This window comes from Argopecten irradians, chromosome 8, assembly GCF_041381155.1.
Source record: "Argopecten irradians isolate NY chromosome 8, Ai_NY, whole genome shotgun sequence".
Lineage (NCBI taxonomy): Eukaryota > Metazoa > Mollusca > Bivalvia > Pectinida > Pectinidae > Argopecten > Argopecten irradians.
In genome coordinates this window covers 43411296-43530591 of record NC_091141.1, presented here as the reverse complement: position 1 = coordinate 43530591, position 119296 = coordinate 43411296, and the positions used below count along the sequence as shown (strand labels likewise).

Here is a 119296-nt window from a genome sequence, read left to right as displayed (position 1 = left end):
TTTCATAAATCTGCCGTAGAACAGCATTTCAAAATATATATAAAGGTTTTCTTGTTATAAATTTGCAACTACCATCGGCAATTTTGACATCTCTCTTGTTCACATCGTTTTTACGACATGGAACTAGTCTATATATACCAAATAAAGAGATAGTCAGTAGACACAAGAACTCTTTTAATTCGAACACTCGGATAACTCGAAGTTTTATCTCGGTCCCTTCGAGTTCGTATTAACCGATTTCCACTGTATATGACGTAGAGACATTGATTAACTGTATAACTGTATTCAATTGGCATGGTAAACAAAACACGTTAGTACACAGCAGTCATCTTGGCAGGTAACCCCGAAGTGAGGCTCCGCTATAGTGTGTATAAATAAAGTGCTTATGTAGTATAACTACATGTATACTCTGTTTCATATAATGTAGCTCTAGTACATATACCTATGTATAACACTACAGAAATATGTAAACCTTTTTGATACAGACATCAGTATATATTACGTATAACTCTACAGAAATATGTAAACCTTTTTGATACAGACATCAGTATATATTATGTATAACTCTACAGAAATATGTAAACCTTTTTGATACAGACATCAGTATATATTATGAACTCTACAGAAATATGTAAACCTTTTTGATACAGACATCAGTATATATTATGAACTCTACAGAAATATGTAAACCTTTTTGATACAGACATCAGTATATATTATGAACTCTACAGAAATATGTAAACCTTTTTGATACAGACATCAGTATATATTATGTATCAACTAATTCATCTTCTCTAATTCATTAATTGTTTTTTCGAGAGTTTTCTATGAGAGAAATTGCCAGCAAATTTTAACATGTGTAAGAGAACTTTTGGAGGGCAGTGTATATAAATATATTTTTCAAAATCCCTTGAAATAATTTGATTGAGCTAGAGCTATGTTAATTATGACCAAAGAATACTCCATAAACAACTCATTTATTACAATTGTTCAGCCATTAAAAACCGACAATGTTTCATCAAGATAATGAACAAAAATAAGAATGAAGAACTTTGTCATCATTTCTTAGTTGAGTGTTTCTCTGAGTAAGTCAATGTTTGGTGGCTGCTCGTAACTTTGCAGACCTGGCCCGTGGATTACGTTCACATTCCGATGATGAAGGAATGATTACCTTTTTACTCATTGGGTCCCATCGTTTGTTTAGAATCTCTTCGAGTTCAGCTGAGGAAACGCGTTGTTTGAATCTCATTTCATGGAGACTCAGGTTTGGTTTCGTGTCCAGATCAATGTCATGAAAGTGTCGTTTTACGATACGATCCTCAAGGGAATGAAAGGTCAAGGTCACACATCTTCCTCGAGCACGAAGATAATAATTTGCCACTTCTAGTCCATTGTTTAACTCATTTAGCTCATTATTGACAAAAATTCGGAGTGCCATGAAAGTTTGTGTAGCAACATGTGATGAGCGGTTTAATTTGTCTCTCCGGCCGTAGTGTAAAATACTGTAACAGAAACAGTGGATATCTTAATTTAGTCTTTCTTATCCTCCATAGGAAACATACCAAGACTTGTATTTTTGATTCTTGGTAAAAGCATAATGAAAACTACAAACTTTTCAGACATAAATGAAACAGCTGTATAGAATAGATTATAAAACAGTTTACAGAAACATAACCTTGATCTTCTATTTGGACTTCTTCTTTATCAACCAAAAGATCGGTGTATATTGATTCATATTACAGTGCAACTTGTCAAAACTGGTCCTTGTCTAATCTGGAGCCCTGTGTATTACGGCATAATTATATGGTATTTTTTCCAACTTAATTTATAGAACAGTTAAAATCTGTATAATATGGACATAGAACAGTTAAATCCTGTATAATATGGACATAGAACAGTTAAATCCTGTATAATATAGACATAGAACAGTTAAATCCTGTATAATATGGACATAGAACAGTTAAATCCTGTATAATATAGACAGTTAAATCCTGTATAATATGGACCGTTAAATCCTGTATAATATGGACAGTTAAATCCTGTATAATATGGACATAGAACAGTTAAATCCTGTATAATATGGACATAGAACAGTTAAATCCTGTATAATATGGACATAGAACAGTTAAATCCTGTATAATATAGACAGTTAAATCCTGTATAATATGGACAGTTAAATCCTGTATAATATGGAAAGTTAAATCCTGTATAATATGGACATAGAATAGCTAAATCCTGTATAATATGAACAATTAATTCTGTATAATATGGACCTAGAATAGTTAAATCCTGTATAATATGGAATCCTGGCTATACCGATCTCGGTGACATCCAGTTTAGACAGGTTACACTGTGTTTGATACAGAGAAACACTAGAGGTTCACATATTACTTGTTAGTGATCCTGTTCTTACTTTTATAGCCTTGATATAGAATACTTACTCAGGGAAGGCGCTGGCTATTATGTCAGCAAGTTGTTGTGTGCGAGAGATTCTTCCAAATGCAGACCTTGCCTCTACAATAGCATGGGCTATCCTCATGGCACTTTTCTCGCCACTGTATTTTTTGATGATGAAGGCAAGCTCCTCCTGGTCAAAACTGTTGACTACATCAGCTGCGGTGGGCTCCTTGTTGTCACTGTAATCAAGTTGGTCTGAGATTATGTAAGAAGAATGAATGTTAAAAAGAAGCTTTAACTTCCCCCTTTCACAAAATCTAATACTTTTGTTTTGTATAGATCTTATGGATGTTACAAGATTAGTAAATCAGTAAGGGAGATAATTTAGGTTGGATGTATAAAAAGTTATTTCCCCTTGATTGTAACTCTCTTGTAACATGATCAAGGAGGTGATAAAAAGACGGGGAACTAAACGAAAGTGTTACATCAATAATTATAAATTGGTAACTTTTGTTAGAATGGAACTCTGTAAGACATTGCTAACCTTTGTTAGAATGGAACTCTGTAAGACATTGCTAACCTTTGTTAGAATGGAACTCTGTAAGACATTGCTAACCTTTGTTAGAATGGAACTCTGTATGACATTGCTAACCTCTGTTAGAATGGAACTCTGTAAGACATTGCTAACCTTTGTTAGAATGGAACTCTGTAAGACATTGCTAACCTCTGTTAGAATGGAACTCTGTAAGACATTGCTAACCTCTGTTAGAATGGAACTCTGTAAGACATTGCTAACCTCTGTTAGAATGGAACTCTGTAAGACATTGCTAACCTATTGACTTATCAATTGGAAGAGGTTTAACCTTAAAGTATAGAGTTATCTCCCCTCTCACTGTTAGCAGTGTTGGTATGGTGGCAATGTATAGTAGATTTGAAAAATTCAGCAAAATAAAGTGCAGGCTTTAATTATGTACACACAGCTTTTTAACCTTAAATAGCATCTATATAAAAGTATATATATTTTCAATCTACATAACATTTGCAATAGTGATGCAGAGTTCATTTTTTGACAGGTCCGCTTATTGTGGTTTTGTGAGCCTGTAAAAACCATTGTAACCAAATTTGTTTTTTTGAAAAAATGCAAAAAATTGGGATTTTCAACCCAAAATTACACCCCCTCTAGGAGAATTTTTTTTCTTGAACACAGTTTAAAACCAAGCATCACTGCCGTGATAGCGGAACTGAGCCTATTTCGACATAGGTATATCATTAAACTTTTGAGCAATCTTACCTCGTACCCCAGCTATCAATTTCTGCTGCTACAGTATTGAGTTTTTCCATCTTAGACGCACATTCGGATACCCTCTAAACCATTAATCTCGAACCCATTTTGGGGAATTTCTTTATGCAAATGTGAAGCCTGCATATAATTCTCTAGATTGAATTCACCAATTTTAGGACATATACATTTTTTAATTTTTTATGCATATAATAAAACAGGGGCTTTCTGCTTAATAAAAATCTCACCCATGGCCATTCGGTCTTACTGTACACTGCTACCTTATACAGCATGTTTTGTATTTTTAAGTTTTCCGAAAACCCAAATAATGTCTAAACAAAGTTGTAACGAACAAAATGACCTATCCGGATACTGTGTATCTCTAATAGTCACCGAGTAATGCCAATTTCCCTACAAGGTATCTTTTCGCCAATATTCCTCCAATACAAGTAACAAGGGGAGGTAATTTGAAAAAATGAAAGTTAAATAACTATGCTGTTTTCTGAAATAAAATTATTCTGAAAATTTGATATGGTATTTGGAGTTTCTCTCTATGCAGAAAAGTGAAAGATACTGGGTTGCTATGAAATCTGACCCTGTTCTGTGACGTCATAGTTACCATGACGTCATAATAATGGTGACGTCATCATTATATGTGCAAATGACGTCATAAATACTTAGTGTTATTATTTCTGACAATACAAATCCTATTCTACTTTACCTTAGCACTAAATACACTTATTCTGATAGATAAATCTTAACATGACATTCAAAATGTCATAATTTCCTGCATATTACATCAAAATATTGTGATCCCACCCTTGAAATACAGAATATTACATGTAATCATATAAAACTGTACGTTATTCCCATTTTATAGAAAAAAAGCTCCTTTTCCCTCTTATCTTAAGATAATGGCAATAATTGACAATACCGGCTTAGCCGAACACTCATTCTATTACAAAAAATACATATTATAGCCTTAATTATATGAAAACTGAGAAATCAATGAAAAAAATCCCAAAATTAGCACTTTTGCTGTAAATTTCCATGGATACCGGGTAATTAGCAGAGCAAAATTAATTAGAATTCATATTAAATGGACCGAGAGACACCCAGTTAGCTGTTTTCAGCTTGCTGTTCAAGTGTAAAATGATTAATCAATTAACAGTCAAGCATATCATACCATACCTAGGTAGCAAATTACAGAATGGCAAAATGAGCCAATTACCTCCCTTTAGTTGTACCAAATGAAAAATATATGTATTTACACAGTTTCAAACTGTTTGATTGTGATTTCTAGGATAAATGAATGAAAATTTAGTAAAATCAATTATAATCAAGGTCATTTTCCAAAAAATGAGAAGTTCAGTCACTTATAAGGTGGCAGTGTAGAGTAGATTTGAAAAATTCAGCAAAATAAAGTGCAGGCTTTAATTATGTACACACAGCTTTTTAACCTTAAATAGCATCTATATAAAAGTATATATATTTTCAATCTACATAACATTTGCAATAGTTATGCAGAGTTCAATTTTTGACAGGTCCGCTTATTGTGGTTTTGTGAGCCTGTAAAAACCATGGTAACCAAATTTGTTTTTTTGAAACAAGAGGCCCAGAGGGCCTGTATCGCTCACCTGGTTTTTTGTTAGTAATTATCACAAGACTCTGACAATTAGAAAAATAAGCAAAATTGACTCCCAAAGTTTAATTTTTGAATCACAACCATACAATGATGCTATTGATACCATACAAATATGCTATCCAATTCATAGGTTGAGAGACAAAGTAATATATATATGAAAATAAGAGCCTAATTGACCTTTTGACCTCGCATCTATTGCCGTCTAAGGCCCCGGGGGTCAGCCCTATCATTTGTACAATTTCAAATCCCAACCCTATAAGGATGCTACCATTGCATTATAAGTGCTCTTCCATTCTTAGTTGCAGAGAAGAAGTTGTTTATATGGAAATAGCTAAATTCACCACTTTTGACCCCGCCCCTCAGGCCCCCGGGGGGTCAGTCCTATCATTTGCACAATTTTGAATCCCCACACTATAAGGATACTACCATTGTATTATGGGTGCTATACCGTGCTTAGTTTCAGAGAAGAAGTCGTTTATATGGAAATAGCCAAATTGGCCACTTTTGACCCCGCCCCTCAAGCCCCCTGGGGGTCAGCCCCATCATTTGCACAATTTTGAATCCCAACCCTATAAGGATTCTACCATTGCATTATGGGTGCTATCCCATGCTTGGTTTCAGAGTAGAAGTCGTTTATATGGAAATAGCCAAATTGACCCCATTTGACCCCGCCCCTCAGGCCACTGGGGGGTCAGCCCCATCATTTGCACAATTTTGAATCCCTAACCTATAAGGATGCTACCATTGCATTATGGGTGCTATCCCATGCTTGGTTTCAGAGAAGAAGTCGTTTATATGGAAATAACCAAATTGAACCTTTTTGACCCCGCCCCTCAGGCCCTCCGGGGGTCAGCCCCATCATTTGTACAATTTTGAATCCCCAACCTATAAAGATACTACCATTGCATTATGAGTGCTATCTCATGCTTGGTTTCAGAGAAGAAGTCGTTTATATGGAAATGCCAAATTGACCCCATCTGACCCCCCCCCCCCCCCCCCCTCAGGCCCCCGGGGGGTCAGCCCCATCATTTGTACAATTTTGAATCCCCACCCTATAAGGATGCTACCATTGCATTATGGGTGCTATCCCATGCTTGGTTTCAGAGAAGAAGTCGTTTATATGGAAATAGCCAAATTGACCCCTTTTGACCCCGCCCCTCAGGCCCCCGGGGGGTCAGCCACATCATTTGCACAATTTTGAATCCCCACCCTATAAGGATTCTACCATTGCATTATGGGTGCTATCCCATGCTTGGTTTCAGAGAAGAAGTCGTTTATATGGAAATAGCCAAATTGACCCCATTTGACCCCGCCCCTCAGGCCCCCGGGGGTCAGCCCCATCATTTGTACAATTTTGAATCCCCACCCTATAAGGATGCTACCATTGCATTATGGGTGCTATCCCATGCTTGGTTTCAGAGAAGAAGTCGTTTATATGGAAATAGCCAAATTGACCCCTTTTGACCCCGCCCCTCAGGCCCCAGGGGGGTCAGCCCCATCATTTGTACAATTTTGAATCCCCACCCTATAAGGATGCTACCATTGCATTATGGGTGCTATCCCATGCTTGGTTTCAGAGAAGAAGTCGTTTATATGGAAATAGCCAAATTGACCCCTTTTGGCCCCGCCCCTCAGGCCCCTGGGGGGTCAGCCCCATCATTTGTACAATTTTCAGTTAGTAGCCCATAAGGATGCTACCAGTCAAATTTTGTTGAAATCCGACCAGCGGTTATGGAGAAGAAGTCGATTGTTGACGGACGGACGGACGGACGGACGGACGACGGACGACGGACGACGGACGACGGACGACGGACGCCGGACGCCACGGTATGGCATAAGCTCACCTTGGTCCTTCGGACCAGGTGAGCTAAAAATGCAAAAAATTGGGATTTTCAACCCAAAATTACACCCCCTCTAGGAGAATTTTTTTTCTTGAACACAGTTTAAAACCAAGCATCACTGCCGTGATAGCGGAACTGAGCCTATTTCGACATAGGTATATCATTAAACTTTTGAGCAATCTTACCTCGTACCCCAGCTATCAATTTCTGCTGCTACAGTATTGAGTTTTTCCATCTTAGACGCACATTCGGATACCCTCTATACCATTAATCTCGAACCCATTTTGGGGAATTTCTTAATGCAAATGTGAAGCCTGCATATAATTCTCTAGATTGAATTCACCAATTTTAGGACATATACATTTTAAAATTTTTTATGCATATAATAAAACAGGGGCTTTCTGCTTAATAAAAATCTCACCCATGGCCATTCGGTCTTACTGTACACTGCTACCTATAGAGTTATCTCCATTCACAGTTACCAGTGTCAGTATAGAGTTATCTCCCCTCTCACTGTTACTGTTATCAGTGTAGAGTTATCTCCCCTCTCACTGTTACCGGTACGGGTATAGAGTTATCTCCCCTCTCACTGTTACCGGAGTCGGTATAGAGTTATCTCCCCCCTCACTGTTACCTTTGTCAGTATAGAGTTATCTCCCCTCTCACTGTTACCATTGGTAGCAGAAAACAGTAGATTTTGACAATCTGTGAAATTAAGGCGCATGCTTTAGAAATATAGATATAGTCATTTAACTGTAAAAAATACCTGTACAAAAGTATATATATAATTAATCAGCACAACTTTTGCAATTACAATTTGATATTTTGACACAGATTTGGCCATATTCTGTGCTTATTCATGCATGTGAATACCATGGTAACAACAAAAAAATACCTGAAAAATTGCAAAATATCATGATTTTTAGCCCAAAATTGCAGAAAATTGTACTCAATTTTTTTCTTAAGACCTACCTTAAATTGAGCACTTCTATCACAATGGCAAAATAAGCCAATTTATTTCATAGGTCGATTAGGTGGATTTTTCAATATTTTTGCCTAAACCCGCGCCATGGATTTTCCTTCAAGTAAAGCTAGCATTTCCGGTTAAGACGCACTTCCGGAGGAGACCAGAATTGTAATCTCTAACCCATTTTTTTTATGTTTATTTTTGAAAAAAATGAAACTTATATCAAACCCTCCATATTGGATGTACCAATTTCAGAATATATTTGATTTTTAATTGTTTATGCATGGCTCAAAACAGGGGCTCCCCACTTAATAAAAATATAGACCGTGGCCAGGCTGTTCTTCTCTGGTTTGCTACCATTGTCAGTATAGAGTTATCTCCCCTTTCACTGCTACCAGTGTCAGATTAAAGTAATATTTCTTCTTATTGTAACTGGTGTTGGTATAGAGTTATCTCCCTTCTCACTGTTATCGGTGTCAGTATAATGTTATCTCCTCCTCACTGTTACCAGTGTTGGAATAGAGTTACCTTTCCTCTTACCGTTACCGGTGTCGGTAAAGAGTTATCTCCCCTCTCACTGTAACCAGTGTCAGTATAAATTTATCTCCCCTCTCATTGTTACCTGTGATGATATAGAGTTATCTCTCCTCTCACCTGTGTTGGTATAGAGTAATCTCCCCGCTCACTGTTACCAGTGTCAGCATAGGGTTTTTCTTTCCTCTCACTGTTACCATTATCAATGTAGTTATCTCCCCTTTCACTGTTACCGTTATCAATGTAGAGTTATCTCCCCTCTCACTGTTACCTTTTATCAATGTAGAGTTATCTCCCCTCTCATTGTCACCAGTATCGGTATAGATTTATCTCCCTTCTGACTGTTACCGGTGTCAGTATAGAGTTACCTCCCCTATCACTGTTACCATTATGAATGTAGAGTTATCTCCCCTCTCACTGTTTCCGGTGTTAGTATAGAGTTATCTTTCCTCTCATTGTTACTGGAGTCAGTATAGAGTTATTTCCCCTCTCACTGTTACTGGTGTTGGTATAGAGTTATCTCCCCTCTCACTGTTTCCGGTGTTGGTATAGAGTTATCTTTCCTCTCATTGTTACCGGTGTCAGTATAGAGTTATTTCCCCTCTCACTGTTACTGGTGTCGGTATAGAGTTATCTCCCCTCTCACTGTTTCCAGTGTTGGTATAGAGTTATCTCCCCTCTCACTGTTTCCGGTGTTGGTATAGAGTTATCTTTCCTCTCACTGTTACCCGTGTCAGTATAGAGTTATCTCCCCTCTCACTGTTACTGGTGTTGGTATAGAGTTATCTCCCCTCTCACTGTTTCCAGTGTTGGTATAGAGTTATCTCCCCTTTCACTTTTAAAGGGATCGGAATAGAGTTATCTTTCTTCTCATTGTTACTGTTGTTGGTATAGAGTTATTTCCCATCTCATTGTTACTGGTGTCAGAATAGAGTTATCTTTCCTCTCACTGTAATCGGTGTTAATTTTCCTCTCACTGTAATCGGTGTTGATATAGAGTTATCTCCCCTTTCACTTTTAACGGGATCGGAATAGAGTTATCTCCAGTATCAATACAGATTTATCTCCCCTCTCACTGTTACCGGTATAAAGTTATCTCCTCTTTCACTGTGACTGGTATCTATGCTGTTATCAAACACAGTGTAGATATGAAGATGTTATAATGGGACTATTTCACATACCATGTGATACTCGGTAACATTTCTGTTGGACTAGTATCTACAGTGGTGATGGAACGTAACTATTTGTAATCTTCCTGCAGAAATGGCGTTAGCGTGGGATATCATCTTTTGACATCACTACATCACCAATAGAAAAAATAGTCCCACAAAAACGTTATCGAGTATCATCGGGAATTATTCCCATTAGACCTAGTTATCACTAACATAAGTTTTTACAGATGTTAGGAAAGACAGAAAGAGATTTTACAACAAAAAAATTATCTACCCTCGCTAATTCATGACATAAAAAAGAAAAAAAATGTTCCAAAAAGATTGCAAGAGGATTTTGAATAGGAGACTTTATTACTAAAATCCTTTGATAAAATATATATAACTTAATTTATTTTATATCGATTGAGAAACAAGTTATATATACAACTTATTAATACGTTAATCACTCTCAATGGCCCGGATGGAAGTGTGCGAGGGCAAACCCACATGATCGGGCAGGTGACTCCTAACCTTTTCACGTCCGTGTCGGGGATCAAACCCCAGCCGGTTAGGTGAAAGGCAAGCGGCTTAACCACTACACCAGCCGACAACCTTATATTTTGTATCAAGGTGATTTTGAATTAAAGAATGCTATAAACTGACCTGCTTTGGTCCATTCTCATGTCCAAAGGTCCATCTACACTGAGGGCAAATCCTCGCTGTCCCTCATCAAACTGCATGGACGACGCCCCTACATCAAACAACACACCATCTACAGTACCAGGCAACACACCCAACGTGGGCAGTAGAGAATGGATCTGTGAGAACTTGGAGTGGCACGGCTGGATCTGACCAGGGCTACAAACAATACCAGTACTATGTAGGCAACAACATTATCAATGGTATATTATTACTTTTTCTTTGTTTTCATACTTAATCCAACTTTAATTGGCCAATACTTTTTTGCATACCACTATGAAAAAAAAATCTGACAGTGGGTTAGGTGTTTTAGTTTCTATATCAGATTCACCGTAGTAAGTACCCAGCGCTGATTAATGGACGAAAAATGTCAGCCATATCCTCAATCTTTCTGTACTCTGACACATGAACCTGTCACCATGCCTAGATACCTTTTATCATTTGAGACACATTATAATGATGTGATTCACATGTAAAAGACTTGTATAACATCATTAAAGCCATGCGATGGGGGCGTTTATACAACTTCAATTCCTCCAGGTAAGGGGAGGGACATGTAAAGGGGGAGGGACATGTAAAGGGGGAGGGACGCTAATAACGGAGAATACCGGGAGCTAAAATAGATCTTACATCATCCTTAACTATACATTATTATTGGCTCAGATATGACCTCTGTCAATGTAACTGGTCAATGTGACACTTTAAGTTTGACTTGACCTTTGTAATACGGACTGTATAGCTTGACCTTTGTAATATGGACCATATAACTTGACCTTTGTAATATGGACTGTATAATTTGACCTTTGTAATATGGACTGTATAATTTGACCTTTGAAATATAGACTGTATAATTTGACCTTTGTAATATGAGCCAAAGAAACATTTATTGGACAACCCTAGGAATTGAGACCCTATGACCAGCAATTCGACTCTATATCTTGACAACCCTAGGAATTGAGACCCTATGACCAGCAATTCGACTCTATATCTTGACAACCCTAGGAATTGAGACCCTATGACCAGCAATTCGACTCTATATCTTGACAACCCTAGGAATTGAGACCCTATGACCAGCAATTCGACTCTATATCTTGACAACCCTAGGAATTGAGACCCTATGACCAGCAATTAGACTCTATATCTTGACAACCCTAGGAATTGAGACCCTATGACCAGCAATATGACTCTATATCTTGACAACCCTAGGAATTGAGACCCTATGACCAGCAATTCGACTCTATATCTTGACAACCCTAGGAATTGAGACCCTATGACCAGCAATTCGACTCTATATCTTGACAACCCTAGGAATTGAGACCCTATGACCAGCAATTCGACTATATCTTGACAACCCTAGGAATTGAGACCCTATGACCAGCAATTCGACTCTATATCTTGACAACCCTAGGAATTGAGACCCTATGACCAGCAATTCGACTCTATATCTTGACAACCCTAGGAATTGAGACCCTATGACCAGCAATTCGACTCTATATCTTGACAACCCTAGGAATTGAGACCCTATGACCAGCAATTCGACTCTATATCTTGACCTTTGCAATATTACTCATTATCATACCTCAAGTAAGAATCCTGCATTCTGATTGGTCGAGTGACATATTTGGCATTTCACACTGTCACACGGCAGTTAGCATTAGAACAATAGACACGTTCGAAGCACCCCCCTAGTGATAGTGTATTTTTAACAGTGCAAAATATTAACCACCCAAGAAAGATGCGCACTCATTTCTTTTTTTGACGACATCTTTGTTTTTTGAAGCATTGCTTCAAAATCTTGTTTGAAGCTTTTAGTAGCTATTTATTAATAGTTTTGCCAAATTAATCAGTTTATCATTTCAGTCAAGACTGTCTGAGCGACCCGCTGTATGTAGCGACTCCCTGTCTTATGTGACCTTACTTGAGACCCCCCAACGTATTTTGCTTTATAATGAGTCTGTTTTCAGCGACTCCCTGTCTTACGTGACAAGCGTAACGTGACAAGTGTTTTTACAACCCACATATCATAAAAAGTCTGTTTTGAGCGACTTTTCACTCGCCTTAGGCCATAATTATGATAGATAAAGAGGTGTGAACATTGAATTAAACATCGACTGTTGACTACGATAAGAGTACATTACTGTGTAACCAGTTTTGACGGATCATGAGAGATCTTTTTTTTCCACAAAATTTGACCTTAAACTATTAAAGAGGCTAGATATCATTCAGATATTTCTCAATACTAAACAACGGTAAACATTGACAATTAATAACGGAACACGTTAAAGCAATGTTTTATTTTGCCTACCGTGTCATCCTATGGCTTGGCGTGGGTGACTCTCTTCTTGTTTTGTACATGGTATTTACGACCAAACATACTTTTGTTCTTTGATATGAGTAAATAGTCATTATAACTGCCATCCCAAAGTCAGAAACCCTTTATTTTCTTCAAACGTTTCTCATAACACCAAAAAGTCTTACAAAAACAAATACACACGACTTGGGCTTCTTTAATGGCGCCATTTGGTAGCAGTGTACAGTAGATTTGTAATATTCAGCAAAATAAAGCCCAGGTTTTAAAATGTTACCTCTACTGTACAGTAGTAATGTTTTTAATTTACACAACATCTGCATTTATTTTGAAATGGTTGCTTTCAGACAAGTGTAATTTTTGTATTTTTTTTTTCAAGCCTGAAAAACCATGACACACAAATATTTTTTTTAATTGCAAAAAAATGAGATTTTTAACCCAAAATTACACCCCCTCCAGATAGAATTTGTTTCTTGAACAAAGTTTAAAACCAAACATCAATGTATGTCTACTTGTAATTTATAACTAGATCTAAATGATTTTTAGTTAAAATAAAAATAAAATTATTTTTCAATTTTGTTTTATTTTTGTGTGACTATTTTTGATTTATTTTTTTCAAAAAATCAGGTAATTGATATATTTATAATGAAGACTAAATCTACAGACAATTAAAGACAGATTTTTGTACAGTGATGTTGCAGATGAACTTGGACTGCCTTAAGTGACTCCCTGTCTGATGTGACTTTGTTGTGACGGTCCCTTGGAAAGTCACATAAGACAGTCTCGACTGTATATTTTTCAAATTAAATCTGGAGCATATCGTTTATCTCCTTTTGCTCACTGTCCAAACGCTATATGTTAGTTTTTATCATCCCATCGGTAATTAGGTGAACAGATGACATTCGATTACAAGCATCTTCGTGATTGTTGTAAACAGATGACAGGTCGAAGCCACAATTCATTGATATTTACAAAAACAGTAAGATTTTAACAAGTGCATGAGAAAGGACCACAAGAATATTTAAATGAATGTTCATTGTGAGTTTTGCTTTTTTACATTGCACCAGTTTTAAGTGTTATGGAAGCCGCTGATGAGTTTTCGACTTTTGCTAAAATTAGTAAAATGTTTCAATAGAATGCAAATCCTTGAAAAATAGTTTTGTTTCTAGACTTTTGGTATAATAAAGAAATAATACCTGCATTAGAGGGTGACAATGCCTAGTGTCACCCCTCGGAATATACATTAAGCACTTTCACCCTCTAATGCAGGTAGTATTTATATATCATAACCCTAATTTGACCTCCATAACCAGTGTCACTGTGACCTTAATTTGGTCTCTGTATCAACAGCTATTGTGACCTTGACATGATTACCTGAATGTCTTGGCCAGATCCTGGGCAGTAGAGATCGCTGTTGGATCCCGATCTACACAAATCATTCTGGCCCTGGGTGCCTTCGCAAGTATATCTAGGGTGTGACCTCCGCCTCCAAAGGTCATGTCAATATAAAGCTGTAAACAAATATTGAGTGTTGATAATGTCCACAAGGAACAGATCTGTATCGGTCATTTCAAACCTTTAATATAAAATACAAATCAAAGTCAAATGATCTCATTATACTCTGAAATCAACGTGATTTTACAAACTTCGCATTGTTTTTCTTATTTGTAAAATAAAATGTATAACAATCTGAAATTGATCAATGTCATAAGAAAATATATGCTTATAAATTTTTACCTTTTACAGCAAAATTAACAGAAGAACATAACATAAAAATATTCTGTATCTGGATTATATCAAAATGTTCATTTTTCAATAGTCTTCAAATCACTTAATTGGTTATATTAATTGACACCAAATACACATCTTTATTACACACTGTGGTATATTATACTGGTGGAGATCTGGACAGTGGACAAAATTAAAATTTTACTAACTTGAATGATCAGGCCTACCATAGGATGTGATTTTGTTAAGCCATGCAGAAACTGTCTCTTACACACTCATCAACCTGTGACTGAGTATTTCCCGACTTGTGATTTTTAAAGGAGTTTACTGAGAGAGTTACCTGATCATTTTTCGGTTGGAGATGTTGAATGACCTGCTCTGACATTACTGGCACATGTCGCTGCTTATTTCTGTGAATATCAACAGAACCTGATGGAGATTCTACATGTAAACTCTTCTGTGGATGCTCCATCCTCATCCCACTACTTCTTGCTAACTGCTGAAATAGTCTTTTCCGGCAGTAGGATCCAAATCCCATCGTCCCCATCCGAAGGAAAGCTGTTTTAGTAGACGACATCAGGTTGTCCACTCACCTAAAACATCATGTAGTATGAAGGAAAGCTGTTTTAGTAGACGACATCAGGTTGTCCACTCACCTAAAACATCATGTAGTATGAAGGAAAGCTGTTTTACCAGAGGTCCCACAGCAGACACCTATAAACCGGAGGTCCTGCAGCAGACACCTATAAACCGGAGGTCCCGCAGCAGACACCTATAAACCGGAGGTCCTGCAGCAGACACCTATAAACCGGAGGTCCCACAGCAGACACCTATAAACTGGAGGTCCCCCATAGTACAGCAGACACCTATAAACCGGAGGTCCTGCAGCAGACACCTATAAACTGGAGGTCCCACAGCAGACACCTATAAACCGGAGGTCCCTCAGCAGACACCTATAAACTGGAGGTCCCGCAGCAGACACCTATAAACCGGAGGTCCTGCAGCAGACACCTATAAACTGGAGGTCCCACAGCAGACACCTATAAACCGGAGGTCCCGCAGCAGACACCTATAAACCGGAGGTCCCACAGCAGACACCTATAAACCGGAGGTCCCACAGCAGACACCTATAAACCGGAGGTCCCGCAGCAGACACCTATAAACTGGAGGTCCCACAGAAGACACCTATAAACCGGAGGTCCCGCAGCAGACACCTATAAACTGGAGGTCCCACATAGTACAGCAGACACCTATAAACCGGAGGTCCCACAGCAGACACCTTTAACTGGAGGTCCCTCAGCAGACACCTATAAACCGGAGGTCCCACAGCAGACACCTATAAACCGGAGGTCCCACAGCAGACACCTATAAACTGGAGGTCCTGCAGCAGACACCTATAAACTGGAGGTCCTGCAGCAGACACCTATAAACCGGAGGTCCTGCAGCAGACACCTATAAACCGGAGGTCCTGCAGCAGACACCTATAAACCAGAGGTCCTGCAGCAGACACCTATAAACCGGAGATCCCGCAGCAGACACCTATAAACTGGAGGTCCCACAGCAGACACCTTTAACTAGAGGTCCCTCAGCAGAAACCTATAAACCGGAGGTCCCACAGCAGACACCTATAAACCGGAGGTCCCGCAGCAGACACCTATAAACTTGAGGTCCTGCAGCAGACACCTATAAACCAGAGGTCCCACAGCAGACACCTATAAACTGGAGGTCCCGCAGCAGACACCTATAAACCAGAGGTCCCGCAGCAGACACCTATAAACCGGAGGTCCCACAGCAGACACCTATAAACTGGAGGTCCCGCAGCAGACACCTATAAACCGGAGGTCCTGCAGCAGACACCTATAAACCGGAGGTCCCCTAGCAGACACCTATAAACCAGAGGTCCTGCAGCAGACACCTATAAACTGGAGGTCCCCTAGCAGACACCTATAAACCGGAGGTCCTGCAGCAGACACCTATAAACTGGAGGTCCCCTAGCAGTAGTGCTAGAACGGGTATCCGGATAACCGGTTCACGGTTCTGTTCCAGCTTGTATCCGGTTAGCATTTAAGCTATCCGATAACCGCCATATATATTTCGTACGGCAAAAATACCCCCCAAAGTAATGAAATTCCTGTACTAACAATTGTCTTCATCAATAATATAAAGTATATATGTTTACAGAAGCGCAATTTTGTAATGAAATTAAAAGTGTTACGACAACAGTGTTGTTCTCGGAAACTGGGTCGTCACTAAAACGCTTATAGGTGTCACTTGGCTTCTATGCAAACATTGTAGTGAGTGTGATGTGCGCAGGGCCGTGTGCAAAAGAAACCATGTGCAGGAAGTAGGCCTGCTTTGACATTGTAAGTGTTTACACCGATTACCATTCACCGTTATGGTTTTATCAAAACAAACAAAATAAATCTAATTCAAAGTAATAATTCTTTGTGTTAAATTAGTGTTTCCTGAAAGATATGAACGATTGTTGTGGAGTCCAGACGAAGTATGACAAATTCATGGCATCGATGTACGATTGTAATGTTACTTAAACAGCTACAAAATTGTACGGTTATCCGGTTACAGTTCGGTTAATCCGATCCGGTTAACCGGTTGGCATTTTTACTAACCGTTCCAGCACTACCTAGCAGACACCTATAAACTGGAGGTCCTGCAGCAGACACCTATAAACCGGAGGTCCTGCAGCAGACACCTATAAACCGGAGGTCCCACAGCAGACACCTATAAACTGGAGGTCCCACAGCAGACACCTATAAACTGGAGGTCCCCTAGCAGACACCTATAAACAGGAGGTCCTGCAGCAGACACCTATAAACTGGAGGTCCCCTAGCAGACACCTATAAACTGGAGGTCCCGCAGCAGACACCTATAAACCGGAGGTCCTGCAGCAGACACCTATAAACCGGAGGTCCTTTAGCAGACACCTATAAACTGAAGGTCCTTTAGCAGACACCTATAAACCAGAGGTCCCCTAGCAGACACCTATAAACCGGAGGTCCCGCAGCAGACACCTATAAACTGGAGGTCCCACAGCAGACACCTATAAACCGGAGGTCCCGCAGCAGACACCTGTAAACCGGAGGTCCCGCAGCAGACACCTATAAACCGGAGGTCCCACAGCAGACACCTATAAACCGGAGGTCCCGCAGCAGACACCTATAAACCGGAGGTCCCACAGCAGACACCTATAAACTGGAGGTCCCACAGCAGACACCTTTAAACTGGAAGTCCCACAGCAGGCACCTAAAAACCGGAGGTCCCGCAGCAGACACCTGTAAACCGGAGGTCCCGCAGCAGACACCTATAAACCGGAGGTCCCACAGCAGACACCTATAAACCGGAGGTCCCGCAGCAGACACCTATAAACCGGAGGTCCTGCAGCAGACACCTATAAACTGGAGGTCCCGCAGCAGACACCTATAAACCGGAGGTCCCGCAGCAGACACCTGTAAACCGGAGGTCCCGCAGCAGACACCTATAAACCGGAGGTCCCGCAGCAGACACTTATAAACCGGAGGTCCCGCAGCAGACACCTATAAACTGGAGGTCCCATAGCAGACACCTAAAAACCGGAGGTCCCGCAGCAGACACCTATAAACCAGAGGTCCCACAGCAGACACCTATAAAACCGGAGGTCCCGCAGCAGACACCTATAAACCGGAGGTCCTGCAGCAGACACTTATAAACTGGAGGTCCCGCAGCAGACACCTATAAACCGGAGGTCCCGCAGCAGACACCTGTAAACCGTAGGTCCCACAGCAGACACCTATAAACTGGAGGTCCCACAGCAGACACCTATAAACCGGAGGTCCCCTAGCAGACACCTATAAACCGGAGGTCCCACAGCAGACACCTATAAACCGGAGGTCCCACAGCAGACACCTATAAACTGAAGGTCCCACAGCAGACACCTATAAACCGGAGGTCCCACAGCAGACACCTATAAACCAGAGGTCCCACAGCAGACACCTATAAACCGGAGGTCCTGCAGGAGACACCTATAAACTGGAGGTCCCCTAGCAGACACCTATAAACCGGAGGTCCTGCAGCAGACACCTATAAACCGGAGGTCCTGCAGCAGACACCTGTAAACTGGAGGTCCCACAGCAGACACCTGTAAACCGGAGGTCCCACAGCAGACACCTATAAACCGGAGGTCCCACAGCAGACACCTATAAACCGGAGGTCCCACAGCAGACACCTATAAACCGGAGGTCCTGCAGCAGACACCTATAAACCGGAGGTCCTGCAGCAGACACCTATAAACCGGAGGTCCCACAGCAGACACCTATAAACCGGAGGTCCCACAGCAGACACCTATAAACCGGAGGTCCCACAGCAGACACCTATAAACCGGAGGTCCCACAGCAGACACCTATAAACCGGAGGTCCCGCAGCAGACACTTTGCAGGAGCGGTGGACTCTGGTTACCAAAATTGACAAAACATAACACTTAGAAAAACGATTAGCCAAAAGTAAATGTTGACCGTGTGTAATATAGATGTGGACACTGGCAGATTTTCCAGACCCATGTAGCCATTTGTTATAGATAATGGGGAAGGGAGGCGATTAATACCTCTCAAATAGGGGGGCAATAAAATTGAGGGAGCCCCGCAGACGATTAGTGCCACGGCCGTAGATAATTCATTACTTCACGGTTAAAGGCCCAGCGTATCCCCCATCTAATTACCTGCTGTCAACAGACAGATGTGCTATAGAAAAACACTAAATAATGATGTATAGACAAGTACTACAGAATATAGAAAAATAGTACAGATTATTATTACCGTCCGGAACTTGAAGAATTAAATGTGATGGGTCAGAGAAGCCCCCCCGGCCTATAATATGAAGACCTCTAGGACAGGTAACAGGTAATTATTTATTATTGACAGAACGTCAAACTCCTGTGGCTTAGGCCTAAGCCTTATTTCTTAATCATCGACAGATTAGCAGGTCCCTGTGCTCTATTTACATTTGAACAATTTGCGCTTTAGATTTCTGCACTGTTCCTAGATCTTTTCTCTTCTGCTTTTTAAACTATTAGATATATACCTACATGTATATCATGGTACTGGATTCATCCAGTCATAAATAAGAAATATCGTCTTCACGTGTGTGGTTTTGTTTTAACAATGTAAGAGTCCGAGGTGTTCCGAGACAGCGACGGTGTTGACCTCTGCTGTCACAAAGGAAAACTAAAGCGGAAGTAACACAGTGTTGGATTCTTACGTGAAATGTAGCAGAAATATAACGTTCAAAATGAGGTTGGAATCCAAGGTTCTGTGTTTGCGGGTTTTGTCTGCTGTTTGTATATCTCTGATTTGGGTAAGTATTTATTTACGTTTATTATCCCCCACAAGCGGCTGTTTTTACCAGATAGCAGAAAGCAATTATCCTACGTTTTCTGGTAGCAGAATCGGCTCGTCAAGGCTTTCAAGTCTCATGCCTCTGGAGTGTTTATCACTGGGAAATCAATGAGAATAAATTAGCTTGCGCTCTTTCCTTTATGATAATTATTTTCTTGAATATATAATGTCTTCCTTGCCAAAATGATTCCAACAAAATCGTTTTTCGTTTGAAACACTCCTGTTTGTCAATAAAAAAATATTGTCAACAAAGGTTATTGAGTGGGGTGACTCAGTAGGGACACATATGTCGTGTTTTGAAAAGGAAGAGGCTTGAAAATCATCTTTATTATCTTTTCTATTCTGAGATTTATTGGAGAATGATCACGAAAGAGAAATGTTTGATAATTTTCATTGTTAGAACTACATTTTAATTTTTTTTGTATATTATGGTAAATATTTTGCCATGATCATACATTGTGATGTCATATTACCATACACAAGGATTGTACCCAGTAATACAGGATAACAGTTATGTGTCAGTGGTGACAGGTACGTAAAACCATTCACAAGTCATGCATACACAGACCACCTGTAAGACCTGACCTATCCACCCACATACAGTGGGCAATAACATACGTATACACTTATACATTACCAGACCTGTGAACTATTTCAACATAATAATAATAATAATATGTAAAAAATTGTAGATTCTTGAACTTGGCAATCATCCAGAAATATTTGTTGTTGCTTCGTAATAAACATTAAACAAGTAATTAAATTCAGTTAAATAATTAACTGAAGTGTGGTATAATGTTTCCTGAAACTGGAAATGATGGTGAAATATTACATAAAATATCGCACCAATGTAATCATAATCAATATAAAGTATAAGTTATATTTTCTATTGATATCATTTAAGAATTATGACAATATATTATTGAAAAGAAATGGGTTCAAGGCTTTAAGTATACAGAAAAGTAGTTCCTTAATCTTAATAAAACATATATAAACCTGAAAACCAAAACTATAACCCTAGAACCCTATCACAAAACTAACCCTAGAACCCTATCACTAAACTAACTCTAGAACCCTATCACTAATTAAAAAATATAAACTAACCCTAGAACCCTATCACTAAACTAACCCTAGAACCCTATCACTAAACTAACCCTAGAACCCTATCACTAAACTAACCCTATAGCTAGAACCCTGTCACTAAACTAACCCTAGAACCCTATCACTAAACTAACCCTAGAACCCTGTCACTAAACTAACCATAGAATCCTGTCACTAAACTAACCCTATAGCTAGAACCCTGTCACTAAACTAACCCTAGAACCCCATCACTAAACTAACCCTAGAACCCTATCACTAAACTAACCCTAGACCCTCTTGGCCCAATAAATGAACTGTACGTAGAAATCTTTGATTGTCATCACAATAACCATGCTTGGTAATTATAATTATAGACTTAATTATTTAATTAGCTTCAAATTCTTTACAATATATTTTCAGTTTGCTTTTTTTTCATAGCTATATTTTTTAGATTACAATAATAAAACATGTTTATAAGTTAACAAACACACTTACAACAAATTCATAGTTATAACACATTGAATTTTTACATTGCCGATCAAGATTCCTGTAAGATATCTGTAATAAATAAATAATGAACTAGGCTTATAATGAAGGGGAATTTCATCGGTCCCCAGATCTTCTACAGATTCCTTATAACCATATTTTACCATACAAGGAATAGGATATTTGCTGATTCAAGATGTTTTCCCAAAGATATAAACGACTAAAGTAAAGAAGCAATCTTATAAGTCTTCTTAATGTTAGAAATAACTATCATATTCTACATGGTGTGTCTATACATTTTCACATGATTTTTCGCAGCATGTAATTTCATGTGACTGAAATTGTACAAATTGAAAAACAGCAAAAAACAGCATTTCTTTTTGTATTTATGGGAAAAGCTGGATTGTAATTCGCAGATGGATTTAATTTTCCTTGATGTCCATGCTAGTATTTGGTGTGTGTACAAACCCTAGCAGACTGTTGTGACTTTATATATGTTTAGGTAATTGCCACAGTTTTATTGGACGCCTGGGAAACACTGTAGGACCACAGCCATATGTTGCCAATATAATTTTGTCTTTATCACATCACATACAAATCATACTAGCTGTGATTTCTCTGCTTCTTGTATCAAAATGAATGGCTTAGATTTATTGGGTCCGTGTAGTAGGGGTTGTGGGAATGCACTGTTGACACTCTAAAGATGAGAGATCTATATAAAACAGCCTATAAATCAATAGCCGATATTTGCTATGGAATTAGTGACAGTAAATAAATAGCTGCTGGACTTGACAGTGGTTCTCACTGATGACACCTGGTAATATATGGATACTCTAGCTCTATACTGGTAATATATATATACTCTCTAATACTGGTAATATATGGATACTCTGTATATTGGTAATATATGGATACTCTGTATATTGGTAATATATGGATACTCTGTATATTGGTAATATATGGATACTCTCTATATTGGTAATATATGGATACTCTGTATATTGGTAATATATGGATACTCTGTATATTGGTAATATATGGATACTCTGTATTTATATTGGTAATATATGGATACTCTGTATATTGGTAATATATGGATACTCTGTATATTGGTAATATATGAATACTCTGTATATTGGTAATATATGAATACTCTGTATATTGGTAATATATGAATACTCTGTATATTGGTAATATATGGATACTCTGTATTTTGGTAATATATGAATACTCTCTGTATATTTTGGTAATATATGGATATTCTCTATATTGGTAATATATGGATACTCTGTATACTGGTAATATATGGATACTCTGTATATTGGTAATATATGGATACTCTCTATATTGGTAATATATGGATACTCTGTATATTGGTAATATATGGATACTCTCTATATTGGTAATATATGGATATGGGTATATATGGATACTCTGTATATTGGTAATATATGGATACTCTTTATATTGGATACTCTGTATATTGGTAATATATGGATACTCTGTATATTGGTAATATATGGATACTCTGTATATTGGTAATATATGGATACTCTGTATATTGGTAATATATGGATACTCTGTATATTGGTAATATATGGATACTCTGTATATTGGTAATATATGGATACTCTGTATATTGGTAATATATGAATACTCTGTATATTGGTAATATATGGATACTCTGTATATTGGTAATATATGGATACTCTGTATATTGGTAATATATGAATACTCTCTATATTGGTAATATAAAGATACTCTCTATATTGGTAATATATGGATACTCTGTATATTGGTAATATATGGATACTCTGTATATTGGTAATATATGGATACTCTCTATATTGGTAATATATATGGATACTCTGTATATTGGTAATATATGAATACTCTGTATATTGGTAATATATGGATACTCTGTATATTGGTAATATATGGATACTCTGTATATTGATAATATATATATACTCTGTATATTGGTAATATATGGATACTCTGTATATTGGTAAGATATGGAATACTCTGTATATTGGTAATATATGAATACTCTGTATATTGGTAATATATGGATACTCTGTATATTGGTAATATATTAATACTTAGTACGATATATCTACTGTGTGCGATAGATATAATGATTAGTCGGATACTGTGATATTGGTAATATATGGGAGTATTAGCTCATCTATATTGTTAATCGGTAGTAATATGCATGGATTGTAAGCTGGACTACTCTGAGTCTACGAGCTGGAGTATGTATGGTAAACAATATTACTTGTTTATAATTACTCGTCTCTGATTATAATGAAAAAAGTGGATGTCTGAGAAAGCTTTATACTGGTAACGCTCGGGAGCGAAAGGAAAGCATATGGCATACTGTCATATTTCTTATTAATATAAGACAGGTAATTTATATTTTTTTTGATCACGGAACATATTGATAAAGCTGTCTGTGTCTTTACTGGTACGTAATATTTACGCTAGGCTCACGCATACTCTCTATATTGGTAATAATATGGATACTCTCTAATATAATGGTAATATATGGATACTGTCTATACTGGTAATATATAGATACTCTCTAATACTGGTAATATATGGATACTCTCTAATACTGGTAATATATAGATACTCTCTATATTGGTAATATATGGATACTCTCTAATACTGGTAATATATGGATACTCTTTATATTGGTAATATATGGATACTCTTTATATTGGTAATATATGGATACTCTCTATATTTGTAATATATGGATACTCTCTAATACTGGTAATATATGGATACTCTGTATATTGGTAATATATGGATACTCTCTATATTGGTAATATATGGATACTCTCTAATACTGGTAATATATGGATACTCTCTAATACTGGTAATATATGGATACTCTGTATATTGGTAATATATGGATACTCTCTATATTGGTAATATATGGATACTCTCTATATTGGTAATATATGGATACTGTTTATACTGGTAATATATGGATACTGTCTATACTGGTAATATATGGATACTGTCTATACTGGTAATATATAGATATTCTCTAATACTGGTAATATATAGATACTCTCTAATACTGGTAATATATATATACTCTCTAATACTGGTAATATATATATACTCTCTAATACTGGTAATATATGGATACTCTCTAATACTGGTAATATATGGATACTCTCTAATACTGGTAATATATGGATACTCTGTATATTGGTAATATATTGTTACTCTCTAATACAGGTAATATTTGTGTTTTTCGATATCCAGGATATAGATTTGATAAATCCGACATGCCATCAGATGTCTGATCTAGAATTGCAAATGATTAAGAATTTGGAGTTCTATTTATAAGCAACAGCTGCAATTACATTAATGGACTGATCGTAGTTGTATTGGGTCCCAATTGCGTTTAAATTTATACTCTTGATTTTCAACCGAAGTATTAGCATTACTTTCTATACAGCATTAGCTGGGTCATTCTTCAAACAACTCAGTTCCAGTAATGGTCAGAGTGTAATGAGCTCTGATTTCTGTAGATTATCAAGCTTACTTGTGAGTACCTCAAATTGCCATTCTATGTAAGGTGATAAGCTGCGATGGCCTGGATGTGCTCACCCAGGGCTGGTTAAAATGCTCGTATGACAGTGATCTGGCAGATAGAGTGTAGATTATCTCTGATAGATCCTTAAATCTTATCATCCTCCCCACTGGGGCTGATAAAGATTTCCCTTCCCTTTCAGAGCTCTGAGACTACTGTCATTCATCATATATAAAGTGGCATTGAATATTGCACCAGCTTTTATCAATGTAGATGGCTTATAATAAGTTTCATCAACAATATAAAATAATAATTTGTGATAATTACACGACAAATATTCAAATCCTATAGAACATGGCATTGTGGTAAAGTAACATTACCAGCTTGGACTAAACACAGGAACTGGCGCAGTAGCTAGGATAATGATCATGATACCAGCTTGGACTAAACACAGGAACTGGCGCAGTAGCTAGGATAATGTTACAAGCTTGGACTAAACACAGGAACTTGCAGTAGCTAGGAGAATGTTACAAGCTTGGACTAAACACAGGAACTTGCAGTAGCTAGGATAATGTTACCTGCTTGGACTACAGACAGACACTGGCAGTAGCTAGGATAATGTTACCAGCTTGGACTAAACACAGGAACTGGCAGTAGCTAGGATAATGTTACCAGCTTGGACTAAACACAGGAACTGGCAGTAGCTAGGATAATGTTACCAGCTTGGACTAAACACAGACACTGGCAGTAGCTAGGATAATGTTACCAGCTTGGACTAAACACAGACACTGGCAGTAGCTAGGATAATGTTACCAGCTTGGACTAAAGACAGACACTGGCAGTAGCTAGGATAATGTTACCTGCTTGGACTAAACACAGACACTGGCAGTAGCTAGGATAATGTTACCAGCTTGGACTAAAGACAGGAACTTGCAGTAGCTAGGATAATGTTACCTGCTTGGACTAAACACAGACACTGGCAGTAGCTAGGATAATGTTACCAGCTTGGACTAAACACAGGAACTGGCAGTAGCTAGGATAATGTTACCAGCTTGGACTAAACACAGACACTGGCAGTAGCTAGGATAATGTTACCAGCTTGGACTAAACACAGGAACTGGCAGTAGCTAGGATAATGTTACCAGCTTGGACTAAACACAGGACACTGGCAGTAGCTAGGATAATGTTACCAGCTTGGACTAAACACAGACACTGGCAGTAGCTAGGATAATGTTACCAGCTTGGACTAAACACAGACACTGGCAGTAGCTAGGATAATGTTACCAGCTTGGACTAAACACAGGAACTGGCAGTAGCTAGGATAATGTTACCAGCTTGGACTAAACACAGACACTGGCAGTAGCTAGGATAATGTTACCAGCTTGGACTAAACACAGACACTGGCAGTAGCTAGGATAATGTTACCAGCTTGGACTAAACACAGACCCTGGCAGTAGCTAGGATAATGTTACCAGCTTGGACTAAACACAGACACTGGCAGTAGCTAGGATAATGTTACCAGCTTGGACTAAAGACAGACACTGGCAGTAGCTAGGATAATGTTACCAGCTTGGACTAAACACAGACACTAGCAGTAGCTAGGATAATGTTACCAGCTTGGACTAAACACAGACACTGGCAGTAGCTAGGATAATGTTACCTGCTTGGACTAAACACAGGAACTTGCAGTAGCTAGGATAATGTTACCTGCTTGGACTAAGACAGACACTGGCAGTAGCTAGGATAATGTTACCAGCTTGGACTAAACACAGGAACTTGCAGTAGCTAGGATAATGTTACCTGCTTGGACTAAAGACAGACACTGGCAGTAGCTAGGATAATGTTACCAGCTTGGACTAAACACAGACACTGGCAGTAGCTAGGATAATGTTACCAGCTTGGACTAAACACAGACACTGGCAGTAGCTAGGATAATGTTACCAGCTTGGACTAAACACAGGAACTGGCAGTAGCTAGGATAATGTTACCAGCTTGGACTAAACACAGACAACTGGCAGTAGCTAGGATAATGTTACCAGCTTGGACTAAACACAGACACTAGCAGTAGCTAGGATAATGTTACCAGCTTGGACTAAACACAGACCCTGGCAGTAGCTAGGATAATGTTACCAGCTTGGACTAAACACAGACACTGGCAGTAGCTAGGATAATGTTACCAGCTTGGACTAAACACAGACACTGGCAGTAGCTAGGATAATGTTACCAGCTTGGACTAAACACAGACACTGGCAGTAGCTAGGATAATGTTACCAGCTTGGACTAAACACAGGAACTGGCAGTAGCTAGGATAATGTTACCTGCTTGGACTACAGACAGACACTGGCAGTAGCTAGGATAATGTTACCAGCTTGGACTACAGACAGACACTGGCAGTAGCTAGGATAATGTTACCAGCTTGGACTAAACACAGACACTGGCAGTAGCTAGGATAATGTTACCTGCTTGGACTAAACACAGACACTGGCAGTAGCTAGGATAATGTTACCTTGGACTAAACACAGACACTGGCAGTAGCTAGGATAATGTACTAGGGACTAAACACAGACACTGGCAGTAGCTAGGATAATGTTACCAGCTTGGACTAAACACAGGAACTTGCAGTAGCTAGGATAATGTTACCTGCTTGGACTAAACAGACAGACACTGGCAGTAGCTAGGATAATGTTACCAGCTTGGACTACAGACAGACACTGGCAGTAGCTAGGATAATGTTACCAGCTTGGACTAAACACAGACACTGGCAGTAGCTAGGATAATGTTACCTGCTTGGACTAAACACAGACACTGGCAGTATATGCTACCAACTAGGACTAAACACAGGAACTGGCAGTAGCTAGGATAATGTTACCAGCTTGGACTAAACACAGGAACTTGCAGTAGCTAGGATAATGTTACCTGCTTGGACTAAACACAGACAATGGCAGTAGCTAGGATAATGTTACCAGCTTGGACTAAAGACTGCAGGAACTGGCAGTAGCTAGGATAATGTTACCAGCTTGGACTAAACACGGGAACTGGCAGTAGCTAGCTAGGATTATGTTACCAGCTTGGACTAAACACAGACACTGGCAGTAGCTAGGATAATGTTACCAGCTTGGACTAAACACAGACACTGGCAGTAGCTAGGATAATGTTACCAGCTTGGACTAAACACAGACACTGGCAGTAGCTAGGATAATGTTACCAGCTTGGACTAAACACAGGATCTGGCAGTAGCTAGGATAATGTTACCAGCTTGGACTAAACACAGACTTCGTGATGTCGTTACATCAATGTTGTCTGTATATATATACTAACTGTACTTATATCTCGCTGTACAGAATGTGGTATCGTTACATCAATGTTGCTGATGGTTTAGTCTAAGCTGAAGATGGTTCAGTAAATACATAGTTAAGCTTCAAAATATACAAAAATTTAGTTTAGTTTTCTTTAAAGATGCTCCACCGCTGACAAATGGTATTTTTTCACTATAAAAAACAGAAGCAGACGATTTAGTATTTTTCTTCAGTTACAAAAGTTACTTACTTTACACCATTGAAAAGTTTGAGCTTCTAATTTTACTTCAAGTTAAAAATATGAAAAATAATTAATTGCATCCCGAAAAAATTCCGTGACTCTAGATCCTATATGGAATGAAGTATTGATTGCGCATACACCAAAGGCGAAATAAATTATTTTATATTATTTTTTGTGTTAATTAGCTAGGCATATATATATACGATTAAACACCAATCATTTATGCTCTGTCGGCGGTGGAGCATCTTTAATGAATTTTGTTGAGAAAGTAAAATTATAAATGGTTTACTTGCAGATAATTAGAGGAAATGCATTACCATTAGACTCTATTGTCTAGTGTTAGAGCACTGTTGTAAGTTCCAGAACTAGGCTATGAGAGAGTTCAGACAAAATTGCTGAATTTATAAGAACTTTTTACTGTAGTGTTCTGTAGGGTTCAGGCATTTTTTACTTCATGACAATAAAATCTGAATTTATAAACATTTTCACCAAACAGGCTTTAACTGGCTTAACGCCAGATGGCTATCGCAGCCTTATTCTCCATTTTATCTGCTGTTTGAAGCCATTAGACAAATAGTATACATGTTCTTACTTTAGAAGATCTCTAAAATGGATTCAACCATATGTCTGTTTTAAATATAGAAATTTGTTTTATTAATACTTGACCTAAAACCATTTCACGCCAGTTTTCCATAATTACATTATTTTTCTCTGAGTCTAGATTGAAATATGATTTTAACTGGAATGTTAAGAAAAATTCCAAAGACTCCAGGGGTTTGTGCGCCAGAAATTACTAACACTATTTAGATCGAGTACGTTAGACACATTCTAGATCTGTACTATAGTGCACATTGTTTGTTTTATTTGTTCAGTTTACTCCCGAGAACAGATCAAATTGTGGTGTTATTATAGAGAAAAGCCTGAAGTTGTGGAGAAAAACCATCATCCATCACTAATTACCAACTACATAATATATACATGTGTACAGTTTACATATCTATTAAATTCTAAATAGATTAATATACATGTATATATATATTAATCTATTTAGAATTTAATAGAAAACATGTAACCTTTATGCTATATTGAAGAGAAATCTGAATACTTGTAATAATTGATAAATGACTCTTTAGGAGTTTGTTTACATGCATGGTTTTGATTGTATAGATAAACATCCTGTCATCCTATAAACAGCTAGCCAGGGTTATTTAAGGATGTGCCAGGTTTGTTGGTGAACAGAGGCCAGAGTACCCAGAGAAAAACCACTGACCAGCAGTCAGTACCTGGCAACTGCCCCACTTGGGATTCAAACTCGCGACCCAGAGGTGGATATGGCTTGTGGTAATGTGTCAAGACACTTGGCCTCTTCAGCCTAGAGGTGGAAGCTAGTTAAGGCTTGTAATGTGTCGAGACACTTGCCCCCCCCTTTTTTTTGTTTTTGTTTATACTTACACTATATAAACCATTATCATCCTTGTACATCATATGTTTTGACTTTTCCATTCAACAAAGTAAGATGTTATGTTCCATTTTCAATCTTTTTAAAAGTAAAGTTGAATAAAGATACTCACACATTGTGTATTTAATATAAGAAATGCAGCTGCAAATCATTTTGACCTTACTAGAACAACTTGGTGATCCTGACCACAATAATTCACACTTCTAATTTTGTTCTATAAGTGTACATATGTATTTTCTGTTTGGATTGGTAAACTCAATAAAAAGGTCCAAACTTTTAAAAATTCACTGAAGTAGGCTATTTCTGTGTGCTACACGCACTACATATATATGTATCATGCTATCTGGTTTTCTGCATGCACAGCAGTTGTTGACAGAATGTTCGACAAGAAAAACAATCAGTACAGCAAAAACCCAGATGTGTCTACATTTCAGGGCCTACAGGGCTATAGGCCATGGAATTGATTTCATATGACTGCAATAGCTATCTCTGTGACATTGAAAATTCAAGGATCAATTTTCCAAACAGCCATTACATACAGATCTAGAGTTGATCACATTTCAAAAAAGATATGAAAGCCAAATTCTCTTTGTATTGTCTTTTCTGATTCACTTATGGTTAATTATAAGTGATTATGAAAAAAAATCATTTACGGTATTCAACCCAATAGGAGCCTAGGGTATTCAGGAAAAAAAGAGAAAACTGTTTTGTACAGTGATAACATGAAAGAAACAGGTAGGTATGGGTGTGCTCGCTGACGCGATGATACAGGCTTCTTGCTTGATGACACAGGCTCTGGAGTCCCTGCTCTATGACACAAGACTCCCTGCTCTATGATACAGGCTCTGGAATCCCTGCTCGATGACACAAGACTCCCTGCTCTATCATACAGGCTCTGAGATCCCTATTCGATGACACAAGACTCCCTGCTCTATGATACAGGCTCCGGGATCCCTATTCGATGACACAAGACTCCCTGCTAGATGACATAGGCTCCGAGATCCCTATTCGATGACACAAGACTCCCTGCTAGATGACATAGGCTCCGAGATCCCTATTCGATGACACAAGACTCCCTGTTCAATGACACAGGCTCCGGGATCCCTATTTGATGACACAAGACTCCCTGCTCTATGATACAGGCTCCGAGATCCCTATTCGATGACACAAGACTCCCTGCTCTGTGACACAGGCTCCGGGATCCCTATTCGATGACACAAGACTCCCTGCTCTATGATACAGGCTCCGAGATCCCTATTCGATGACACAAGACTCCCTGCTCTGTGACACAGGCTCCAGGATCCCTATTCGATGACACAAGACTCCCTGCTCTATGATACAGGCTCCGAGATCCCTATTCGATGACACAAGACTCCCTGCTCTGTGACACAGGCTCCGAGATCCCTATTGATGACACACGACTCCCTGCTCTATGATAGATACAGACTCTGAGATCCCTATTCGATGACACAAGACTCCCTGCTCTATGATACAGGCTCCGGGATCCCTATTCGATGACACAAGACTCCCTGCTCGATGACACAGGCTTCGAGATCCCTATTCGATGACACAAGACTCCCTGCTAGATGACATAGGCTCCGAGATCCCTATTCGATGACACAAGACTCCCTGTTCAATGACACAGGCTCCGGGATCCCTATTTGATGACACAAGACTCCCTGCTCTATGATACAGGCTCCGAGATCCCTATTCGATGACACAAGACTCCCTGCTCTGTGACACAGGCTCCGGGATCCCTATTCGATGACACAAGACTCCCTGCTCTATGATACAGGCTCCGAGATCCCTATTCGATGACACAAGACTCCCTGCTCTGTGACACAGGCTCCGGGATCCCTATTCGATGACACAAGACTCCCTGCTCTATGATACAGGCTCCGAGATCCCTATTCGATGACACACGACTCCCTGCTCTATGATAGATACAGACTCTGAGATCCCTATTCGATGACACAAGACTCCCTGCTCTATGATACAGGCTCCGGGATCCCTATTCGATGACAGAAGACTCCCTGCTCGATGACACAGGCTTCGAGATCCCTATTCGATGGCACAAGACTCCCTGCTTTATGATACAGGCTTTGAGATCCCTATTCGATGACACAAGACTCCCTGCTCGATGATTCAGGCTCTGAGATCCCTATTCGATGATACAAGACTCCTTGATCGATGATACAGGCTCTGAGATCCCTATTCGATGACACAAGACTCCCTGCTCGTTGACACAGGGTCTGGGATCCCTATTCGATGACACAAGACTCCCTGCTCGATGACACAGGCTTCGAGATCCCTATTCGATGGCACAAGACTCCCTGCTTTATGATACAGGCTTTGAGATCCCTATTCGATGACACAAGACTCCCTGCTCGATGACACAGGCTCTGAGATCCCTATTCGGTGACACAAGACTCCCTGCTCGTTGACACAGGCTCCGAGATCCCTATTCGATGACACAAGACTCCCTGCTCATTGACACAGGGTCTGGGATCCCTATTCGATGACACAAGACTCCCTGCTCGTTGACACAGGCTTCGAGATCCCTATTCGATGGCACAAGACTCCCTGCTTGTTGACACAGGCTCTGAGATCCCTGCTTGATGAATCAGGCTCTAGCTCCCTGCTTGTTGGCACAGGCTCCTTGCTTTCCTCTTCCACTGAAATCTCATGAGTGCTTCAAATTCCATCCAGACAACTAAAATATTAAAATTAAAATAAATTCTAAATAATATCTATATATATTTGTTTAAAAAAAAAGAATTGATCCTGTTTGTTTGAATGCATGTGTTGACCGCCATTCTAGTTAACTCATCAACAGGGTTATTTCAATGGTCTTGATATACATCCAACCACTTAATAATGCTTGGATAAAAGTTTGTTTGAATGAATGATCTTGAATAAACTTATATCCATATTTGAGCCAATAAGCGCCCCAATCACTATAAGCGTCCCTCCCCTTTTTCCGACTTCAATTTCACTTACTTTTAATTACGTGCAGACTGAAAATATGAAAAGTGTGTTGGTTTTCTTACTGATTTCTTTTGCAAATTGATTTATGAATAATTTTATAAAAGGCAAGTCCAAAGTTACTATTAAGTGCCCCCTGATTTGCTTCAATGTTTTAAGTCTTTTTTCATTCTAAAACTTACTCTTCCTTTCCCCTGACATTGATCACTACCAAATTTAGTATTCTTGTGAGAGCTAACCTCCATTTCTATATAAATGAGCACGGTTCAACCCCAAGGGGCAGCACAAGGCCCAAAATAAGAAACGTCGCCAGGAACAGGAACATTGCCAAGAACATATGAAAAGAAAGAGGAAGCATACTTGTTAGAAGGAATACGGTAGTGTAGCTAGGATAAGCTAAATTGATCATGAGCAATATGAAATAAATGTTGGATGCTATCAAAGAAAATGGTGTATTTGTAGTATACATGTAGTGCCTGTTACACAATGGGTACAGAGATTATAGAACAAGTAATGGTACAGGAAATAGACACTTGTCTCCAAAGTAGTTCTAATGTCAGTCACATACAGCCTATAACACATGCACTTTACATACAAGTCATTCACAGGGATCTGAAATATTTACATGGGAAAATTTCTAAAGAATGAAAAGAGCATGCATCATTTAAATGTCAGCAATATAAATTAAATCTTAAGCAACAGACATTGACTTCTAATTTTCAATTGCCTTTTATGGGCCTTTGTTGAGGTTAATGTGACATTATACTAACCTCTACATCCAAATAATTAATTTTACTCTGTTTTCATACCAAATCTGGCTTTCTGCTTAGCCAATACTTTTTTACATACCACTATGAACAAATTCTGAGAAGTTATCGTGATGTCAAAATAGAGACATTGATGTTGCGTATTGATTTGAAAAAAAAATCCATTGAAAAATCACAGGAAAGGTACATTTAAACATACTTTGATTTATCAAATAGATTATAAAATTAATTATAAGCATTGATGTCAATATTTTCAAATTTTATCAGGTTATGAACAAATTTGTTTGCAAACTGAGAATCAGCATGCTTAAACATTAAGGAGGATAAAGTTAATCAATCCTACCAAGAGAGCACCATCATCATAATAAAAGGACAAGTTTAGATTTGTGTATAAAATAAGACCATCGTCTCTCTGTATATATATTTATACAGACCAACCTTAATGGGCTGAGATACACACAATAGACATAGAGACTTAAGACTTTATTTAATACGCTAATGTCCACTCTAAATTAGCCGTCTGAATGCAGAGGTTTTTTTTCCGGAAAGTCTTTGCAGAATAATTTCTTGTAAATTGATATACTTTCCAGATGGTTTTACTAACACGTCAGCACTGTAGCAGTTATATTCTCGTAAAACATATCTACGCTCCAGTGCCAACTCCAGGAGCTTTGGGGAGGCCTTCTGTTACAACATCTACCACAACAAATACAGTACAAATATGAGAGTGTCCTGATATACAATTGATGATCAAACACAAGTTATCATCAGAAATGACAACAAAAAGATTTTATAACGTTTGTCATCAAAAACATCATATTGTTACTTAACGACAGAGTTCAGACTACCATAGCTGTTTCTCTTTGGTGGTGGAAAGTGGTAGAAAACGGTGGCAGAAAATGTTGCTGTTCAAAATGTAAAATCATAAGACTTTCATGATAAAGACTTACATCTGATTGTGATTTTACAGTTTATAATTAGTTGATGTAATATGTCTACATCTGATTGTGATTTTACAGTTTATAATTAGTTGATGTAAGATGTCTACATCTGATTGTGATTTTACAGTTTATCATTAGTTGATGTAATATGTCTACATCTGATTGTGATTTTACAGTTTATCCTAAAATTAACCAACCAGACAAAAACACCATGGTAACTTTGTAATGTGTCGTAAAGTTAACCAACCAGACAAAAACACCATGGTTACTTTGTAATGTGTCCTTAAGTTTACCGACCAGACAAAAACACTATGGTTACTTTGTAATGTGTCGTAAAGTTAACCAACCAGACAAAAACACCATGGTTACTTTGTAATGTATCCTAAAGTTTACCGACCAGACAAAAACACCATGGTTACTTTGTAATGTGTCCTTAAGTTTACCGACCAGACAAAAAACACCATGGTAACTTTGTAATGTGTCCTAAAGTTTACCAACCAGACAAAAACACCATGGTCACTTTGTAATGTATCCTAAAGTTTACCGACCAGACAAAAACACCATGGTAACTTTATAATGTGTCCTAAAGTTTACCGAGCAGACAAAAACACTGTGGTAACTTTGTAATGTGTCCTAAAGTTTACCGACCAGACAAAAACACTGTGGTAACTTTGTAATGTGTCCTAAAGTTTACCGACCAGACAAAAACACCATGGTAATTTTGTAATGTGTCCTAAAATTTACCAACCAGACAAAAACACCATGGTAACTTTGTAATGTGTCCTAAAGTTTACCGACCAGACAAAAACACCATGGTAACTTTGTAATGTATCCTAAAGTTTACCAACCAGACAAAAACACTGTGGTAACTTTGTAATGTATCCTAAAGTTTACCAACCAGACAAAAACACCATGGTAACTTTGTAATGTGTCCTAAAGTTTACCGACCAGACAAAAACACCATGGTAACTTTGTAATGTGTCCTAAAGTTTACCGACCAGACAAAAACACCATGGTAACTTTGTAATTGTGTCCTAAAGTTTACCGACCAGACAAAAACACCATGGTTACTTTGTAATGTGTCCTTAAGTTTACCGACCAGACAAAAACACCATGGTAACTTTGTAATGTGTCCTAAAGTTTACCAACCAGACAAAAACACCATGGTCACTTTGTAATGTGTCCTAAAGTTTACCAACCAGACAAAAACACCATGGTAACTTTGTAATGTATCCTAAAGTTTACCGACCAGACAAAAACACCATGGTAACTTTATAATGTGTCCTAAAGTTTACCGAGCAGACAAAAACACTGTGGTAACTTTGTAATGTGTCCTAAAGTTTACCGACCAGACAAAAACACTGTGGTAACTTTGTAATGTGTCCTAAAGTTTACCGACCAGACAAAAACACCATGGTAATTTTGTAATGTGTCCTAAAATTTACCAACCAGACAAAAACACCATGGTAACTTTGTAATGTGTCCTAAAGTTTACCGACCAGACAAAAACACCATGGTAACTTTGTAATGTATCCTAAAGTTTACCAACCAGACAAAAACACTGTGGTAACTTTGTAATGTATCCTAAAGTTTACCAACCAGACAAAAACACCATGGTAACTTTGTAATGTGTCCTAAAGTTTACCGACCAGACAAAAACACCATGGTAACTTTGTAATGTGTCCTAAAGTTTACCGACCAGACAAAAACACTGTGGTAACTTTGTAATGTGTCCTAAAGTTTACCGACCAGACAAAAACACCATGGTAACTTTGTAATGTGTCCTAAAGTTTACCAACCAGACAAAAACACCATGGTTACTTTGTAATGTGTCCTAAAGTTTACCGACCAGACAAAAACACCATGGTAACTTTGTAATGTATCCTAAAGTTTACCGACCAGACAAAAACACCATGGTAACTTTGTATTGTGTCCTAAAGTTTACCGACCAGACAAAAACACCATGGTAACTTTGTAATGTGTCCTAAAGTTTACCGACCAGACAAAAACACCATGGTAACTTTGTAATGTGTCCTAAAGTTTACCGACCAGACAAAAACACCATGGTAACTTTGTAATGTGTCCTAAAGTTTACCGACCAGACAAAAACACTGTGGTAACTTTGTAATGTGTCCTAAAGTTTACCAACCAGACAAAAACACCATGGTAACTTTGTAATGTATCCTAAAGTTTACCGACCAGACAAAAACACTGTGGTAACTTTGTAATGTGTCCTAAAGTTAACCAACCAGACAAAAACACCATGGTAAATTTGTAATGTATCCTAAAGTTTACCGACCAGACAAAAACACTGTGGTAACTTTGTAATGTGTCCTAAAGTTAACCAACCAGACAAAAACACCATGGTAACTTTGTATTGTGTCCTAAAGTTTACCGACCAGACAAAAACACCATGGTAACTTTGTATTGTGTCCTAAAGTTTACCAACCAGACAAAAACACCATGGTCACTTTGTATTGTGTCCTAAAAATTACTGACCAGACAAAAACACCATGGTAACTTTGTAATGTGTCCTAAAGTTTACCAACCAGACAAAAACACCATGGTCACTTTGTAATGTGTCCTGAAGTTTACCGACCAGACAAAAACACCATGGTAACTTTGTAATGTGTCCTAAAGTTTACCGACCAGACAAAAACACCATGGTAACTTTGTAATGTATCCTAAAGTTTACCGACCAGACAAAAACACCATGGTAACTTTGTAATGTGTCCTAAAGTTTACCGACCAGACAAAAACACCATGGTAACTTTGTAATGTGTCCTAAAGTTTACCGACCAGACAAAAACACTGTGGTAACTTTGTAATGTGTCCTAAAGTTTACTGACCAGACAAAAACACCATGGTCACTTTGTAATGTGTCCTAAAGTTTACCAACCAGACAAAAACACCATGGTTACTTTGTAATGTGTCCTAAAGTTTACCGACCAGACAAAAACACCATGGTAACTTTGTAATGTATCCTAAAGTTTACCAACCAGACAAAAACACCATGGTAACTTTGTATTGTGTCCTAAAGTTTACCAACCAGACAAAAACACCATGGTTACTTTGTAATGTGTCCTAAAGTTTACCGACCAGACAAAAACACCATGGTAACTTTGTAATGTATCCTAAAGTTTACCGACCAGACAAAAACACCATGGTAACTTTGTAATGTATCCTAAAGTTTACCAACCAGTCAAAAACACCATGGTAACTTTGTAATGTGTCCTAAAGTTTACCAACCAGACAAAAACACTGTGGTAACTTTGTAATGTGTCCTAAAGTTAACCAACCAGACAAAAACACCATGGTAACTTTGTAATGTATCCTAAAGTTTACCGACCAGACAAAAACACTGTGGTAACTTTGTAATGTGTCCTAAAGTTAACCAACCAGACAAAAACACCATGGTAAATTTGTAATGTATCCTAAAGTTTACCGACCAGACAAAAACACTGTGGTAACTTTGTAATGTGTCCTAAAGTTAACCAACCAGACAAAAACACCATGGTAAATTTGTATTGTGTCCTAAAGTTTACCGACCAGACAAAAACACCATGGTAACTTTGTATTGTGTCCTAAAGTTTACCAACCAGACAAAAACACCATGGTCACTTTGTATTGTGTCCTAAAAATTACTGACCAGACAAAAACACCATGGTAACTTTGTAATGTGTCCTAAAGTTTACCAACCAGACAAAAACACCATGGTCACTTTGTAATGTGTCCTGAAGTTTACCGACCAGACAAAAACACCATGGTAACTTTGTAATGTGTCCTGAAGTTTACCGACCAGACAAAAACACCATGGCAACTTTGTAATGTATCCTAAAGTTTACCGACCAGACAAAAACACTGTGGTAACTATGTATTGTGTCCTAAAGTTTACCGACCAGACAAAAACACCATGGTAACTTTGTAATGTGTCCTAAAGTTTACCAACCAGACAAAAACACCATGGTAACTTTGTAATGTGTCCTAAAGTTTACCGACCAGACAAAAACACCATGGTTACTTTGTAATGTGTCCTAAAGTTTACCAACCAGACAAAAACACCATGGTAACTTTGTATTGTGTCCTAAAGTTTACCAACCAGACAAAAACACCATGGTAACTTTGTAATGTGTCCTAAAGTTTACCGACCAGACAAAAACACCATGGTAACTTTGTAATGTGTCCTAAAGTTTACCGACCAGACAAAAACACCATGGTAACTTTGTAATGTATCCTAAAGTTTACCGACCAGACAAAAACACCATGGTAACTTTGTAATGTGTCCTAAAGTTTACCAACCAGACAAAAACACCATGGTAACTTTGTAATGTGTCCTAAAGTTTACCGACCAGACAAAAACACTGTGGTAACTTTGTAATGTATCCTAAAGTTTACCGACCAGACAAAAACACCATGGTAACTTTGTAATGTGTCCTAAAGTTTACGAACCAGACAAAAACACCATGGTCACTTTGTAATGTATCCTAAAGTTTACCGACCAGACAAAAACACTGTGGTAACTTTGTATTGTGTCCTAAAGTTTACCGACCAGACAAAAACACTGTGGTAACTTTGTATTGTGTCCTAAAGTTTACTGACCAGACAAAAACACCATGGTAACTTTGTAATGTATCCTAAAGTTTACCGACCAGACAAAAACACTGTGGTAACTTTGTAATGTGTCCTAAAGTTTACCGACCAGACAAAAACACTGTGGTAACTTTGTAATGTGTCCTAAAGTTTACTGACCAGACAAAAACACCATGGTAACTTTGTAATGTATCCTAAAGTTTACCAACCAGACAAAAACACCATGGTAACTTTGTAATGTGTCCTAAAGTTTACCAACCAGACAAAAACACCATGGTAACTTTGTATTGTGTCCTACAGTCTTAACAGGTTTACTTGTACTTATATAAGATATGTTACTTCACTGTCTGCCAATTGTTATACATGTTTGTATGTAAAGTTTTAATGTGAGAAACTTCCTGTGGGGGACCTTGAAGTTTTTATACAGCATTCAAATAAATTACTGCAGATTTAATATATAATTGTGATATTCGCTGTGTGGGAGTGCTGCTGCCGTTAGAGAAGAACTTGGTGGTCCACTTAGGGACATAAGGACGATGGGGTCTCGACAATTAATTACATCCGCTTTGTCGGCACTCATTTGAGAAATGAATGTATAAAAAGAAACTAAAAATCAGAAAAAAGATTTCATTTTGACTTAAGATGCATTTATTGTTGCAAGGAAATTATCCACAGTTTTAGGAGGACGTGTAATATACCATTATTTGAAGTTAGTTAACAAAGATTATTATAAAATTGAACAAAGTGTGTTGTATTATATAACAACAATATGAAAACAACAAAAATTTCTACTTGAAAATTGCATCAGTAAATATAAGTACTTATATATTATATGTGTTAGATAATGGAAGGGTTGTTTATTAGGGCAAGTGTTAGATAATGGAAGGGTTGTTTATTAGGGCAAGTTAAGTGTGTGTAACATTTACCGTAATTGTCTCTCCTTCCCTTACAATTTTAGGTGTGTATTATTACATTTACCATATATAAGTATCTCCCTTTCCCTTACAACTTTAGGTGTGTATGACATTTACTGTAATTAATTATCTCCCCTTCCCTTACAACTTTAGGAGTGTATTACATTCACCATAATAATCTCCCCTTTCCCTTATAATTTTAGGTGTGTATTACATTTACCATAATTATCTCCCCTTCCCTTACAATTTTAGTTGTGTATTACATTTACCATAATTATCTCCCCTTCCCTTACAAATTTAGGTGTGTATGACATTTACTGTTATTAATTATCTTCCCTTCCCTTATAATTTTAGGTGTGTATTACATTTACCATAATTATCTCCCCTTCCCTTACAATTTTAGTTGTGTATTACATTTACCATAATTATCTCCCCTTCCCTTATAACTTTAGGTGTGTATTACATTTACCATAATTATCTCCCCTTCCCTTATAACTTTAGGTGTGTATTACAGGGTAGACTGTTGTCACATTACTTCATACACTTAAAAGTTTTATGTAGATGGTTCCCTCTGTAGACAACAGTATAGTCCAAGTTTCCTTTGACCCTTTACCCTGATGCTGCAGACTCTGATTTGATGTAGTTTGAGGATGGCTTACATCTGAAGTGCCTTATCTATTTAAGTAGAAGCCATATAAGTGTAAAGATTGTTTTGGAATGAAAGTAAAAATCTGTATTACCTGTAAGAAATTACAAACTTAATGGTGTGTTGTATCGGTACATACGGAGGTAGATCCTTAATGGTGTGTTGTGTCGGTACATACGGAGGTAGATCGTTAATGGTGTTTTGTGTCGGTACATAAGGAGGTACATTTAGATCGTTAATGGTGTGTTGTGTCGATACATACGAAGGGAGATCCTTAATGGTGTGTTGTATCGGTACATACGGAGGTAGATCCTTAATGGTGTGTTGTGTCGGTACATACGGAGGTAGATCGTTAATGGTGTGTTGTGTCGGTACATACAGAGGTAGATCGTTAAAGGTGTGTTGTATCGGTACATACGGAGGTAGATCCTTAATGGTGTGTTGTGTCGGTACATACGGAGGTAGATCGTTAATGGTGTGTTGTGTCGGTACATAAGGAGGTACATTTAGATCGTTAATGGTGTGTTGTGTCGATACATACGAAGGGAGATCCTTAATGGTGTGTTGTATCGGTACATACGGAGGTAGATCCTTAATGGTGTGTTGTGTCGGTACATACGGTGGTAGATCCTTAATGGTGTGTTGTGTCGGTACATACGGAGGTAGATCCTTAATGGTGTGTTGTGTCGGTACATACGGAGGTAGATCCTTAATGGTGTGTTGTGTCGGTACATACGGTGGTAGATCCTTAATGGTGTGTTGTGTCGGTACATACGGAGGTAGATCCTTAATGGTGTGTTGTGTCGGTACATACAGAGGTAGATCCTTAATGGTGTGTTGTGTCGGTACATACAGAGGTAGATCCTTAATGGTGTGTTGTGTCGGTACATACAGAGGTAGATCCTTAATGGTGTGTTGTGTCGGTACATACGGTGGTAGATCCTTAATGGTGTGTTGTGTCGGTACATACGGTGGTAGATCTCCGACTAGGGTTGACCTTTGTTTGGTTGTGTTACTGAAGTGAAGTATTGATTTGGAGCTCGAGACTACAATATGACCTAACCATATTAAGAGTAGTACATGTTCTAAATATGGCGAGGTTGGTACCTGTCCCTTGCTGTGAAATGAGAGACATAGTTTTAAGCATATCCATCCTATTACACCACATCCTTTATATTTTTTAACCTACCATCATCAGATGGTGAGCTTTAGTCAAATCTCCATTCGTCCATGGTCCATCGTCCGCCCATCCTTCCGTCCCTCAGTTAACAATTCTTGTTATAAACGCTATTTCTCAAAAAGTGCTGAAGGGATATTTCTCATAGTTGTGCAAATTGCGTTTTGGGATTAATCTGTCACCAAGATGACCGCCAGGTAGCCAACTTGGATTTTATTTGTGAAAGTTTGTTACAGCTCTTTCTCAGAGAGTACTGAAGGGACCTGTCTCCAAATTTATATGTAGGTTCCTCTAGGGCCCAAGTTTACGTTGTGCATCTTGCATTTTGGGACTGTTTGGTTAACAAGATGGCCGACTGGCAGTCATTTTTGATTTTGATAATTGAAGTTTGTTACTGCTATTTCTCAGAAAGTGCTGAAATGATCTGTCTCAAATTTTATATGTTGGATGTAAAGTTTGAAGTTTGAAAAGCAGAGAAAAGATACGTCTTTTCCATTGTTAGACATAGATCATTCTTTGGTGGACACCAAGATCCCTCTGGTTTGGTGTGTTTTTATGTTTGATCCGATGGTTCCATTAATGTAATGGTACACATTTAGCTAGGTTATACAGAAGCTGTAATCGGTCACAGCACATTAATTTCTCATTTGTTCTGCCACACTGAATGAAATTGTCTGTGACATGTTTCTGTCCTGAATTATGTATTAGAACAACATCAATTTATGTTACTTTCAAATTCAATACCTGTAGCAAAATCCATTATGAAGAGATTTTTTCGTGATAAACGGTTTGATGATGGCTTTTTTGTTTATGATAGATTTTCAATTTCTGTTTGAGTTTATGTTCATGTGCCTATGTATATCGAATAGAAACTGCAAAGAAACTCAAATTAATCTTGCAATGCTAGCTTATATAGAGAAGAAACCAGAAATTGATGAGAGGAGTTATAATGTGCATGGAAAACCAATGCAGTTGGAAAAATGACCTTATATGACATTTTCCTTATTCTTCCTCTAGATCTTCTCCCTTTCCTTCTTTTCAGTCCCCTTTCTCTTCTTCCACCTTTCCTTATTTTTCCACCTGTTCCTCATTCCTTTTCCTTCCCCTCCACCCAATCATATGTCCTTTTCCCACCCCCTTCCCCTCCACCCAATCATATGTCCTATTTCCCACCCCCTTCCCCTCCTTTTCCCAACCCCTTCCCCTCCACCCAATCATATGTCCTATTCCCACCCCCTTCCCCTCCACCCAATCATATGTCCTTTTCCCACCCCCTTCCCCTCCACCCAATCATATGTCCTATTCCCACCCCCTTCCCCTCCACCCAATCATATGTCCTATTCCCACCCCCCTTCCCTTCTCCACCCAATCATATGTCCTATTCCCACCCCCTTCCCCTCCACCCAATCATATGTCCTATTCCCACCCCCTTCCCCTCCACCCAATCATATGTCCTATTCCCACCCCCTTCCCCTCCACCCAATCATATGTCCTATTCCCACCCCCTTCCCCTCCACCCAATCATATGTCCTATTCCCACCCCCTTCCCCTCCACCCAATCATATGTCCTATTCCCACCCCCTTCCCCTCCACCCAATCATATGTCCTATTCCCACCCCCTTCCCCTCCACCCAATCATATGTCCTATTCCCACCCCCTTCCCCTCCACCCAATCATATGTCCTATTCCCACCCCTTCCCCTCCACCCAATCATATGTCCTATTCCCACCCCCTTCCCCTCCACCCAATCATATGTCCTATTCCCACCCCCTTCCCCTCCACCCAATCATATGTCCTATTCCCACCCCCTTCCCCTCCACCCAATCATATGTCCTATTCCCACCCCCTTCCCCTCCACCCAATCATATGTCCTATTCCCACCCCCTTCCCCTCCACCCAATCATATGTCCTATTCCCACCCCCCTTCCCCTCCACCCAATCATATGTCCTATTCCCACCCCCTTCCCCTCCACCCAATCATATGTCCTATTCCCACCCCCTTCCCCCTCCCCAAATCATATGTCCTATTCCCACCCCCTTCCCCTCCACCCAATCATATGTCCTATTCCCACCCCCTTCCCCTCCACCCAATCATATGTCCTATTCCCACCCCCTTCCCCCCTCCACCCAATCATATGTCCTATTCCCACCCCCTTCCCCTCCACCCAATCATATGTCCTATTCCCACCCCCTTCCCCTCCACCCAATCATATGTCCTATTCCCACCCCCTTCCCCTCCACCCAATCATATGTCCTATTCCCACCCCCTTCCCCTCCACCCAATCATATGTCCTATTCCCACCCCCTTCCCCTCCACCCAATCATATGTCCTATTCCCACCCCCTTCCCCTCCACCCAATCATATGTCCTATTCCCACCCCCTTCCCCTCCACCCAATCATATGTCCTATTCCCACCCCCTTCCCCTCCACCCAATCATATGTCCTATTCCCACCCCCTTCCCCTCCACCCAATCATATGTCCTATTCCCACCCCCTTCCCCTCCACCCAATCATATGTCCTATTCCCACCCCCTTCCCCTCCACCCAATCATATGTCCTATTCCCACCCCCTTCCCCTCCACCCAATCATATGTCCTATTCCCACCCCCTTCCCCTCCACCCAATCATATGTCCTATTCCCACCCCCTTCCCCTCCCCCAATCATATGTCCTATTCCCACCCCCTTCCCTCCACCCAATCATATGTCCTATTCCCACCCCCCTTCCCCTCCACCCAATCATATGTCCTATTCCCACCCCCTTCCCCTCCACCCAATCATATGTCCTATTCCCACCCCCTTCCCCTCCACCCAATCATATGTCCTATTCCCACCCCCTTCCCCTCCACCCAATCATATGTCCTATTCCCACCCCCTTCCCCTCCACCCAATCATATGTCCTATTCCCACCCCCTTCCCCTCCCCCAATCATATGTCCTATTCCCACCCCCTTCCCCTCCACCCAATCATATGTCCTATTCCCACCCCCTTCCCCTCCACCCAATCATATGTCCTATTCCCACCCCCTTCCCCTCCACCCAATCATATGTCCTATTCCCACCCCCTTCCCCTCCACCCAATCATATGTCCTATTCCCACCCCCTTCCCCTCCACCCAATCATATGTCCTATTCCCACCCCCTTCCCCTCCACCCAATCATATGTCCTATTCCCACCCCCTTCCCCTCCCCCAATCATATGTCCTATTCCCACCCCCTTCCCTCCACCCAATCATATGTCCTATTCCCCCCCTTCCCACCCAATCATGTCCTTTCCCACCTTCCCCTCCACCCAATCATATGTCCTATTCCCACCCCCTTCCCCTCCACCCAATCATATGTCCTATTCCCCCCCCTTCCCCTCCACCCAATCATATGTCCTATTCCCACCCCCTTCCCCTCCACCCAATCATATGTCCTATTCCCACCCCCTTCCCCTCCACCCAATCATATGTCCTATTCCCACCCCCTTCCCCTCCACCCCAATCATATGTCCTATTCCCACCCCCTTCCCCTCCACCCAATCATATGTCCTATTCCCACCCCCTTCCCCTCCACCCAATCATATGTCCTATTCCCACCCCCTTCCCCTCCACCCAATCATATGTCCTATTCCCACCCCCTTCCCCTCCACCCAATCATATGTCCTATTCCCACCCCCTTCCCCTCCACCCAATCATATGTCCTATTCCCACCCCCTTCCCCTCCACCCAATCATATGTCCTATTCCCACCCCCTTCCCCTCCGCCCAATCATATGTCCTATTCCCACCCCCTTCCCCTCCACCCAATCATATGTCCTATTCCCACCCCCTTCCCCTCCACCCAATCATATGTCCTATTCCCACCCCCTTCCCCTCCACCCAATCATATGTCCTATTCCCACCCCCTTCCCCTCCACCCAATCATATGTCCTATTCCCACCCCCTTCCCCTCCACCCAATCATATGTCCTATTCCCATTCCCACCCCCAATTCCCCACCCTTCCCCTCCGCCCAATCATATGTCCTATTCCCACCCCCTTCCCCTCCACCCAATCATATGTCCTATTCCCACCCCCCTTCCCCTCCACCCAATCATATGTCCTATTCCCACCCCCTTCCCCTCCACCCAATCATATGTCCTATTCCCACCCCCTTCCCCTCCACCCAATCATATGTCCTATTCCCACCCCCCTTCCCCCACCCAATCATATGTCCTATTCCCACCCCCTTCCCCTCCACCCCAATCATATGTCCTATTCCCACCCCCTTCCCCCTCCACCCAATCATATGTCCTATTCCCACCCCCTTCCCCTCCACCCAATCATATGTCCTATTCCCACCCCCTTCCCCTCCACCCAATCATATGTCCTATTCCCACCCCCTTCCCCTCCACCCAATCATATGTCCTATTCCCACCCCCTTCCCCTCCACCCAATCATATGTCCTATTCCCACCCCCTTCCCCTCCACCCAATCATATGTCCTATTCCCACCCCCTTCCCCTCCACCCAATCATATGTCCTATTCCCACCCCCTTCCCCTCCGCCCAATCATATGTCCTATTCCCACCCCCTTCCCCTCCACCCAATCATATGTCCTATTCCCACCCCCTTCCCCTCCACCCAATCATATGTCCTATTCCCACCCCCTTCCCCTCCACCCAATCATATGTCCTATTCCCACCCCCTTCCCCTCCACCCAATCATATGTCCTATTCCCACCCCCTTCCCCTCCACCCAATCATATGTCCTATTCCCACCCCCTTCCCCTCCACCCAATCATATGTCCTATTCCCACCCCCTTCCCCTCCACCCAATCATATGTCCTATTCCCACCCCCTTCCCCTCCCCCCCATCATTGTCCTATTCCCACCCCCTTCCCCTCCGCCCAATCATATGTCCTATTCCCACCCCCTTCCCTCCACCCAATCATATGTCCTATTCCCACCCCCTTCCCTCCCCCATTCCCCCTCCCCCCAAATCATATGTCCTATTCCCACCCCCTTCCCCTCCACCCAATCATATGTCCTATTCCCACCCCCTTCCCCTCCACCCAATCATATGTCCTTTCCCACCCCCTTCCCCTCCACCCAATCATATGTCCTTTTCCCACCCCCTTCCCCTCCCCCAATCATATGTCCTTTTCCCACCCCCTTCCCCTCCACCCAATCACATGTCCTATTCCCACCCCCTTCCCCTCCACCCAATCATATGTCCTTTTCCCACCCCCCTTCCCCTCCACCCAATCACATGTCCTATTCCCACCCCCTTCCCCTCCGCCCAATCACATGTCCTATTCCCACCCCCTTTCCCTTTGCCCCACCACCTCTTCTTACCCCTGTCCCCTGTCACTTCGCCCATCACCTCCTCTTTCCCCTGGCCTGCCCCCTTTTCCCTTCCCCCCATCCCCTTCCCTTTCCCCTGCCCCCTGTCTCTTGGCCCCACCACCTCCTCTGTCACCTGCCCCCTGTCCCTCCCCCCCACCACCTCCTCTTCCCCTTGCCCTCTGTCCCTCCCCCCCACCACCTCCTCTTCCCCCTGCCCCCTGTCACCTGCCCCCTGTCCCTCCCCCACCACCACCTCCTCTTCCCCCTGCCCCCTGTCCCTCCCCCCACCACCTTCTCTTCCCCCTGCCCCCTGCCCCCCTGTCTCTCCCCCCACCACCTCCTCTTCCCCCTGCCCCCTGTCACTTCGCCCCACCACCTCCTCTTCCCCCTGCCCCCTGTCCCTCCCCCCACCACCTCCTCTTCCCCCTGCCCCCTGTCCCTCCCCCCACCACCTCCTCTGTCGCCTGCCCTCTGTCCCTTTGCCCCACCACCTCCTCTTCCCCCTGCCCCCTGTCCCTCCCCCAGCCACCTCCTCTGTCGCCTGCCCTCTGTCCCTTTGCCCCACCACCTCCTCTTCCCCCTGCCCCCTGTCCCTCCCCCCACCACCTCCTCTTCCCCCTGCCCTCTGTCCCTTTGCCCCACCACCTCCTCTTCCCCCTGCCCCCTGTCCCTCCCCCCCACCACCTCCTCTTCCCTCTGCCCCCTGTCCCTCCCCCCACACACCTCCTCTGTCGCCTGCCCTCTGCCATCCGCCCCTTCCCCTCCTGCTTCCCTCTCCCTCTATGAGCCTTTGCTAATATCCTTAGGAAACTGGAGCAGCTGGTTAAGAAGCAGAAGTGACACCTCATAGTGGTGAGGGGAGGTGAAATATTGATTTCCTGCAAGTCCACTACTGATGAAAAAATGATGATGCCTTACTGTACCTGTGTGTGTCATCTTTTGTGATGGCTTACAGCTGGGTATAACTTACTGCTGGCCATTTTACCTTCATAACCCTACAATCATGGCCATTTTACCTTCATTGCCCTACAATCATGGCCATTTTACCTTCATAACCCTACAATCATGGCCATTTTACCTTCATAGCCCTACAATCATGGCCATTTTACCTTCATAACCCTACAATCATGGCCATTTTACCTTCATAGCCCTACAATCATGGCCATTTTACCTTCATAGCCCTACAATCATGGCCATTTTACCTTCATTGCCCTACAATCATGGCCATTTTACCTTCATAACCCTACAATCATGGCCATTTTACCTTCATAGCCCTACAATCCTGGCCATTTTACCTTCATAGCCCTACAATCATGGCCATTTTACCTTCATAGCCCTACAATCATGGCCATTTTACCTTCATAGCCCTACAATCATGGCCATTTTACCTTCATAGCCCTACAATCATGGCCATTTTACCTTCATAGCCCTACAATCATGGCCATTTTACCTTCATAGCCCTACAATCATGGCCATTTTACCTTCATAGCCCTACAATCATGGCCATTTTACCTTCATAGCCCTACAATCATGGCCATTTTACCTTCATAGCCCTACAATCATGGCCATTTTACCTTCATAGCCCTACAATCATGGCCATTTTTAGATGTTCAACAAGCTCTCTACCAGTAAAAACATTTAGCTAATGAAATAAAGCAGAACTTCACTGTTGGCATAACATATTTACAGAACCATTTTAATGTTGCTTTTGTCTTTAGATGTAATCTAAAAAAACAAACCCACAAGGCTCACAATATTGTACAGTTCGGAGACTGAAAATTGATCACGGTGGTTCTGTTACAACATTTGTTGGGTGAACAGCACATTTTATTGTCTACTGAATTAAATCGGCAGGAAAAACGGAAAATGTTTACACTTCCATGGCAAAACATCTATGTTTCAATCAGTTTCACTCAAATTGAATTCTAGGCAATCTAGGAGTAATTGAACCCTGATCCCCAGAGAGCGCCATGGCCCAATAGTTGCTTATTGTCTGTACTCCATCGTAATTTTAGGCTTTGCTGATTTTCTGGTGTCTATATGGCTATTGGTATAGAGGAGCATGATAAACGATGGCGACAGAAATGACCGTCTTTGTCCTACACACCACCGTATTGATCTGCCAGATTAAAGGCCTTTTTTCCTGTGTCGATTGTAATTTGCTTTTCCTCTAGCTTGAGACGTTGTATAGCATTATTAACCACATCCACTGCTGTACCCTCAGCATTACCATGTATGAATAAGATGATTTGGTTGATTATATGTGCTTTCAGACATGGACTTATTGTTTTAATATTACCCATGCTGGCATCGGACAGACTGCCTACTTAGCATAGTATAAGTCTATTCCTCCATGCCACTGTCACCTGCCCTTTAAATTTCCATCAATACCTGTATCCTCCTTCCTTCTTTGATATATCACAACCTGATCTTCTACTGTTAAATGAGTTATTTTGAATTGCCTTAATTGTTTTCCACTGCTATATTCTTTGGGGTGTTGTATTGTGCCAATAGTCAGATGACCGTTAAGTGCCATTGGCCTCTTGTTTTTTACTTGTTACATGTTTTCCAAATTCAGGAAAAAAATTATGTGGTATCATTTTTTCTTTAGGTTATAATTATCACAGCTCCTGCCATTATTGAGCCCAGATATACTAATTTAAATAAGATCTGGGGTTAAGTGAGACTTTAACAAGAAATATCCATTAAGCAATCAATACAGATTAACAAGCAGGATGTGTACAGGCATCATTGTGTGAAAGGCTCCATGTTACAGGCATTGATGATAGCTGTATACTTTGGTGTCAGTATGACACTTGATCGGTGTTACAGGGATTGATGATAGCTGTATACATTGGTGTTAGTATGACACTTGATCGGTGTTACAGGGATTGATGATAGCTGTATATATTGGTGTTAGTATGACAATTGATCAGTGTTACAGGGATTGATGATAGCTGTATACATTGGTGTCAGTATGACACTTGATCGGTGTTACAGGGATTGATGATAGCTGTATACATTGGTGTCAGTATGACACTTGATCGGTGTTACAGGGATTGATGATAGCTGTATACATTGGTGTTAGTATGACACTTGATCGGTGTTACAGGGATTGATGATAGCTGTATACATTGGTGTTAGTATGACAATTGATCAGTGTTACAGGGATTGATGATAGCTGTATACATTGGTGTCAGTATGACACTTGATCGGTGTTACAGGGATTGATGATAGCTGTATACATTGGTGTCAGTATGACACTTGATCGGTGTTACAGGGATTGATGATAGCTGTATACATTGGTGTTAGTATGACACTTGATCGGTGTTACAGGGATTGATGATAGCTGTATACATTGGTGTTAGTATGACACTTGATCGGTGTTACAGGGATTGATGATAGCTGTATACATTGGTGTTAGTATGACACTTGATCGGTGTTACAGGGATTGATGATAGCTGTATACATTGGTGTTAGTATGACACTTGATCGGTGTTACAGGGATTGATGATAGCTGTATACATTGGTGTCAGTATGACACTTGATCATGTTACAGGGATTGATGATAGCTGTATACATTGGTGTCAGTATGACACTTGATCATGTTACAGGGATTGATGATAGCTGTATACATTGGTGTTAGTATGACACTTGATCGGTGTTACAGGGATTGATGATAGCTGTATACATTGGTGTTAGTATGACAATTGATCGGTGTTACAGGGATTGATGATAGCTGTATACATTGGTGTCAGTATGACACTTGATCGAATTTACAGGGATTGATGATAGCTGTATACATTGGTGTCAGTATGACACTTGATCGGTGTTACAGGAATTGATGATAGCTGTATACATTGGTGTCAGTATGACACTTGATCGGTGTTACAGGAATTGATGATAGCTGTATACATTGGTGTCAGTATGACACTTGATCATGTTACAGGGATTGATGATAGCTGTATACATTGGTGTTAGTATGACACTTGATCAGTGTTTACAGGGATTGATGATAGCTGTATACATTGGTGTTAGTATGACACTTGATCGGTGTTACAGGGATTGATGATAGCTGTATACATTGGTGTCAGTATGACACTTGATCGGTGTTACAGGGATTGATGATAGCTGTATACATTGGTGTTAGTATGACACTTGATCGGTGTTACAGGGATTGATGATAGCTGTATACATTGGTGTCAGTATGACACTTGATCGGTGTTACAGGGATTGATGATAGCTGTATACATTGGTGTTAGTATGACACTTGATCGTGTTACAGGGATTGATGATAGCTGTATACATTGGTGTTAGTATGACACTTGATCGTGTTACAGGGATTGATGATAGCTGTATACATTGGTGTTAGTATGACACTTGATCGTGTTACAGGGATTGATGATAGCTGTATACATTGGTGTTAGTATGACAATTGATCGGTGTTACAGGGATTGATGATAGCTGTATACATTGGTGTTAGTATGACACTTGATCGGTGTTACAGGGATTGATGATAGCTGTATACATTGGTGTTAGTATGACACTTGATCGGTGTTACAGGGATTGATGATAGCTGTATACATTGGTGTTAGTATGACAATTGATCGGTGTTACAGGGATTGATGATAGCTGTATACATTGGTGTTAGTATGACACTTGATTGTGTTACAGGGATTGATGATAGCTGTATACATTGGTGTTAGTATGACAATTGATCGGTATAGCTACTCTTCTGATCTGGTAAGAAACAGGAAAATTATACTGACCTAGTAGCTAGTTGTTCAAAAGATGCTTTCCAATAGCTCAGCCATAACAGTAATATCTAGTTCATCATGTGTTAATTGGTGACAATGTTCTCTAAATTCAAATGCAGATTCTAAGTCAATTTTTACACTACATGCTTCTCCACCATGCACTTTACAGCCACACGTGTCATTAAGAAATTTTGCCTGTGCTATATATTCAATAGTGTCACATTCAGTGGGATCTGTTGAAACAAATACAACGTCATTATCATCTGATGACTTATCGTAATTACACTCGTCTTCACTGGAATCTGACGAAAGTTCTCTCAAAGCATCGGCGCTACCCTCGGATGATGTGTACAGTCTTGAATAATAAAGTTGATCAACAGTCTCTATTTCATCTATAAATGGTTTATCCTGATTCAAAATAACTTCTGCTAGAATGCTACAACAACTATTGTTCGTTGCAGTAGATAGTTGACTCATTTTAATGATTCAAGTCTAACATGATTTCTTGCCATGGTACATTAATTCAAACTGTCGAATAGGTATAAGCTTACGTATGATACGCGTTTCACAACATCGCGAAGTATAAAGTGATAATACTTTATCTACTCAGTTTGAATGTTAACGTTCCTTCATTAATATAGCATCGTATCTCACCTACCGGGCTTGGTTTTCATTGATCAAGTAATCATCATTACAGATTACACACTTTGACAATTCAGAGAGATGTAAACGTACGTGTTGTTGTCATTACGCCACTAAGAAACTAATTAGAGTGATCTCCGGTAAACACCGGGTGCGTTCGGGTCCGTGCTTCTATAAATATGCGTAAGCTTGTGTCATCTTTTGGATTCCAGTATAACAATGCACATTTATTATTTTGAAACAAAATAATTAACTCATAAGCCAATATAATAAGTAACACATTTAATTTAGTGTTTTATTTAACACATCATGTCTTCACAGCAGTTATCAAGTTTGTAGGCAAGAAGCAAAGATAATTGGATCTGCCGATCGAAGAATAAAAGAATTTACGAGATCAAACAGTTGTTTATTACAGTTGATAAACAAAGCAATAAATTGACTTTCTATTAACACGGATCAACAACTTCCGTGTTTTTGTATTTACATCGAAGATTATTACGAGAGAAACATCAATAACTTAATGCCTTTTCTGAAATGTTCAAATAAAGTTAGCATCAAACAACTTGCGATGGTGTAGGTGATAATGACACCGTTAATCCCTTAATTACCTAAAGGCTGGACAAGCCACCTAGGCCTGTATAAACACCAGAGCAACGGTCGGTGCAGTCAGGTGTGACACAGGTAAAAATAATCTCGAGGGCCGAACACCTGTTCGACGAATACATGGATAAATACTATGTATTTGATGAAACGGGTATATATTTCTGTTCGAGGAATAAGGGGTATTCGACGAATAGCTGTTCGAGCTATCCGGGTTTTTGTTACATAGATTATATAGGGACACGGTCGGGACCGTACGACCAGTTCGACGAGTAGGGGGTATTCGAGGAATCCGGGTTCGAGTTAGAGGGCTTATACTGTATATCAGTCCATTTGTATGAGTCATGTAATTTGTTTCATAAAAGATACATGTAACTTATAATTAATGTTAAATCAATCTGGTCAAATTCAAAGATCTGACAACATTTTCCAAGTTTGTTAAAGCTACACCTACCATGCAAACTTTGATTTCCACCTGGTGTAACAGTCATTTCTTTCCCCCTCTGATAGTTTCCCCGGGGAAAGAATTGGCCTGCTGATTTTTTCCCCCGGGGAAAGAATACGCTATCTGAATCTTTCCCCAGGGAAACTTTCAGCAGGAGGAAAGAATTGGCTGTTACACCGGTATTAAGCTTTCGGCAAACCGAACTAAGTACAATCCCGACAAATACGCTGTTTATCGACTATACTATCCTGATTTTAATGTTAAAAGGTAAGATACCGTTAGGCAGATAACGGTGCATTCGACCACTGTTCGGAACGTCCTTAAGGAGCTGTTGTTATTTATATCTTTGATTTTATATAAAGATTATTTTGTGTTTTTCAGTTGATAGGAGCAGCCATCCTCGGATTTTCTCTCTGGTTTTTATTGGACGTTTGGATAAAACAGTATGTTCAGGCTGCGACGGAACTCCAGCAGTATCGTATCTATGTGTATCTGTTCATCGCGGGAGGCAGCTTTATTCTATTGTTTGGGGTCATCGGAATGATTGGTGCTGTCAAACCAAATGTTGTGTGTCTTGTAGTGGTGAGTATCAATGTCTACAAATTTTACAGGAGTAAATACAGTGGAACTTGGTTGATACGAACTCGAATAATTCGACAACCCGGTTTAATACAAAGTGCTATGGCAGTCCCGACCGAATTCCCTCTTTATCTTTGTTTAAAGAACTCGGATAATTCGAATTCGGAAAACTCGAAGAACTTGGATAATACGAAATAAATTTTGGTCTGAATGAGAAAAATCATACATAGAATGTTCATAAAACTTGAAATGAGATTTTTTGGACAACGAGAACTCCGAAAATGCTGATAGCTTTTTCATAAATCTGTCGTAGAACGGCATTTCAAAATATATCTAGGTTTTTGATGCTGTGAAACAGCATTCTTAGGTATGCTCTGCGAGCCTTTGCACATCAAAACAATGAAACCACTCCGCGATGAAAATTAAAAGTTGTTTTGTTCATTTCACTTAATACTTGATGGTATGAAAAATAAGACCCCAATATTCAAAACCACAGACATTGAATTTGTACATACAGTAACGTGCCAAAAGTCTTCGTAATTTTTATTTTTCCCTATATATTCTATGTATTTTTAGATTTTTTCTTTGATTTTTCCTTATCTCATCTATTGGCGGATATTAATCAATTTTGGTATACTTGTAGAAAAATATCTACACTTTCAGCTCATAATATTTGTATAATTTTCCGATATTTTGTTTTTAAAAAAAAAAATATTTTTTTTGTACGCGACTTTAACTTATGACGTCATTTCCTTCTTTGTTCTTACCAAAATGGAAACGAAAAAGTTTTGCGTGGTTATGAAATACGGTTTACTCAAAAAGTGTATAAAGGAAAATTATGTAAATATTATGAGCTGAAAGTGTAGATAATTTTCTACAAGTACGCCAAATTTGATTAAAATCTGCGCCTAGATGAGATCAAGAAAAATCTAAGAAAAAATGTAAAACTACATAGAATATATAGGGAAAAATAAAAATTACGAAGGCTTTTGGCACACAACTGTACATATACACCATGGATGGAGTGTTTTAAGTGTTCAGTTGGGACTCTATGATATTGGTATTACTCCGAGATAGTAGTCTCCCAAAAATCACGAACAACGCCTTCTTCGCTGTCTTCCTCCGCGGCAGACTTTCGGTGGATTTTGGATTGTGTATGTTTATTTAAATTTTCCGTAATTCATGCTACTGATCGATTATTGTAATCAAATGTTAGGAAGGTTTATACAAAAGAAAGTTCTTATAACGCTTATAAAGTTTTTTGTGTTGGTTGCATTGACGAACTATATCCGATGATACACTGTATTATTGCGCAGTAAAAGTTAATAGTTTTGAGTATGTGTCTGTCACTGGGAGTTGTGTCTTTTGTTTATCGACAACTGCGTCATATTGAAAGGGGAAAGGTACAAAATTTATCAACATAAACTTACAAAATATAATGATGATATAGATCTATATATGTACGAGCATTTTAAAGTGACAAATAAACTTATATTGCCGTGTAATGTACGGTAGCCTTATGAAGACTTGCTAAAGTCTGATGTATTGTGTGAAGTTTTCTTGATGTTAGCGTTATGAATTCAAAAGAAATTTGAGTGTTATAAGTAACCAAATAATGTACCTTTTACTTGGCAAAAGTATATGGCCATTAATTGTTTTATTATGAGTCAAAAGTCGGCAAAGCACAACTCAAGGTATAATGTTCTGCACGAAAATATCTCGCCAACCAGTTACTGTTAGGCTTACGAAGACTTGCTAAAGTCCGGTAGCCTACATTACATGAAGTTTTCTTGATGTTAACGGCTAGCGATCTTGTGAATTTAAAAGAAATCCGAGTGATATACGTAATGGAATAATGTACCAAGTATCTGGTCATGATTATTAGTCAAAAGTCGTCAAAGCAACGTTAACCCATGTAAGTTTTCTAAAAAGGAAACCAAAACTTCCTAAACTTCCGAAAATATTCTTCAATGTTAAGTGGATATTAAGATACGGATATGTTTACTTATTATTTTTTGTCTTTGAAGAGACATTGATGAAATTGATAATTTAGTAATTAAAAAAGAATTATAAAAAATGATACTCAGATTCTGAACGGTTTCATTGGTGTCGAAATCGTTAGTTCAGAAATAATTTAGATACAAAATTTATTACAGTTATTTCAGGAAAATGAGTTATTCAACTTATTATTCTTGAAAAACTTTGAATATCATAAAATAAATACAATGTACGATATACTGTAAATATATTTTGTTAAACTCCGAAATTCAACACTGCACACTTAAAGTCTACTAAATTCAATATTTAAATGAAAAACCAATTTCTTTATTATTTGGTTTGGATCCTTCAATCACAGCATCTATGAGTGGCCTTGGCACTTTGATCTTGTTATAAAATTTGTAACTACCATCGGCTATTTTGACATCTGTCTTGTTCACATCGTTTTAGGACATGGAACTAGTCTATTTATACCAAGTAAAGAGTTCGTCAGTAGACATGAGAACTCGCTTAATTCGAACACCCGGATAACTCGAAGTTTGATCTCGGTCCCTTCGAGTTCGTATTAACCGAGTTCCGCTGTAAGTATGTATGTTTGTCCTAGTCGTTCTGCTAATACTGATAAATAAGTCCTCCTAGTGTGAAAAATCTGATCCAGGAAAATATAACAAATAATTTTATAAATAGGAACATAGAAATGGACAACAAAGGAAGAAAAACTTGAGCAGTCATGTTAAAGTACCTTAAAATTGCTTTAAAAAAGTTTTAAAAGTTGTATCAAGTTCAAAAAAAAACCTGTCAAAATCATTGGCATACACTGAAAGTGTACATGCTTGTAACCCTTTGGGCCTTTTGCTATAGACTTATAAGTTACTGGTTGGTTCAGTGTAGCAGTATGTCCAACAGTTGTGATTGGTGTGTGCACTGCTGTCCCTGAACATCAAGGAATACGAGAGCTAATGACATTTGGATTCAAAGTGAAAATCAATCAATTCTTGTAACATACATGACAAATATTTGGTGGTGTAACTGTCTCCTGATGTGTAGGCCAAACTGGCAGCTAGATATTTTCATCTGGATATATAACTAACTGTAGTCTAACTGTCCTAGGCCAGACTGGGTGTTTGGGGTACCACACTGGGTACTCTTTGTGTCCATCATATACTAGACCAGACTGGGTGTTTGGGGTACCACAATGGGTACTCTTTGTGTCCATTATATACTAGGTCAGACTGGGTGTTTGGGGTACCACAATGGGTACTCTTCCTGTCCATTATATACTAGGTCAGACTGGGTGTTTGGGGTACCACAATGGGTACTCTTTGTGTCCATTATATACTAGGTCAGACTGGTTGTTTGGGGTACCACACTGGGTACTCTTTGTGTCCATTATATACTAGGTCAGACTGGTGTTTGGGTACCAATGGGTGTTTGGGGGTACCACAATGGGTACTCTTTGTGTCCATTATATACTAGGCCAGACTAGGTGTTTGGGGTACCACAATGGGTACTCTTTGTGTCCATTATATACTAGGCCAGACTGGGTGTTTGGGGTACCACACTGGGTACTCTTTGTGTCCATTATATACTAGGTCAGACTGGGTGTTTGGGGTACCACAATGGGTACTCTTTGTGTCCATTATATACTAGGTCAGACTGGGTGTTTGGAGTACCACAATGGGTACTCCTCCTGCCCATTATATACTAGGTCAGACTGGGTGTTTGGGGTACCACACTGGGTACTCTTCCTGTCCATTATATACTAGGTCAGACTGGGTGTTTGGGGTACCACAATGGGTACTCTTCCTGTCCATTATATACTAGGTCAGACTGGGTGTTTGGGGTACCACACTGGGTACTCTTTGTGTCCATTATATACTAGGTCAGACTGGGTGTTTGGGGTACCACAATGGGTACTCTTTGTGTCCATTATATACTAGGTCAGACTGGGTGTTTGGGGTACCACACTGGGTACTCTTTGTGTCCATTATATACTAGGTCAGACTGGGTGTTTGGGGTACCACAATGGGTACTCTTTGTGTCCATTATATACTAGGCCAGACTGGGTGTTTGGGGTACCACAATGGGTACTCTTTGTGTCCATTATATACTAGGTCAGACTGGGTGTTTGGGGTACCACACTGGGTACTCTTCCTGTCCATTATATACTAGGTCAGACTGGGTGTTTGGGGTACCACACTGGGTACTCTTTGTGTCCATTATATACTAGGCCAGACTGGGTGTTTGGGGTACCACAATGGGTACTCTTCCTGTCCATTATATACTAGGTCAGACTGGGTGTTTGGGGTACCACAATGGGTACTCTTCCTGTCCATTATATACTAGGTCAGACTGGGTGTTTGGGGTACCACACTGGGTACTCTTTGTGTCCATTATATACTAGGCCAGACTAGGTGTTTGGGGTACCACACTGGGTACTCTTCCTGTCCATTATATACTAGGTCAGACTGGGTGTTTGGGGTACCACAATGGGTACTCTTTGTGTCCATTATATACTAGGTCAGACTGGGTGTTTGGGGTACCACAATGGGTACTCTTCCTGTCCATTATATACTACTAGGTCAGACTGGGTGTTTGGGGTACCACAATGGGTACTCTTTGTGTCCATTATATACTAGGTCAGACTGGGTGTTTGGGGTACCACAATGGGTACTCTTTGTGTCCATTATATACTAGGTCAGACTGGGTGTTTGGGGTACCACACTGGGTACTCTTCCTGTCCATTATATACTAGGCCAGACTGGGTGTTTGGGGTACCACAATGGGTACTCTTCCTGTCCATTATATTCTAGGCCAGACTGGGTGTTTGGGGTACCACACTGGGAACTCTTCCTGTCCATTATATACTAGGTCAGACTGGGTGTTTGGAGTACCACAATGGGTACTCTTCCTGTCCATTATATACTAGGTCAGACTGGGTGTTTGGGGTACCACAATGGGTACTCTTTGTGTCCATTATATACTAGGTCAGACTGGGTGTTTGGGGTACCACACTGGGTACTCTTTGTGTCCATTATATACTAGGTCAGACTGGGTGTTTGGGGTACCACACTGGGTACTCTTTGTGTCCATTATATACTAGGTCAGACTGGGTGTTTGGGGTACCACAATAGGTACTCTTCCTGTCCATTATATACTAGGTCAGACTGGGTGTTTGGGGTACCACAATGGGTACTCTTTGTGTCCATTATATACTAGGTCAGACTGGGTGTTTGGGGGTACCAACATTTGGGTACTCTTCCTGTCCATTATATACTAGGTCAGACTGGGTGTTTGGGGTACCACAATGGGTACTCTTTGTGTCCATTATATACTAGGTCAGACTGGGTGTTTGGGGTACCACACTGGGTACTCTTCCTGTCCATTATATACTAGGTCAGACTGGGTGTTTTGGGTACCACAATGGGTACTCTTTGTGTCCATTATATACTAGGCCAGACTGGGTGTTTGGGGTACCACAATGGGTACTCTTCCTGTCCATTATATACTAGGTCAGACTGGGTGTTTGGGGTACCACAATGGGTACTCTTCCTGTCCATTATATACTAGGTCAGACTGGGTGTTTGGGGTACCACAATGGGTACTCTTTGTGTCCATTATATACTAGGTCAGACTGGGTGTTTGGGGTACCACACTGGGTACTCTTTGTGTCCATCATATACTAGACCAGACTGGGTGTTTGGGGTACCACAATGGGTACTCTTCCTGTCCATTATATACTAGGCCAGACTGGGTGTTTGGGGTACCACACTGGGTACTCTTTGTGTCCATTATATACTAGGTCAGACTGGGTGTTTGGGGTACCACAATGGGTACTCTTTGTGTCCATTATATACTAGGTCAGACTGGGTGTTTGGGGTACCACAATGGGTACTCTTCCTGTCCATTATATACTAGGTCAGACTGGGTGTTTGGGGTACCACAATGGGTACTCTTCCTGTCCATTATATACTAGGTCAGACTGGGTGTTTGGGGTACCACACTGGGTACTCTTTGTGTCCATTATATACTAGGTCAGACTGGGTGTTTGGGGTACCACAATGGGTACTCTTCCTGTCCATTATATACTAGGTCAGACTGGGTGTTTGGGGTACCACAATGGGTACTCTTTGTGTCCATTATATACTAGGCCAGACTGGGTGTTTGGGGTACCACAATGGGTACTCTTCCTGTCCATTATATACTAGGTCAGACTGGGTGTTTGGGGTACCACAATGGGTACTCTTCCTGTCCATTATATACTAGGCCAGACTGGGTGTTTGGGGTACCACAATGGGTACTCTTCCTGTCCATTATATACTAGGTCAGACTGGGTGTTTGGGGTACCACAATGGGTACTCTTTGTGTCCATTATATACTAGGTCAGACTGGGTGTTTGGGGTACCACACTGGGTACTCTTTGTGTCCATTATATACTAGGTCAGACTGGGTGTTTGGGGTACCACAATGGGTACTCTTCCTGTCCATTATATACTAGGTCAGACTGGGTGTTTGGGGTACCACACTGGGTACTCTTCCTGTCCATTATATACTAGGTCAGACTGGGTGTTTGGGGTACCACAATGGGTACTCTTCCTGTCCATTATATACTAGGTCAGACTGGGTGTTTGGGGTACCACACTGGGTACTCTTCCTGTCCATTATATACTAGGTCAGACTGGGTGTTTGGGGTACCACAATGGGTACTCTTCCTGTCCATTATATACTAGGTCAGACTGGGTGTTTGGGGTACCACACTGGGTACTCTTTGTGTCCATTATATACTAGGTCATGGACACCATTTACCTTGCCAACACTCCAATTAAGTACAGAGGAGTGAATGGTATTCTTGTTCTCAATTGGTGAATTCAGAGATTTAGCTCAAAGATAAATGAAACTAAATCGGTCCTGTCTGTTGGTGCCCCTAGAGGTTTACCTTATTCTGAAACCCATTTGTATAACTTAGGTTTACCTAAATAATGTAAATATTCAAAACATGCAGTTTGGCCTATGGGCATGCCCGGGTAGAACCCAATGTGGTACCTCAAACACCCAGTCTGACCTACAGGTGGATTTGTTGAAAAGAATATTATTCAACACAAGAGATCTCACTAAAAACTTATCTCTGTCTGTCTATCATTTTATCTTGTCTGTCCATCATTCTATCTTGTCTATCCATTGTTTTAGCTTATCTGTCCATCATTTCATAAGATAGAATGATAAAATGATGGACAGACAAGATAAAATGATGGACTGACAAGATAAAATGATGGAAAGAAAAGATAAAACGATGAACAGACAAAATAGAATGATGGACAGACAAAATAGAATGATGGACACACAAAATAGAATGATAGACAGACAAAATAGAATGATGGACACACAAGATAAAATGATGGACACACGAGATAGAATGATGGACAGATAAAACGATGGACAGACAAGTTAAAACAATGGACAGACAAGATAAAATGATGATTAGACTAGATAAAATGATGGACACACAAGAAAAAATGATGATTAGACTAGATAAAATGATGGACACACAAGAAAAAATGATGAATAGACAAGATAAAATGATGGACACACAAGATCAAAGGATTGACAGACAGAGATAAGTTTTTAGTGGAATCTCTTGTCTTAAATAACATTCTTTCCAACAAATCCACCAGTAATGACATTTAAACTGACTATCAAAAAAATTATTTTTTATGCCACAATACTAATGGTCGTGTTTTATCATCCACAAACCAATTATTTTATAATTACTAATGATTTGTCTCTTATGTTAATGTGCTGTTTGTGTTGTAGTTTCTCGTGTTTTCCGTGCTGTTATTTTTACTGCTAGTCGTCAGTGTGGTGTTGGGCTATTTCTACAGAGTCGAGGTAAGTTGATCTAAAGGAATCATAAAAAGATTTACTGGTAAAAGGAATTGTCCTTATCTTCTAAATATCTAACTGAACCTTAAAAGAATCTATAGCTATATGTATGTGCTCATGTTAAAAGCCATTTATAATTGGTAATTGATAACTTCTTAAAAATACCAGACATCATCACATTCCAAAAGTTGTCTTTATTGTATAGCAGTTATATCATCAGGTGATACAATGTCTACTTCTCTTAAATCTATTAATTTTGGATTTCTTGTTTCCATGGCAACAGGTAGAGGATACAATACAGAAATCCCAGTTACTGAGAACGGTTGTACAGACCCAATATGGAAAGGATAATGTCATTACTAGTGGAGTCGACTACATGCAAGTCGAGGTACGTATCTTATAAATGTGTGTTTTTAGCTCACCTGGCCCAAAGGGCCGGTGAGCTTATGTCATGGATCGGCGTCCGTCGTCCGTCCGTCCGTCCGTCTGTCCGTCAACATTTCCTTTAAATCGCTACTAGTCATAGAGTTTTGTATGGATTGTAACCAAATTTGGCCACAAACATCCTTGGGGGAAGGGGAACAGAACTTGTATAAATTTTGGCTCTGACCCCCCGGGGGCAGGAGGGGCGGGGCCCAATAGGGGAAATAGAGGTAAATCCTATAAATCGCTACTTGTCCTAGAGTTCTGCATGGATTGTAACCAAATTTGGCCACAAACATCCTTGGGGGAAGGGGAACAGAACTTGTATAAATTTTGGCTCTGATCCCCCAGGAGCAGGAGGGGCAGGGCCCAATAGGGGAAATAGAGGTTAATCCTATAAATCGCTACTTGTCCTAGAGTTCTGCATGGATTGTGACCAAATTTGGCCACAAACATCCATGGGGGAAGGGGAACAGAACTTGTATAAATTTTGGCTCTGACCCTGGGGGGCAGGAGGGGGGGGGCCCAATGGGGGAATTAGAGGTAAATATTTGAATTCCTTCAGAAAAGAAACAATGAACCTGTATTCAGTTGGCATTACAAACCAGGTGAGCGATACAGGCCCTCTGGGCCTCTTGTTATATTACAGAGTTATCTGCCCATTGGATGATTAACGATTATTAGTGGGTGGAGTGGTCCTTAATGCTTACAATCACAAGGGCAAATAAATCTGTACCAATCATTACCAACCCACAAGGGGGAATAACTCTGTACCAATTATTACTAACCCACAAGGTTGAATAACTCTGTACCAATCATTACTAACCCACAAGGGGGAATAACTCTGTACCAATTATTACCAACCCACAAGGTTGAATAACTCTGTACCAATTATAACTAACCCACAAGGGGGAATAACTCTGTACCAATCATTACCAACCCACAAGGTTGAATAACTCTGTACCAATTATTACTAACCCACAAGGGGGAATAATTCTTTACCAATCATTACTAACCCACAAGGGGAAATAACTCTGTACTAATTATAACTAACCCAAAAGGGGGTATAACTCTGTACCAATCATTACTAACCCACAATGGGGAATAACTCTGTAATTATACAAAATAATATACAGGAGGATGCTAGTGGAAAATAAGTCTTGTTTTATGTATAATAGGAGAATGTTAAGATGTTTTGTAATTTGTAGGGAATATACTACACAACTTAAAAGAAAAAAATATCTATTCTCAAAATAACAATCATGAAAATTACAAAGATTTAGGAACATGAGGAACCTGTTTGTGATAAATCTCTGTAACCCAAGTTTTAATATGTAACATACAAAAACTTTTATGAGGTTCTTCGAAAAATGAGAATGATAGAATTAAGAGGATTGCATTCTAAGATAACCAATAATATGTTAGTTTGATTCTCCCAATATCCTAACTTTAAGAAAATTGATATTGTTCAAATTTGAGATTAAGGTAGACCGTCCCTTCTGGTTTCCTCTCAGGGATTTCGTTTATTTTTTGACATTTTGATTTTAGGTATATCCTGATTTTTCTTCCAGGGTTGCTTAAAGATATGTATTAACGACTTAATATTCCGGATTTTAAGGATTTTTAAATAAATAATATTTCCTCCTTGTAACATCACTTAACATATAAAGAATATGCTCGTAACATCTTCATACCTTCAGTAGGTGATATATAATTCATAAATATATCAAATAAGCTGGGTTTTCCACAATAAACCGAAATTTCGTTATCTTAAAAGTAATTCTGGACCCAATTTTAGTGAAAAATTGCATCAAAATAGTCATGTTTTCTTTTTTTCTGAAAAAATGATCTCAAGAAAAATTGATTTTTTAGAATTTCCATGAAGATTGACCTATTTGCAATAAGAAAAGCCAATAAAAACTATACCTCACCGCATTATTTTTCAAAATATGACCGATTTGCTTTCTAATACCCCTTAAATTTTGGCCTGAAAACGTTAAAAATAGGCGAATCCGTAGCATTTTCAACGTTTTATGTTATTCATTTACCTTTGTTAGTTTTCTATATTTATTATATTATTGGAGCATACAAGATAACATGATAATTACATACCTTCATGATTTTATTCACCTATTATATAAAATATAACAAACCAGTTTGCAAGCTACATGTAGGCCTGACCTCAAACTTTCAAAAAGAGTCTATTTTGCTCTGTGTGGTACTGTTTTAAAATGGATTATTTTCCGTTACAGCATCTTTCAAATCGTAAGTAAAGATTTTAACAAAAAAAAAAAAAAAAAATGAAAATATGTTCCAGCAATTTTAATTCCGTACATTATTTATCCGTTTCCGGACGAAAATTAGTATACCGGTATGTTGCGATTCGTATCTATCATAGCTCAAAACTCGAATGTTTGCATTCAAAACACCGCTCACTTCCTTCAGCATTGACATACAGTGGGAGTTACGTTCTATCCTGCAAAAACATAGGTACATAGCATGACGGTCATTCTGATGTTCAGTTACTAGCTAGGCGTACAGTAACTGATGCGAAGTTTTTCGTTTTGGGTCCCCGTCAATCCATGTGTATTCCATGTTATTGTTCAGCGACCATTATTATTCTTGGAATTTACTTCATGCACGAATCTTCAAAATTATACTATATTGACCGATTAGCACACAGTTCACACCTTTAGATTGGTACACGTCAAGTAAACACTCGGAAAGCTGGCAGACGAAATATTTACGGATATCCGAAGCGGGTTATAATAGGTGGGTACGGAGAAATAAAATATGTTTGCCGGGATCCAGAAAGTGACGTTACAATCGAATGACGTCACAGAAGGGACGGTCTACGTTAATGGTCAGAAGGTCCTGGTGATGTTATTTATAGCACAATGATTCCCTGTGGTCAGTGATGTATTGGTCAGTCGTTGTCTGACCAGCCAGACTTAATTACTTTCAACTGTAGCTTCCTGAGTTTATGACTGTTATACAGACATCATAGTTACTAGTGTTCTGAATGGATCTGTTGGAAATCTATAATTATGAGAAGGTATTGTGTTTGAGCAGTTGAGATCTCATCATCAGTAGAAAGGGTTTTTCTGTAAAATTTCTGATTATTTTAACTGAAATTAAAATAAAAAACACTTAAAATAAAATCCATGAATGCATCAAATATTGATAGTGTTTGCTTTGTGATTTACCCTTATATAAATCCATGTGTGTCAGTTACAGGTGCTCACCATAGGTCATTCAATGATTTTTCTCTGGGTCTTCTGACTTTTCACTAGACCTATCACATTTTCATTAGAAGATATAGAATCGTTGTGAATAAGTTTATTGGCTTTCTTAGAGTATCAAAATTTCACAGTGCAAAAATATTTCTTTGTAATTGGGATAAGACAAAGGCAGGTATCAAAGGTTTTGTTAAAATATTGCTTTTCATATGAGTTTCCATAGTTATAAAAAAAATCTTAGAATTTAACAGTGAAAAAAGGAAGGGACTCGTTGATCTTAGAATTTAACAGTGAAAAAAGTAAGGGACTCGTTAATCTTAGAATTTAACAGTGAAAAAAGGAAGGGATTCGTTAATCTTAGAATTTAACTGTGAAAAAAGGAAGGGATTCGTTAATCTTAGAATTTAACAGTGAAGAAAGGAAGGGACTCGTTGATCTTAGAATTTAACAGTGAAAAAAGGAAGGGACTTGTTGATCTTAGAATTTAACAGTGAAAAAAGGAAGGGACTCGTTGATCTTAGAATTTAACAGTGAAAAAAGGAAGGGACTCGTTGATCTTAGAATTTAACAGTGAAAAAAGGAAGGGACTCGTTGATCTTAGTATTTAACAGTGAAAAAAGGAAGGGACCCGATGCTAGTAGGATATGGTACAAACCCTGTTAAGTCTAAATGTTTTTTATTTTAGTTAAAATGCTGTGGTGGCGTGAACTTTGAGGACTATAAAAGTTCTGACTGGGTGACCGTGATTGGGAACACGGACGCTGGAGTGGAGGCCAACAGTAAGAACATGGCGCCACTGAGCTGTTGTAGTAGTTACTGGTATCTCAAGTCATCACTTAGTCAGGACAGCAAATACTGTAAAATGTACAAGGATAGTGTTCTCTCTAGTCAACGTAACGAACCCACAGAGGAAATCTACAAACAGGTGAGTTAGTGTACTCTCTAGTCAACGTAATGAACCCACAGAGGAAATCTACAAACAGGTGAGTTAGTGTTCTCTCTAGTCTACGTAACGAACCCACAGAGGAAATCTACAAACAGGTGAGTTAGTGTACTCTCTAGTCAACGTAACAAACCCACAGAGGAAATCTACAAACAGGTGAGTTAGTGTTCTCTCTAGTCAACGTAACGAACCCACAGAGGAAATCTACAAACAGGTGAGTTAGTGTTCTCTCAAGTCAACGTAACGAACCCACAGAGGAAATCTACAAACAGGTGAGTTAGTGTTCTCTCAAGTCAACGTAACAAACCCACAGAGGAAATCTACAAACAGGTGAGTTAGTCTTCTCTGTAGTCAACGTAACAAACCCACAGAGGAAATCTACGAACAGGTGAGTTAGTGTTCTCTCAAGTCAACGTAACAAACCCACAGAGGAAATCTACAAACAGGTGAGTTAGTCTTCTCTGTAGTCAACGTAACAAACCCACAGAGGAAATCTACAAACAGGTGAGTTAGTGTACTCTCTAGTCAACGTAACAAACCCACAGAGGAAATCTACAAACAGGTGAGTTAGTCTTCTCTGTAGTCAACGTAACAAACCCACAGAGGAAATCTACAAACAGGTGAGTTAGTGTACTCTCTAGTCAACGTAACGAACCCACAGAGGAAATCTACGAACAGGTGAGTTATTCTTCTCTCTAGTCTAGGTAACGAACCCACAGAGGAAATCTACAAATGCAAAACAATAAAGATAGCTTAATTTGTGTGATTTCCATGGTATGAACGACAAAACACTTGAACCGTCACAGACAGTCAACACATTAGCAAAAGTAAATCACTACTAGACATAGAGTTCTGCATGGATTATAACCAAATTTAGCATCCTCTGTGGAAGAGGAACACAATTTGAATGGTAAATTTTGGCTCTGAACCCTTGGAGCAGAATGAGTGGGGCCCAATAGGGAAGTTAGAGGTAAATCTTCAAATTCCTTCAGAAAAGAAACAATGATCCTGTATTTAGAACATTACTTCGCATTACAAACCAGGTGAGTAATACAGGCCCTCTTGGCCTCTTGTTTTATTTCGAAATTGACAATCTCTTCTTAGATCTCTGTTAAAATTGATGATAATAATGTTCATAAATAAGATGCCTTCTTTATCCTGTATAACAAATACTCTGTTCATTGTAGGGCTGTGGTGGAGCCATAGTGGAGTTCCTGAAGGAGCAGTTCTTTATTATCTGTGCTGTGGGTATATCTGTAGTGGCCGTGGTGGTAAGTTTGTCAATGTTACATTGTACACATATCTGTAGTGGCCGTGGTGGTAAGTTTGTCAATGCTACATTGTACACATATCTGTAGTGGCCGTGGTGGTAAGTTTGTCAATGTTACACTGTACACATATCTGTAGTGGTGGTAAGTTTGTCAATGTTACACTGTACATATATCTGTAGTGGCCGTGGTAGTAAGTTTGTCAATGTTACACTGTACACATATATATAGTGGCCGTGGTGGTAAGTTTGTCAATGTTACATTGTAAGTTTGTCAATGTTACACTGTACACATATCTATAGTGGCAATGGTGGTAAGTTTGTCAATGTTACACTGTACACATATCTATAGTGACCGTGGTGGTAAGTTTGTCAATGTTACACTGTACACATATCTGTAGTGGATGTGGTGGTAAGTTTGTCAATGTTACATTGTACACATATCTGTAGTGGATGTGGTGGTAAGTTTGTCAATGTTACATTGTACATATATCTGTAGTGGCCGTGGTAGTAAGTTTGTCAATGTTACACTGTACACATATCTGTAGTGTCTATGTTACATTGTACACATATCTGTAGTGGTGGTAAGTTTGTCAATGTTACATTGTACACATATCTGTAGTGGATGTGGTGGTAAGTTTGTCAATGTTACATTGTACATATATCTGTAGTGGCCGTGGTAGTAAGTTTGTCAATGTTACACTGTACACATATCTATAGTGGCCGTGGTGGTAAGTTTGTCAATGTTACACTGTACACATATCTGTAGTGGCCGTGGTGGTAAGTTTGTCAATGTTACACTGTACACATATCTGTAGTGACCGTGGTGGTAAGTTTGTCAATGTTACACTGTACACATATCTGTAGTAGCCGTGGTGGTAAGTTTGTCAATGTTACATTGTACACATATCTGTAGTGACCGTGGTGGTAAGTTAGTCAATGTTACATTGTACACATATCTGTAGTGGCCGTGGTGGTAAGTTTGTCAATGTTACATTGTACACATATCTGTAGTGGCCGTGGTGGTAAGTTTGTCAATGTTACACTGTACACATATCTGTAGTGGCCGTGGTGGTAAGTTTGTCAATGTTACACTGTACACATATCTGTAGTGGCCGTGGTGGTAAGTTTGTCAATGTTACATGTACACATATCTATAGTGGCCGTGGTGGTAAGTTTGTCAATGTTACACTGTACACATATCTGTAGTGGCCGTGGTGGTAAGTTTGTCAATGTTACACTGTACACATATCTGTAGTGACCGTGGTGGTAAGTTTGTCAATGTTACATTGTACACATATCTGTAGTGGCCGTGGTGGTAAGTTTGTCAATGTTACATTGTACACATATCTGTAGTGGCCGTGGTGGTAAGTTTGTCAATGTTACACTGTACACATATCTGTAGTGGCCGTGGTGGTAAGTTTGTCAATGTTACACTGTACACATATCTGTAGTGGCCGTGGTGGTAAGTTTGTCAATGTTACATGTACACATATCTGTAGTGCCGTGGTGGTAAGTTTGTCAATGTATCTCTGTGGCGTGGTGGTAAGTTTGTCAATGTTACATGTACACATATCTGTGGCAGTTGTCAGCATGTACATTTAGGCGTGGTGGTAAGTTTGTCAATGTTACACTGTACACATATCTGTAGTGCAGTTGGCCGTGGTGGTAAGTTTGTCAATGTTACACTGTAACACATATCTGTAGTGCGTGGTGGTAAGTTTGTCAATGTATAACTTATCTGTGGTAAGTTGTCAATGTTACATGTACACATATCTGTAGTGGTCGTGGTGTAAGTTTGTCAATGTTACATTGTACACATATCTGTAGTGACCAAGGTGGTAAGTTTGTCAATGTTACATTGTACACATATCTGTAGTGGCCGTGGTGGTAAGTTTGTCAATGTTACATTGTACATATATCTGTAGTGGTCGTGGTGGTAAGTTTGTCAATGTTACATTGTACACATATCTGTAGTGGCCGTGGTGGTAAGTTTGTCAATGTTACACTGTACACATATCTGTAGTGGTCGTGGTGGTAAGTTTGTCAATGTTACACTGTACACATATCTATAGTGACCGTGGTGGTAAGTTTGTCAATGTTACATTGTACACATATCTGTAGTGGTCGTGGTGGTAAGTTTGTCAATGTTACACTGTACATATATCTGTAGTGGTCGTGGTGGTAAGTTTGTCAATGTTACACTGTACACATATCTGTAGTGACCGTGGTGGTAAGTTTGTCAATGTTACACTGTACACATATCTGTAGTGACCGTGGTGGTAAGTTTGTCAATGTTACACTGTACACATATCTGTAGTGACCGTGGTGGTAAGTTTGTCAATGTTACACTGTACACATATCTGTAGTGACCGTGGTGGTAAGTTTGTCAATGTTACACTGTACACATATCTGTAGTGCCGTGGTGGTAAGTTTGTCAATGTTACACTGTACACATATCTGTAGTGGCCGTGGTGGTAAGTTTGTCAATGTTACATTGTACACATATCTGTAGTGACCGTGGTGGTAAGTTAGTCAATGTTACACTGTACACATATCTGTAGTGACCGTGGTGGTAAGTTTGTCAATGTTACACTGTACACATATCTGTAGTGACCGTGGTGGTAAGTTTGTCAATGTTACACTGTACACATATCTGTAGTGGTCGTGGTGGTAAGTTTGTCAATGTTACATTGTACACATATCTGTAGTGACCATGGTGGTAAGTTTGTCAATGTTACATTGTACACATATCTGTAGTGACCGTGGTGGTAAGTTTTGTCAATGTTACACTGTACACATATCTGTAGTGACCGTGGTGGTAAGTTTGTCAATGTTACACTGTACACATATCTGTAGTGGCCGTGGTGGTAAGTTTGTCAATGTTACATTGTACACATATCTGTAGTGACCGTGGTGGTAAGTTTGTCAATGTTACATTGTACACATATCTGTAGTGACTGTGGTGGTAAGTTTGTCAATGTTACATTGTACATATATTCAACAATTATCAAATAGTAAATGCTCCTTTTCACGAACATTTTCTAACTTACCCCTGAAGACAAATTTAGACTCTTTTTAATCAAAGATTAGACCAGTCCATAGTTAAATTTCAGGGGCGAATGAGTTAAAAGCTCAGTATACACATTATCTGTTTCAGATATTTACCATCATTTTCCTGTCCTTGCTCATCCACTACTTGCGACGAGGCCCTCCCGTGTCTATGACGGATGACGTTGTGTATGAGATGGCACGTTGTCAAGAGAAATCTCCGTACCCAACGCGAGGTCAGGGTGGGCCATACGCCAATCTATATAACAACTAACTCAGGACATTGTCACAGACACTGAACATCAGCTTTACTATATTGCAAGTCATTGGCTGCCATCTTCCTTCATCGTAAAGTTGTGCTACCTGGAGTTATCTCCCTTCTCAAATTTCACCATTATGAAGACTATGGTTTTTAGAGAAGCATACAGAATCATAAAGTCATGTTTAAAATGGAAATCATTTCTGTTGGATATTTGCTATTTATACTCATAAAGCGATTCTATTCTGCATTTGTATACTACAGAGTTATCTACCTTTGCAGATAGCTACCCACAAGGGCAGATAACTCTGTAATTTACCAAGATGGAATAGACGATTAAATAACATTTTGGTGGTACAGATTCATATGATTACGCTGTTATTACACAGTGTGTATGTGTGGAAAATGGGAAATCATTGTTAACCTATTCGTTGTGCAGTAGTGTAGAGTCTGTTAGATATTCATCCCGGACAGGATGTCAGAAGGAAAACTTCAAGGAGATGCAGACACAAGTTATTAACTTGTAACTCCAAACGTACTATATTTTAGCGGAGGCATTAATCATCATATGGAACAAACATATTCATAATCGTCATAATATGCCATTGCAGAAAAGTTTAGGTGCTCAAAGCATAGATCTTTTCTACTGAGATGTATGCAATATATTGTGTTGAATATATTGTATCACATTGAAATTGACCATCATATGAGATGTGAATTTAAGATTCAAGTGTTGAAATGGAGTGTAGAATTTATGTACAGAGCACAGAATTGTAAAAAAGGTAATTGATGGAGATTCTGACGAATTAAGTACGCGGTATACTGATATGTTTTAATGATGTTCGATAATTTTGTATATCAAAAAATTGTTCAGTTATTTAACTCCTCCTTACCAATAATGTTTCATGCTTACATTTGATAATCACTACGAGAAGGAAATTTGTTTAAATATTTAAGAAAAAGAACTAAATTTTTCTACTATGTAAGTGCATTCTGGCAATGTTAATGTAGCCCTGGTGAATACGAGCTGCAATATGCCGCTCGGCTAGAGAGAACTTCTCTTTAGCTCAATCGGTTGAGCGTCAGAACAGTAATCCAGAGGTCCCATCATGTGCTCTGTTACATTAAAAAAATGTCCTGTGTTAACTGAACATAGTAGTTACTTTCAACCTGTTCATTTATGTATTACATAGTTTTCAACTTATTTTTACACTGAGTTGTGAGAACATGTCACGTTGAAATTAATGTTGAAGTTTTTTTAATGTTGAGACAAATTGTATTAAAGACTGTTGATTAAGAAATTTACGTGAACATGATAAAGTGTATAGAAGTTATAAGATCATAGAAGTCTATTTATAACAGATTCCATAACGGATTTCCTGTTGACCAATGTATTATGTGTTGTTATCTAATGTGAAGTTAGAGCTGACATTGACAGCGGATGCTTTGCTTGAATGATGTGTAATCTCGTGAAAGTTGATGTAAGATTTTTTATTGATATTGTGGATGTTTTTTCATAATAACATATTATTATTCCCTGATCATCCCTCATCCTGTATTTACAGTGTCATGTAAAATATGTACTGTGGTTTATCTCCCTTTAATATCATCCCAAGTTATCTCCCCTTGATGTTTCATTATCTCCAGGATGTTATATATCATCTTGAGTTAAAATGTGCGATCTGTAATAGCCTCCCCATCAAGCCATTCCTACTTGTCTCATCATGTATCCTTTTATGTCATGTACAAATCTCTTTTAAAGTTTTATATTTAGATGTTTATGTGTAGGGTAGAGGTAACTGTCCTGTTCTGTGGAGTGACATATACAGTAGTTATCACTGCAGTCCTGTCGCCCTTCTCTTAATAACTTAACAACTATTCAAGTGAATAAATAAGAACTGGAACTTAAAACTCTGCAAAACCAATATTTTGATCATTTCATGACTTTAAAACATAGTGATGACAACTGTTGTACAGATTTCTTGTACTCACTTGTGATTATGAATGGAATATGTTTTAAGTGCATTATATAATACTCGTACAATAAATGTGCTCAAATCTCTCAAACCAATTGAAAATAAAAAGTTCACCACTCGTATGTGTACCTCTGCTGTACATAGCACACTGGACGTGTGTGCTGGTATGTGAAAGCACATGTACATGTCCCTACACATGTGTATTTAGTCACCTTAATATACTGGGTACACTTGCCTTTTATGAACTTTGGTAGAACTGTATGTAAAAGTTTGTGTCTCTGATCATTCCCCAGCCATTTATACATTTTAATACATTATGTATCAATGATGATGACCTTTGACCTTTTATATGACCTTGGCCTTTCCTGTTCTATTTATACATACAACACCTTATGGGTCTGTCGAGACTATCCTCTGCCTGGACGTTTTATAAAAGTTATTTTACCTTAAATCAAAGTTGTGTTATAACCGTCTAGTTGTGAACTTTTTTATCCAGTTTTAAACAGGGGAGATTTTAATTGTTTTCTTAAGTAAATTTATACATATGAAATAAGGTAGTTGATCATTGTTAGTAATTTCCATACCTACATGCTGTTAAAGGTTTGAATGCGAGGATAAAACTCATAATCATACTTTAGAGCTTTTGTTTAAATCACGTGGTCCTTATTGGTATAAATATGTTCAACTTTTTTCTTGTATTTTCTTAGGAAGAATTTAGAGTTTTTCAAAATATTTAGGTATTTTTCCACAAAAACTTTATTTTTCCAATATTAGTGAGGTAATTATTAGCTCACCTGGTCCGAAGGACCAAGGTGAGCTTATGGGATACCGCAGCGTCCGTCGTCCGTCGTCCGTCGTCAGTCAACAATCGACTTCTTCTCCATAACCGCTGGTCGGATTTCAACAAAATTTGACTGGTAGTATCCTTATGGGCTACTAACTGAAAATTGTACAAATGATGGGGCTGATCCCCCGGGAGCCTGAGGGGCGGGGCCAAAAGGGGTCAATTTGGCTATTTCCATATAAACGACTTCTTCTCTGAAACTAAGCAAGAGATAGCACTCATAATGCAATGGTAGTATCGTTATAGGGTGGGGATTCAAAATTGTACAAATGATGGGGCTGACCCCTGGGGGGGGCTGAGGGGCGGGGTCAAAAGGGGTCAATTTGGCTATTTCCGTATAAACGACTTCTTCTCTGAAACCAAGCATGGGATAGCACCCATAATGCAATGGTAGCATCCTTATAGGGTGGGGATTCCAAATTGTGCAAATGATGGGGCTGACCACCCGGGGGCCTGAGGGGCGGGGTCAAAAGGGGCCAATTTGGCTATTTTCATATAAACGACTTCTTCTCTGAAACTAAGCATGGTATAGCACCCATAATACAATGGTAGCATCCTTATAGTGTGGGGGATTCAAAATTGTGCAAATGATAGGGCTGACCCCCCGGGGGCCTGAGGGGCGGGGTCAAAAGGGGTCAATTTGGCTATTTCCATATAAATGACTTCTTCTCTGCAACTAAGCGTGGTATAGCACCCATAATGCAATGGTAGCATCCTTATAGGGTGGGGATTCCAAATTGTGCAAATGATGGGGCTGACCCCCCGGGGGCCTGAGGGGCGGGGTCAAAAGGGGCCAATTTGGCTATTTCCATATAAACGACTTCTTCTCTGAAACTAAGCATGGTATAGCACCCATAATACAATGGTAGCATCCTTATAGTGTGGGGATTCCAAATTGTGCAAATGATAGGGCTGACCCCCGGGGGCCTGAGGGGCGGGGTCAAAAGTGGTCAATTTCCATATAAATGACTTTTTCTCTGGAACTTAACATGGGATTACGCTCATAATGCAATGGTTACATCCTTATAGGGTTTGGATTCAAAATTTTGCAAATGATGGGGCTGACCCCCCGGGGGGCTGAAGGGTGGGGTCAAAAGGGGTTAATTTAGCTATTTCCATATAAACGACTTCTTCTCTGCAACTAAGAACGGAAGAGCACTTATAATGCAATGGTAGCATCTTTATAGGGTTGGGATTTGAAATTGTACAAATGATAGGGCTGACCCCCGGGGCCTTAGACGGCAATAGATGCGAGGTCAAAAAGGTCAATTAGGCTACTACTTTCAAATAAATTACTTTGTCTCTTAACCTATGTATTGGATAGCATATTTGTATTGTATCAATAGCATCATTGTATGGTTGTGATTCAAAATTAAACTTTGGGAGTCAATTTTGCTTATTATTCTAATTGTCAGAGTCTTGTGACAAAAAACCAGGTGAGCGATACAGGCCCTCTGGGCCTCTTGTTTTAATTAAGATATCACATCTGGAGCTTGAAATGTTGACATATTCATTTTCACAAAATTGGGAAAAAAAATAAGCAGTATGAAATTTTAAAATTTTCTCTTAATTACATAAAGTGTTTGGCACATTATTAAAGAATCAGGTTGGATTTGTCATAGCAAAGTTGATCTGCATCCTGTTTGTAGAAGATCAACGTTAACACCTATATTTTAATCATTAAACATTTTAATTGGTTGATTGGTGGTGGGATGTTGACTCCTGAGAATCACGAATGTTGTCCTAGAATAACGTACCAGTCTTGGGATGGTGAAAACTGGTATAAGATTTCAAAAAATAATTTATGAGGAAGGTAGTTTTGTGTGCCATTTCATCCTTTAATGAAACTTTTTTTTAGTAAATGTAAATTGATGCCTTTTCATTGGTATGATTTTATACTGTTTACTTTTTAATACCATTGTATTGTTTTGATAAAACGCATTAAGAATGCGGTGTGTTTTTTACATTGTTTTGAAGTCAGTATTTTTGGTATTGATATTTTCACTGGTGATGGATATTATTGTGAGGTCAGCTTTCAAACAGTTGATGGACTGATCCATTTCGCCGCTCTGTATCTCTAGAATAAAAATCTTCAAGGTTTACTCTGATTGATATGTTCACGTGAATATATTTGTGGATATATTTGTGGATATATTCGTGAATATATTGGTGGATATATTCGTGGATATCTCATCAAGGTGAAATAAACAAACGTTTCAATGCTGCGAATAATATCACTTTACAGTAACATTTTGTATAAGTTTACTGGATGTAGGAAAATAACAAGCCTGACCACCAGGACGAGAAGCCTGACCACCAGGACGAGAAGTCTGACCATCAGGACGAGAAGTCTGACCATCAGGACGAGAAGTCTGACCATCAGGACGAGAAGCCTGACCATCAGGATGAGAAGCCTGACCATCAGGATGAGAAACAACCTGACCATCAGGACTAGAAGTCTGACCATCAGGACTAGAAGTCTGACCATCAGGACTAGAAAGCCTGACCATCAGGACTAGAAGCCTGACCATCAGGACGAGAAGCCTGACCATCAGGACGAGAAGTCTGACCATCTGGACGAGAAACCTGACCATCAGGACTAGAAGTCTGACCATCTGGACGAGAAACCTGACCATCAGGACGAGAAGTCTGACCATCAGGACTAGAAGCCTGACCATCAGGACTAGAAGTCTGACCATCAGGACGAGAAGCCTGACCACCAGGACGAGAAGTCTGACCATCATAACGAGAAGCCTGACCACCAGGACGAGAAGTCTGACCATCAGGACGAGAAACCTGACCATCAGGACTAGAAGTCTGACCATCTGGACGAGAAACCTGACCATCAGGACTAGAAGTCTGACCATCAGGACTAGAAGCCTGACCATCAGGACGAGAAGTCTGACCATCAGGACGAGAAGTCTGACCATCAGGACGAGAAACCTGACCATCAGGACTAGAAGTCTGACCATCAGGACTAGAAGTCTGACCATCAGACTAGATGTCTGACCATCAGGAACCATCAGGACTAGAAGTCTGACCATCAGGACTAGAAGTCTGACCATCAGGACTAGAAGAGAGCCTGACCATCAGGACGAGAAGAACCTGACCATCAGGATAAATGACTGAGGACAGGACTAGAAGTCTGACCATCAGGACACCAGACTAGAAGTCTGACCATCAGGACAGAAGCTGACCATCAGGACTAGAAGTCTGACCATCAGGACAGAAGTCTGACCATCAGGACTAGAGAAGGACCTGACCATCAGGACGAGAAGTCTGACCATCAGGACTAGAAGCCTGACCATCAGGACGAGAAGTTTGACCATCAGGACGAGAAGTTTGACCATCAGGATGAGAAGTCTGACCATCAGGACGAGAAGTCTGACCATCAGGACTAGAAGTCTGACCATCAGGACGAGAAGTCTGACCATCAGGACTAGAAGTCTGACCATCAGGACTAGAAGTCTGACCATCAGGACAAGAAGTCTGACCATCAGGACTAGAAGGCTGACCATCAGGACGAGAAGTCTGACCATCAGGACTAGAAGCCTGACCATCAGGACTAGAAGCCTGACCATCAGGACGAGAAGTCTGACCATCAGGACGAGAACTGACCACGACTAGAACCTGACATCAGGACGAGAAGTCTGACCATCAGGACGAGAAAACCTGACCACCAGGACGAGAAGTCTGACCATCAGGACGAGAAGTCTGACCATCAGGACGAGAAGTCTGACCATCAGGACGAGAAGTCTGACCATCAGGACTAGAAGTCTGACCATCAGGACAGAAGCCTGACCATCAGGACTAGAAGCCTGACCATCAGGACTAGAAGTCTGATCAAAGAAGATCTGACCATCAGGACTAGAAGTCTGACCATCAGGCCGAGAAAGTCTGACCATCAGGACGAGAAGTCCTGACCATCAGGACTAGAAGTCTGGCCATCAGGACTAGAAGTCTGACCATCAGGACTAGAAGCCTGACCATCAGGACAGAAGCTGACCATCAGGACTAGAAGTCTGGCCATCAGGACGAGAAGCCTGACCATCAGGACTAGAAGTCTGACCATAAGGACAAGAGGTCTGACCATAAGGATGAGAAGCCTGACCATCAGGACTAGAAGTCTGACCATCAGGACGAGAAGTCTGACCATCAGGACGAGAGGCCTCACCATCAGGACTAGAAGTCTGACCATCAGGACTAGAAGTCTGACCATCAGGACGAGAAGTCTGACCATCAGGACGAGAAGTCTGACCACCAGGACGAGAAGCCTGACCACCAGGACGAGAAGTCTGACCATCAGGACGAGAAGTCTGACCACCAGGACGAGAAGTCTGACCATCAGGACGAGAAGTTTGACCATCAGGACGAGAAGTTTGACCATCAGGATGAGAAGTCTGACCATCAGGACGAGAAGTCTGACCATCAGGACGAGAGGTTTGACCATCAGGACGAGAAGTCTGACCATCAGGACGAGAAGTCTGACCATCAGGACGAGAGGCTTGACCATCAGGACGATAGGCTTGACCATCAGGACGAGAAGTCTGACCATCAGGACGAGAAGTCTGACCATCAGGACGAGAAGCTTGACCATCAGGACGAGAAGTCTGACCATCAGGACGAGAAGTCTGACCACCAGGACGAGAAGTCTGACCATCAGGACGAGAAGCTTGACCATCAGGACGAGAAGTCTGACCATCAGGACGAGAAGTCTGACCATCAGGACGAGAAGTCTGACCATCAGGACGATAGGCTTGACCATCAGGACGAGAAGTCTGACCATCAGGACGAGAAGCCTGACCATCACGATGAAAAGCTAACTGACAAAAGATTTTGATTAGAAACAAATCTGCTTGATTAGCAGATTTTCTTTTAGACTTTTCTATTTACATTTTTAGTGCATTCCTTTTGTATTGGTTTGATCATGGATTAAGACACAAATTGATTACAGTCAGTATCTGTTTAAGTTATCATTACAATACAGACGTTAGGGGTCACGTTCAGGTGACCTGTGTACCCCTCCCTCCGACCTCAGCGACTGAAATTGACATTTCCACAGCATGAAATTTGTATTTAGCTATGTTTCTGTGTAAGGGTGAAATAATAATGTACACAAAAAGGATTCAATTCTATAAATAAGTAAGTGAAATGTCTGGGATCCCAGTTTTATCCGAAGGCATTGATCCCGATAGGATCTAATGTATGTAACTGGTGTATCCAGTGGTATTCTCTTCCTCTTCTGATTTTTGTAGAGGATGGGGAATCAGGGTCTGATTTAATAATCTCGATGATCTGACATCGAAGACATTAGTGATCGTGTCCATGAAGGTTAAAGTGGTGGGCAACTGGTGTGTCCCTGTGTTTGATGATGTCCCTAATGTGCTCACTGATGCGAATTTTGAACTGTCTTTTAGTTTCGCCTACGTATTGAGGTAGATGACATTACAGTGTCCGCGGAGGAATGTGCGGTATTGGAGGCCAGTAAAGGTGCTGACGAAAATTTTTAATTTGGTCATCAAGTTACAGGTTTTTGCAATTCGTAGGTTGCAGTCGGTGACTGGATTTATGTATGTAGGCCTGGGTATGGTGTCTGGTTGGAAGTTAACCCGGACAAGGAAGTTGGAAAAATTTTTTTCCGTTGCGGGTTGCAAGAATTGGGGGGAGGGGGAAAATGGTGGGGAGTGTAATTTGTAAAATGGGCCAGAAATGGCAGATAAAGCGGCTGATCGGGGGTAGGTCCCGGTTATATGTCAGCACTAGTGGTATGCGTGGTGGGGCAGTGTGTATGCAGCCGGCTGGAGGTTTAAGCAGGTCTTCCCGGCTTCTGTTTGTAGCTTGTTTTAGTTTATCAAGCAGTAGTTTAGTTGGATAACGGCGTTTGGTGAAAAATTTTACTACACTATTGGCATGTTTCTCAAAGCCTTGAGGTCTAGAGCAGATTCTTTTGATCCATATAAATTGGCTATAGGGGCCCGAGTTTTTACAGTGGTATGGGTGGTGAGAAGTGTAGTGGAGGTAACCATGTTTGTCTGTTGGTTTGGTGTAGAGGTCGAATAGGATTCGATTTCCACTGCGGAAAGTGACTGTGTCAAGGAATGTAATGGATTCCTTGGAATAGTCGATAGTAAATTTTATACTATGGTGGAATGTGTTGCAGTGTTCATAAAAGAGAAGGAGTTCTTTTTCACTTCTCGTCCATATGATGTATATGTCATCAATGAATCGGAAGTATGTATGGGGTTTAGAAGGGGCGGAATCAAGCATTTTGCGTTCCAGTTCCCCCATAAAAATATTGGCAAACGATGGGGCTACTTTGGTGCCCATGCTGGTGCCACCTATTTGTAGGTAGTGCTCCCCGTTAAATTGGAAATTGTTGCAATGAAGGACGTGTTTCAGCAGTTGGATTATACTCTGGTTGGATAAATGATACCTAGCCCTTATATCGTACGAGAGTGCGGGCTACAGCTACAAGTCCCTCGTGGTTGGGAATGTTGGTGTAGAGAGAAGTGACATCCATGGTGACCATGATGAAGTCTTCAGGTAGGTCCACGAGGTGTTCAATTTTGTTGATGAAATCTGTGGTGTCTTTAATGTAAGATGGTATGAGTGGAACAAACGGTCTAATGTGTTCATCTTCAAGGCTACTGATCTTTTCAGTAGGGCTACTGTTGCCACTAAGTATAGGGCGGCCAGGAACTTTGCAAGGAGTGAGGCACTTGTGGATTTTAGGTAGCAGGTAGAAGTTGAAGTTTATAAATAAGACATTTTACCAGACCCCTTGATTGGTTCTGTGTAAAATAAAAGTGATGCATGCCCAAAAAAGTTCAAAACTTCATTCTTTTATTTATTATAGTTCTCTATTTTGAGAAAAAATATTTGTAGATTTTAGAATTTACATATCAATATTCAGCCGGTTAATCACACATTTATTCACAAGGATTTGATAAACCAGGTACGCCCAATGGACAGTCAAACCTGTCTATAGAGACCACCCAAGGGACAGTCAAACCTGTCTATAGAGACCACCCAAGGGACAGTCAAACCTGATGAGAGCAAGGTCAAATATGACTTTTGAGGCCTCTAAGTGGTCTTATTAAGCAGGTGGTCTTTATATTCAGAGGTGGTTTCTATAGAAGAGTTTTATATTGGTTTATTGTTCATTTGTGTTGATATCAAGTCCTTGTGTACCAGTATAAGGAGTACTTACCAGTAGTATTACTATTGTACTGTGTAGTATCACTGTACAGCATGTATATATATACCAGTTATACTGGTAATCTAACTGAATGGTTTTGGGGGACTGTTGCAATACAAATAGAGAATTTACTAAATATATCTGTGGTAAAAGTAAATTGAAATAATAATCTTGTAAGTTTTTCAACATATAGTGAAAAATTATGATTTTGGTGAATTTAATCAAATATGATATCATGATTTGTTAATAATTTGCATACAGTGTGTGTCATTACCTACTATTTTAATTATCATGTCTTAGTTTATTTTTAGCATAAGGTTGTTTGTTCAAATTTCAAATTTCAGTAAGTTGTTATTTATGTATAACATTTTGTGTTTGTTTTTATTTTATTTTTTATAATATGAAGGAAATATTCATACCTAAATGCCATCACTTAATGTTTCATATTAATGTGTGTATACATGTATACTTATGTCGTATATATCAATTTAAACCTTCCCATGAAAGATTGTGAAATATATATTTTACAATTGTATGTTTATCATTTGATATTGTTTTAAAGAATATCATTTAAAACCACATTTTTTCTTCCCAACTCCATTGTTTCATGTCTAACACTGGAGATGTCTTATGTCAAAGTCTTCTGTAGTACGTTGTTTAGTCCCACATTGTTTCATCCATTTGCTGAATTTCAGCCGATGACTAACAGACTCCGAGCAGATAATACATAATACAAAATGTAGGTTTCAGGATTGGTATTAAAAAAAAATTATATATGTAATTTATTTATGGTAAATAAAAAAACGACAAAAATGCATTTTTGACAATCAAAATAATTGTTTGAAATATATTCTGTCTTCATAATTTTCTAAATGCTAAGGCTAAGTTGGTATCAGAAGGTCATAACTGTTCAGTATTCCTTGTAGAAATCATTTTATGATAATGTAAATTCCCAGACCCTTCGAAAACACATTGACAGTTGAAGATATATAGGCCAGGTTGTCTGCTTTTTATGTGATTTGATAAGACGAATATAGTATTTTTACAATTTGTATGGATATTCAAATTTCCATGTGTTGTCGATATAAACAATAGATGTATAAAAAATACATCAGAAATTGTTGTTGTTATGTTGTGTTATGTTATACGAAAATGCTAGATATGTTCCGAGTGGCTATTGTGGAACTCTTCAATTGGAAAACACGAATCTCTTCCTTGGCGGTGATCAGAATATATTTCAAAGGGTTTATGAAGGGGGTCTCATTCTCTGTATATATATATATATATATATGCATATTGCACGGATGTAATTATATGCTATTTGTGTCTTATGTATTCTGGAGGTACATTCATTAACTAAACCTTTTCACGAACAGGAAGTTTACGTCACACCATCTCGCCAAGGTGCTTATGAAACACTTTGGCGGGAATCTAACGATAGAACGAATAATCGTTACTCCGTAAACAACACCGACAGCAAGCATGTCTACTGTACGACGCAACAGGAAACAAGCAGATGATGCTCCTAACTCGAAGAAGAGGAAGGTGAGAAAAATGAAATGAAAAGCTGAACGTGTTATGAAAAATATAGACCTAACGTTACAAGTATACGAAATGTTATTTGCACATAATATGACCAGTACAAGGCGACGCTACCCAAAAATGGAACACTTATGTGATACAGAATTTTCAATTTACAATCTAAACGATAACAGTACTAGTCCTGAACAAAAAATAAGCGGTTGTGCACAACGTAGAACGAATATATACGTACCCGGCCTACTTGAAGTCTTTGCAGCTATAACATTACAGCTGGGCACAACCCTGCATTATGGGTAGCAGTTAACGCTACCCAAATTGAAACGCTACCCAAAGTGGAACGCCTTTAAAAAAAATGTGATACAGAATTTCCCATTTACAATCTAAACCACCCATCACTGTCCTGAACAAAAATTAAGGTGCTGAATAGTAACTGACAATTTTTAGATGTCATTTTCTTCCCAGTTGCTTCTTATCTGTATTTAAAAACGAAAATAATGAAATTGTGAAAAAATCCGGGACACAACGTTGTGCGACAACCCTAAAAACACGATACATTTTAAAACAAGGAAAACAAACGTACAACGGGATATTTTTGACAGACATGTGACTTAAATAAACTAAAAAAAATTTGAACTTTCCTTTAATGAATTCCAACATTGTTTATGATGTCTTTACATTTTTTAATCAAACTATATTTAGGAGGTGTTCCATTTTGGGTACTTGAACCTGCTGAAACACGGGGCTAGACCGGGCATGCTTCAAGCTCTTTATTTCAAAATAAATACACTGCTGTCAATTGCAAGTAAACAAATCAGAAAATTAAAACTGAAGGCATTTATATGTGGAAAATTAAGAGAAAAATCATGATTGATACACACGTTAGAAATTTTTCACAATTATCATCAAAAAGTGTTCCAATTTGGGTAGCGTCACATTACAAGATACGAGAAGCCTTATTTATAGTTTAATATGTTAAACAAAGAACATAAGCACCAAAGACACAACATCAGTACAAGTAGTTTTATAAAATAAACATACAGTGATGCAGATATAAAAGATAAAAGACTTAAAAGCAGCCACAAACATGTGGCAACAAGAGATATCACAGCCTACAGTAAATATACCATATAGATACAAGAGCTGCTAAGTAGAAATAAAAACACCAGAGGGTGTAATTGCTTCAGTAACCTGATCGATGAATAGTTTTTGTAACCTGCTGATTAATGCTTCAAAGCTCTCTATTTATAAATATACCAAATTTTCCCTATTGAGTGCCTCCTGTAATAGCAGCGCCCCACGTTTTTGGTGGGGAAAAAAATCAACAAATTTGATACAATTTTTGTGCCAGATTGTGACAATATGTCTTAGCAGGTGCTAATAAAAATACAGTTTCACATCAGTTTGATGCTTAGCATATCTATATCATGTATAAGAACTCGATTAAAATCAAATATCAGATATATATATGTATACATATTAGATACTATATCTAAATTAAACCTCTGCCAGTATTAATCATATGTTTCTATATATATGTCTATATAGGTCCGTACGTAGTAGAGAAAGTACTGCATGTGTATATACGTAAATGAAACCCTGAAATCTTGTTCTTATAACTTTTGGTAATTGACATATCACCATCTGTATATCAAACTGCACATGACTTTGCATTTTCTATTGTGTACGCTACAATGATACGTTTGCTCTGACATTGAATACATGTATAGGTACATGTGCGTTTGTATGCACGAGACGTGGCTACATATACTGTCTCGTGTGTCTGGCATTCGGTCATTATAAATTTTAAAACATTTCCACCTTACATGTTAAGTATCTCCGTGAAATAAACATATTTTTCATAACAAATTATCCTGACGAAATACTTGCAGACATAACTAGTACTGTCGTTGCAAGGACTGAAAGACGAAAGTAATTGCGGTCAATTTTAATAAGGAATGTAAACACATTTGATCTGGTTTCATATACAATGCTCGAAATTCACCAATCAAGAGAGTTATGATGTTTTAACATAACATGTTCCTTAAAAGTATATGAAGTTATTCAAGTTTCCAGAGGAAGATCATCAACGCTACTAGAAGTTAACGTGTAAGAACTCATGACAAAACCACCAAAGGGATCTATGAGTCCAAAAGCGCTTTGTATCGATGTTACGTCATCCAAGAAGCCAGAACAATGGCCTTATCATTAAATTGCTATTTTGCCTTACCTTGCATAAGTTGTATAAGGGGTCAGAGCCTGCTGCTCTGACCCATTCTGAAATACAAGTAATTATATACTTGGAAAATTAATTTGTACTTTGCCAATGCAAGTTCAACATTTTCAGGAGTTGACAATGGTCGATAGCAACCCTGGTGTTCCTATAGATACTATTAAACACATGCAGAACCTGCTCTAATTACTTTTCCGTTTATTCTCCACTAATATGCATGTTTTCAGAAATAAAAACATAAAAAATGAAAATTGAAAACAAAGTTCTTATATATTGTCATTTGTTCGGCAAATATCTCTACTTTTTAAATCCAAAAGGGCTGGCTCCTATCTTTACTCATAGAAAAGTTATAATTGTTACAGTCAACCACCATATTTTGATAAGTGACAGATACGTGACTTTGTTTAAAATGAACTAAATTGAGGTTTGTCATTAGAAATGCCCCATAATATACACTTTAACTGAATTTTTGCTACGGTTTTGCACTTTTCTTTCCATTCAAAGACATTTGTCCGTCTCAACTCCTCTTTATCAATTGCAGTTTTAAAAAGTTCATTTAAGAATATTGGTTTGTATGATTCATAAGTGTGTTCGAATAGTTTCATTTGAAAATAGTACCAAAGTATTTTGTTTCTACATTTTTCCTGATTATCAAACTGTACTTAAATCTGCATGTGTGCATGTCAATAATTTTTTATTTGTATAAATCACAAATTACTATATAGGACATTAAAATCCTGCTTTAAAAAGTAAGATATATGTTACAATATACTAAATATATGACTGTAGAAACCTGACAGGATTATTATGTTTTTCTGTTTCATAAATTCGTCAAAATGCATCAAAGAAAATGTACTTTTCAGCGGTTTCACTTCACACTGCAATACTTAAGATGATTTTTGCCTAAATTAGCAGTGGTAACGTATCTGTTCTCTTGGTATATATGTCTTTATGAAGTATTAGAAAATAAACGAATTCAATAACAAGAATTTGCTTCAAAACTTGTAGTCAAAACTACAACATCAAAATTATCAAACGTTAGATCAAAACTATTGAAAGCGGCGTCGATTAAGGGACGATTATGTTTTACCATATTGGTAACGTATCTGTCTATACCGATTCCCATTGACTGCGGATGGCTTCGGTGTCCTTGTCATTTATATTTGGAAAAAAACTGACCCACACGGCCGACAAGTAAATGTGATAACTCAGGATTAACAGTTTGTCTGGTTTTTGTGGCCAACGAAACCTCACTTGTCCTTTGTTGATGTTTTGTGACATGAGGAAAAGGAATAATTCATTGTCATTGTCCTCGCCTTCCTTCACCTGAGAAACGTATCAGTCTCCGTCATACTTTGATGCCACAAACAACCCTAAACTTACATTTTCTGACCTGAAACAAATTGCTACAAATGAAACCGTACAAAGTACAGATACGTTACCAAATATGACAGGTACGTTACCAAATAAACAGATACGTTATTTCATGTTTATATATCACATTACCGTATCATTAGTATAACAAACATTCTAACAATATCTGGCTATAAAATGTATTTGAATTAGTTGATGTAACAGTATTTTTATTGGTTTTACACTAAATATTAGAGTTAACGGTACATCTTTCATCAAACAGATACGTGATCTTTTATACCAGATACGTTACTATTTTGATATGTGATTTATACATTTAACAATTAATTCTTTACATAATACCTTAATCAATACTGCTAACTAGTGTTAGAAATCACGTGATTATTATCAGAAATGTATATATGTGCATGTATATAAAGGAAAGTAAGGGCTTTTCTTATTTTATTCTTATTTTTCCAAAAACTACCAACACAACAAATCTTCCCGCTTGTAAACTATTGACAAACTCTCGAACACTTGCCACGTGGTTAAGCGAATTTTGAATGTTTTATGACATGCGTGAGAGGTTCTGTTGATATGGGTATTTTTCCATAACGTATCTGTCGATAACATACTGACAGACACTAACCCCTCATCATTTAAATGACACCGTGTGACTTGTCGACCAAACCACAAACATTGTAACACTTAGTATTATATACTTTTCAAATTGTGATGTGAATTTATCTCTGTGGGAAAGTGGTATCTTATGTAATCAAGTAAATAGTAGTAATGTATCTGTTGATGTCGTTGCGTAACATGTATATTTTAAAGATTAGATCGCACCTGTCCATTTAATTGTTAATGGATGTGTCCATGCCATAAAGGTAAACGTTCGTATACCTATTAAAGTTCATTATCACGAACAAAACGTGGACATTTGATAATATATCAATTGTGTATACGTATCTGCCAGCATATTTTGTGACAATGATAAAATGAGTTATATAAAAAAATATCTGTAAGCATTTTGTGTGCCAATACTTGTCTACTCCCATTGCGTATGCTAATATCTATGATATGATAGAAAAAAAATGTAACATTTACCCATTTACTTAGTCACAGATGATTTATGAAATACATTATCGCTTAGGAGGACAGTCGAAATTTGTCGCAAGGGCTATATTTAATGTGATGATGAGAAAAATTTTAATTGGTCCGAGGAACCACACTTGATTATTTTCGAAGATCAATCAATTTATTTTACGTGTGAAACAAACATGATATACAAAACATGGTTTTTAAGTCCCGATATTGATAGAGGACACTTAATAATGGAATTTGTACATTTAATGGAGAATGAACGTTTAAAAGAATTGAAGACCATACAACCACTGACAAGTGCTATGTCCAATTTATATTACTGGATGGACAGCTCTACGATCGTAAAATCCCTTTCAAAACTAGTAGTGAGTCATGGCTATTGCAAATTAACATGTGGTCTTAAAACGGTATTGTGTCACCGATGTTTTAGATAAATGATACCATTGCAATGCCAGAGAAAGTTGTCCTTTTGTTGGATGAGCAATCATCTATTGCATACTCAATATCATTTCATGACTTTACAAAGTACAAGTGCACAACCAACAGAATCAGTAAAATAAGAGAAATTTGGGTGTACATTTGTATATATTTTTTCTCTAGAAAATTATTTGTTGGGCTACACATGTTGTTCCATGTGTGTTTTGCATTACACGAATAGAATGGTGGTCATGACTTGAAAGGAAACTTAAAAGACTGAGTAGAACATAACAATAGATACGAAATATTTATAAAAATAAAGGATGAAAAGCTTCAAATTTATATTATACTAATTACAGGACCTCTTCATGCCTTTATACAATACATACATTCAATTGTATAATGATTACATGCACATTGACCTACTTAGGATCATTTTTAACATTTTTGGTGTCCGACTCGATTAGGATCATTTTTAACATTTTTGGTGTCCGACTCGAGATCAAATAATTTTGGTGACTTTAAACCAAATTATCAGATAAAATGTTGTGTCTATTGTGCAAAGTGAAGATAATTCTGTAATAATATTACACTAATCGTACAGTTAAGTTTTATGTCAAAATAATTAAAAGAAATGACTTTTCATTTAAGGATTGATTGTCAATTTGTTGCTTGCATTATACTGATGAAGAAAGTTAGTCTTGTGCAAATGAAGTGAACTGTGAAGCATTTTTCCGGGGTTTGAGACTTATTCAGCGTTTCATCAAAATACATGTAAAATATCTGTTTAATATTATATTACTGACAATTTCTAATATTACTTTATCAAGCATTTCTGTCTGTGTTTCTAAATGTACAATGAAAGCCCACATCACAGAAAGTTCATTCAAAACTGAAGCGGCATAAAACTAGATCAAAATGTAAACAATGTCAAAATGTATCCTCAGCAATTTATGTAGGATTTTTTAAGGCGAGTCCAGAAGACTAATTTTCAAATTTTGATGAGTCCCAATTAATACAAAGAAATATAGAGGGTTCTCCAAATTCTGGTGAGTCCAACAGAAATATCATGAGTCCAGAACTCGTCAAGCTAGGCGAATCCCATAAATCACTGTATCCTCACACCGGTCAGAGGTCAGCGCATGACCAAGCATTTTCAATGGCAATATGATAGGGAGAGAGAGATTGAAAAGCCGGAAGTGAAATGATGTAAACAGGTGTGAGAATGCTAAAAGTGTGTAAAGCAGGTGCTAGTGTTAGTTGCTTAGTTGCGTTCCTGTTCATGTCCATGTCATGTTGGACTGGTCCGGCCATTTTGTGTACATAACATTCCACAGGACACTTACATTGACAGGGTCAAATAACCTCGCATACACAGGGACTTGGTGCACATGTACACATACAGAGTGGAAATATATACTATGTTATTGTGTGCTATATAGGTGTGCATATAAAACACCGATAGGTTATACATACATGTACAGAATAATTCTTGTGTAAAAACTAAGTGTGCAGAACAAAACACACAAAATACATGCCAAACATTTCAACCTAGTAGAAGAAATGTTGAAAATAGAAATTTCTGTTCGAAAACTGAGTGATTAAGAAAAATCAAATAGATCTAGAGTTGCATGGACTTTTATTTACTTAGTATGATTTTAACTTTCATATCCTGGCCCACTCTCAGATAACGGTTTTGACGCAAGTCTAGTACTAAGAAAAGTAGTGAATAAGGGGGTACATGTATTAAAAAACTCTTATTGCTTAATTATCCTAGAATTTTACCCAAACCCTAATTCTGACTCTAAACATAAACCTGAAAACCAAAAATAATGTGAACTTTAACCTTAACCCTGAACTAGTTTCTTTGTATCTAATTTTTATTGTCATCATGCACCGTCCGTCGTCATGCGCCGTCCGCCGTGCGTAAACTCTTCATTCAAACAAATTCTTCTCAATAAACGGAAGGCCCAGGGTACTCATATTTGGCCTGTAGGTTGCTGGGATGGAGGGCTACCAAGTTTGTTCAAATGAATGACCTTGACCTTCATTCAAGGTCACAGGGGTCAAAAAGGCTAAAATCTTTAAACGACTTCTTCTCAAGAACCAGAAGGCCCAGGGTACCGATATTTGGCCTGTAGGAAACTGGGATGAAGGGCAACAAAGTTTGTTCAAATAAATGACCTTTACCTTCATTCAAGGTCACAGGGGTCAAATAGGCTAAAATTCTTTAAACAACTTCTTGTGAATAACTAAGAGGTCTAGAGACCTGATATTAGGCCTCTGGCATGCTGGGATGAAGGGCTACCAAGTTTGTTCAAATAAATGACCTTTACCTTCATTCCAGGTCACAGGGGTCAAATAGGCTAAAATTCTTTAAACAACTTCTTGTGAATAACTAAGAGGCCTAGAGACCTGATATTAGGCCTCTGGCATGCTGGGATGAAGGGCTACCAAGTTTGTTCAAATAAATGACCTTGACCTTCATTCAAGGTCACAGGGGTCAAATAGGCTAAAATTCTTTAAACAACTTCTTGTGAATAACTAAGAGGTCTAGAGACCTGATATTAGGCCTCTGGCATGCTGGGATGAAGGGCTACCAAGTTTGTTCAAATAAATGACCTTTACCTTCATTCAAGGTCACAGGGGTCAAATAGGCTAAAATTCTTTAAACAACTTCTTGTGAATAACTAAGAGGCCTAGAGACCTGATATTAGGCCTCTGGCATGCTGGGATGAAGGGCTACCAAGTTTGTTCAAATAAATGACCTTTACCTTCATTCAAGGTCACAGGGGTCAAATAGGCTAAAATCTTTAAACGACTATGTTGTATTGTACTAATAGTCAGATGACCGTTAAGGCCCATGGGCCTCTTGTCTGTATTGTAGACTTGACCTTTCATTTCAAATGGTCGTGTATGCACATGAATTGTTGGCTACTTAGATATCTATATATAACATAGCTTACTACCTCAGCAGTCTCTATTTGTTTATCTTGTGAACAGATTGTCAATGTTGATGAAGAAGATAAGAAGCCGTTACAAGAGGTGAAAATAAACCGACCAACTACGACAAAACTGCCTGTAAAAGAAGAGATAGAGTCCACCTCGCAGTCGAGTGATGAAGAGGATCTCCAGGATGAGGTGAATGACAAATGAGATATATACAGTCACTATTGTGATAGCTTTGACGGAAAATTAATTCTGTAGAAAAAATAAGTATTATCTTTTTGAATGATTGATATATATATAACATGTACAAATTGTATTCATATTTGAATTTTGATTCACGAAACTTTGATTCATAACAAAATGCAGAATTTGTAAATAACCGGATGTTTGTTCAGTGCTAAATACAACGGAGTGGCTTAGTCTGTAGAGCTGTAGTTTTCTTTGTTCTAGATCTCCTACAAGGTAATTAAGTCATACAGATACAGGCTTGTTGTAACTGATCATTTTTGTTTCAGAGCGGAATTAGCCTCTATGAAAAGAAAAGACTACAGAATATGCAAGACAATGCCAACTTCTTTTCTACACTTGGTATATTAGAGGTAGGAACCTGGTTCACAAATTAGCTGAGAAAATGACTGTCAAGTTATGTATGTGTAATAAACAAGGATTCAGAATGTTTAATGTTTTAATAACACTATCTTTGTTATTATCAATCATTTTGATTGTTATGAAGAATTCATAAAAAACTGGATATCAATGTATCCAATGTTCTGTGTGAATTGAATATTTATCTCTTGATGTCAATATTGCAGATGAAAAATGAGATGGCCAGCACAAAACGAAAACCATCCAGACGTGGTCTGAAACAGTAAGTCCAACTTTGTCTTTATAGATGTCAAAAACCACTTAAAAATTGGATCTTGTAACCAAATGTTCTTTTGTCCATATTGTGGGACTCCAAAAAGTGGTCTTATTAAGCAGGTGGTCATTCAAAAGATATAAAGATGGCCTTTGTATATATGGTCATTATACAGAGTTGGTCATTATAAAGATGGTCTATGTATATATACAGTCATTATACAGAGTTGGTCATTATAAAGATGGTCTATGTATATATACAGTCATTATACAGAGTTGGTCATTATAAAGATCGCCTATGTACATATACAGTCATTATACAGAGTTGGTCATTATAAAGATGGTCTATGTATATATACAGTTCTTATACAGAGTTGGTCATTATAAAGATGGTCTATGTATATATACAGTCATTATACAGAGTTGGTCATTATAAAGATGGTCTATGTATATATACAGTTCTTATACAGAGTTGGTCATTATAAAGATGGTCTATGTATATACAGTCATTATACAGAGTTGGTCATAATAAAGATGGTCTATGTATATTAACGGTCATTATACAGAGTTGGTCATAATAAAGATGGTCTATGTATATATACAGTCATTATACAGAGTTGGTCATTATAAAGATGGTCTATGTATATATACAGCCATTATACAGAGTTAGTCATAATAAAGATGGTCTATGTATATAAACGGTCATTATACAGAGTTGGTCATTATAAAGATAGTCTATGTATATATACAGTCATTATAAAGATGGTCTATGTATATATACAGTCATTTATACAGAGTTGGTCATAATAAAGATAGTCTATGTATATATACAGTCATTATACAGAGTTGGTCATTATAAAGATGGTCTATGTATATACAGTCATTATACAGAGTTGGTCATTATAAAGATGGTCTATGTATATACAGTCATTATACAGAGTTGGTCATTATAAAGATGGTCTATGTATATACAGTCATTATACAGAGTTGGTCATTATAAAGATGGTCTATGTATATATACAGTCATTATACAGAGTTGGTCATTATAAAGATGGTCTATGTATATACAGTCATTATACAGAGTTGGTCATTATAAAGATGGTCTATGTATATATACAGTTCTTATACAGAGTTGGTCATTATAAAGATGGTCTATGTATATATACAGTCATTATACAGAGTTGGTCATTATAAAGATGGTCTATGTATATACAGTCATTATACAGAGTTGGTCATTATAAAGATGGTCTATGTATATATACAGTCATTATACAGAGTTGGTCATTATAAAGATGGTCTATGTATATACAGTCATTATACAGAGTTGGTCATTATAAAGATGGTCTATGTATATACAGTCATTATACAGAGTTGGTCATTATAAAGATGGTCTATGTATATATACAGTCATTATACAGAGTTGGTCATTATAAAGATGGTCTATGTATATATACAGTCATTATACAGAGTTGGTCATAATAAAGATGGTCTATGTATATTAATGGTCATTATACAGAGTTGGTCATTATAAAGATGGTCAATGTATATATACAGTCATTATACAGAGTTGGTCATTATAAAGATGGTCTATGTATATACAGTCATTATACAGAGTTGTTGGTCATTATAAAGATGGTCTATGTATATATACAGTCATTATACAGAGTTGGTCATTATAAAGATGGTCTATGTATATATACAGTCATTATACAGAGTTGGTCATTATAAAGATGGTCTATGTATATACAGTCATTATACAGAGTTGGTCATTATAAAGATGGTCTATGTATATATACAGTCATTATACAGAGTTGGTCATAATAAAGATGGTCTATGTATATTAACGGTCATTATACAGAGTTGGTCATTATAAAGATGGTCTATGTATATATACAGTCATTATACAGAGTTGGTCATTATAAAGATGGCCTATGTATATATACAGTCATTATACAGAGTTGGTCATAATAAAGATGGTCTATGTATATATACAGTCATTATACAGAGTTGGTCATTATAAAGATGGTCTATGTATATATACAGTCATTATACAGAGTTGGTCATTATAAAGATGGTCTATGTATATATACAGTCATTATACAGAGTTGGTCATTATAAAGATGGTCTATGTATATATACAGTCATTATACAGAGTTGGTCATTATAAAGATGGCCTATGTATATACAGTCATTATACAGAGTTGGTCATTATAAAGATGGTCTATGTATATATACAGTCATTATACAGAGTTGGTCATAATAAAGATGGTCTATGTATATTAATGGTCATTATACAGAGTTGGTCATTATAAAGATGGTCAATGTATATATACAGTCATTATACAGAGTTGGTCATTATAAAGATGGTCTATGTATATACAGTCATTATACAGAGTTGGTCATTATAAAGATGGTCTATGTATATATACAGTCATTATACAGAGTTGGTCATTATAAAGATGGTCTATGTATATACAGTCATTATACAGAGTTGGTCATTATAAAGATGGTCTATGTATATATACAGTCATTATACAGAGTTGGTCATAATAAAGATGGTCTATGTATATTAACGGTCATTATACAGAGTTGGTCATTATAAAGATGGTCTATGTATATATACAGTCATTATACAGAGTTGGTCATTATAAAGATGGCCTATGTATATATACAGTCATTATACAGAGTTGGTCATAATAAAGATGGTCTATGTATATATACAGTCATTATACAGAGTTGGTCATTATAAAGATGGTCTATGTATATATACAGTCATTATACAGAGTTGGTCATTATAAAGATGGTCTATGTATATATACAGTCATTATACAGAGTTGGTCATTATAAAGATGGTCTATGTATATATACAGTCATTATACAGAGTTGGTCATAATAAAGATGGTCTATGTATATTAACGGTCATTATACAGAGTTGGTCATTATAAAGATGGTGTATGTATATATACAGTCATTATACAGAGTTGGTCATTATAAAAATGGTCTATGTATATATACAGTCATTATACAGAGTTGGTCATTATAAAGATGGTCTATGTATATATACAGTCATTATACAGAGTTGGTCATTATAAAGATGGCCTATGTATATACAGTCATTATACAGAGTTGGTCATTATAAAGATGGTCTATGTATATATACAGTCATTATACAGAGTTGGTCATAATAAAGATGGTCTATGTATATAAACGGTCATTATACAGAGTTGGTCATAATAAAGATGGTCTATGTATATATACAGCCATTATACAGAGTTGGTCATTATAAAGATGGTCTATGTATATATACAGTCATTATACAGAGTTGGTCATAATAAAGATGGTCTATGTATATAAACGGTCATTATACAGAGTTGGTCATTATAAAGATGGTCTATGTATATATACAGTCATTATACAGAGTTGGTCATTATAAAGATGGTCTATGTATATATGCAGTCATTATACAGAGTTGGTCATTATAAAGATGGTCTATGTATATATACAGTCATTATACAGTGTTGGTCATTATAAAGATGGTCTATGTATATATACAGTCATTATACAGTGTTGGTCATTATAAAGATGGTCTATGTATATATACAGTTCCTTATACAAAGTTGGTCATTATAAAGATGGTCTATGTATATATACAGTCATTATACAGAGTTGGTCATTATAAAGATGGTCTATGTATATATACAGTCATTATACAGAGTTGGTCATTATAAAGATGGTCTATGTATATATACAGTCATTATACAGAGTTGGTCATTATAAAGATGGTCTATGTATATATACAGTCATTATACAGAGTTGGTCATAATAAAGATGGTCTATGTATATATACAGTCATTATATAAGAGTTGGTCATTAAAGATGGTCTATGTATATATACAGTCATTATACAGAGTTGGTCATTATATAAAGATGGTCTATGTATATATACAGTCATTATACAGAGTTGGTCATAATAAAGATGGTCTATGTATATATACAGTTGGTCATTATAAAGATGGTCTATGTATTTATACAGAGTTGGTCATTATAAAGATGGTCTATGTATTATATACAGTCATTATACAGTGTTGGTCATAATAAAGATGGTCTATGTATATATACAGTTCTTATACAGAGTTGGTCATTATAAAGATGGTCTATGTATTTATACAGAGTTGGTCATTATAAAGATGGTCTATGTATATATACAGTCATTATACAGTGTTGGTCATAATAAAGATGGTCTATGTATATATACAGTTCTTATACAGAGTTGGTCATTATAAAGATGGTCTTTGTATATATACAGTAATTATACAGTGTTGGTCATTATAAAGATGGTCTATGTATATAAACGGTCATTATACAGAGTTGGTCATTATAAAGATGTTCTATGTATATATACAGTCATTATACAGAGTTGGTCATTATAAAGATGGTCTATGTATATATACAGTCATTATACAGAATTGGTCATAATAAAGATGGTCTATGTATATAAACGGTCATTATACAGAGTTGGTCATTATAAAGATGGTCTATGTATATATACAGTCATACAGAGTTGGTCATTATAAAGATGGTCTATGTATATATACAGTCATTATACAGAGTTGGTCATTATAAAGATGGTCTATGTATATATACAGTTCTTATACAGAGTTGGTCATTATAAAGATGGTCTGTGTATATATACAGTCATTATACAGAGTTGGTCATTATAAAGATGGTCTATGTATATATACAGTCATTATACAGAGTTGGTCTTTATAAAGATGGTCTATGTATATACAGTCATTATACAGAGTTGGTCATTATAAAGATGGGTCTATATATATATACAGTTCTTATACAGAGTTGGTCATTATAAAGATGGTCTATGTATATATACAGTCATTATACAGAGTTGGTCATAATAAAGATGGTCTATGTATATAAACGGTCATTATACAGAGTTGGTCATAATAAAGATGGTCTATGTATATATACAGTCATTATACAGAGTTGGTCATTATAAAGATGGTCTATGTATATATACAGTCATTATACAGAGTTGGTCATTATAAAGATGGTCTATGTATATATACAGTTCTTATACAGAGTTGGTCATTATAAAGATGGTCTATGTATATACAGTCATTATACAGAGTTGGTCATTATAAAGATGGTCTATGTATATATACAGTTCTTATACAGAGTTGGTCATTATAAAGATGGTCTATGTATATATATACAGTCATTATACAGAGTTGTTCATTATAAAGATGGTCTATGTATATATACAGTTATTATACAGAGGTAGCCATGAAGACAGGTTTTGTTTTGAACGCTGAGTGAGGTAATTAAGTTCATTTCTGATGGTTTTGAACAGTAATGAAAAATTTGATTTACTGTCGACGCGACTTAAAAAGGCATGCATGGCTGCATTACTTCCTCTACATGTGGATGGACTAGTTACCTGTGTATGTACACTAGTGTGGTTAATTTATTCTGGGAATGCAGCGCTTGTTTTCATTGGTCGACGCATTTCTATAAACATGTCCATTTCTCCAAAAATAAGCTTAAGAAATAAAGTGTGAACAAACTATCTGAGTTGAAATCGGCAAAAATCAGTTTCAGTACATGCAGATACATATATGTCATCAGCAAGGTAAAGCAGAAAATTTCTAGGAAAAGCACACATTTTGCTGATTTTACCTGAAAGATGAATTCTACATTAACGTGAGTATTTTTTTTAAAATTTAATTATGCACACGTAGCAGAAGTCATGTATGTAGTCAAGGCCCCAAAACAGCACCCATCAATCATGATCGAGGCCTAGCATCTTCATCGACATCCGTAATTATTTAAACCACAGAAAATCTAGTTAACTATTATACAATTGTTATATTTTGTAACTAAACATATTTTTTAATTATAAATAAAGTCGGTTGCGTTTTCGAAACTGCTGCTGAAAATGTTTACATTCTGTTCGTAAAATTAGGTCACAATCGAACTGTCCAATTGTCTAACCCCTGATTGTATATTGTCTATGTCTAAATTAGATACATATGTTAATATATATTGAAACTGATAAAAAGTATGCATCGTTTACGTTTACATTGTTAAAATATTGCCAACAAGTGGATTGTTTTGAGTGGAGCTGTATACCCAATGTTCTAGTCGACATGACACTGCGTAACTGGCTTTTCCAAACCAGCGTACGGCACATGTTTACATGTATTAACAACTTGATCAGCTGACAAAAGTAAGAACGAATGTTGAATTTTAATGTTGATTTTAAGTGATATCTTCATCTAGATTGGGCCTAAGAAACATCGACGATTTCTTCCATAAATTTCTATGTAACATCAAATACAAATATACATTACATTGTTGGGGTGCTGTTTTGAGCACAATATTTCACCGCAAATAATTTGATTTATTACTTAAAATATTCATTTTAAGTCATTATCTGTTGTAAAAGTCATTATAATGATCATTAATACAGTCTTCATTCAAACATCTTTGTGGCAATATTCAAAATACCGTCATTTTTGGGATCTCATTGTGCGGATTTACTGACGAAAATCTTACCTTTACTTCGATGATTTGACGTGTTCGAATTGTCACTAGCTAAAGAATTATTGTCTTTTCCTGAAAAAATGTGTGTTTGAACTATCCATCGGATCAAATTAACCAGGACATTACCATACATTATTATATATGTAAAGTTGATTAAAATATCGAGTTGTTTGTTCTACACCGTAATTGAATGATAAGAGGCCTTTTCACTACGCCGTCACATCTCGGTGAATACGACTGTCAGTGTTGTTTATTGGGCGGGGTTTATGAAGTCAGACTTGACTAATCCCCACGCGCATACTGTTATCCCATTCAATTGTGCCTGTAGTGATCAAAGGCACATCCTCCGTCTGTCTGGGTAGTACTTCACCTGTGCCTTTCGAAGTAATCCTGCGTCGACAGTAAAAAGGGGCTTTATTATTTAAAAAAAAAAAATCCAAAGATGGAGAGGGTCAAGGAGATCGAGTAGGGTTTCAGTTATTCTCCCTTAATGTCATTTTCTTTGTAAAGACAGTACAAAATTTGAGGTGATACCAATTGTTATTTGAGGTGATACCAATTGTGAAGGGAACTCCCTACCACAATTCATAGGAAGAAGGAGAAGGCACCTCCTGTTTGAAACCACGAAGAAAAAGCAGTTTACGCCTGAAAAGTGGTCTGGATTGACCCATGAAGGGAACTCCCTACCACCACTACCCGTCATACCGGTCTCGTTAGCCTGTCGAATCCTAATCCCCATCCTGTCATACATGTGGCATCCCATCCTGTCTTTGTGGCATCCTATCCCTGTAGTGGGATCCATCCTGTCCTTTTGTATTCCCCACCTTATCCTCCCTCCTGTGACTTCCACATCCTGTCATGTGACATCCCATCCTGTCATGTGGCTTCTATCTTGTTTCATGGCATCTATCCTGTTTTGTGGGATCCCATTCTGTCCTTTTGTATTCCATCCCATCCTCGTCTTGTGACATCCCATCGCTGTCATGTGACATCATCCTGTCATGATGTGACATCCCATTCTGTCATGTGACATCTCATACTGTCATGTGACATCTCATCAATTCCCATCTGTCATGTGACTTCTGTCATGTGAATCCCATCCTGTCATGTGACATCCCATTTGTCATGTCTTGTTCATGTGACATCCCATCCTGTCATCGTGAATCCCTTGTCATGTGAAATCCCATTGTTGTCATGTGACATCCCATCCCTGTCATGTGTCTTCCCATCTGTCATGTGTCATCCATCCTGTCATGTGGCATCCTGTTTTTGTGGCATCTTTTACCTGTTTTGTGGAGATCCCAAATCTGTCCTTTTGTATTCCATCCATCCTGTCTTGAACTTCCCATCCTGTCATTGTGACATCCCATCCTGTCATGTGACATCCCATCCTGTCATGTGACATCCATCCTGTCATGTGACATCCCATTCTGTCATGTGACAATATAGCTGTAATCATATACAGTAAAACCCCGTTATATGTATTGCCACCCGTCCTGTTTGATACCGCCAAACTCGCTTGACATCCCATCGCTGTCATGAATTTATGTCATGAACATCATTTCCCCCATACAAATGTGACACCCATCCTGTTTGACATCCCATCCTGTCAAACATCCCATTCTGTCATGTGACATATCCGCCATGTGACATCACATTTGCGGAACAAATGATTAAAATAACATACAGAAATGACCTCGTCTTTTTTAATATCGCCAAAATTCTGTTGATAGGGACACATGTTTTTTTTTAGGTGCTCAACTGTCCGACTGACAGGTAATCAGCTACACACACTATGGCCGTCGTGTACGACCGTGTGTACACAGTGAAATCAATTAACAATATGGGTACACTTTTGTTATTGTTTTACAGGTAGATGTCGCAAGTTGTGGTGAATAAAACTCAATTCTGTACATGTGTTTAACGTACTATTATCGTTAGTTAATTGAACCCACAAGTCTGTTTCTCGATATCGCCGTTTGTTTATATTAGACTATAAAATGCAACTTGCAATTTCAAGAGCGATAGAAATATTGTCGTACGTGCAGTATGAGATTGCCGCCGTTTATTAGTAAGATCAATGATTGTCCCCCTGAGTGCCATTTATTACCGGTAGTAGCTGTTTCTGAAATATTTGTAGACATGTGCGCGGAAAGTCCCACGACCGCACTGCGCTTGTTCAGAACTTCTATTCTTTGTTTCCGGGCGGGATTTCCCGTGATAAAAATATCATGTAACCAAGAAAATACCAGCTAGCAGGCAATTACGGCAAGATACGTGGTAGCACAAACGAGTTCGGTTTACATATTTTACAAACATAAAGCTGACACATTTATTGAAAGACTACTATCGAAATTACTTTAATTTTGGAACTATTCATATTACAAAATAATTGTGAATTATATGCCGTTGAGTCCAGTTTCCCCCAAGGGAGACTACTATAAAGTCTATTTATTATTTAGACCTAATTAAGTTTCAACGACAGAATCCCATAAAAAATACCGCCAAATTTTCCATGACTCGATATATCGCCTTACATATAGGAAAAAAACAGAAATGGGCGATATAACGGGGATTTACTGTAAATAGAGAATACTCTGGTCAGTGTTTGAAAAGTCACTTAAGCCCTTTATTTAATGGCTATTTAAAAGTTATTTTGTCATGATCAGTGATCTGTCTGTCCTCCCTTCCTGTTTATCATGGCGTCCTAATTTTTAGGTTCAGACACATGTCTTTTTTTCGTGGCATAGCCATCCTGTCCATTGTCATGGCATGACCCCCCAGGGGCCAGAGGTGGCGGATCCCAAAAGGGGTCTCGTTAATTCCAAAATCCATCCCATCCCATCACTGTCATGTGATCGCATCCTGTCTCTGTAGCATCCTAAGGTCTCCTAAGGCTTATACATGTGGCATCCCATCCTGATCCCCTGTGGCTTCTATCCTGTTTATGTGGCATCTTATCCTGTTTTGTGGGATCCCATCCTGTCCTTTTGTATTCCATCCCATCCTGTCATGTGACATCCCATCCATGTCATGTGACATCCCATCCTGTCATGTGACATCCCATTCAAAATGTCATTTCAAAAATGTCCTGGCTTCCATCTTTTCCAAATTACTCTTATACAGAAAATTTCCAGTGACTTTTTTAACCTGATGGATTTAAATATATGTGTTTATATTCTATGATTCAGGTTTTTTTTTCAATTTATTTTCAAGGCCAGAAAACCAAGTGGTCCCTTAGAAATGAAAGAAATTTTGCTGAAGAAACAAAGTTTGGATGACCATGTTGTTTTGATGGAGAAGTTAAAAGGATTCGAACAAAAAGGAGCGAAATCAAGGGCAGATAATCCAGACAAAACCAGTCTTGGAAGGTAAACATTGATATCAGAACAAAAACCATTCTTTGCTTCTTGCTCAGAAAAATACAAATTGTTACTTATTTTGCTTTTCCCATGTCATTGAGAGATTGTTGTATATATTTCTAGGTTTTTTTTACAATCATATTCAAATTGTTTATCAAAGTTGTACTTGTTCAAAGTGCTTACTTTGGAGTAAAATAACCTTTCTTTTTTAAAGGCCCACTACCTTTCCGGAGCAAAAACAAAGGTTTCTTAAAAACATTTTAACAAAAGAAAATATATATTTGATGGCTTAAGATGGGGTTACAACACAAACATATGCAAAAATTTCCTGTCTCATATACGATAACAGTGGAGATTCATTTCGCTGTTTTGTCGAAAGGCGCAGTGATAAATTTTGTCAACCCCGCGCGGCATTGTAGGACGACGGGGGAAACATTAAAACGACCCGCATATGAAAAATTAACTTTTATTTATTTTAATTAAAACAGTTCTGAAGGTGAGATAGTGTGATATGGAAACGTATAGTTAAAAACTTCTGCGACTTACAAAATAATTATGATTCGTCTTTACATTCCTATTTTGAAAATTAAAAAGCCGTTTCGGAAAGTAGTGGCCCCTTTATGAAAAAATTTGAAAGAACAATGTCTTGTCATTTTTCAAGTGATATGTGTAAAATGTTGTAGTTTAATAAAGATTACTAATATCTAATGAAACTTCAAATATATATTTATATTTAACCTCCACTTGTTTCCAAATACTGGAGAAAAATTTATCGACCTACAGCCAGATACCTACAGTCATTGGAAAAGTGCCTGACTGTAGGTTGGTGGTATTTCTCTGGTACTGGCTACTCCAGCTTGTCATTCACTTATTATCCTAAACCTTTGCAGATCGGTCAATAGATAGACAAACCAAAAATTATCTCGACCATATGTTTATTTAGGCCCAAACATCATCAGAATATCACTAAACCCATAACGTTTTATTTAGGTCCCATCGATCATCAGATGGTGGGCTATTCAAATCGCTTTTCGTCTGTGGTCCTTGAATTTCGTCTTGATCGTCCTTCCGTCCTACATCAGTTCCCCCGTCCTGTCTCTTCCACTCAATCTGTCCATAGTTAGGATCTTTCTCAAAATTTCATATGTAGGTTTCCCCTATGTGCCTATAAGCTAGTTGTGCAGTATCTAATCATTTTGGGACCAATTGATCAACAAGATTAGCCGTCCCGTTGAGGCCTGCCATCTTGGATTTTTGATAGTTAAAGTTTGTTACAAATATTTCTCAGAAAGTTGCTGAAGGATGATCTCTCTCAAATTTCACTATGTAGGTTCTATCCCTCAGGGCCCTAATTTTTAGTGCATATTGAGATTTTTGGACCAATCAGCAGGCAGCTATCTATGGATTTTGATAGAAGTAACAAGTTTGTTACCCCCCGCTATTTCTCAGGCAGAAAGACGCATAGAAGGGAAACATATTTCCCAAATTTCATAGTGTAAGGATCCTTCCTCAAGGCCGTCAGTTGTGCATATTGCATTTTGGGACGATCAATCAACAAAATGGCAAGTTGTAACCGCTATTTCTCAGAAAGTATTGAAGGGTTATACAATCAAATATTTCAAAAATAGGGGGGAGATGCAACAGCGCAGCCATCTTGTGGGAATTGGATGTCGGGGCGATATTATCGGTCTAAAGTTTGCCGCTAGGCACCATCTTGGATTTTGATAGTAAAAGTTTGTTACCACTAATTCTCAGAAAGATACTGAAGGGATCATTCTCAAATTTCATGTGCAGTTTTGGTTCATTTTAGGGATCCCTTCTTATACATATTACATTTTTCGGACTGATTAGTGTACAAAGATGGCTGACAGGCCACCATCTTGGATTTTGATGATTGAAGGTTTGTTACCACTATTTCTCAGAAAGGACTGAAGCCGATCTGTCTCAAATTTTTAAATTGTAGGTTTCCCCTAGGACCCTTAGTTGTGGCATAATTGTATTTTCACGACCGATCGGTACTCACATGAATGGCCGACAGGGTAGCCATGCTTGTATTATAATAATTGAAGTTTGTTATATGATCTAAGAAAGTACTGAAAGGATCCTTTCTCAAATTTCATATGATGAGTAATTTGTTTACATGAGGTAAAAGTTTGAAAAGTCTGAGAAAAGATCCTCCTTCAGTTGTCAGACGTAGATCATTCTTTGGCGGGCGCCGAGATCCATCTGTTAAATCGTCATCTTACGGAGACACATAATTTCTATTGGTGGCGCCGCGATCTCCCCCCCCTTCTGGGATCTCTTGTATCTAAGAGGCTGTTGTTGAGGCATTTAACTGGTTAATTCTTGAGTCTTCATGGTTTTTTTTATATCTATCAAGTGATTCATGAAAAACCCTAATCAGTAAAATGAAACTAACAGAGGAGAGAGTAAGCTAAGTTATACTGACTACTCTAACCGGGGTGTTTTCTGTGGATATTCAAAACCCGTCTCTGAGGACAAAGTCCTAGTGGCCGCATTATGGGGTGGACAAGTGGGGAGCCTGTCGGGACTTATGGACGTCTATGCCAGGATGTGAACACTTATCACACAGATTGGTTGATATTGAGACTTACACTCGCCCATTCTCGTCCCGTCAACTTGCTTGCTCTTACTCTCTCCTTGGAATTGCCTCATCCCTCTTCTCCTGTAGTTTACGACGGTTACATTGCGAGTTGGAGACATTCAGAAGGAAGTTTTTTGATGAGGTTAGTTGTTCAAAATTACGTTGTTGGAGACGACGACTTCAAAATGTGAGACATATCATAGTCTCTCAACCAGAGACAGGGGGATTGTAAATCATGATCTCGTACATAGTACAGTGGTTGATTGTAAAATCATGATCTCTCATAGACAGAGGATTGTAATAGTTGAACTCTAATAGACATGGAATTGTAAATCGTGATCTATCAGTAGACAGACAATTGTAAATCATGGTTCTCTATGAAGACAGTGGATTTGTAAAATCTTGATAGATCAAAGACAGGGGATTGTAAATACATGATCTCTAATCCAAGACAAGGGGATTGTGTAAATCATGATCTCTCATAGAACAGGGGATTGTAAATCACTGATCATCTCATAGACAGGGCGAATGATTGTAAATCATTTTATCTCTCTCATAGACAGGGGGATATACGTAACATCATGATCTCTTTCATAGACATAGGGATATGTAAAAAGTGCGTCTCTAATAGGACAGGGGATTGTAAATAGTGGTTTCTAATAGACAGGGGAATGTAAATCATGAACTATCAGTAGACAGGGGATTGTAAATAGTGGTCTCGATTACACAGGGGGGATTGTTAATTAGTGTCTCTATTAGACAGGGGAATGTAAAATAGTGGTCTCCATTAGACAGAGGATTGTAAATAGTGGTCTCTAATAGACAGGGGATTGTAAATAGTGGTCTCTAATAGACAGGGGATTGTAAATAGTGGTCTCTATTAGACCAGGGGATTGTAAATAGTGGTCTCTATTAGACAGGGGATTGTAAATAGTGGTCTCTATTAGACATGGGTTTGTAATAATGTCTTCATAGGACAGGGGGAGTAAAATAGTGAGTCATGATCTCTCATAGAGCATGGGGATAGTAAATCATGATCTCTCATAGACAGGGATTGTATTGTATTAATAGGGGGATAGTCTATAGTGGTCGTATTAGACATGGGGATTGTAAATAGTGGTTCTGTAATTGACAGAGGATTGTAAATAGTGGTCTGCTAATAGATATGGGGATTGTAAATAGTGTTCTCTATTAGACATGGGATTGTAAAGAGTGATCTCTCATAGACTGAGGATTGTATATCATGATCTCTTCATAGACAAGGGATTGTAAATACGTGGTTTCTTATTGACATTGCCTTGTAAATAGTGGTCTCTAATCACACAGGGTATGGTAAAATCTTGATCTCTGCATATACGGGGATTGTAAATTCATGATCTCTGATAGACAGAGGATTGTAAATCGTGATCTCTCATAGACATGGAATTGTAAATAGTGTATCTCTAATAGACTGGGGATATGTAAATTCATTGTTCTCTCATAGACAGGGGATTGTAAATCCATGTTCTCCTTCATAGACAGGGTGATTGTAAATCATGGTCTCTCTATAAGACAGGGGATTGTAAACGGACTAGTTGATCTCTAATAGACAGGAGGTAATGTAAATCATGATCTCTTATAGACAGGGGATTGTAAATCATGTAATCTCTCATAGGACAGGGTAATGTAGAATAGTGATCTCTCATAGACATGGGATTGTAAATCATGGTCTCTAGATAGACAGGGATTGTAACAAATCATGATCTCTCATAGACATGGGATTGTAAATAGTAGATCTCCTCATCAGGACAGACAGGGATTGTAAATCATGATACTCTCATAGACAGGGGATAGTAAATAGTGGTCTCTTAAGATAGAATTGTATATAGTGGTCTCTAGGGGATTTGTAAATCATCAAGCTTCTTCATAGACAGAGGATTTGTAAATACTCATTGTTATCTCTCTCATAGACCCAGGGGTATTGTAAATCGTGATTTCTCATAGACAGGGGAATTGTAAATCATGATCTCTCATAGACAGGGGAGTTGTAAATGTCAAAGGACCTCTCATAGACAGGTGTAGGATTGTAAAATCATGATCTTCTCATAGACAGGGGATTGTAAATCATGATCTCTCATTAGACAGGGGATTGTAAAATAGTGGTCTCCTAATTAGATCAGGGTGGTCATTGTAACTAAATCATGATCTCTCATATAGAACAGGGATTGTAAATCATGATCTCTATTAGGGACAGAGGGATTGTAAATGCGTCATTTAGACAAGGGGATTGTAATAGTGGTCAGTAAGGGATTGTAAATCATCGATCTCTAATAGACAGATGGGATTGTAAATTCATGTATCTCTCATATACCTGGGGATTGTAAAATTACATGGATCTCTTCATAGACACAGGGGCATTGTAAATCAGTGATCTCTCATAGACAGGGTGATATGTAAATCATTAGATCTCAAATCAATAGACAGGGGATTGTTAAATAGTGGTTCTCTAATATCATACAGAGGATTGTAAATCATGAGTTCTCTATTCATCTACAGGGGATTGTAAATCATGATCTCTCATAGACAGGGGATTGTTAATTAGTGATCTTATTAGACAGGGTGATTGTACAAATAGGTGGTCTTTTAGACTCGGGATTGTAAATAAGGGGTCCTCTAATAGACAGGGGATTGTAAATTACTAGTCTCTCATAACACAGGGATTGTAAATCATGGGTCTCTCATAGACATCGTATTAGTAAATAGTGATCTCTCATAGACAGCGGATTGTAAAATCATTATTCTCTCATAGACAGGGATTGATAGTGATTTTTAAATAGACATTGGATCTAAATAGTGTCTCTATAGACAGGGGGATTGTAAATCATGATCTCTCATAGACAGAGGGATTGTAAATCATGATCTCTAATAGAACAGGGGATTGTAAATTCTATGATCTCTAATAGACAGGGGATTTGTAAATCATCAATCTGACATCTCTAAATATCTGAAAGACAAGGGATTATGTAAATTCATTTAAGTCTCTATTCATACAGGGGATTGTAAATAGTAAATCTAATAATCGACAGTGGATAGTAAATCATGATCTCTAGAAGATTATGAGGATTGTAAATCATGGTCTCTCATAGACAGGGGATTGTTAAATCGTGATCTCTCATACACAGGGGTTGTATTAGCTGGTTGATTAGTAAATAGTGGTCTCTAATAGACAGGGGATTGTAAATTCATGGTCCTCTCCATAGACAGGGAATTGTAAATAGTGATCTCTCACTAGATATGGGATTGTAAATCATGATCTCTCATTGTAGAATCAGTGGTCTTTATTAGATAGGGAATTGTAAAATAGTGGGGTCTCTACATTAGACAGGGATTGTAAATCAAGATCACTGCTCTATAGACAGTGATTGTATCTAGTGGTCTCAAATCATATTGTAAATAGTCGGTCATAGACAAGGGAGTAAACTAGTGGACTTAATATATATACAAGGGATTGAAAAACTAGGTCTCATAGTTGACAGGGGATTGTAATTCATGATCAATCATCAGACATTGGATTGTAAATCATGGTCTCTTAATAGACAGGGGATTGTAATAAAATCATTTGTTATTCATCTCATATCATAGACAGGGGATTGTAAATCTCATGTCTCTCTACATAAGACAGAGGATTGTAAATTGTAAATCATGAAATCTCTTCTTCATATAGACAGGGGGATTGTAAATCATGATCTCTCTCATAGACAGAGGGATTGTAAATCGTGATCTTCCTATAGACAGGGGATTGTTAATGTCACTCTAATACACACGCGGGATTGTAAATAGTGGTCTCTTTAATAGAAAGGGAATTGTAAATCATGATCACTCATAGAAAGGGGTTTGTTAAATAGTGATTTCTCAATAGCACAGGGGATTGTAAATCATGATAAATCAGGGGATTGTAAATCTCTTTCTAATAGACAGGGGATAGTAAATCTTCATGACTTCTCTCATTAGACAGGGATAGTAAATTCATATCTCACATAGACAGGTGATTGTAAATATGTGGTTTCTAATAGACAGGGGATTGTAAATCATGATCTCTCATCAGACAGGGTATCTGTTAATCATATGGTTTCTCATACACACAGGGGATGGGTATTGTAAATAGAAATGGGGAGTGTCATAGTGAGTCTCTAATAGACAGAGGGATTGTAAATCATGATCTCTACATAGACAGGGGATTGTAAATGCATGGTTCTCTAATAGACAGGCGTTAGTATAAATTCATGATCTCTCATAGACAGGGGGATTGTAAATCAATGATCTCTCATAGATAGGGATTGAAGAATAGTGTGTTTCTAAATAGGGGACGGGGATTGTAAATCATCATATCAAATAGATAGGGGATTGTAAATAGTGGTCCTCTAATAGACAGGGGTAATTGTAAATCATGATCTCACATAGACAGGGGATTGTAAAACAAAGAATCTCTCATCAGACAGGGGATTTGTAAATTCATGATCTCTCATAGACAGGGGATAAGTAAATAGTTGTCTCTAAAAGACAGGGGATTGTACATCATGAATCTCACATAGACAGGGGATTGTAAATAGATGGTTTCTAATAGAACAGAGGGATGTATATAGTGGTCTTTATAGACAGGGGATTGAAATCATGTTCCTCTCATAGACGGGGAATTGTACATCATCGATACTCTCATAGACAGGGGATTGAAATAGTGATCTTTCATAGACAGGGATTGTAAATTGTATCTAATCGACTGGGGATTGTCTCATAGACAGGGATTGTAATAATTAGACATATCTCTCATAATTCACAGGGGATTTGCTAAATCATGATCTCTCATAGACAGGGATATTGTAAATCAGGAATTGTAGATTAGTGGTCTCATGATAGACAGGGGATTGTAAATCATGATCTCTCATCGAGACAAGGCGTCTCTAATAGATATTGTAAATCATGTCTCTATAGACAGCGGGATTGAAAATAGTGGTCTTAAGTAGACAGGGGATTGTAATTGTGGTCTCTAATAGACAGGGATTGTAATCATGATCTCTCATAGACAGGGGGGGGGTATGATCTCTCATAGGACAGGGGATTGTAAATCATGTATCTCCTCATTAGACAGGGTGATATGTAAATTCATAGATTCTCTCATCGTAGACAAGGGAATTGTAAATAGTGGTCTCTAATAGACAGGGGATTGTAAAGTCATGATTCTCTCATAGACAGGGGATTGTAAAATCATACGTCTCTCGATAGACAGGGGATTGTAATTCATGATCCCCTCTAATAGACAGAGGATAGTGTAAAATCATATGATCTCTCATAGACAGGGGGCGATTGATAAATCATGTGATCTCTCCATAGACAGGGTATTGTAAAATAGTGGTCTCTTAATATACAGGGGATTGTAAATCAGTGATCTAATAATAAAAGGGGATTGTAAATCAGTGAGTCTCTAATATGACAGAGGATTGTAAATAGTGGTCTCCATAGACTGAGGGATTGTAAATAGTAGGTCTCTAGACAGGGGTTGCTAATAGTTGTCTGTACTAGACAGCGGGATTGATAACATCAATAGTCTATCAGATAGCAGGGATTTGTAAATAGAATGGTCTCTATCTTAGACATGGAGGGTCTGTAAATCATAGTCTCTCATAGGACAGGGGATTGTTAAATCATGATCTCTCATAGACAGGGGATTGTAAATCATTATCTCTCATAGACCAGGGGATTGTAAATAGTGGTCTCTAATAGACAGGGGATTTGTTACAGTCATAAGTCTCCTCATAGCACAGGGGATTGTAAATCAATAGTCTCTCGATACACAGGGGATTGTGAAATCATGATCTCTCATAGACAGGGGATTGTAAAATCATGATCTCTAATAGACAGGGGATTGTAAATCAACATGTCTCTCATACACAGGGATTGTAACTCATGATCTCTCAATAGACAGAAGATTGGTAAAATCAAGATTCTCTCATAGACAGGGAATTGTAAATAGTGGTCTTCGTAATAGAACAGGGGATAGTAAATCATGATCTCTCATAGACAGGGGATTGTAAATCATGATCTCACATAGACTGGGGATTTAGTAAATAGTGGATCTCTAATAGGACAGGGGATTTGAAGATCGTTGATCCTTCTCATACACAAGGCATTGTAAAATAGTGGTTTCTAATTGAAAAGGAGGATTGTAAATCATTGATATCTCACAGGACAGGGGATTGTAAAATCACATGAATCGTCTCAGGGACAGGGGATAGTTAATCTTGGAGTCTCATCATAGATAGGGATTGTAAATAGTGGTTTTTAGTAGACATAGGATTATAATTAGTGGTTCTTCTAATACGACAGGGGATTGGTAAAATCGTGATCTCTCTAAAGACAAGGGATTGTAGAAAAGTGGTCTTTAGATAGACAGGAGAGATGTAATTCATGATCTCTCCATAGACAGGGGATTGTAAATCGATGATCTCTCATAGGACAAGGTTTTGTAAATGATGAACTCTCATTAGTCAGAGGGATTGTAAATCATAGTCTCTCATAGACATGGATTGTAAATAGTGGTTTTAATAGACATTGGATCTAAATTAGTGGATCTTAATAGACCAGGGGATTGTTAATCATGATCTCTCATAGAAAAGGATTGATTGTAATTAGTGGTTTCTAATAGGACATTGATTGTAAATAGTGTGTCTATAATAGCAAACGGGGATTGTAAACTACCATGATCTCTCAATAGACCAAGGTATTGTTAAAAAGTGGATTTCTATATAGACATTGGATTGTAATAGTGGTCTTCTAATAGACAGGGTATTGTAATACATGCTCTATCATAGACAGCGGGATTGACAATAGTGGTTCTCTTAATTGACAGGGGATTGAAAATAGTGATCTCTAATAGACAGGGGGGATGTGTAAATCATGATCTCTTCATTGCAGGGGATTTGTAAATCATAGTCTTCATAGAAAAGGGGATTGTAAATAGTGGTTCTAATAGGACAGGGGATTGTAAATAGTGGTCTCTTATTGAAGGGGATTCTGTAATATCTGATCTCCTCATAGACAGGGCGATTGTAAATAGTGGTCTCTAATAGACAGAGGATTTGTAAATAGTGGTCTCTAATAAGAAAGGGGATTGTAATAGTGGTCGTCTAATAGACAGAGGGATAGTAAATAGTAGTCTCCTTTTATAGAAAGGGATTGTAAATCATAGTCTTCATAGCACAGAGGATTGTAAGATAGTGGTCTTTAATTTGACAGGGTGGATTGTAAATAGTAGTCTCTACTTAGACAAGGGATTGTTACTTCATGATCTCTTATAGACAGGGATAGTTAAATCATAGTCCTCTCATAGACAGGGATTGTAAATAGTCGGTCTCTAATAGAAGGTCGTGTACATCATAGTCTCTCATAGACATGTAATAGTCATTCATAGTATCTAATAGATAGGGGACTTGTTAAATCCTGAACTCTCAAAAGAAAAGCGAGATGGAAAATAGGTGGTCTCTTAATAGACCGGGGATTGTAAATCGTGAACTCTAATCAGACAGGGGATTGAAAAATCCATGATCTACTCAATAGTCCAAGGGAGATTGTACATAGTGGTTTCTCAATATGACAGTGGATTTTAAATCATGAACTCTAATAGACAGGGGATTGAAGATTCATGAATCTCACAATACACAGTTGATTGTAAATAGTTGGTCTTTAATAGTCAGAGGCATTGTAAATCATGATCTCTCATAGACAGGGAGTAGTAAATCAATGATCTTCTCATAGAACAGGGGATTGTAAAATTAGTGGTCTCCGTAATAGTCAGGGTAGTTGTAAATCATGGATCGTCTCATAGACAGGATTGTGTAATAGGTGGTTTCTAAAGACAATGGATTGTAATAGTGGTCTCTAATAGACAGGGAACTTGGTAAATCATGGGTCTCTCATAGAAATGGGATTTGTTAGATTCATAGATCACACATACACATTGGGAGTGTAAATCATGATCTCACATCAGGATAGGGGGATTGTAAATAGTGGGTTTCTAATAGAGACATAGGATTATAAATAGTGGTTCTTCCTAATAGGAAAGGGGTTTGTAAATCATAGTATATCCTTCATTCACAAAAGGGATTTGTAAATCAATGATTTCTATTAGGACATTGGAATGTAAATAGTGGTCTCTAATAGACATGGGATTGTATAATCATAGATCTCTCATAGACAAGGGATTGTAAATGTGTTTTCTAATAGACTATTTGGATTGTAAAATAGTGGTCACTAATCGAGACAGGATTGTAAATCATTATTCTATCATTAGACAAGGGATTGTACATCATTATCTCTCATAGACAGGGGATTGTTAATTAGTTTGGTTTCCTAATACACAGGGCATTGTTAATTCATGATCTCTTCATAGATAGAGGATTGGTAGAATCAGTGGTCTCTCTATTAGACAGGGGATGAGCTAATAGTGGTCACGCATAGAAAGGGGATAGTAAATAGTGGTTTCACGTAGACAGGGATTTTAAAGATCATGATCTCTCATACACAGAGCAATGTAAATTAGTATGAGTCCTCTATTAGATAGGGGCTTGTTAATCAGGTGGGTCTCTCATACAACATAGGTTTGTAAATCGATGATCTCTCATAGACCAAGGGATTTGTATATCATGATCTCCTCATAGAAAGGGGATTGGAAATTAGATGTTTCTAATTAGAGAGTTGGATTGTAATCATAGTCCCTCTCTAGGACAGGGGGCATGATAAATTCATGATCTCTCAAAGACTGAGGATTGTAAATCATGAGACTCTCTATTAGATATGGGTTTGTCAAAATCATACTCTCTCATAGACAGGGGAATGTAAATAGTGATCTATGATTAGACAGGAGGATTGTAAAATAGTGGTCACTAATAGGACAGAAGGATTGTACAATAGGGGTCCAATCTCAGTAGACATAGGGAATGTTAAATCATTGTCTCCTCAATGAAAGGGGAATGTAAGAGTTGTCTCTAAAGCAGGGATTGTAAAATAGTGGGTCTCTATCTAGACCGGGGATTGTAAATAGTGGTCTCTACTAGACAGAGGTATTGTAAATAGTGGTCTTATTAGACAGGGGATTGTAAAATCATTGTTCACTCTTAGACAGGGTATTGAGTTAATAGTGGTCTCTAATAGACAGGGGATTGTAACATAACATAGTATCTCTTAGACCAGGAGGGAATGTAAAATCAATGTGTCTATCATAGACAGGGGATTGTACAACATGAGTCTATCATAGACAAGGGAATGTAAATCATAGGTCTCTAATAGGACAGGTATATGTAAATAGTGGACTCTAAAAGACAGGGGATTGTTAAATCATGATCTCTCATAGACACAGGATTGATAAATAGTGTTCTCTCATACACATGGCCTCCCAAATATGGATCTCTCAAGACAGAGCGATTGTAAATCAGAGGAATGGTATAATAGTTAACTCATAATAGACAGGGATTGTAAATCGTGGTCTCTAATACACAGGGGGAATGTAAATCATTAACTACTCATAGACAAGAGATTAGTTAAATCCTTATCTTTGAAAGACAGAGGATTGTAAATAGTGATCTCTAAATAGACATGGGATTATCAATCATAGATCTCTGAAAGACACAGGTTGTTGTAACTCATTGTATCTCATAGACAGTGGGATTATAATTCAATGGTCACATATTAGGACAGTGGATTGTCATCAAGTGGTCTTATAATAGACAGGTAAGTATAAATAGTTGTCTCACATAGACCATGGGATTGTAAATTGTGATCTTCACATAGAGTATTTGAATATGGTAAAATAGAACAACTTATCTATTATGGACAGGGGGATTGTAAATCAGTTATTCTCTATTAGATATGGATGTTAAATAGTTGGTCCTCTAATTAGAAAGAGGACTGTAAATCAAAGGTCGCTCATACACATGGGATTGTAAATCAGTGATCTCTCATTAGACAGAGTATAGTAAATCATGATCTCTCAATGATACATGTGATTGTTGTATCATAGCGGTCTTTATTAGATAGGGGATTATAAATAGTGGTCTCTCCATAGACAGGGAAGTGACTATAAAATCATGGAACTCTCATAGGACAGAGTATTATATATAGTGGTCTTCTAATAGATAAGGATTGTAATTAGTGGGTCTCTCATATACAAGGACTTGTAAAAGCAGTTACTGTTATCATATAAAAGGGGATTGTTAAATATAGTGTTCTCCTAATAGACAGGGGATAGTTAATCATGATCACTTCATAGACAGGGTGATTGTAAATAGTCTAGGTCTCTAATAGACAGAGGAAATGTAATTCATGATCTCACATAGACAGGGGGATTGTAAATCATGATCTATCATAGACAGGGGATTGTAAGTCATGATCTCTCATAGACAGTGATTGTAAAATCAAAGTCCTCTAATAGACATTGAGTGATTGGTAAAATCATTGGTCTCCTCATACACGTGGGATTGTAAAAATCATGCTCTCTCATTAGACAGAGGATAGTAAAATAGTGGTTTCTAATATGACAAGGAGTTGTGTAAAATATTTGGTCTCTTTCATAGACAGGGGATTGTAAATAATGGTCTCTAATAGGAACATGGGATTGTAAATCAAGATCTCTCATAGACAGAGGATTGTAAATAGTGGGTTTCTAATAGTCAGGGGATATGTAAATCGATGATCCACAATTAGTCAGGGGGATTGTTAAATAGTGTTCTCTATTAGACATGGGGATTGTAAATCATGATCTCCTCATAGACAGGGATTGATAAATCCAAGGTCCTCTATTAGACAGTGGATTGTAGAATCATAGATCTATAATAGAACAGGGGATTGTAAATCCTGGTTTCTAATAGACAGGGGATTGTAAACTTGATCACTTATAGAAAGGTGATTTGTTAAATAGTGGTTTCTACAGACAGGGGATTTGTAAATCATGATCCAAAGAGACAGGGGATTGTAACTAATGGTCCTATAATAGACAGGGGATTGTAATAGTGGTTGTGAATAGAGCAGGGATTGTAAATAAATAGGTCACTCATAGAGCAGGGGATTGTAACTCATAGGTCTCAAATACTACAGGGGATTGGTAAATCCTGATCTCTCATAGCAGGGGAATTGTAAATATTGGTTTCTTCCCCTCCCCCCCCAATAGATGGGGGGATTGTAAATCATGATCTCAAATAGACACGGGATTGTAATGTGGTCTCTAATAGAAAGGGATTGGTAAATCATGCTCTCTCATCAAGACAGGGGTATGTAAATCAGTGGTCTAATAGACAGGGATTGTAAATCTAGTCTCTCATAGACAGGGGATTGTAAAATAGTGATCTCCTAATAGACCAGGGATGTGTACAGACATGATCACCTCATAGACAAAGGGGTTGTAAATAGTGGTTTTAATAGACAGTGAGATTGTAAAATAGTGTCTTTAAATAGTCAGGGGATTGTAAATCATGATCTCACTTAGTACAGGGGATTGTACATAGTGATCTATAATAGACAAGTATTGTAAATCATGGGATCTCTCATAGAACATGGATTTGTAAATCAGTGATCTCTAATTAAGAACAGGTGGATAGTAAATCCTGAGTCTCATCTATTACACAGGGGATTGAAAAAAGTGTACTCTATTAGACCAGGGAATTGTAAATAGTGGTCACTAATAGACTAGGGGGATTTGTTAAATAGTTGTACACTAATAGGACAGGGGATTGTAAAATCATCGATCTCAATTAAGACAGGGAATTAGTCTAATTAGTGGTCTCTATAGATGGGATTGGTAACGCAAACAAGTGATGTTCACAAGTGAATACATACCCGAAAGGACTGATAACTCTGAAATAGCAAATACCGAATTGACGAAGTCATCATTCTTTCATTTTTTTGTCACCTTTTAGGTTTATTCGGTCACCAGAAGTATAATTACAACATACCTGCTTGAAGAATTTTGATTTCCAGTCAGACTCCACACTTCCTGGTCCTCACAACCATGATGGTTCTGTGTCCTTGGTGGGACAGAAGGACTAAAGGTAGGTTATAAAGGTCAGAAAGGTCAGAGGTTAAAGGGGGTGTTATGGTAATCAACGTGAAGGTCTTTAGGGAGCTGCAACGTACACTCCAGTAACTCTGATACTCTGCGAATCATGATACATGCCTCTCGATACGATTATTTTCGATACGATACGTTTGTTTTCTGACGGTTAATTGTATAATATTGAAGGTTATATGGTTCACAACATTCTTTTTTAATTTCTTTAATTTTAAAATATACAGCTAATGCATGTCCCATAGCCATATGTAAAAGAGACTAAAATTAAAGAGGTGAGTCATTTAATTTATTCTTGATGACAACAAAATAACCCCGTTTCAAATTTAATTAAATTAAACCGTAATGAAAAAAATTTTTAAAAATTAAATATGAAATAAGTACCTGTAGCCAATTATTAAACTAACAAACAAAAATAAAAACTATGGTTATTTTTTAAATTCCGAACTATAACTTGACATATTTTTAAAAAATAATGTCTGGATTGAACATGGTTCAAAATTGTAAATTTTATCATTAATTATGACTTATTATCATGACTAGGTCAAAAGTACCTTGATAAATTTAAATTTATTAACAAATATTACTGCCTGTTACTGTCTGTAATGGCTATGCTGCAAATTTTTATAGATTTGTTTACCAGTTCTTTAACATCATTTATTGTGATTGCTTTATGATTTGATATATGATAAATATTTGATGTAAATTATTTTTCTAGAACTTGTAATACCACATAAATCGTCACATCCTTTTTTACGTCTACTTGTTTACATTACCAAATGCCAATATGGTGGCCAATACGATTGCAAATTTATGACTATCTTCCAGTATAGTCCCAGATTAAGATTGAAAGTTAGATAAATCATTACATATTGCAAATGTTTTAAAGTGTTTTATGCTTAATTTGATGTTACCGCTTTTGTTTAAATTTTTGTAAAGCCGGTAAATTTCGTTACCAAGATCAGCCCCGGGCTAGACTGGCTTTTTCACTAGTAATCAAAGCTGAAAATTGGTGACCAGTCAGGGCTAATGGATTATTACACCCCTGGCTTAAGTTATAAGGGAAGGTGATTATGTATAAGTGTTCAAAAACAGGTTACAGTATAAGGTGAAGGTTTTACACCAATTTTAGTTTGAAGGTTACAATTAATATGGCTGATTTAGTGTTCAAGTGAAGATATCCTAAACACTGTGAACTGGTTAAGTAAAAAAGGCCGTGAAGGTTATACATATAAATTGAAGGTGTATGTTATAGTATAAGTGGAAGGTTACAAGTTTTAAGAAGGTGACACCAAGGTTAGTAAATATTTAAGAAGGTTACAGTTTTAAAGATGAAGGTTATAATTGCATCAGTGATTATAGTATAAAGGTGAAGGTTTAGTATAGTAAAGGTGAAGGTTATAGTATAAAATAACAGGTTACCGTTACTGTAAGCTGAGGGTATTACCGGATACTGAAAGGTGTCCCCATGATAGTTACAGGAAAAACGTGCCACACGTGTTAAATTAGATAAGGTGAATTTTTAATCAGTATTGAAATGAGGAAAGTATATACAAGGTGAAGTTTCACAACACAGTAAAGGATGAAGTTTATACAGTGTAAAACATCGAAAGGGTGAATGTTATCAAATCTCTAAGGGTGTTATACACCAAGTTAAAGGGAAGGTGAAGGTATATAAAAGGATGAAGGTTACAGTGAAGGGATACAATTATAAAGGTGAAGGTTATCAGTAAAGGTTTTTAGGTTAAAGTATAAGTGAGGTTATAGTAATGCAGAAAGGTGTTACACAGGTTACAGTATCAAAATAGAGTGAAGGTCATATAGTATTGAAGGTGAAGGTTATATGAGTTATAGTAATGGTGAAGGTTACAGTATAAAGGTGAAGAACAAGGACAGTAATATTATCATGAAGGTTACAGTATTTGTTATATATGGGTGAAGGTTAAGTTTACAGTATAAGGGTTTTATAGTAAAATGTGAAGGTTTACAGTGTTAAGGGGTGCAGGTTACAGTATTTTGTGAAGGCTTATAGTATCTAATGTGTGAAGGTTACCAAGTGTAAAATGTGAAGGTTACAGTATAAAGGTGAAGGTTATAGTAGTAATGTGAAGGGTTAAGTATAAAAGGTGAAGGTTACAGTATAAATGGGTGTTTTGTATAAGGTGAAGGTTATAGTATTAATGGTGAAGGTTATAGTATAAATGTGAAGGTTATAGTATAATGTGAAGGTTATAGTATAAGGTGAAGGTTATAGTATAAAGTGAAAGGTAGTTATAGTATTAAGTGTGAAGGTTATAGTATAAGGGTAAATGTGAAGGTTATAGTATTAATAAGGTTACAGAAGGTGTAAGGTTACAGTATAAAGGTGTTGAAGGTTATAGTATAAAGGTGAAGGTTATAGTATAAATGTGAAGGTAGTATAGTATAAAGGTGAAGGTTACAGTATAAATGGTGAAGATATAGTATTAATGTGAAGGTTACAGTATTAATGTGAAGGTTACAGGGTGAAGGTATAAAGGTGAAGATTATAGTATAATGTGAAGGTTATAGTATTAAAGGGTGAAGGTTTACAGTATAAAGGGTGAAGGTTATAGTATTAATGTGAAGGTTATAGTATAAATGTGAAGGTTATAGTATAATGTGAAGGTTATAGTATTAATGATGAAGGTTACAGTATAAAGGTGATAAGGTGTTTAGTATTAATGTGAAGGTATATAAAGATGAAGTTACAGTAAAGGGAAGGTTACAGTATA

The 119296-nt window shown here is 38.2% G+C and overlaps 4 protein-coding genes across 4 annotated transcripts; 2 read left to right on the top strand and 2 right to left on the bottom strand.

Annotated features, from left to right (window-relative positions):
- Positions 1-961: 961 nt before the first annotated feature.
- LOC138330443 (12S rRNA N4-methylcytidine methyltransferase-like) lies at positions 962-19721 on the bottom strand. Its single transcript, XM_069278071.1, has 6 exons — positions 19624-19721; positions 14890-15142; positions 14196-14332; positions 10478-10672; positions 2442-2636; positions 962-1502 (listed from the first exon to the last, which is right to left on the bottom strand). The coding sequence occupies exons 2-6, from the start codon at positions 15124-15126 to the stop codon at positions 1091-1093; spliced, it is 1176 nt and encodes a 391-aa protein (XP_069134172.1). The 5' UTR covers positions 15127-15142; positions 19624-19721; the 3' UTR covers positions 962-1090.
- Positions 19722-19755: 34 nt separating this feature from the next.
- On the top strand, positions 19756-76240 carry LOC138330442 (CD151 antigen-like). The gene is made up of 7 exons (XM_069278070.1): positions 19756-19892; positions 54199-54399; positions 62206-62280; positions 62558-62662; positions 66622-66861; positions 68067-68150; positions 71307-76240. The coding sequence occupies exons 1-7, from the start codon at positions 19827-19829 to the stop codon at positions 71469-71471; spliced, it is 936 nt and encodes a 311-aa protein (XP_069134171.1). The 5' UTR covers positions 19756-19826; the 3' UTR covers positions 71472-76240.
- Positions 76241-77428: 1188 nt separating this feature from the next.
- Positions 77429-77878, bottom strand: LOC138329922 (uncharacterized). Its single transcript, XM_069277205.1, has one exon. The coding sequence runs from the start codon at positions 77876-77878 to the stop codon at positions 77429-77431; it is 450 nt and encodes a 149-aa protein (XP_069133306.1).
- Positions 77879-82691: 4813 nt separating this feature from the next.
- On the top strand, positions 82692-99107 carry LOC138329921 (WD repeat-containing protein 76-like). The gene is made up of 5 exons (XM_069277204.1): positions 82692-83019; positions 91124-91261; positions 91585-91668; positions 91882-91937; positions 99080-99107. Exons 1-5 carry the CDS (start codon positions 82957-82959, stop codon positions 99105-99107), a joined length of 369 nt encoding a protein of 122 aa, XP_069133305.1. The 5' UTR covers positions 82692-82956.
- The last annotated feature ends 20189 nt before the right edge of the window (positions 99108-119296 follow it).

Excerpts from the sequence above, each read along its gene's own strand:
- LOC138330443 (XM_069278071.1), bottom strand. The coding sequence starts at position 15,126 with ATGTCGTCTACTAAAACAGCTTTCCTTCGGATGGGGACGATGGGATTT. Across the intron at positions 14,333-14,889 it reads TCCAACCGAAAAATGATCAG|CTTTATATTGACATGACCTT; the intron begins GTAACTCTCTCA and ends ATTTGTTTACAG. Across the intron at positions 10,673-14,195 it reads GATCTGGCCAAGACATTCAG|CCCTGGTCAGATCCAGCCGT; the intron begins GTAATCATGTCA and ends TATTGTTTGTAG.
- LOC138330442 (XM_069278070.1), top strand. The coding sequence starts at position 19,827 with ATGAGGTTGGAATCCAAGGTTCTGTGTTTGCGGGTTTTGTCTGCTGTT. Across the intron at positions 62,281-62,557 it reads GCTATTTCTACAGAGTCGAG|GTAGAGGATACAATACAGAA; the intron begins GTAAGTTGATCT and ends CCATGGCAACAG. Across the intron at positions 68,151-71,306 it reads TATCTGTAGTGGCCGTGGTG|ATATTTACCATCATTTTCCT; the intron begins GTAAGTTTGTCA and ends TATCTGTTTCAG.
- LOC138329922 (XM_069277205.1), bottom strand. The coding sequence starts at position 77,878 with ATGGTCAGACTTCTCGTCCTGATGGTCAGGCTTCTAGTCCTGATGGTC.
- LOC138329921 (XM_069277204.1), top strand. The coding sequence starts at position 82,957 with ATGTCTACTGTACGACGCAACAGGAAACAAGCAGATGATGCTCCTAAC. Across the intron at positions 91,262-91,584 it reads AAGAGGATCTCCAGGATGAG|AGCGGAATTAGCCTCTATGA; the intron begins GTGAATGACAAA and ends TTTTTGTTTCAG. Across the intron at positions 91,669-91,881 it reads CTACACTTGGTATATTAGAG|ATGAAAAATGAGATGGCCAG; the intron begins GTAGGAACCTGG and ends TCAATATTGCAG.